General features: G+C 46.7%; 2 protein-coding genes, 1 long non-coding RNA gene and 1 pseudogene across 3 annotated transcripts in view; 1 reads left to right on the top strand and 3 right to left on the bottom strand.

The window, feature by feature from the left end:
- LOC117193977 (cytosol aminopeptidase-like) overlaps positions 1-284 on the bottom strand; it is a 750-nt gene extending 466 nt beyond the window's left edge. Inside the window, exon 1 of the mRNA XM_033398624.1 lies at positions 1-284. This exon is cut by the window's left edge and continues 466 nt beyond it. Within this exon, the coding sequence (XP_033254515.1) occupies positions 1-284 (284 nt within the window).
- A 308-nt stretch (positions 285-592) lies between these two features.
- LOC117193976 lies at positions 593-3,124 on the bottom strand (annotated as a pseudogene).
- Positions 3,125-46,661: 43,537 nt separating this feature from the next.
- LOC117193975 lies at positions 46,662-142,595 on the top strand. The gene is made up of 10 exons (XM_033398623.1): positions 46,662-47,054; positions 51,084-51,261; positions 51,317-51,543; positions 52,167-52,320; positions 75,029-75,156; positions 75,405-75,534; positions 131,091-131,216; positions 131,601-131,824; positions 141,814-142,020; positions 142,087-142,595. Exons 1-10 carry the CDS (start codon positions 46,662-46,664, stop codon positions 142,402-142,404), a joined length of 2,085 nt encoding a protein of 694 aa, XP_033254514.1. The 3' UTR covers positions 142,405-142,595.
- On the bottom strand, positions 105,529-106,452 carry LOC117193194. The gene is made up of 3 exons (XR_004474528.1): positions 106,284-106,452; positions 105,834-106,208; positions 105,529-105,723 (listed from the first exon to the last, which is right to left on the bottom strand). It is a non-coding gene; the product is annotated as an uncharacterized LOC117193194 (long non-coding RNA).
- Positions 142,596-144,179: the final 1,584 nt, after the last annotated feature.

Here is a 144,179-nt window from a genome sequence, read left to right as displayed (position 1 = left end):
TCCATGTTCATGAAGACACGGCCTTTTCCCAGCTGGCCACTCAGGCCCGTCTCGCGTATGAGATCAGTGATCTTACCCTGGACACGATCGTCAAACTTCTTGCCGGATGGTGTCATCTTGTGCTGGCGGTCGCCCTCCTTGGCGTACACGCCCACCACAACGCCTTTGATCACCGAGTCACATTTCTCGGCGTAGTGCCGTCGCTGTTCCACATCTCTGCGTCTGGCCAGGAATGTGTGCTGGACACGCCTGCACAGGGCGTGCATCAAGCGTACAGACTTCATCGCTTAATGATAGTGACAGTCCCTCGCGACAGGTTACGAAAGTTCTCTTATTTTTCAGACAGTTCCAGACAAATTTTGCTTTTTTTCCGAATAAAAAAAATGAAAAACTAAAAAATAGAATAGATGTGCTTTCAAAAGCTGATTCGAAAGGAATGAGATATCCCAAGGCTCAAACTCTGGCAGGGAAACATTGCCAACGCCTGCTGAGATTCGAGGAATTATTGAATTTCCGAACAAAACGAAGAATAGGTCTCCGAAGAATAGGACTCAAATCGAGGGAAGTATCGAGGGAAGTATTCGCGTAATCAAAAGAAACAAAAGATTTATCCCTCATCGGAATCAGATTGATTTGTCGGCTTGAGGCTGCCAAAGACCTTGGCCGGTATGTCCTTTTGTTCGAAGCGCAGTTTCTTCATGATGAGGCCCTCGTCATCGGTTTTGGTTGTGGCCTGGCCTGCCTCGTCCTGGTCTCCACTCGGCTGCTGCGGGTCCTCCTCCTCATCGTCGTCGTCGTCCTCGCTTTCGCCAATATCAATCTCATCCGGATTGACGACTGTATTTTCCTTGCCCTTGGCCCCGCCCTGGGTCTCGCCGCGCACAAACATGATATTGGAGGCAGCCTTCTCGGCGGGCTTCTGCTTGGCCTCGGCCGCCGCCTGGCGGGCCTTCTCCTCGAGCAGCCGCATGGCATCCGGTCCGGAGCCAGCACCAGCATCGGCAGCCACACCATTCGTGTTCGTGTTGACAAACTGGGCAGCCATCATGTTGACCTGAGTGTTGTAGGTGGCCTGAATGGAACGCTTGATCCGCAGCATTTCACGCATCGTATCCTCGTTGCCATGACGCACCTCGAACTCCTTCCAGGTCTGCCAGAAGTCCGCCGTGATGCGGGGATCTCACACCTGTTGGGACAAAGCAGAAGAGAGCTTAGAATATTGACGATCCAACGGTTAAATGTCGACTCACCTGTGAGCGTAGATGGCCCTGGCTCGATCCACCTCGCCCAGCTTCGTCTCCAGCTCGGCGAATTTGACGCACATGTGGCGCATATGCTGCTCGGGCAGAGCCCGACATGCGGACATGGCATGCCGGGCCAGGCCGTGCTCCTCCTCCAGCTTCGCGTAGAGCAGGTAAAAGTACTTGGCATGCTCAGCGGGACACTGATCCAGGCGCTGTTCGAAGAGGTCCCGGGCCCGCTCCAGCTTTGTGCCCCCGTAGCGCGCGAGGAACTTGCTTAGATACGAGTTCCAGATGTCGTTCACATTCGGCCACTTAAACAGGGCAATGCCCTTATCGTAGGCCCGATAGGCCTCCTCGAAGTAGTTGTGCTCTTCGAGGAACATGCCATAGTTGATGATCACCTGCGGCGTGCAGATCTTCAGGTCGATGATGCTCTCGTAGACGGCCTTGCAGGTCTTGAAGGTGCCAAAGGACTCCTCCAGATCTGCGTACATGGACCACACCTTCAGGGATCTGCGACTGCACTGTGTCCGAGTCGTCGTGATACGCCACCTTCCGCTTGGGCATGGCCGTGGCACGTTGCATCAGCTTGAGGGCTGCCTCTAACTCGCACCACACGGCGCACAGATCCTCCACCTTGACGTACTCCACCTCGGTGCCCCGCTCGAAGACCACGCGGGCGTCCTCCACCTGGCCATTGGACTCGTAGAACTTGGCAAACTCCACCCAGAGGGTGTGCAGCTTTCCCACAGCCAGCTTGGGCTGCACTGTCTGCACGGCCTCGGTGTAGGTGTTGATGATCTCCGTGGGCTTGTCCTCGTACAGGTTGACCCGCTTGTGCCACTCGTGAACGTTGTGCGGATTCTGGCGCAGCAGGACATTGTTCAGCAGCAGCAGACGCCTCTCCATGAGGTATTCGAAGCGCGACAGGCGCAGCTCCACATCGATGTCGTCCTCCTCGGTGGCCCCCTCGTCCTTGGCCACCTCCTCCATGCGCTTGTTCAACGACAGCTCCTCGAACTGCGCAAAGCTGGCCTCGCAAAAGGGCTCTGCTGCCCAAACAAAGGCCAAAAGACCGAGGACCAGGGGGGGCAAGGAGACAATAGAAGCCAAAAGATTGACAGAGGCGAGTGAATTCCGTAAATGTATATAAACGATATTGCGGTTCACATTTTGCACTTTCGCTCAATTAACTCAACTAATTGACATTTGAAAATACATGCGGTGAAAGGAAGTACATATGTACACATGTATGTACATGTGGGTCCGTAAAGGACAACAGCAGGAGATAATTATAAGTGCAGGAATTTTAATTCAACCTTCAACCTCAGCCTTTGCATGGCTCTGGAGCTCGAAAGTGATTTACAAAAGAAGCACTTTAGTCGGAAACACAAACATTCATTCCCCACCTCTTCACAGCACTTGACCAGAAACAACAGCAACAACAAAAATCACAATTATAAAGGGAGTCAGGGCGAGGCATACTCTGTCAAAAAAACAATATACGAGAATAAATAATTAAACCCATTTTCATATACGTTTCTCCCGATATTATTCTCTAAATTGAAATAAAACAACAGGCATATATTTTCATTTGCTTTGAACTAAAAAACTTTTAAGATTAGCCGAAGTTGACTTTTTCGGTATTTTTCGTTATTTTTATAGTCCTGTTTGCCTTTAGTATTTTCTCCTATAAGAAAGATGATTCTTGGTAAAAGTTTATTCCCTTATTTGCCTGCATACTTAACATAAAGCTAACAAAATGCTATCGATCTATTTTGTTTTATATCTTTTTAGTTCATCGCCTATAATCGTAGAGCAAAGAAAAACATAAACAACATTTTCTTACCTTCTTCCTGGTTCTTCCACTTTTGCTGCATTCTCTCTTTCTGTTCTTTCCTTGCCGTTTCCATTCTGTCGTTATATTCACACACACACACAAAAGCACTATTAAAAAAAAAAGCAGTCAGCAAAGAAATTCCACTGCTAAATTGGTAAGAGACAGTTGCCGTTGGGAAGCAGCACGTCGTGTATCGCGAGCAGATCAAAAGAAAACGAAAACCAATTTTCGATCAAACTTTTTTTGTAAACGGAAGAACCTTTCGTCTCAGTGCCGCAAAGTCATAGAACTCCAGTGGTTGAACCGAAACCGAAAAGTCAGAGCGAGTTAGCGGAAAGGTAGCGAGATCGGCTCAAATTTTCGGTCGAACGCAGAAGGAGAGAGAGTGCGTGTGGACGGAAGAGGAGAAAAGAATAGGAAGAGGAAGTAGAGCAAATGAGTAAAATAATGAATTTATAATAAGCTAAAGATAAAAAAAAAACATACCTATTATTTCCACTGCAAAGGGGTAAGGGGGATTTCGTTGTGCTCTCCTAGGGCGAGTGTGAGTGCAAGTGCCAGTTTACACATACAGGTACAGTCTCGAATCAACTTTCATAGAGATCGGTTGTGTCGCGCTTGTGCAAAGTTGTTTTCTTTATTCTGCTTTAGCGGAGCATTCTCTTCTGTGCGGTGTCGGCAATTGGACAAAAACAAAAAACACATTTGTGAACGTTTTTACAACTGTATTCACTGCCCTTCGGGCAAGACATTCCCCTCAGTCTGCGCACAGCCGCACAAGAGGGGCAATAAAAACTTCGCTTATCAGCTACGGTATAATGAATGCGAATAGTTCATCTGACTCTCGGCTTAGAAATAAGCGGACTGATCATGAGAGAATGCTTCTAATATCAGGCAAATTACCTTCTGAGATTCGTTCTGAGTACCGTTCAGAGGCTGAACGCTCTACATGCACAGAAACCACAACAACAGTAACATTCACTAGTGCCACCAACAACACCACCTACACCATGGCAACTGCTACAATAAGCAGTATCTGCCCTGCAATAAGCTTTGATAGCCAAGAAAACTCCATATCCACATGCCCCGACGACACTGAGGCAAAAACACTTCGCACTGCTGCCGAACGACTTCTGGATGCTCAAAAACGGAGAACGGGCAAAAGAAAAAACGATCAGACTTTGTCATCTAAATCTAAACGAGGGAGCGGCGGCCGGGACCTGGGCTTGCCCCCCACTACAAGCCAACAGGCAAACACCAACAACAGATTTTCCATTCTTGACACGAACATCCCAAGTGATAGTAATAATGAGGAAGTTCGGATGAATGTAGATGCAGACGCTGGAAATGACCAACTGGATGAACACTTTTATGAAGCAGTTAATACAGGCCAGTGTCTTCAAGGAGAATCAACGAGCTCTGGTAATCAGCTTAAAGGCCCTCCAAAACCACCGCAAATAGTTGTCAATATTAGCAACTTAAATGACTTATTTGATGTCATAAAGGACGTTGCAAATTTGAATAACGTTGTCGTCAAAGCTAACCAGGGGGAAACGGTCAGAATCCTCCCCAAAGACAGTGATACCTATAGAGCAATTGTGGATTGTTTCGATGCCATTGGAATAGAATTCCACACATACCAATTGAAGACTGAAAAGCCTCATAGAATTTTTGTAAGAGACCTACATCATAGCACCCTAAACAATGATATTACCGCCGATTTTAAAATGTTGGGCTTCGAGGTCCTTCACATCCATAATCCAAGCTCAAGGACTAACAAGGACGAAAAACTTAATATTTTTTTCATTAATATTAAGCCTTGTGCAAAAATTAACGAAATTTACCAAGTCAAGACCCTTTGCCGCCAAAAAATAAGGACTGAAAGGATGCGAAAATCCACAGAGATTGCTCAATGTCGTTGATGCCAGGATTTCGGTCACACAGCCAAATACTGCCGCCGACATCACAACTGTGCCAGATGCGGTGAAAATCACCAAACCTCACAATGCACACGCCCCCTAGATCCACAGCCAACCTGCATTCACTGCTCTGGAAGCCATATGGCCAGTTACAAAGGATGCCAATGGTATCAGGAGTTTCTACGCCGATCAATGGGCTCCGCAAAGAAGGCAATTAATACGAACAGGACGGGTCATGTCCCCTTAAATAATCAAGTGGCATATGCTTACTCTACCACACTTCCTGGAGACCAGCAACAGTTTCCTACCTTGCAGTCTAGTCACAAAAAGGGGCTAATAGACCAACAATACAGCAGCACCAGCGAAATATTGTTCAGCACCAACCTTTGGAAGGCACTAGAAGTAATACAGGAGCCTCCTATGCTGCCGTAGCAAATGGTAATTCAAATGCAATACCTTCTACACCTGCCCAGCGTCGTTTTCATAGTCTACAAGCGCATCAGCCACAAGGATTGAATAACCAGCAACAGAATTCATATGAAGTTCATGCACTGCTACAACAACAGCAGACAAAATTTCAACAATGGCAACAACAGCTCCAACAGCAGCAGCAGCAGCAGTTTCTTATGTGGCTACAGCAACAGCAGCAAGAACAGCAGCAGCATAATAGTCAAGCCAATCAACGCCTTGAAAAACTTGAATAAATGGTTTTTGAATTGGCCAACACGATTAAGCAATGGGCTGGATCTAATCTTCAGCTCCAGAACAACGTTTCAGCATCTCAATGAACCCACTAAAGGTTCTCATCTGGAATGCTAACGGCATTTCAGGGAAAGCAAAAGAAGTTGAGCTCTTCGCGCACAAGAATAGCGTTGACATTCTTCTTTTGACGGAGATCAGAATTAAAAGAGGGGCAGCTGTAAAAATACATGGATATGCCTTCTATCCAGCCTTCAAGCCATCGCGGAATAATAATAGCGTTGGTGAGTTGCGGTTTTAGTTAAGACTTCGCTTCGTCATTTTCCACAAAGGGTCATTGAGACACGCAGCATGCAAATGTCAGCAGTAAAAGTAGCCACAGGACTGGGCGATGTGGAGTTCAGCGCCATTTACTGCCCTCCCAGAGTCAGGATTGAGGAAAGACATTACATCGATGCACTCCGTGCTTGCGGGCAAAGGTATTTGGTTGGTGGTGACTGGAATGCCCGACACTGGCTGTGGGGAGACACTTACAATTCCCCTAGGGGGCGAGAGCTAGCGGAAGCCATCTCTGCTACTGGCGCTAAGATCCTTGCAACTGGATCACCAACCAGGTACCCATATGTACTCAATCACACGCCGTCCTGCATAGACTTCGCAGTACATCATGGTATTCCGGATTCTCGAGCAACAATAAGTCAGAGCTGGGATCTGGACTCCGACCATCTGGCCTTAGTAATCAGCATTAAAACAGATGGCATTATAGAAAATCCAAGCCCTCATCTAGTCACCAAGCACACTGATCTGCTCGCATTTAGGCAACATTTGGAGAGGTCGATTCAACTGAACGTCACGCTAAACTCTGAGGAAGATATCGAGATGGCTGTAGATAACATCACAGAGAGTATACACATGGCTGCTGCTGCCTCAACGCCCTTGCATCCTCCGACAAGCGCCGCCTATGGAATAGTTCTTACAAGAGAGGCCAGAGAGCTTTTGTCACAAAAAAGGAGACTTCGCAGACGCGCAATCCGATCTCAAGACCCATGGGACCGAATTCTATGGAACCGGGCTGCCAAGCTACTTCGAAACACCCTGAGAGAACTTCGAAGAAACTTCTTTGAACAAAAGCTTGCTTCCATGGATTACACCGTGGATGCTGGATATTTGCTTTGGAAGACCACTAAGTCTCTTAAGAGACAACCGTTCAGACAGATTCCCATCCGGTGTCCCAACGGTGAACTTGCTAGAAACGAAGAAGAGCAGGCCAATTCGTTTGCACATCATTTAGGGGACAGGTTAACCCATTACCAATTCGCCACGGAGGCGCAGTACAAAGAGACAAAAGATAGTCTGCAAACACCTCTACAAATGGCCTTACCCATTAAACCAGCCAGGGCTGAGGAGATTGTTGAAGTCATCAAGTCCCTACCGAGGAAGAAGGCTCCTGGCATTGACAGAGTGTGCAATTCCACACTGAAAGCATTGCCTACTCGGGCGATACTCTACATAGTGCTCATTTTTAACGCCATGTTAAGGATGCAGTTTTTCCCTAAGCAGTGGAAGATAGCAACAATCCTGATGATCCATAAGCCTGGAAAACCGGAGGACGACCTTAGTCGTATCGGCCAATAAGTCTTTTGTCTTCCTTATCTAAGGTATGGGAGAGGCTTCTTGCCAATCGTCTTGGTAGTATAATCAAGGAATGACGTATCTTGCCGGATCACCAGTTTGTCTTTCGGGAGGGACACGGCACAGTGGAGCAAGTCCACAGATTGGCAGGACACATCCTACAGGCCTATGATGATCTAGAATACTGCAATGCGGTCTTCATTGATATGCAGCAAGCCTTCGATAGAGTTTGGCATATCGGCCTACTGAGCAAAATTAAAAAACTGTTCCCAGCACCATACTACGGTGTCCTACGATCATACTTGGAAGGACGTCAGTTTATGGTCAGGTTCAGGAACACACATTCAACACCTTGCCAAATGAGAGCTGGAGTTCCACAGGGCAGCGTCCTTGGCCCGCTGCTTTACTCTATCTATACTGCAGATCTACCCTCCCCAAGCGAGCAACATATGGAGGCCCCCCGTAAGGCTCTGCTTGCTACCTACGCGGACGATATAGCACTGCTCTACAGCTCCAAGTGCCGCCTTGAGGCAGCAGATGGTCTCCAAGAGTACCTCTACTCTTTGGCAGCTTGATGCAAAAGATGGAATTTAAAAGTCAACCCACTGAAGACCACCAATCCATGCTTCACCCTGAAAGCGCTCATAGACCACACCCCACCCATAAAGTTTGAAGGCGTAACTTTGGACCAACCAGAGCAAGCAAAGTATCTCGGTATCACCCTTGATAAGCGTATTACTTTTGGTCCACACTTGAAAGCTACGGCTCGTAAAAGTGGGGAAAGAATGCAGCAATTGCGGTGGCTGATTAACAGAAGAAGCACCATGTCACTGAGAGCCAAAAGAGCAGTTTATGTACACTGTGTAGCCCCGATCTGGCTCTACGGTGTGCAGATTTGGGGTATAGCTGCCAAATCGAACTATAAACGGATACAGGTCTTGCAGAATCGCGCCATGAGGCAAATAACGAACTGCCCTTGGTACGTGCGCGGCTCCACCCTACATCGGGATTTGAATCTGCATACAGTAGAGGAGCAGATTGGAAGGCACACCAGCAGATACAGTGACAGGCTAATTAGACACCATAGTATGCTCGCCAGACGATTACTACCTGCCAGGCCTTTGAGGCGGTTGAAGAGATTGGGTTTTGCCAAAACTATTGGCCAACTCTAAGTTTCCCTCCCAATATTATAATATTATATTTTTTGTAAGTCCTCTCGCATTTAGCATTAGGTTTGGCTACCCCAATATTATTTACCAGTGATGTTAAGATACGTTATATGCAATGTACAGATTCAACGCTTAATAAAAAAAAAAAAAAAAAATAAAAAAAAAATAAAAAAACTGGCTACGCAGCACCCGACATCACGCTCAGACTGATTTTCTGTCTCTCTCGCACGCACTCCTTGTCGTGTCGTTTAATATTAGCGGCGTCTGCCGGAGGAGAGCCATACTGACTTAGTATCGGGTATAACTGTAGAGTTGCGGTCTCCGCAGCAACTCACAACGTTCCCCCTCGTTTTAATTCCATTTAATTGCTCGTATTTACAACTTATTTTATACTTAAAGCAAACTATATTAAAGGTTAGGCTATGCAAGCCCAACATGTGTGGTACGGCCGTGAAGCAATGCTTCACACGTGTGCAGGCTTCGTTTAGACTAACTGGACTCTTGTCTGGTGCTCAACAGCGCGCAGTTCCCTCATATTGGTCGCCGCGAAGCAGCTCGTCGCCTCCCAGTTTTCTGTGGACAGGAGCATGCACGGCTCCAAGCTCTGCTTGACTACGGCTCCACCCAGCGCTTCTTCTAGCCGCTGGCGCTGCGCTGCGAACCTGCCACACGAAAAAATCGCATGCTCGGCATCCTCCTCCACGTAGTGCCCGCACCAAGAGCATTCTGCGGAGTCCGCGTGCCCGAAGCGATGAAGGTAGCTTCGGAAGCAGCCGTGACCACTGAGGAGCTGAGTCAGGTAAAGTTGACCTGCCCGTGCTTTCTGTTTACACACGAGTCGATGGACGGGATAAGCTGGTGGGTCCAACGCCCCTTAGTGGTCGTGTCCCAGAGCTGTTGCCACCTTCTGAGGCTCTCCTGTTTGCACGCCATGCGTACCTGCCTTTTCGCAGCCACGTCCATTCCTCTGCCATGTGTTTCCTGGTAGTGGGTGGACCGTTCCTCCGCCAGGAATTCCAGGGGTGCTATTCCCGCGATCACGTGTGCTGCCTCGTCCGAGACAGTTCGGAAGGCACTGGTGATCCGAATCGAAGAGAGGCGGTGCGTGGCTGCCAGACCCCGTGCGTAGCTCGCTGTTTGAAGGGCTTTTGCCCAGATTGGCGCCGCATATAGCATCACCGATCTCGTGACACTCGTTAGCAGTTGTCGCCGCCATTGCTTTGGTCCTCGGGTGTTCAGCGTTAGCCTCGAGAGCGCACCGTTGGTGGTCGCCGCCGTCGTGCCCATGTAGGCCAAGTGCTCCCGAAAGCAGAGACGTGTGTCCACCAGGACACCAAGGTATTTGATAGCGCGCTTAGACGAAACCAGGGTACCTGCCACTGAGATGTTGGCCGTCTCGACTTTCTTCCGGCTGGATACCAGCACTGCCTCTGTTTTGTGGGGTGCGAGTTCGAGACCGACCAGGTCCAGCCACTGTTGAATGCGCGCTATCGTTTGGTTGCAGGTCGTTTCCACGACGGACAGGTCTTTTGCCACCACTAGGACAGCCATATCGTCGGCAAAACCCACCATGTGTACTCCGTGGGGGAGGCTGAGTCGCAAGATGCCGTCATACATTGCGTTCCACAGAGTGGGGCCAAGCACTGAACCCTGCGACACGCCTGCCGATACCTCGTATTCCTCCGTGCCAGCCTGCGTGTCGTACAAAAGCAGCCTTCTCTCAAAGTAGCTTTGTACCATCCGCTGCAGGTACCTGGGTGTGTGGAAACTCTCCAGCGCCCTTAGGATGCAGCTCCACCTCGCCGTGTTGAACGCGTTCTTAATGTCTAGAGTGACTATTAGGCAATACTCTTTCCCGCCGCCTTTCCACCGAGTGCCGGCAATTGCACCGGAGGCAATGTCCACCACCTTACGAACGGCGTCTATCGTGGAGCGGGCCTTGCGAAAGCCGTATTGGTGCGGTGAGAGGTCGCCAGCCTCTGCGATGGAGCGTTCCAGTCGCGCGCAAACCACCTTCTCAAGCAGTGTCCGCGGTGTCGATCAGGCAGATAGGCCTATACGACGACGCTGTCCCCGGCGGCTTGCCTGGCTTGGGAATAAGCACTAGCTTCTGTATTTTCCACCTCACAGGGAACACTCCTTCCCGAAGGCACTGATTTAGCAGCTTCGCAAAGATGTCCGGACGCGTGGAGAGGGCGAGCAAGAGGGCTCTGTTCGGGATAGAGTCCGGCCCAGGAGCCTTGTTCGGGCTGATGCTCCTGGCTGCGCGTTCGACTTCCTCGAGTGACACCTCCTCGATGTGTGCCTGACTGTGCGGTTGCAGTGTGAGGCAACGGACATCCCCGATGTGGTCAGCCCTTGCGGAAAGAGTTCCTCCACGATGGATCTTGTCGTGTCGGGGTCCGATGGGGGTGCCTGCCTCTTGGCGCAAAGTTTGTTCGTCACCAACTTGTACGCCCTTCCCCATGGGTCCTGCTACGCAGAGTCGCATAGCTTGAGAAAGCACTGGCGCTTGCTATCCCTAATGGCCGCCTTGAGGGCCCTTCTGCAGTCCCTAAACTATCTCTACGCTAGACGTCTGTTGGCCTGTGTCCCATATAATTGCCCTGTGGTCGCTCCCTGTGTAGATGTTGCTGATGCTCCAGCCCGATGAATTAAAAAGTGAGCTGCTGACAAATGTAAGGTCGATGACCGATCGTATTCCTGCTCTGGAGAAGGTATGCTGGTTTCCCTCGTTGAGGAGCGCGATGTCCAGAGGCGCAATGATCTCCAGCAGAGCTCTACCTCTCGCATTCGTCGCCACGCTTCCCCACTCCTCAGCCCACGCGTTGAAGTCCCCTCCAATGGCTACTGGGTGACGTCCTCTTGCATCAGCCGCTAGGTTGTCTAGAGTTCCTGCGAACTCGGAGAGCGTCAGGCTTGGGGCAAGGTAGACGCTGTATATCCACACACCTCCGACCTTGGCGCGCACAAACCCAGCAGCAGCGCTTGAGAGGGAAAGCTGCAATGGCGTGGCCCCGCATAGCCATATCGCGGCCTTTTTGGTGGCATCCAAGATGAACCCAGGGGACTCCCTAGTTTGATATGGCTTGCTGAGGATGGCGAGGTCATTTGCCAATTCTCTTATAGATTGGCTGAGCAGGTCTTGAGCCGCAGCGCAGTGGTTGAGGTTGAGCTGCATAACCTTCATTATTGGGCCGGCAAGCTGGGCACGCTCCTGGCTGCTGGACATCTCCTGCTACCCGCATAATGGTTCGTCTCATTGCTGTGTTAGCGGTGCAGATGAAACACCGCGGATCGCTTTGACAGGTTGCCGCCTTGTGCCCGTTCACGCCGCATCTGAGGCAGCATCCGGTGCGATCCACCGCGCACGGGGCTCCCTTTTTTTCCTTACCCTAGGGCCCACCTGCTGCCACTTGAGCTGTTTCTTAGCGGCTGGAGTGGCACCATGGTCCGCTGTACCCGAGGGGGTTAGTTCATCCTGGGACTGCGCCGGCGGTTTGAGCTGGGTCGACGCTTGTTGAAGCTTTGTGCCTCTCTGCCTCTTTGTGGGCGTCGGCTTCGCAGCTGTTTGGGTACCAGTAGTGGCGGTCTCAATTGTCCTGGTGTGCAGCTTCTCGAAATTGTTGACCACCAGGGCCTGAAGGGTTACCAATCTCAGGGCTAAATCTTTCATCACGTTGTCTACATGCCGCTGGTCGTTCATCCTCTTGACCAGATCATTGGCCCGAGTACCCAGGTTTTTTAGCAGCTCTAATGGGTCAGAGTGCGGTCGCTCCTTCTCTTTGCCATCCGGGCCGGGCTTGAACATGCTCGAGCCCTGAGCTTTCGCAGGTGCTGACGGTGGTGGGGATCAGGTAAGGGCGTTGCGCCTACCAAAGACTGCGTCCTCAGTCATCTTCTCTATCTGTGTGTTTGGTGTGGGAGGGGTGTTGTCCATGTAAAAAGAATCTCCACTCGAGTTCGTTATTCCTGGCCGCAGTACGTAGTCACCGTGGTGATCCCATGGGTGTCTTTCCGTGGAGTGAAGTCCATGCGAGGGTAGACCCTGGGCCTTATGAGCACTAGGGTTCAGAGCCAGATCGGTGCTAGTTGGGATATGAATCAACCAAGCCTACGCAACCACCATAGTGGGACGGCCAGGAAGCGTTAAACGAGGCCTGCCAAGGTTTTAACGAGACGGGGGCGGTGGAGACATTAACCTATGAGCCATTTCAACAGGGGTTCAGCCTGCCTACTCAGGTCATAGAATGCCGACGCCGTCAGCCCACAGTCTAATGCCATTGGAATAGAATTCCACACATACCAATTGCAGACTGAAAAGCCTCATAGAATTTTTGTAAGAGACCTACATCATAGCACCCTAAACAATGATATTACCGCCGATTTTAAAATGTTGGGCTTCGAGGTCCTTCACATCCATAATCCAAGCTCAAGGACTAACAAGGACGAAAAACTTAATATTTTTTTCATTAATATTAAGCCTTGGGCTTCGAGGTCCTTCACATCCATAATCCAAGCTCAAGGACTAACAAGGACGAAAAACTTAATATTTTTTTCATTAATATTAAGCCTTGTGCAAAAATTAACGAAATTTACCAAGTCAAGACCCTTTGCCGCCAAAAAATAAGGACTGAAAGGATGCGAAAATCCACAGAGATTGCTCAATGTCGTCGATGCCAGGATTTCGGCCACACAGCCAAATACTGCCGCCGACATCACAACTGTGCCAGATGCGGTGAAAATCACCAAACCTCACAATGCACACGCCCCCTAGATGCACAGCCAACCTGCATTCACTGCTCTGGAAGCCATATGGCCAGTTACAAAGGATGCCAATGGTATCAGGAGTTTCTACGCCGATCAATGGGCTCCGCAAAGAAGGCAATTAATACGAACAGGACGGGTCATGTCCCCTTAAATAATCAAGTGGCATATGCTTACTCTACCACACTTCCTGGAGACCAGCAACAGTTTCCTACCTTGCAGTCTAGTCACAAAAAGGGGGCTAATAGACCAACAATACAGCAGCACCAGCGAAATATTGTTCAGCACCAACCTTTGGTAGGCACTAGAAGTAATACAGGAGCCTCCTATGCTGCCGTAGCAAATGGTAATTCAAATGCAATACCTGCTACACCTGCTCAGCGTCGTTTTCATAGTCTACAAGCGCATCAGCCACAAGGATTGAATAACCAGCAACAGAATTCATATGAAGTTCATGCACTGCTACAACAACAGCAGACAAAATTTCAACAATGGCAACAACAGCTCCAACAGCAGCAGCAGCAGCAGTTTCTTATGTGGCTACAGCAACAGCAGCAAGAACAGCAGCAGCATAATAGTCAAGCCAATCAACGCCTTGAAAAACTTGAAAAAATGGTTTTTGAATTGGCCAACACGATTAAGCAATGGGCTGGATCTAATCTTCAGCTCCAGAACAACGTTTCAGCATCTCAATGAACCCACTAAAGGTTCTCATCTGGAATGCTAACGGCATTTCAGGGAAAGCAAAAGAAGTTGAGCTCTTCGCGCACAAGAATAGCGTTGACATTCTTCTTTTGACGGAGATCAGAATTAAAAGAGGGGCAGCTGTAAAAATACATGGATATGCCTTCTATCCAGCCTTCAAGCCATCGCGGAATAATAATAGCGTTGGTGAGTTGCGGTTTTAGTTAAGACTTCGCTTCGTCATTTTCCACAAAGGGTCATTGAGACACGCAGCATGCAAATGTCAGCAGTAAAAGTAGCCACAGGACTGGGCGATGTGGAGTTCAGCGCCATTTACTGCCCTCCCAGAGTCAGGATTGAGGAAAGACATTACATCGATGCACTCCGTGCTTGCGGGCAAAGGTATTTGGTTGGTGGTGACTGGAATGCCCGACACTGGCTGTGGGGAGACACTTACAATTCCCCTAGGGGGCGAGAGCTAGCGGAAGCCATCTCTGCTACTGGCGCTAAGATCCTTGCAACTGGATCACCAACCAGGTACCCATATGGACTCAATCACACGCCGTCCTGCATAGACTTCGCAGTACATCATGGTATTCCGGATTCTCGAGCAACAATAAGTCAGAGCTGGGATCTGGACTCCGACCATCTGGCCTTAGTAATCAGCATTAAAACAGATGGCATTATAGAAAATCCAAGCCCTCATCTAGACACCAAGCACACTGATCTGCTCGCATTTAGGCAACATTTGGAGAGGTCGATTCAACTGAACGTCACGCTAAACTCTGAGGAAGATATCGAGATGGCTGTAGATAACATCACAGAGAGTATACACATGGCTGCTGCTGCCTCAACGCCCTCGCATCCTCCGACAAGCGCCGCCTATGGAATAGTTCTTACAAGAGAGGCCAGAGAGCTTTTGTCACAAAAAAGGAGACTTCGCAGACGCGCAATCCGATCTCAAGACCCATGGGACCGAATTCTATGGAACCGGGCTGCCAAGCAACTTCGAAACACCCTGAGAGAACTTCGAAGCAACTTCTTTGAACAAAAGCTTGCTTCCATGGATTACACCGTGGATGCTGGATATTCGCTTTGGAAGACCACTAAGTCTCTTAAGAGACAACCGTTCAGACAGATTCCCATCCGGTGTCCCAACGGTGAACTTGCTAGAAACGAAGAAGAGCAGGCCAATTCGTTTGCACATCATTTAGGGGACAGGTTCACCCATTACCAATTCGCCACGGAGGCGCAGTACAAAGAGACAAAAGATAGTCTGCAAACACCTCTACAAATGGCCTTACCCATTAAACCAGCCAGGGCTGAAGAGATTGTTGAAGTCATCAAGTCCCTACCGAGGAAGAAGGCTCCTGGCATTGACAGAGTGTGCAATTCCACACTGAAAGCATTGCCTACTCGGGCGATACTCTACATAGTGCTCATTTTTAACGCCATGTTAAGGATGCAGTTTTTCCCCAAGCAGTGGAAGATAGCAACAATCCTGATGATCCATAAGCCTGGAAAACCGGAGGACGACCCTGAGTCGTATCGGCCAATAAGTCTTTTGTCTTCCTTATCTAAGGTATGGGAGAGGCTTCTTGCCAATCGTCTTGGTAGTATAATCAAGGAATGCCGTATCTTGCCGGATCACCAGTTTGGCTTTCGGGAGGGACACGGCACAGTGGATGATCTAGAATACTGCAATGCAGTCTTCATTGATATGCAGCAAGCCTTCGATAGAGTTTGGCATATCGGCCTACTGAGCAAAATTAAAAAACTGTTCCCAGCACCATACTACGGTGTCCTACGATCATACTTGGAAGGACGTCAGTTTATGGTCAGGTTCAGGAACACACATTCAACACCTTGCCAAATGAGAGCTGGAGTTCCACAGGGCAGCGTCCTTGGCACGCTGCTTTACTCTATCTATACTGCAGATCTACCCTCCCCAAGCGAGCAACATATGGAGGCCCCCGTAAGGCTCTGCTTGCTACCTACGCGGACGATATAGCACTGCTCTACAGCTCCAAGTGCCGCCTTGAGGCAGCAGATGGTCTCCAAGAGTACCTCTACTCTTTGGCAGCTTGATGCAAAAGATGGAATTTAAAAGTCAACCCACTGAAGACCACCAATCCATGCTTCACCCTGAAAGCGCTCATAGACCACACCCCACCCATAAAGTTTGAAGGCGTAACTTTGGACCAACCAGAGCAAGCAAAGTATCTCGGTATCACCCTTGATAAGCGTCTTACTTTTGGTCCACACTTGAAAGCTACGGCTCGTAAATGTGGGCAAAGAATGCAGCAATTGCGGTGGCTGATTAACAGAAGAAGCACCATGTCACTGAGAGCCAAAAGAGCAGTTTATGTACACTGTGTAGCCCCGATCTGGCTCTACGGTGTGCAGATTTGGGGTATAGCTGCCAAATCGAACTATAAACGGATACAGGTCTTGCAGAATCGCGCCATGAGGCAAATAACGAACTGCCCTTGGTACGTGCGCGGCTCCACCCCACATCGGGATTTGAATCTGCATACAGTAGAGGAGCAGATTGGAAGGCACACCAGCAGATACAGTGACAGGCTAATTAGACACCATAGTATGCTCGCCAGACGATTACTACCTGCCAGGCCTTTGAGGCGGTTGAAGAGATTGGGTTTTGCCAAAACTATTGGCCAACTCTAAGTTTCCCTCCCAATATTATAATATTATATTTTTTGTAAGTCCTCTCGCATTTAGCATTAGGTTTGGCTACCCCAATACTATTTACCAGTGATGTTAAGATACGTTATATGCAATGTACAGATTCAACGCTTAATAAAAAAAAAAAAAAAAACTGGCTACGCAGCACCCGACATCACGCTCAGACTGATTTTCTGTCTCTCTCGCACGCACTCCTTGTCGTGTCGTTTAATATTAGCGGCGTCTGCCGGAGGAGAGCCATACTGACTTAGTATCGGGTATAACTGTAGAGTTGCGGTCTCCGCAGCAACTCACAACGTTCCCCCTCGTTTTAATTCCATTTAATTGCTCGTATTTACAACTTATTTTATACTTAAAGCAAACTATATTAAAGGTTAGGCTATGCAAGCCCAACATGTGTGGTACGGCCGTGAAGCAATGCTTCACACATGTGCAGGCTTCGTTTAGACTAACTGGACTCTTGTCTGGTGCTCAACAGCGCGCAGTTCCCTCATATTGGTCGCCGCGAAGCAGCTCGTCGCCTCCCAGTTTTCTGTGGACAGGAGCATGCACGGCTCCAAGCTCTGCTTGACTACGGCTCCACCCAGCGCTTCTTCTAGCCGCTGGCGCTGCGCTGCGAACCTGCCACACGAAAAAATCGCATGCTCGGCATCCTCCTCCACGTAGTGCCCGCACCAAGAGCATTCTGCGGAGTCCGCGTGCCCGAAGCGATGAAGGTAGCTTCGGAAGCAGCCGTGACCACTGAGGAGCTGAGTCAGGTAAAGTTGACCTGCCCGTGCTTTCTGTTTACACACGAGTCGATGGACGGGATAAGCTGGTGGGTCCAACGCCCCTTAGTGGTCGTGTCCCAGAGCTGTTGCCACCTTCTGAGGCTCTCCTGTTTGCACGCCATGCGTACCTGCCTTTTCGCAGCCACGTCCATTCCTCTGCCATGTGTTTCCTGGTAGTGGGTGGACCGTTCCTCCGCCAGGAATTCCAGGGGTGCTATTCCCGCGATCACGTGTGCTGCCTCGTCCGAGACAGTTCGGAAGGCACTGGTGATCCGAATCGAAGAGAGGCGGTGCGTGGCTGCCAGACCCCGTGCGTAGCTCGCTGTTTGAAGGGCTTTTGCCCAGATTGGCGCCGCATATAGCATCACCGATCTCGTGACACTCGTTAGCAGTTGTCGCCGCCATTGCTTTGGTCCTCGGGTGTTCAGCGTTAGCCTCGAGAGCGCACCGTTGGTGGTCGCCGCCGTCGTGCCCATGTAGGCCAAGTGCTCCCGAAAGCAGAGACGTGTGTCCACCAGGACACCAAGGTATTTGATAGCGCGCTTAGACGAAACCAGGGTACCTGCCACTGAGATGTTGGCCGTCTCGACTTTCTTCCGGCTGGATACCAGCACTGCCTCTGTTTTGTGGGGTGCGAGTTCGAGACCGACCAGGTCCAGCCACTGTTGAATGCGCGCTATCGTTTGGTTGCAGGTCGTTTCCACGACGGACAGGTCTTTTGCCACCACTAGGACAGCCATATCGTCGGCAAAACCCACCATGTGTACTCCGTGGGGGAGGCTGAGTCGCAAGATGCCGTCATACATTGCGTTCCACAGAGTGGGGCCAAGCACTGAACCCTGCGACACGCCTGCCGATACCTCGTATTCCTCCGTGCCAGCCTGCGTGTCGTACAAAAGCAGCCTTCTCTCAAAGTAGCTTTGTACCATCCGCTGCAGGTACCTGGGTGTGTGGAAACTCTCCAGCGCCCTTAGGATGCAGCTCCACCTCGCCGTGTTGAACGCGTTCTTAATGTCTAGAGTGACTATTAGGCAATACTCTTTCCCGCCGCCTTTCCACCCAGTGCCGGCAATTGCACCGGAGGCAATGTCCACCACCTTACGAACGGCGTCTATCGTGGATCGGGCCTTGCGAAAGCCGTATTGGTGCGGTGAGAGGTCGCCAGCCTCTGCGATGGAGCGTTCCAGTCGCGCGCAAACCACCTTCTCAAGCAGTTTACCCGCGGTGTCGATCAGGCAGATAGGCCTATACGACGACGCTGTCCCCGACGGCTTGCCTGGCTTGGGAATAAGCACTAGCTTCTGTATTTTCCACCTCACAGGGAACACTCCTTCCCGAAGGCACTGATTTAGCAGCTTCGCAAAGATGTCCGGACGCGTGGAGAGGGCGAGCAAGAGGGCTCTGTTCGGGATAGAGTCCGGCCCAGGAGCCTTGTTCGGGCTGATGCTCCTGGCTGCGCGTTCGACTTCCTCGAGTGACACCTCCTCGATATGTGCCTGACTGTGCGGTTGCAGTGTGAGGCAACGGACATCCCCGATGTGGTCAGCCCTTGCGGAAAGAGTTCCTCCACGATGGATCTTGTCGTGTCGGGGTCCGATGGGGGTGCCTGCCTCTTGGCGCAAAGTTTGTTCGTCACCAACTTGTACGCCCTTCCCCATGGGTCATGCTACGCAGAGTCGCATAGCTTGAGAAAGCACTGGCGCTTGCTATCCCTAATGGCCGCCTTGAGGGCCCTTCTGCAGTCCCTAAACTATCTCTACGCTAGACGTCTGTTGGCCTGTGTCCCATATAATTGCCCTGTGGTCGCTCCCTGTGTAGATGTTGCTGATGCTCCAGCCCGATGAATTAAAAAGTGAGCTGCTGACAAATGTAAGGTCGATGACCGATCGTATTCCTGCTCTGGAGAAGGTATGCTGGTTTACCTCGTTGAGGAGCGCGATGTCCAGAGGCGCAATTATCTCCAGCAGAGCTCTACCTCTCGCATTCGTCGCCACGCTTCCCCACTCCTCAGCCCACGCGTTGAAGTCCCCTCCAATGGCTACTGGGTGACGTCCTCTTGCATCAGCCGCTAGGTTGTCTAGAGTTCCTGCGAACTCGGAGAGCGTCAGGCTTGGGGCAAGGTAGACGCTGTATATCCACACACCTCCGACCTTGGCGCGCACAAACCCAGCAGCAGCGCTTGAGAGGGAAAGCTGCAATGGCGTGGCCCCGCATAGCCATATCGCGGCCTTTTTGGTGGCATCCAAGATGAACCCAGGGGACTCCCTAGTTTGATATGGCTTGCTGAGGATGGCGAGGTCATTTGCCAATTCTCTTATAGATTGGCTCAGCAGGTCTTGAGCCGCAGCGCAGTGGTTGAGGTTGAGCTGCATAACCTTCATTATTGGGCCGGCAAGCTGGGCACGCTCCTGGCTGCTGGACATCACCTGCTACCCGCATAATGGCTCGTCTCATTGCTGTGTTAGCGGTGCAGATGAAACACCGCGGATCGCTTTGACAGGTTGCCGCCTTGTGCCCGTTCACGCCGCATCTGAGGCAGCATCCGGTGCGATCCACCGCGCACGGGGCTCCCTTTTTTTCCTTACCCTAGGGCCCACCTGCTGCCACTTGAGCTGTTTCTTAGCGGCTGGAGTGGCACCATGGTCCGCTGTACCCGAGGGGGTTAGTTCATCCTGGGACTGCGCCGGCGGTTTGAGCTGGGTCGACGCTTGTTGAAGCTTTGTGCCTCTCTGCCTCTTTGTGGGCGTCGGCTTCGCAGCTGTTTGGGTACCAGTAGTGGCGGTCTCAATTGTCCTGGTGTGCAGCTTCTCGAAATTGTTGACCACCAGGGCCTGAAGGGTTACCACTCTCAGGGCTAAATCTTTCATCACGTTGTCTACATGCCGCTGGTCGTTCATCCTCTTGACCAGATCATTGGCCCGAGTACCCAGGTTTTTTAGCAGCTCTAATGGGTCAGAGTGCGGTCGCTCCTTCTCTTTGCCATCCGGGCCGGGCTTGAACATGCTCGAGCCCTGAGCTTTCGCTGGTGCTGACGGTGGTGGGGATCAGGTAAGGGCGTTGCGCCTACCAAAGACTGCGTCCTCAGTCATCTTCTCTATCTGTGTGTTTGGTGTGTGAGGGGTGTTGTCCATGTAAAAAGAATCTCCACTCGAGTTCGTTATTCCTGGCCGCAGTACGTAGTCACCGTGGTGATCCCATGGGTGTCTTTCCGTGGAGTGAAGTCCATGCGAGGGTAGACCCTGGGCCTTATGAGCACTAGGGTTCAGAGCCAGATCGGTGCTAGTTGGGATATGAATCAACCAAGCCTACGGAACCACCATAGTGGGACGGCCAGGAAGCGTTAAACGAGGCCTGCCAAGGTTTTAACGAGACGGGGGCGGTGGAGACATTAACCTATGAGCCATTTCAACAGGGGTTCAGCCTGCCTACTCAGGTCATAGAATGCCGACGCCGTCAGCCCACAGTCTAATGTACGTAAGGGGGGTTCCAGTGGGTCGTACGTAACACCTTACTGGTCTCGGTGTTACGGGCGGTATAGTACCTACCAAGGCGCCTATGGCACCGATGGGTCCACTATAAAGGATTATCCTGGGCATCCCGCGATGGCCGGGAATTTCATGTAGACGATAGTCGTTGGGGTTATACCGCCCCTTCTCAGTATCCAGCGCCCCGTTAAAGGGTACGCCGCCGTAGCGCTGGGGTTGGGAGGAGGACAGCTCCGGGACCCGTTGTGTACCCGATGGCCTCAGAAAGCGCCGATGTGCTGTGTGAGCCTCTAAATATCCCCATCAGTTCCACTTTGCCACATCCTATAGACCCGTGGTGAGGGGGCCGAAAAGTCGTGGTATACTTCTAGGATGTAGCAGCGCCCTCTGACGGTGGGACACGCCTGCGATGAGTAGGCTATCGCCGTCTTGTAGCCCTGGTCAGCAGCTGTTGCTCTGATCAGGAAAATAGACATACAGAAAAACGTGGAGCTCATCCTAAAGAAGCTGAGGCAACTGGTGCATTATGTCGGGCCTTAAAACGGCCAACCTACTCATACTCTCGCGGTGCAGGCAACTCAGTTGCCTGACATGGTAACTCCGTCGCCATCCATCTTGAGCCGGTGAGAGGAGGAGAGAAACTCACACCGGGAGCTTCGTGAGTGTTATGAGTGAGTTGGAGTTTGAGTGACAAGCCCCAAATTAATTTAGCCATGGCAGATTGCTTTAAAATCCTGATTGACGACCTTCTTGGGTTTGGACACGGTCTGTTTGGGCCAGGAGTCCAGAGTAAAGCTCAGTAGGCATCGCGCCCATAGGGTAAGTATGGGTGGATGTACGCTCGCTTACCGTTGATCACTCTCTCTTTGAGTTATAGCCAGTCACTTCACTCAGTGGCTGCTACCGCCGACGCGGAAGAAAAGAACCGCCAGCCTGGATCGGAGGCGGGCACAACAAGGAGGAGCTCGACCTGCCCTGATAGCCAGAACGGTACCTCGTCAGCCCAGGGCCTATTCCACCCCCGGCGGCTCCGCAGACACACGGAGCGCGGCGCAAACACAGGAGCAACGGAGGCGCGCGACCGACCCGGGTTTTTTCACACTCAACTATTAATCACATGAGTGTACATGTGTGTGTGTGTGTAAGCCTGCCTCTTTATTACTTATTACATTCACTGGCGTATTATTTTCATTATTTTTTCCGAGCCTGAATCCTTGGCATGAGGCTGGACAATTTAATGAAAATCTGCTGGGGAACAGACGGGGGACCGAGATGCCGCTCGGTCTTAAAGCCCCAGCACTGGCAGATCTCTGCCACAGTCCTTGTTGAACGTCTAATTTCATTGACCCACTCTCTGCCTGCCTCTTGTCCGCATTCACACTGCGGACTGGCATTTCCAATCGAGTTGTTTGGCCCAACATCGAAGCGTCTTCAAATGTGAATGACAGCGTGAACGGTCCGCAGAGCGGATATAAGATGCGCTGCAAGTGCACGATGGCCGTAGCAGTGTCCACAGCATTCCAGTTCCTGTTGTTGTGTCACGTTGATGAGCTTGTTGTCGAGTGTCCCAGCCCCAGCCCCAGCCCTTGGCCGACTGTTAACCTTCTGAAAGCTGTTCAAACCACTTGGCCAGCAGTCGCAGTGGAAGTGGGAGTCGGTTTCTTTTGCCATTCTTGGCGCGTCCACTTCCATGTCAATCCGTCATGTTTGCACTTTTGTGATGTCTGTTTGATGTTTGATGTGCAACAGTTGCACTTGAAGTGGCCATTCGAGTTGCAGTGGCAGGCATCTCTCAAGAGAAGCGGCAAATCTGCAGTTGATTTATAATAGATTACACAATACTCGTATTTCTGTCGTTAGGGGAAAAATCAAGAAGAGGATTCTTGAATCTATTTGCGAGAGATCCTGTAAGTAGGCCACTTGCCACATGTCTCCATGCTGCAACGTGCTGCACACACGGCTTTTCCATTAAGCCGCCGAGCAGACCGAGAGCTCAGCTGCCACTAAGCGGGGCAGAGAGCTCTCTATTTCGGAGCTTATGAGGGCAATCAGCGAATGCTGATTCTCTTGACTGACGCACGGATGGTGGGGCCAGGGCCAGGTGCATGACATTTCGCCAGGAACGCCAGGAACTGCTGCACTTCAAACGGAAATTGCGACATACATATTGCCTTTTACAGTGCCATCCCTGCACCCCCGAGCTTCCGCTTTCGTTTCTGTTTCTGCCACTTTTCTCTGCCTTACAGTGTGTGGCACGCTCTCGCTCTCCCTCTCAAGTTTTTTGTTGGAGAACTAAGTGTTTTCTAAATTACCGTAATTTATTACAGCATGTGCCCTGCTCTGCTCTGCTCATCTTCAAATGCATTGCAATTGCCAAGTGTGTCAAAAGTTGCATCGCTTTTTGCCAGCTCCACCTGCCATTGTGCTACCTTCGAGTACTCATCGTTGTGGCCACTTGGTTCGTTGTTGCACGCTTCATCCTTTTGTGCGTAATTTGAGGAGCCCCAGACGGGGGGCAGAGGAGGCTCCGGGAAAAGCTATTAGCAGGCTGGCTGCCTACAAAGTTGTTGCTCTAAAAAGCCACTAATTGTTTTGCCGCCAATTACGTGCAGCAGAGTGTGCGAGTGTGTTTTTTTTTTTTTTTCCATGGATACGCCACGACGGGTGAGAATCTCTAAGAGACGCGACCGGCCCGTACCAGTCAACGAACAGGACTACCACTTCGGGGCTTCCCAGCTAAACTCACCACCACGCACAGCTGCACACCTCATTCCCGCGGGATCACCGCAAAGTATTACTTCGCGGGATGGGTTGCCTACGTTAGGCACTCTCCTCTACGCGTCGCTCCCTTTCGTATCTTCTCAGATCGCTCTGGATGGCTATTAGGGTGTTGCTAACGCGCTGCCAGTTCTCGTCGGACTCCATCATGAACGCCATTAGCTCCTCTGGTCGTGGGAAATACTCTGCACTTGAGCGGTACCTCGTGCAGTGGTAGATCACATGCTCCGGATCCTCACTCTCATTCGAACACTCAGGACACTCGGGAGTATCCTCGTGTTTGAACCTATGTAGATACTTCCTGTATCCTCCGTGACCCGTCAGGAATCGGGTGAGGTGGTAGTTCATCTCTCCGCTTCTCCGCCCTATCCATGACTCAATGTCCGGGATTAGTCTATGGGTCCACCGTCCATTTGTGGCCGTGTCCCATCTTGCCTGCCATTTTTCTATCGACGCCCGCCTTTCCGACGCACGGATGGTCTCTAGCGATGCATTAGTTCGCATCCCTGCGCGCGCTTCATATACATGCGCCATCTCGAGCGCTAGTATATCCACCGGTATCATGGCCGCGAGGACCAGGGCTGCGTTATCCGACACCGTCCTATATCCAGACACTACTCGAAGAGCGCAGAGCCGATATGGCACTGACATCTTTCTTCTTAGACTCATGTTGCCGGATAGGGCACACCACACCGGCGCAGCGTACAGTAGGATCGAGGCCACTACTCTCGCCAGGAGTATGCGACGTCCTGCCTTGGGTCCACCAATATTGGGGAGCATCCTTGCGAGTGCTGCCTGCATCCGGGAGGCTTTTTGACTCACGTACTCGATGTGGGCCCGGTAGTTCAATCGGTTATCCAGCATCACGCCTAGGTACCGGAAGTGTGCGAGTGTGTGTGTGTGTGTGTGTGTGCTTTCACTCTTTATTACAATTTATTTTCTCCAGGCTTTCGACGCTCCTCGACACTCACCATTAATGTAATTTGTGCACATTTCTCGACAGATTTTTGACCACATTTTGTGGCCTTCTCCTCGAAGCTTGAAACAATATTTGTACAAAATGAAATAAATAAAGTCCTCGATCTCAAACACAAACACGCGCGTACGTGTACATACTGTGAGGCACTGTGGGCATTAAGCAGCAAATGATTTACACATCTTATGGAAAACCGCGCATACGCGGCGTTGTGCAGTGCAGAGCGAGAAAGGAATAGAGAAAACCTTTTTTTTTCCTGTAAATAAATGATTATTTAATATTTATTTGTATGCTGTGTTGGAGGAGTACTCACCCTACTTGCATCATTTTTCATGCCACCTTTAGCCAAGAGCCGTAGGTGGCGCACAGGGCCGCACAGGCTATGGCCATTAATGGCAGTTGATTGGTCAGCAGAGGGTGCCAGACACAATGCACACAGATACACCGCACACACATGTATTTATTATTTGGCCAACGTTTGTGATTATTTACGCCTGATAGGACAGGGCCGTAGGCCGGGCAGAGCCTGCTTTGGAGGGTGTAAAAACGATTGAATGCCCCGAACTGGACTCTCAGTCCGATTGGAATTGGATGTGGATGTGGATGTGTGCTCTCCTTATGGCTTTGTTCTCTCTTCTATAGCCGTATCTGTGAGTGATTGTCTGTGTGTTGGTCTCCAAATGGATATTTTGCCTTAGACAAACGAATAAACCAATGTCTTGTGTGATTTATTTAGTGAAATGCCCAATGGATGGAGAGGGAAAGCCTTTTTGTTTTATTTGCATTTCGAAGCAAGAAAAATCTTCGATTTTCCACCGCTTTTCTTCCTGCACAAATAAAGGATAAGCTTTAATAAATACGTAAAATGCGTACGTAAGTCTGTATTTATGTTATCAATCATCCCACTGAGCCGCCGCCAAGTGCACCCCTCCCCCCACGCACCACATTCCCAAAAAAAAGGGAAAGCAAAAAAAGAACCCATTGAACCGTAGAGACAATCAAAACACACACACATAGAGAAACCTCCCGCAATCACTCACCGGAGAAGAAGAGCCTCTCGACTTTCCCTCTCTCTCTCTCTCTCTCTCTCTCTCTCCTGTTGCTTTCCACATCAATGGAAAAGCGAAAAGGGCTGTCCACTCGAGGCGGTGGCGGTGCTCAGGGATGGAGGGACGGGCGGATGGGGTTGAGTGGTCGGTTGGTCGGCTTGACGGCACGTTTAATGAATTGGAAGGTAATAAGCAAAGCATTACGGCTATTTTTCATCATCTACCGTCCCCCCTCACCCATCGCCATCGACGGCTGATGGCTGATGGCCGATAGCCGATGGCTGGCCTTCACTTTGATTATTGATTTTCATTGGAGACGAGGAGTATTTCTTGTGCTGTCTTATTGGATTTGTGTCTGTGAAGGAGGGGTGGGGGAGGGGAGGCTGGAGCAGCCAAAATTAATAAGATTTGCTTTTTTGTGTATTTTTGCTTAGTTCCCTTTCGTTTATTCTCCCTTTTTTTTGGGGAATTTTGTGTAGAGGGGTGTGGTGGGGGGGGGGAATTAATTAAAGCCCATAAAAAATGGTCGAGTGCCAGGAATGCAATAAAGTCAACGAGAATCGAGGACGGGGAGAGGAATAGATGGTGGGTGTGGGCTTGTAGCCACAAAAACTATCCCATAGCCAAGTGGCATAGTCCCTCCTGCCGCACAGGGCGCTGTGGCGCGGAGCACGCATCATTTAAGCGCTAAATTATAGCATTCTTTTATGCGGCAGGTTATAATTCACAGTACGTGCGAAATGCACTAGTACGGGCGGACAGTGGAAAATTATCATTTTAATTGCGCATTTCCCGACGCCACAACAGCAACAAATAGTGGGGAAAATCGCGGAAAAACCCGGGGCGGCAAAGTCAAAGCAAAAGTAAATAAATTATGCTGCAGCCAGAAACAACATTTTATTGCCCTGCGCTTCGTTTTATTTGCATTCATTAGCTGCCGCCGCCGCCGCTGCTGCTACTGTGGCAGTGAAATTGTATAGGAAGTGCCACGCCCCCTCCTTCTCTGAACAGCCCCCGTTAAATGTGGAAAATTAAAAGCCAGCGCCTCGAAATGAAAACATGATAAAGTCGCACCATCCCTGCCACCCGTCAAGATATAGTGAGGCGAGAGGAACAGGATGTGGAAGTGGAAGCGTGCCCCACAAAGTTGCCATCGAAATTTGGTCACGTGCCTCGTTCCTTCACAGTCACTGGGGTACGCTTCTCTCTCCCTCTCTCCCCCTCTCCCGCAAAGCCGCCAAGCGACATAAATAATACGAAAGAAGTCCCGGAGGCAGGCACCAGCCACCAGTCGGGGCAGAGGCTCTTGCTTTTTTTATACCCGATACTCAAAATGAGTATGGGGTATATTAGATTTGTGGTAAAAGTGGATGTGTGTAACGTCCAGAAGGAATCGTTTCCGACCCCATACAGTATATATATTCCTGATCAGCATCAATAGCCGAGTCGATTGAGCCCTGTCTGTCGTCCGTCCGTCCGTCCGTCCGTCCCCTTCAGCGCCTAGTGCTCAAAGACTATAAGAGCTAGAGCAACGATGTTTTGGATCTAGACTTCTGTGATATGTCACTGCTACAAAAATATTTCAAAACTTCGCCCCGCCCACTTCCGCCCCCACAAAGAACGAAAATCTGTGGCATCCACATTTTTAAAGATACGATAAAACCAAAAACGCAGAAGCGTAGAGGATGACTATATGTTCTAGAATGTAAAATTTCAACCAGATCGTATAATTATTATAGCCAGAATCAAGGAAACAATTTCATTCTTTCTCGCTCTGTCTCTCTCTAACACACAGGTTTCATGGTCGGTTTTGCCAATTGCAAAATATGAGTTCAAGGTTCTCAGAACCTGTAAGAGCCAGAGCAACCAAATTTGGTATCCACACTCCTGTGATATCGGACCTTGACCGTTTCTTGTCCAAATTTCGCCACACCCCCTTCCGCCCCCGCAAAGGACGAAAATCTGGGGCATCCACAAATCTCAGAGACTATTAAGGCTAGAGTAACCAAATTTAGTATCCGCACTTCTGTTAGATCTCACTACAAAACGTTTATCTCAGAATTTCGCCCCACCCCCTTCCGCCCCGCAAACGACAAAAATCTGTTGCATCCACAATATTGCACATTCGAGAAAACTAAAAACCCAGAAACATAGATAATGACCATATCTATCAGATTGCTGAATCTGGAAGAGATCGGATCATTTTTGTAGCCAAAAGCAGGAAATCAATTTGCAGTGGCCACGCAGCGGCGACGTCACGCTCAGCTATTAGCGGCGTCTGCCGGAGGAGAGCCATACTGACTAAGTATCGGGTATAAATGTAGAGTTGCGGTCTCCGCAGCAACTCACAACGTTCCCCTCGTTTATAGATGGTAAATGACCAACGAAACGAGTTTCTTGCATTAAATGTACGAGTACCCCACACCCGTAATGTTTTATCTAATTTTTGTAATGCAGTGCGTGCTGAAGTGAGAAATATGGCCAAGGAACGTGGTCAACATGAAGGACGAGGAATTGTGGCCCCCTCTCAGGGCTGGGAGTCGGACCTAAGGCGGCTATCAATTTCTATTAGGCCCGTTCGCTCTTTTAAAGTGCAGCCGCCGCAAAAAAAACTTCCACATAGAAGGGGAAAGGTCAGAGGAGAGTGGAAAACAAAACGGCAGCGGCAGAGCAAAAATTGCTGTTAATTGGCGGCAACCATTAAATGCAATTTATCAAACAGACGTCAGACAACGACAACAAACACAGAGAGAGAGAGAGAGAGAGAGAGAGAGAGAGAGAGAGAGAGAGGGAGAGGGAGAGAGCAAAAGAGGCACAACAGTTGACAATTAATTTGACACAATTGCAAAGCAGAGAGACACACAGAGACAGCAGTCAAGAGTCGAGAGTGGGTGGAGCGCGGCACCTGACCAAAGGTGTCCCCAATTGCAGCTGGCTCTTGCCTGCGCCTTCCCCCTGCCTCTTCCCCGTCGTGCGTTTGGCAATGCATTTATAGTTGACATTGTGTAAATGTCGCTGACATTCTTCCTCTCTGTGTCTGTGTGTGCGTGTGTGTAATGAAGCATCGTTCGGCATGTGGTAGGGTAAAAGATCGAAGCCAGAAGGAGGTATGCCCTGCAGAAGGCAAAAAAACGAGTCATATGGGGCAAGACAAGCCCTAGGGCTGGCCAGGAAAAACATCTTCCACACTGCATTTAGTCAATGAATTAATTGGTAATCAGCAAAATCTATTCATGCCACTCAACCGAGTGGCTCCATGCGGTGGAATGTAGACTATTCAGAGTCGATTAAAAGGCTTTTAGTTTCTAATGGCAGTAATGAGGATGCCACACAGGCTGCTCCTGCTCTTGCGGCTTGCCACGCAGAATTGCCACAAAAGCCGCGCCCTTCACCGCCACCACCACCGCATGGCAGGCAAAGTGCAGCCCCTGCCTCTGCCTCTGCCACGCCTCGCGGCTCTTGCCACTCGACTCTTGCATTAAGTGGCGGTTGGCAAAGTTGTCGGCGTTCTGGAACTCGAACAATGCACACGACCAAGAGATTGCATGCCCTCGTAACAAGTATGTATGTACGTAATGTTTGCACTGCAATGCCACGAGTACACGGTAAGGCGTAAGTTATGTATCTAAGAGTGCAGTCACGGGACAGAACCACTCCCAACCACTGCAGATTAGACTGCGTTGGAGGACGAACAGGTTTTTTTTTTTTTTTTTTTTTTTCATGTGGAAAATTTGTATTTTATTGTAAACAAGTTTACTGCTACCTTTCGTGGCAACTTAATCTAGTTTTACATTTAGGGGGAAAAACAATTGATCACAGGAGATACATACTTAAACTTAATGTTACATATATGGAGTAGGTACATACATTATTTAGAATATTTACAAAAAGTTAATGAGATGTTATAGGAGGGATCTAGTAGGGAGATCCAGTGGATGACTCCTTTTGAGTCTTCTTTTCCTTGGCGGGTTAATTAGACGTCTGGCTAGCGCATTAGGGTGACCACCAAGTTGTTGCAAGTACCTTGCTGCATGTAATTGTATAACATCGCCCACTTTGGGAACCTTTAGGTCCCTCTCGATGTCGCTGTTTCGTATGTACCATGGAGCATTACATATTCGTCGTAGAATTTTTGACTGAGCAACTCTAATTTTATTTAAGTTGGTTTTTGACGCGATGCCGTAAACTTGAAGTGCGTATTTCCATATGGGGCTGAGGATGGACTTGTATATCGTGACTTTGCTGTACAGCGATAGCTTATTTCTTGGTGCAAGTAGCCACGCCATCTTTCCCGCTTTCGCCATCACAGACTGTCGAACCATGGTAGTATGGGTTTTGAAATTTAGTGACCTGTCGAGTACAACACCCAGGTATTTGTACGAGCTCTTGTGCGTAAGTGTGGAGCCCAGCATATTAATGCCTCCGCAAGAAAGTGTTCTCGTAGCAAAAGTAACATTAGCACATTTGCTGCTGTTGATGCCTATGTTCCATTTCTGAGCCCAGACCTCAAAGCTGCTCACATATTGTTGCAGAGCTTCCGTAGCTAGATTTATGCTTGGACTTCTGGTCAGCACTGCAGTGTCATCCGCGTAGGTTGCTATCAACACATCGTCCTCGTCCAACCCAGTTATTACCCTTGAGGAAGGCATATCGGCTGTATATAGGGTATATAACGTTGGTCCAAGAATGCTACCTTGTGGGACGCCTGCACAGATTGGGCGCTTCGATGATTTTGCTCCATTTACAACAACTCTAAAACTTCTGTCCATTAGAAAGCTACTCACCAGCTGGAATAGCTGCGGCGGCAATATGTTTCTCAGCTTAAAGAGGAGGCCATCATGCCACACCCTGTCAAACGCTTGTTGAATGTCCATAAACACAGCTACCGAATACATTTTTTGCTCCATTGCATCAAGCGCGAAGTTGACCACTCGATGAAGTTGTTCTGGCGTGCCGTGACCTTGTCTAAATCCAAACTGCCACTTTGGAATTCTTTTCTTTACAGGTTCAAGCTGCATGATGCGGTTCAGTATCAATCTTTCCGCCATCTTCCCTAGCGCTGAGAGCAGGCTAATTGGTCTGTAGCCATCGACTTCTGTGTGTTGTTTTTCTGGCTTAGGTACCATGGAGATTAGCGCCATCTTCCAGCAGGTAGGAAAGTGTCCTATCCTAAGAATGCTGTTGAGGAGCAGCACTATAAATAGCAGCGCTTTTTTAGGCAGAAGTTTTAAAGTCCTGTTGTCCAGCAGGTCCTCACCAGGGGATTTTTTGGCCTTCAGCTTCTTAATTTGCTGCACCACCTCTTGAAATGTGACTGGGCTTGCTTCCAATTATAGCTCGACGGCCCTTCGTGTAACAGCAGACGTAAGATTAAATGGCTTAAATCTTTGCTCTAAACTGTCTGCGAAGATATCAGCCTTTTGCTGACTGGAGTAGCACCAACCGCCTGCTGGATTTTTAATTGGCGATTTAGGCATGACTACTCTTTTAAATCGGCTTGTAAGCTTCCAGAGAGTATAGTTGAAAGATGCATCGGGGCCAGCTTTTTCTAAAATGTTATCAATGCTCGTCTGCTTGACTTTTGCAAGTACCTTTTGCAAACGGTTTGATAGTCTCAAGTAGATTTGATGAACTCGAGTATCACCCGTTCTCGCATACTCTCTTCTTACTCTTCTTTTCAGGCGCAGGAGAGCTACGGCACTTGGGGGAAGAGTATCTTGTCGTCGTTGGCTTGGTGAACATTGGTTTACAGGCGCAGCAGAAGATGCAGCCAATATTACGTTTCTCATAAATATCGAGATTGCATCTTCTATATCATCGGGACTTTTTATTTCCGTGTTGAGGTTGATTCTACTATCTAGTTCGGCTTGAAATACTTCAACGCAAGAGCCTCGAGGGAGAATTTGTTGCTTCATAGTTTTGATTTGAGGAGAATGATGCACTGATGCTACAATTGGCAGGTGATCCGAGGAGAGTTCATATTTAGTTTCGACTGACAGCTTGTTTTGCGCAATCCCGTTGACAATGAAAAAGTCGAGAGCAGAAGGTGTAAGGCGAGTGTTGTATGAGAAGAAAGTTGCCTCGCCAGTGGCAAGGATTTCGCATGTGCTACTGACGATGGCCTCTTGCAATCGCTTCCCTCGACAGCATGATCTGACGTTACCCCACCATGGGTGCTTTGCGTTAAAGTCACCGCCTGCGATGAATCTGTTCCCCAGGCTAAGAAAAAGTTTCTCAAAATCAGTTGTACTCCAAGGTTGGTTGGGTGGCAGGTATATTGAGGAGATCTTGATGCATCCAACATTAGTCGGCACACTCACGCTGGCAACTTGTATGTTTATCCTGGACATAGGTTCGTTCTGAGTATGGGCAATGGACGATCGTATGAACAGAGCAGAGCCACTTTTCGATGTTCCGCTGGGATGATCAGCGTAATATTGATCGTATCCTGGTACGAATGCTCTCCGACCAGGGCGCATATGTGTCTCTGTTATCAACATTACATCGATTTTATTAGCATTAAGGAAAAGTCTAAGTTCTTCAATGTTCTTGACTAGCCCTCGTGCATTCCATAATCCGATTTTTAATTGAAGCTTGTTCATTTTGAAATAAGCTTCTGTACCAGGTCGCGGAAGGCTTTGTTTGCCTCCATCGTATCCTGTATTAGTTTGAACATTTGATCCATTCTACTATTAAGGTCGTTTATAGCTTTTTCTAATATTTTGAATTTGCTACTAAAATGTTGATCTTCAGCACCATTAAACAACCGGGAGCTGTCATGTAATGTGTTCACGTTAATATTTTTCTCTGCACGCGGTCTTGTTATGTCTGCATAGGAGAACCCACTCCTCACATTGGCATTTGAGATGACTTGCGATCCGACTGGGTGATTTTTATTTTTGCTACTGGCAGGCATTCCATCTTCTGGTAGTCTGGCTGTCGGCTTAAGCTTCTTGCTGAGTTCAATTCGGACTGAACAACTTTTATAGCTAGATAGGTGATCTTCGCCGCAGTTTGCACAAATGGATTTGTTACTAAGACTTAGTTCGCACGATTTTGATCCAGTATAGTGGTCGCCAGAGCATTTTCCACAGACTGGCTTTTTAAGGCAGTAGTTTCGCGTATGTCCAAAATCTTGGCATCTAAAGCACTGCACCAATTCTTTACTGTGCTTTGCCTTAATTACTGTTACTCTGTGCCTTCCAATTTGAGTAATCTTAAGTGCCTCTGCAATATTTGGTGTTTTCTTTAGGTTCACGTAGAACATACTCTGTCTTGTTTTTAAGTTATTTATTTCATGATCATCCTCTTTATTTATTTCAATATTACGCCAGTTTGGCTTCCTGGGGCAGTAGATGTTCATGACTGTGAAACCTTTGTCGGTGAAAGTGTGCTCAATTAAGTGTTTTGGTACATTTGGATGGATATCTCGAATAATCAATCTGTACGGCGTATCCTCTCTCAACTGATGGTGCCAGAATTCACAGTTTTGCTTCGTCAGCATATCAATAACTGTTCGAAAAGCTTGGGAATTTTTTGCATATATACGCGAAACTCCAAATCTGGATGTGCGAATGTCATACTCATCAGCTGGAATTACAGAATTGAGGGCGTCTTCGAGTTTGTCCATTTTATTCACTTGCGGCACGCAAATAGCTGGAGGCTTAGGCACTATGCTTGGCTGCTGCTCATTGCTATCTTCGTTTGCTACTAGCCCATGTTGCTCTTCTTCGTCCAGTTCCATGACAGATTCAGCTTCTTCAGATAGCGCTGCATAGCGATTATTTAGAAGTGCTACTGAAGGGGTAGTAACAGGTGTAAAATTTTGGCGGCCCTTGAATGGGTGATTTTTTGGAATAGCTGGGTGTGTAGTTTTTTTAATTGTTTTTGAGACTTTATCAGCTCTTTTTTGCTTTTTACTAATAGAGACCATCGGCATCTGAAAGCTACAATCTTTTCCTTGGGATACTTTTTTGGCTAAGCTTGAAGTAGACGCCTCAGCTCTCGAGGTGCTCGGTACTGAACATATGCTGCCAGTTACGGTATTTGCCATTGAGTAATTCGCTGGACATTTCCCTGTTGAAAAAGATAGTGTGCTCGTGGTAATAGTGCTTGTAGTCGTTGCGATCAAGCTACTATTGTAGTTAGGCGTTCCAATTGCCTTATATAGGTCTTTAGCCAAGCTGGCACGGAATTCTGCAGGTGCACCAGCTATTTTCCTCATCTTATCAGTCGCTGAAAGCTTATCACTAAGCTGGGAATGATCAGGTGAGTCTACGTCCATTTTTTGGCACTTCACGAAATTTGCTTGTTACAAATTTGTGATTGCCTAGCATCAAGAATTCTTGCTACTAAGAAAAGTTGAGCTTTTGTTGCCCTTCGTTTGCGGCTGCGCGCAGGGCGAGTGCAAAAGCTTGCCCGCTGTACGACAGCTTACTTCGCTTACTGTTCTTTGTTGTTCTCGTGTTACCGACACCGCTACGCAGTGTCTAAAAATAGATTCTCGTGCGAGATAAGCACACAGAATGCTCTTTGCGATTATTTAGAAACTTCAATGCGCGACACGTCCGTCTTCGACGAATGTATGGAAAGAACTGACGAACAGGTTTAAAACAGAAAAAGGGGAATATGGATGCCAAGGATCTAATATCAGGTTTATCCGAGATTATTCTGGGCATTATCAGAATATCGAATATTCTGGAATATTGAATGTCTATTGACTGCAGGATGTGGCTTTTAATAATTATCAAAAATGGAATGTAATCTATTTACAAATTCCCAATGACCTGAATGGAGGCCACGAATATGATGCTCTCTAGAAACTAATTGACAAACAATGCCTGCCAGTCCTAGAGTTCTTTTTTGTGTGTGTGTGTGTGTGCTCATTAAATTTACACGCACACACAGGCACAGGGCGGGTGGCTGGGAGGCCAAAGCCGACGTCAGTTTTGTGTAATTTCCGTCGCAATCTTCCATTTACAACTTAAGTTACAGCACAAACACAACTACACATGCAAACAGAGCGCATACACATGCACACGAACACGCACGGGCTGTGCGAAAAGTGCAGCATACTTTTAAGCTTTTTTGTTTTAAGAAAACATTTCAGCGCCTATGCATGTGCCTGGGCATGTGTTTGTGTGTGCAGCCCTGGACTAGCCTCTAACTAACTCAAGGCTAGGGTTTCCCCCTTTCCCCCGCAACGGCGCAGGATATGCCGGGCAGAAATTTATTAGGCCCATTTCATACTTTTGTGCGTTCCCTTGAAAAATGACAACTTTAATTTAGAGAGATGAAGAACAGTCGGTCCCCCAGCTGGCCCCCAAGCCCCCGCCCCCAAAACAAGAAAAGGGCTGGAAGACAAAAGCGTCAGGCAGACAATGACATCGTGGAGTCTACTCCGAGCACTACTCCGGCCCCCAACCACACACAGATAGTGGCTCTGGCTACAGTTGACTCCTCCAGACACAGGCACAGCCACTGGATGAGCTGAAGCTGAAGCCGAGGGCTTCACAAGGGGAGGGCTAACAAGTCGCACAAAGTTAGGCATGAAAATAGCTTGAGATGTGTGTGGGTGTGTGTGTGTGCCGATGGGATTACCAGGGGATTTGCATGCATGAAAAAAAATTCCGAAAGAGATTCATTCGGCCACGGGTCTGACCACGCCAAAGGCGAAGCGGGTGCGCTTCACGCTCCACCTGGTGCCCGAGGACCTCAAGCCCAAGCAGAAGGAGCCGGTCGTCATCATAGACGATGTCGAGGAGTTCGACCGCGGCGTTGGGGTGCGGGACGTGTTCGGGCGCAAGAGTCCGCGCGAGGATGCGGACGACAGCGAGGACGAGGAGCCGCTCGAGCCGCGGGTGCTGCCGCTGCGACCAGTGCCGCCGAATCCCTACGAGGACGAGGAGATGTCCGTGGTCTATGCCGAGCAGCACTCGGAGATCCGGCTGATGTGCGAGGTGGATCTGGACTTTGCTTCCAGCATGTGGTACAAGAATGGCCAGGTGAGTGCACCACCACAACTATATATCTCTCTCTCTCTCTCTCTCTCCCTCTCAAGTGGAGCTGTCGGGACGCCAACTTGTCCAGCCTTTTGACTTTAATTTCATTCTTAGCCTTTCACTTGAGCACTTGTCCCCCCCTGCATCTGCATTCCTCTGCTTCCTCTGTTTGTCCTCTTTGTTCTTTTTCCATCCGGGGAATGTCTGACTGCTGATGTCCTTCAGGGCCGTAGGTTCCTTCTGCCCGAGACGTCTCGAGTGGCAGTTTTTCCCGGCTTTCCTCTGGCTTTCCAGCCCTCAGTGTCTGCTGGCCATCCCATCGCTTATTTGTCGCGCTAACTGCCGCGCTATGCAAATGGGATAATCGCTATTATTCCGTAGTTTCTGATGTCAAAAGCTCGCGCGTTTGTGCTCCGGAGTTTGTCTTTCAGTTTCCGAGTCGTTGGTCATGGCCGGTGAGGGTGGGGGTGCTGCCCTGCCTCGTAATGAGGCCCCCCTCTGAGGCTGGAGGCGGCCGAGCCACCATGGAGCACAAGTTATTGAGTTGCAATTGCAAGGGGCAAACAAAGTGTAGTCCACCTTCGGGCTTCGTGCAATTATGACGCCACGGCCGGGCTGCCAACGCGCTCTCAGAGTGCGTTGATTGCTCCCCAAGGACATGGTGGCACGCCAGGATAACAACGCCAGGATAGCAACTAACAACTGATTCAACTGCAGCTGCAGCTGCAAGTAAATCACATCAAGCCCGCAAATTAATCACTCGGCGACTCGGGTTGAAGAAAAGCCACCACTTAGGGGAGGAGCAGAGCTGACGAGAGGAAAAGGCGGCAAGTTGCCTACTACTTTGTACCTTTGACAAGTTTATTGAGTTACTAACATTGTCGAGCAGGGGGCACGAGGCACGGGGCACGAGGCTCATCTCTGCTGGTCGGACTCTGCGATGGCAAATAAAATCAACGCCATTGCAGCAGCAGCGGCAGCCGCCATCGCGCTGAGCATTTCCCAACGGTGCAATTGTATTAGTTGTGTTAAAACAAAGGCCAGCCATGTGTGAGAGCAGCAGCCACGAGAAAGACGAGTACCCCACACCCGTAATGTTTTATCTAATTTTTGTAATGCAGTGCGTGCTGAAGTGAGAAATATGGCCAAGGAACGTGGTCAACATGAAGGACGAGGAATTGTGGCCCCCTCTCAGGGCTGGGAGACGGACCTAAGGCGGCTATCAATTTCTATTAGGCCCGTTCGCTCTTTTAAAGTGCAGCCGCCGCAAAAAAAACTTCCACATAGAAGGGGAAAGGTCAGAGTAGAGTGGAAAACAAAACGGCAGCGGCAGAGCAAAAATTGCTGTTAATTGGCGGCAACCATTAAATGCAATTTATCAAACAGACGTCAGACAACACACACAGACACACACAGAGAGAGAGATGTCGCTGTTTCGTATGTACCATGGAGCATTGCATATTCGTCGTAGAATTTTTGACTGAGCAACTCTAATTTTATTTAAGTTGGTTTTTGACGCGATGCCGTAAACTTGAAGTGCGTATTTCCATATGGGGCTGAGGATGGACTTGTATATCGTGACTTTGCTGTACAGCGATAGCTTATTTCTTGGTGCAAGTAGCCACGCCATCTTTCCCGCTTTCGCCATCACAGACTGTCGAACCATGGTAGTATGGGTTTTGAAATTTAGTGACCTGTCGAGTACAACACCCAGGTATTTGTACGAGCTCAGCATATTAATGCCTCCGCAAGAAAGTGTTCTCGTAGCAAAAGTAACATTAGCACATTTGCTGCTGTTGATGCCTATGTTCCATTTCTGAGCCCAGACCTCAAAGCTGCTCACATATTGTTGCAGAGCTTCCGTAGCTAGATTTATGCTTGGACTTCTGGTCAGCACTGCAGTGTCATCCGCGTAGGTTGCTATCAACACATCGTCCTCGTCCAACCCAGTTATTACCCTTGAGGAAGGCATATCCGCTGTATATAGGGTATATAACGTTGGTCCAAGAATGCTACCTTGTGGGACGCCTGCACAGATTGGGCGCTTCGATGATTTTGCTCCATTTACAACAACTCTAAAACTTCTGTCCATTAGAAAGCTACTCACCAGCTGGAATAGCTGCGGCGGCAATATGTTTCTCAGCTTAAAGAGGAGGCCATCATGCCACACCCTGTCAAACGCTTGTTGAATGTCCATAAACACAGCTACCGAATACATTTTTTGCTCCATTGCATCAAGCGCGAAGTTGACCACTCGATGAAGTTGTTCTGGCGTGCCGTGACCTTGTCTAAATCCAAACTGCCACTTTGGAATTCTTTTCTTTACAGGTTCAAGCTGCATGATGCGGTTCAGTATCAATCTTTCCGCCATCTTCCCTAGCGCTGAGAGCAGGCTAATTGGTCTGTAGCCATCGACTTCTGTGTGTTGTTTTTCTGGCTTAGGTACCATGGAGATTAGCGCCATCTTCCAGCAGGTAGGAAAGTGTCCTATCCTAAGAATGCTGTTGAGGAGCAGCACTATAAATAGCAGCGCTTTTTTAGGCAGAAGTTTTAAAGTCCTGTTGTCCAGCAGGTCCTCACCAGGGGATTTTTTGGCCTTCAGCTTCTTAATTTGCTGCACCACCTCTTGAAATGTGACTGGGCTTGCTGGCAAGGACATTTGAAATGGCATTTCCAATTATAGCTCGACGGCCCTTCGTGTAACAGCAGACGTAAGATTAAATGGCTTAAATCTTTGCTCTAAACTGTCTGCGAAGATATCAGCCTTTTGCTGACTGGAGTAGCACCAACCGCCTGCTGGATTTTTAATTGGCGATTTAGGCATGACTACTCTTTTAAATCGGCTTGTAAGCTTCCAGAGAGTATAGTTGAAAGATGCATCGGGGCCAGCTTTTTCTAAAATGTTATCAATGCTCGTCTGCTTGACTTTTGCAAGTACCTTTTGCAAACGGTTTGATAGTCTCAAGTAGATTTGATGAACTCGAGTATCACCCGTTCTCGCATACTCTCTTCTTACTCTTCTTTTCAGGCGCAGGAGAGCTACGGCACTTGGGGAAGAGTATCTTGTCGTCGTTGGCTTGGTGAACATTGGTTTACAGGCGCAGCAGAAGATGCAGCCAATATTACGTTTCTCATAAATATCGAGATTGCATCTTCTATATCATCGGGACTTTTTATTTCCGTGTTGAGGTTGATTCTACTATCTAGTTCGGCTTGAAATACTTCAACGCAAGAGCCTCGAGGGAGAATTTGTTGCTTCATAGTTTTGATTTGAGGAGAATGATGCACTGATGCTACAATTGGCAGGTGATCCGAGGAGAGTTCATATTTAGTTTCGACTGACAGCTTGTTTTGCGCAATCCCGTTGACAATGAAAAAGTCGAGAGCAGAAGGTGTAAGGCGAGTGTTGTATGAGAAGAAAGTTGCCTCGCCAGTGGCAAGGATTTCGCATGTGCTACTGACGATGGCCTCTTGCAATCGCTTCCCTCGACAGCATGATCTGACGTTACCCCACCATGGGTGCTTTGCGTTAAAGTCACCGCCTGCGATGAATCTGTTCCCCAGGCTAAGAAAAAGTTTCTCAAAATCAGTTGTACTCCAAGGTTGGTTGGGTGGCAGGTATATTGAGGAGATCTTGATGCATCCAACATTAGTCGGCACACTCACGCTGGCAACTTGTATGTTTATCCTGGACATAGGTTCGTTCTGAGTATGGGCAATGGACGATCGTATGAACAGAGCAGAGCCACTTTTCGATGTTCCGCTGGGATGATCAGCGTAATATTGATCGTATCCTGGTACGAATGCTCTCCGACCAGGGCGCATATGTGTCTCTGTTATCAACATTACATCGATTTTATTAGCATTAAGGAAAAGTCTAAGTTCTTCAATGTTCTTGACTAGCCCTCGTGCATTCCATAATCCGATTTTTAATTGAAGCTTGTTCATTTTGAAATAAGCTTCTGTACCAGGTCGCGGAAGGCTTTGTTTGCCTCCATCGTATCCTGTATTAGTTTGAACATTTGATCCATTCTACTATTAAGGTCGTTTATAGCTTTTTCTAATATTTTGAATTTGCTACTAAAATGTTGATCTTCAGCACCATTAAACAACCGGGAGCTGTCATGTAATGTGTTCACGTTAATATTTTTCTCTGCACGCGGTCTTGTTATGTCTGCATAGGAGAACCCACTCCTCACATTGGCATTTGAGATGACTTGCGATCCGACTGGGTGATTTTTATTTTTGCTACTGGCAGGCATTCCATCTTCTGGTAGTCTGGCTGTCGGCTTAAGCTTCTTGCTGAGTTCAATTCGGACTGAACAACTTTTATAGCTAGATAGGTGATCTTCGCCGCAGTTTGCACAAATGGATTTGTTACTAAGACTTAGTTCGCACGATTTTGATCCAGTATAGTGGTCGCCAGAGCATTTTCCACAGACTGGCTTTTTAAGGCAGTAGTTTCGCGTATGTCCAAAATCTTGGCATCTAAAGCACTGCACCAATTCTTTACTGTGCTTTGCCTTAATTACTGTTACTCTGTGCCTTCCAATTTGAGTAATCTTAAGTGCCTCTGCAATATTTGGTGTTTTCTTTAGGTTCACGTAGAACATACTCTGTCTTGTTTTTAAGTTATTTATTTCATGATCATCCTCTTTATTTATTTCAATATTACGCCAGTTTGGCTTCCTGGGGCAGTAGATGTTCATGACTGTGAAACCTTTGTCGGTGAAAGTGTGCTCAATTAAGTGTTTTGGTACATTTGGATGGATATCTCGAATAATCAATCTGTACGGCGTATCCTCTCTCAACTGATGGTGCCAGAATTCACAGTTTTGCTTCGTCAGCATATCAATAACTGTTCGAAAAGCTTGGGAATTTTTTGCATATATACGCGAAACTCCAAATCTGGATGTGCGAATGTCATACTCATCAGCTGGAATTACAGAATTGAGGGCGTCTTCGAGTTTGTCCATTTTATTCACTTGCGGCACGCAAATAGCTGGAGGCTTAGGCACTATGCTTGGCTGCTGCTCATTGCTATCTTCGTTTGCTACTAGCCCATGTTGCTCTTCTTCGTCCAGTTCCATGACAGATTCAGCTTCTTCAGATAGCGCTGCATAGCGATTATTTAGAAGTGCTACTGAAGGGTAGTAACAGGTGTAAAATTTTGGCGGCCCTTGAATGGGTGATTTTTTGGAATAGCTGGGTGTGTAGTTTTTTTAATTGTTTTTGAGACTTTATCAGCTCTTTTTTGCTTTTTACTAATAGAGACCATCGGCATCTGAAAGCTACAATCTTTTCCTTGGGATACTTTTTTGGCTAAGCTTGAAGTAGACGCCTCAGCTCTCGAGGTGCTCGGTACTGAACATATGCTGCCAGTTACGGTATTTGCCATTGAGTAATTCGCTGGACATTTCCCTGTTGAAAAAGATAGTGTGCTCGTGGTAATAGTGCTTGTAGTCGTTGCGATCAAGCTACTATTGTAGTTAGGCGTTCCAATTGCCTTATATAGGTCTTTAGCCAAGCTGGCACGGAATTCTGCAGGTGCACCAGCTATTTTCCTCATCTTATCAGTCGCTGAAAGCTTATCACTAAGCTGGGAATGATCAGGTGAGTCTACGTCCATTTTTTGGCACTTCACGAAATTTGCTTGTTACAAATTTGTGATTGCCTAGCATCAAGAATTCTTGCTACTAAGAAAAGTTGAGCTTTTGTTGCCCTTCGTTTGCGGCTGCGCGCAGGGCGAGGGCAAAAGCTTGCCCGCTGTACGACAGCTTACTTCGCTTACTGTTCTTTGTTGTTCTCGTGTTACCGACACCGCTACGCAGTGTCTAAAAATAGATTCTCGTGCGAGATAAGCACACAGAATGCTCTTTGCGATTATTTAGAAACTTCAATGCGCGACACGTCCGTCTTCGACGAATGTATGGAAAGAACTGACGAACAGGTTTAAAACAGAAAAAGGGGAATATGGATGCCAAGGATCTAATATCAGGTTTATCCGAGATTATTCTGGGCATTATCAGAATATCGAATATTCTGGAATATTGAATGTCTATTGACTGCAGGATGTGGCTTTTAATAATTATCAAAAATGGAATGTAATCTATTTACAAATTCCCAATGACCTGAATGGAGGCCACGAATATGATGCTCTCTAGAAACTAATTGACAAACAATGCCTGCCAGTCCTAGAGTTCTTTTTTGTGTGTGTGTGTGTGTGCTCATTAAATTTACACGCACACACAGGCACAGGGCGGGTGGCTGGGAGGCCAAAGCCGACGTCAGTTTTGTGTAATTTCCGTCGCAATCTTCCATTTACAACTTAAGTTACAGCACAAACACAACTACACATGCAAACAGAGCGCATACACATGCACACGAACACGCACGGGCTGTGCGAAAAGTGCAGCATACTTTTAAGCTTTTTTGTTTTAAGAAAACATTTCAGCGCCTATGCATGTGCCTGGGCATGTGTTTGTGTGTGCAGCCCTGGACTAGCCTCTAACTAACTCAAGGCTAGGGTTTCCCCCTTTCCCCCGCAACGGCGCAGGATATGCCGGGCAGAAATTTATTAGGCCCATTTCATACTTTTGTGCGTTCCCTTGAAAAATGACAACTTTAATTTAGAGAGATGAAGAACAGCCCCCAAAACAAGAAAAGGGCTGGAAGACAAAAGCGTCAGGCAGACAATGACATCGTGGAGTCTACTCCGAGCACTACTCCGGCCCCCAACCACACACAGATAGTGGCTCTGGCTACAGTTGACTCCTCCAGACACAGGCACAGCCACTGGATGAGCTGAAGCTGAAGCCGAGGGCTTCACAAGGGGAGGGCTAACAAGTCGCACAAAGTTAGGCATGAAAATAGCTTGAGATGTGTGTGGGTGTGTGTGTGTGCCGATGGGATTACCAGGGGATTTGCATGCATGAAAAAAAATTCCGAAAGAGATTCATTCGGCCACGGGTCTGACCACGCCAAAGGCGAAGCGGGTGCGCTTCACGCTCCACCTGGTGCCCGAGGACCTCAAGCCCGAGCAGAAGGAGCCGGTCGTCATCATAGACGATGTCGAGGAGTTCGACAGCGGCACTGGGGTGCGGGACGTGTTCGGGCGCAAGAGTCCGCGCGAGGATGCGGACGACAGCGAGGACGAGGAGCCGCTCGAGCCGCGGGTGCTGCCGCTGCGGCCAGTGCCGCCGAATCCCTACGAGGACGAGGAGATGTCCGTGGTCTATGCCGAGCAGCACTCGGAGATCCGGCTGATGTGCGAGGTGGATCTGGACTTTGCTTCCAGCATGTGGTACAAGAATGGCCAGGTGAGTGCACCACCACAACTATATATCTCTCTCTCTCTCTCTCTCTCCCTCTCAAGTGGAGCTGTCGGGACGCCAACTTGTCCAGCCTTTTGACTTTAATTTCATTCTTAGCCTTTCACTTGAGCACTTGTCCCCCCTGCATCTGCATTCCTCTGCTTCCTCTGTTTGTCCTCTTTGTTCTTTTTCCATCCGGGGAATGTCTGACTGCTGATGTCCTTCAGGGCCGTAGGTTCCTTCTGCCCGAGACGTCTCGAGTGGCAGTTTTTCCCGGCTTTCCTCTGGCTTTCCAGCCCTCAGTGTCTGCTGGCCATCCCATCGCTTATTTGTCGCGCTAACTGCCGCGCTATGCAAATGGGATAATCGCTATTATTCCGTAGTTTCTGATGTCAAAAGCTCGCGCGTTTGTGCTCCGGAGTTTGTCTTTCAGTTTCCGAGTCGTTGGTCATGGCCGGTGAGGGTGGGGGTGCTGCCCTGCCTCGTAATGAGGCCCCCCTCTGAGGCTGGAGGCGGCCGAGCCACCATGGAGCACAAGTTATTGAGTTGCAATTGCAAGGGGCAAACAAAGTGTAGTCCACCTTCGGGCTTCGTGCAATTATGACGCCACGGCCGGGCTGCCAACGCGCTCTCAGAGTGCGTTGATTGCTCCCCAAGGACATGGTGGCACGCCAGGATAACAACGCCAGGATAGCAACTAACAACTGATTCAACTGCAGCTGCAGCTGCAAGTAAATCACATCAAGCCCGCAAATTAATCACTCGGCGACTCGGGTTGAAGAAAAGCCACCACTTAGGGGAGGAGCAGAGCTGACGAGAGGAAAAGGCGGCAAGTTGCCTACTACTTTGTACCTTTGACAAGTTTATTGAGTTACTAACATTGTCGAGCAGGGGGCACGAGGCACGGGGCACGAGGCTCATCTCTGCTGGTCGGACTCTGCGATGGCAAATAAAATCAACGCCATTGCAGCAGCAGCGGCAGCCGCCATCGCGCTGAGCATTTCCCAACGGTGCAATTGTATTAGTTGTGTTAAAACAAAGGCCAGCCATGTGTGAGAGCAGCAGCCACGAGACAGACGAGTACCCCACACCCGTAATGTTTTATCTAATTTTTGTAATGCAGTGCGTGCTGAAGTGAGAAATATGGCCAAGGAACGTGGTCAACATGAAGGACGAGGAATTGTGGCCCCCTCTCAGGGCTGGGAGACGGACCTAAGGCGGCTATCAATTTCTATTAGGCCCGTTCGCTCTTTTAAAGTGCAGCCGCCGCAAAAAAAACTTCCACATAGAAGGGGAAAGGTCAGAGTAGAGTGGAAAACAAAACGGCAGCGGCAGAGCAAAAATTGCTGTTAATTGGCGGCAACCATTAAATGCAATTTATCAAACAGACGTCAGACAACACACACAGACACACACAGAGAGAGAGAGAGAGAGAGAGAGAGAGAGAGAGAGAGAGAGAGAGAGAGAGAGGGAGAGGGAGAGAGCAAAAGAGGCACAACAGTTGACAATTAATTTGACACAATTGCAACGCAGAGAGACACACAGAGACAGCAGTCAAGAGTCGAGAGTCGGTGGAGCTCCGCACCTGACCAAAGGTGTCCCCAATTGCAGCTGGCTCTTGCCTGCGCCTTCCCCCTGCCTCTTCCCCGTCGTGCGTTTGGCAATGCATTTATAGTTGACATTGTGTAAATGTCGCTGACATTCTTCCTCTCTGTGTCTGTGTGTGCGTGTGTGTAATGAAGCATCGTGCGGCATGTGGTAGGGTAAAAGATGGAAGCCAGAAGGAGGTATGCCCTGCAGAAGGCAAAAAAACGAGTCATATGGGGCAAGACAAGCCCTAGGGCTGGCCAGGAAAAACATCTTCCACACTGCATTTAGTCAATGAATTAATTTGTAATCAGCAAAATCTATTCATGCCACTCAACCGAGTGGCTCCATGCGGTGGAATGTAGACTATTCAGAGTCGATTAAAAGGCTTTTAGTTTCTAATGGCAGTAATGAGGATGCCACACAGGCTGCTCCTGCTCTTGCGGCTTGCCACGCAGAATTGCCACAAAAGCCGCACACTTCACCGCCACCACCACCGCATGGCAGGCAAAGTGCAGCCCCTGCCTCTGCCTCTGCCACGCCTCGCGGCTCTTGCCACTCGACTCTTGCATTAAGTGGCGGTTGGCAAAGTTGTCGGCGTTCTGGAACTCGAACAATGCACACGACCAAGAGATTGCATGCCCTCGTAACAAGTATGTATGTACGGACCCCCCATCGTTCAGGTGCAAGTTGCAGAAGGAATTGCTCTCTGGGGCTCTCTGGGTGGATGTTGGCGCAGAGCTAAGAGACTTGCCAGCTGTTCGTATGCCCTAAGGACATTAGCCTAATCAACGCTCAGTGCGAGGCACGCGGAGAGGGGGCGTATGTTGACAGTTGACTTCGGAGATGGGTGGAGCCGAGTATTGACTGTCCCTGTGAGTTATGGCGTAATGTTTGCACTGCAATGCCACGAGTACACGGTAAGGCGTAAGTTATGTATCTAAGAGTGCAGTCACGGGACAGAACCACTCCCAACCACTGCAGATTAGACTGCGTTGGAGGACGAACAGGTTTAAAACAGAAAAAGGGGAATATGGATGCCAAGGATCTAATATCAGGTTTATCCGAGATTATTCTGGGCATTATCAGAATATCGAATATTCTGGAATATTGAATGTCTATTGACTGCAGGATGTGGCTTTTAATAATTATCAAAAATGGAATGTAATCTATTTACAAATTCCTAATGAACTGAATGGAGGCCACGAATATGATGCTCTCTAGAAACTAATTGCCAAACAATGCCTGCCAGTCCTAGAGTTCTTTTTTGTGTGTGTGTGTGTGCTCATTAAATTTACACGCACACACAGGCACAAACACACAAGTCGTGTGCAGTGTCGAGGGGTGGGCGGGTGGCTGGGAGGCCAAAGCCGACGTCAGGTTTGTGTAATTTCCGTCGCAATCTTCCATTTACAACTTAAGTTACAGCACAAACACAACTACACATGCAACAGAGCGCATACACATGCACACGAACACGCACGGGCTGTGCGAAAAGTGCAGCATACTTTTAAGCTTTTTTGTTTTAAGAAAACATTTCAGCGCCTTTGCATGTGCCTGGGCATGTGTTTGTGTGTGCAGCCCTGGACTAGCCTCTAACTAACTCAAGGCTAGGGTTTCCCCCTTTCCCCCGCAACGGCGCAGGATATGCCGGGCAGAAATTTATTAGGCCCATTTCATACTTTTGTGCGTTCCCTTGAAAAATGACAACTTTAATTTAGAGAGATGAAGAACAGTCGGTCCCCCAGCTGGCCCCCAAGCCCCCGCCCCCAAAACAAGAAAAGGGCTGGAAGACAAAAGCGTCAGGCAGACAATGACAGCGTGGAGTCTACTCCGAGCACTACTCCGGCCCCCAACCACACACAGATAGTGGCTCTGGCTACAGTTGACTCCTCCAGACACAGGCACAGCCACTGGATGAGCTGAAGCTGAAGCCGAGGGCTTCACAAGGGGAGGGCTAACAAGTCGCACAAAGTTAGGCATGAAAATAGCTTGGGATGTGTGTGGGTGTGTGTGTGTGCCGATGGGATTACCAGGCGATTTGCATGCATGGAGAAAACATTCCGAAAGAGATTCATTCGGCCACGGGTCTGACCACGCCAAAGGCGAAGCGGGTGCGCTTCACGCTCCACCTGGTGCCCGAGGACCTCAAGCCCAAGCAGAAGGAGCCGGTCGTCATCATAGACGATGTCGAGGAGTTCGACAGCGGCACTGGGGTGCGGGACGTGTTCGGGCGCAAGAGTCCGCGCGAGGATGCGGACGACAGCGAGGACGAGGAGCCGCTCGAGCCGCGGGTGCTGCCGCTGCGGCCAGTGCCGCCGAATCCCTACGAGGACGAGGAGATGTCCGTGGTCTATGCCGAGCAGCACTCGGAGATCCGGCTGATGTGCGAGGTGGATCTGGACTTTGCTTCCAGCATGTGGTACAAGAATGGCCAGGTGAGTGTACCACCACAACTATATATCTCTCTCTCTCTCTCTCTCTCCCTCTCAAGTGGAGCTGTCGGGACTGCCAACTTGTCCAACCTTTTGACTTTAATTGCATTCTTAGCCTTTCACTTGAGCACTTGTCCCCCCCTGCATCTGCATTCCTCTGCTTCCTCTGTTTGTCCTCTTTGTTCTTTTTCCATCCGGGGAATGTCTGACTGCTGATGTCCTTCAGGGCCGTAGGTTCCTTCTGCCCGAGACGTCTCGAGTGGCAGTTTTTCCCGGCTTTCCTCTGGCTTTCCAGCCCTCAGTGTCTGCTGGCCATCCCATCGCTTATTTGTCGCGCTAACTGCCGCGCTATGCAAATGGGATAATCGCTATTATTCCGTAGTTTCTGATGTCAAAAGCTCGCGCGTTTGTGCTCCGGAGTTTGTCTTTCAGTTTCCGAGTCGTTGGTCATGGCCGGTGAGGGTGGGGGTGCTGCCCTGCCTCGTAATGAGGCCCCCCTCTGAGGCTGGAGGCGGCCGAGCCACCATGGAGCACAAGTTATTGAGTTGCAATTGCAAGGGGCAAACAAAGTGTAGTCCACCTTCGGGCTTCGTGCAATTATGTCGCCACGGCCGGGCTGCCAACGCGCTCTCAGAGTGCGTTGATTGCTCCCCAAGGACATGGTGGCACGCCAGGATAACAACGCCAGGATAGCAACTAACAACTGATTCAACTGCAGCTGCAGCTGCAAGTAAATCACATCAAGCCCGCAAATTAATCACTCGGCGACTCGGGTTGAAGAAAAGCCACCACTTAGGGGAGGAGCAGAGCTGACGAGAGGAAAAGGCGGCAAGTTGCCTACTACTTTGTACCTTTGACAAGTTTATTGAGTTACTAACATTGTCGAGCAGGGGGCACGAGGCACGGGGCACGAGGCTAATCTCTGCTGGTCGGACTCTGCGATGGCAAATAAAATCAACGCCATTGCAGCAGCAGCGGCAGCCGCCATCGCGCTGAGCATTTCCCAACGGTGAAATTGTATTAGTTGTGTTAAAACAAGGGCCAGCCATGTGTGAGAGCAGCAGCCACGAGAAAGACGAGTACCCCACACCCGTAATGTTTTATCTAATTTTTGTAATGCAGTGCGTGCTGAAGTGAGAAATATGGCCAAGGAACGTGGTCAACATGAAGGACGAGGAATTGTGGCCCCCTCTCAGGGCTGGGAGACGGACCTAAGGCGGCTATCAATTTCTATTAGGCCCGTTCGCTCTTTTAAAGTGCAGCCGCCGCAAAAAAAACTTCCACATAGAAGGGGAAAGGTCAGAGGAGAGTGGAAAACAAAACGGCAGCGGCAGAGCAAAAATTGCTGTTAATTGGCGGCAACCATTAAATGCAATTTATCAAACAGACGTCAGACAACACACACAGACACACACAGAGAGAGAGAGAGAGAGAGAGAGAGAGAGAGAGAGAGAGAGAGAGAGAGGGAGAGGGAGAGAGCAAAAGAGGCACAACAGTTGACAATTAATTTGACACAATTGCAAAGCAGAGAGACACACAGAGACAGCAGTCAAGAGTCGAGAGTCGGTGGAGCGCCGCACCTGACCAAAGGTGTCCCCAATTGCAGCTGGCTCTTGCCTGCGCCTTCCCCCTGCCTCTTCCCCGTCGTGCGTTTGGCAATGCATTTATAGTTGACATTGTGTAAATGTCGCTGACATTCTTCCTCTCTGTGTCTGTGTGTGCGTGTGTGTAATGAAGCATCGTGCGGCATGTGGTAGGGTAAAAGATGGAAGCCAGAAGGAGGTATGCCCTGCAGAAGGCAATAAAACGAGTCATATGGGGCAAGACAAGCCCTAGGGCTGGCCAGGAAAAACATCTTCCACACTGCATTTAGTCAATGAATTAATTGGTAATCAGCAAAATCTATTCATGCCACTCAACCGAGTGGCTCCATGCGGTGGAATGTAGACTATTCAGAGTCGATTAAAAGGCTTTTAGTTTCTAATGGCAGTAATGAGGATGCCACACAGGCTGCTCCTGCTCTTGCGGCTTGCCACGCAGAATTGCCACAAAAGCCGCACACTTCACCGCCACCACCACCGCATGGCAGGCAAAGTGCAGCCCCTGCCTCTGCCTCTGCCACGCCTCGCGGCTCTTGCCACTCGACTCTTGCATTAAGTGGCGGTTGGCAAAGTTGTCGGCGTTCTGGAACTCGAACAATGCACACGACCAAGAGATTGCATGCCCTCGTAACAAGTATGTATGTACGGACCCCCCATCGTTCAGGTGCAAGTTGCAGAAGGAATTGCTCTCTGGGGCTCTCTGGGTGGATGTTGGCGCAGAGCTAAGAGACTTGCCAGCTGTTCGTATGCCCTAAGGACATTAGCCTAATCAACGCTCAGTGCGAGGCACGCGGAGAGGGGGCGTATGTTGACAGTTGACTTCGGAGATGGGTGGAGCCGAGTATTGACTGTCCCTGTGAGTTATGGCGTAATGTTTGCACTGCAATGCCACGAGTACACGGTAAGGCGTAAGTTATGTATCTCAGAGTGCAGTCACGGGACAGAACCACTCCCAACCACTGCAGATTAGACTGCGTTGGAGGACGAACAGGTTTAAAACAGAAAAAGGGGAATATGGATGCCAAGGATCTAATATCAGGTTTATCCGAGATTATTCTGGGCATTATCAGAATATCGAATATTCTGGAATATTGAATGTCTATTGACTGCAGGATGTGGCTTTTAATAATTATCAAAAAATGGAATGTAATCTATTTACAAATTCCGAATGACCTGAATGGAGGCCACGAATATGATGCTCTCTAGAAACTAATTGACAAACAATGCCTGCCAGTCCTAGAGTTCTTTTTTGTGTGTGTGTGTGTGCTCATTAAATGTACACGCACACACAGGCACAAACACACAAGTCGTGTGCAGTGTCGAGGGGTGGGCGGGTGGCTGGGAGGCCAAAGCCGACGTCAGGTTTGTGTAATTTCCGTCGCAATCTTCCATTTACAACTTAAGTTACAGCACAAACACAACTACACATGCAACAGAGCGCATACACATGCACACGAACACGCACGGGCTGTGCGAAAAGTGCAGCATACTTTTAAGCTTTTTTGTTTTAAGAAAACATTTCAGCGCCTATGCATGTGTCTGGGCATGTGTTTGTGTGTGCAGCCCTGGACTAGCCTCTAACTAACTCAAGGCTAGGGTTTCCCCCTTTCCCCGCAACGGCGCAGGATATGCCGGGCAGAAATTTATTAGGCCCATTTCATACTTTTGTGCGTTCCCTTGAAAAATGACAACTTTAATTTAGAGAGATGAAGAACAGCCCCCAAAACAAGAAAAGGGCTGGAAGACAAAAGCGTCAGGCAGACAATGACATCGTGGAGTCTACTCCGAGCACTACTCCGGCCCCCAACCACACACAGATAGTGGCTCTGGCTACAGGGAATCGCATATACGCAAACATTCAGCAAACAAATACCCGCCTTGAATGTATATTTTGTATATTTCTATATCCCTGATCCCCATTCTTTCCTGTTTTTGGAGTGTCTGCGGATAAAGTCTCTCCCTCGGAATGTGTTCCACCTTTTTGTTTTTTTGTAATCCGATGCCAAAAGTTAATCATTTCGACTACAAATGGAATTACAATTATGCCTGGACACCCTCATACTTTGGCCAGACGTTTAATTGGCACTTAAACGCATTAAGCCACATACTCGTATCTGTATCTGCATCTGTATTCGAGTACTGTTTCGCCATAAATGTAATTTTATGAAATTTCCTTTTGTTGTTGGGTTTGAGGAGCATTTGAATGCGGCCATACATTTCAGCTTGAATTAAGGGAGTGGGGGGGGGGGGGGGGGGGGGGTAGCATTATATTTATGAGCATTTAATGCGCTGCATTAAAAGTTTCACAAAAGGCGTTCTGCATAATTTCGCCAGTGACATTAGTTTTTATACAAAGAAGTAACAAGAAAACAAAAACGCAAACGCAAACAGCTCTCAACAATTCTCTCTCATCCGCTTCATCCAACTGCAGGTCGTCCACGCCATGGACCGCACCAGCCGAGTCACCGACTACCGCTTCATCAAAGAGGCTAATGGGGCGCTAACCATTACCAATGTCATGCTGGAGGACGACGGCAAGTGGCAGTGCGAGGCGGAGAATACGCGCCGCTACACGGAGAATGCCCGACCCGTCAAGCTGGTGGTTCTGGGTAAGTACTGGCATTACCATGGCCATTAGACAAACACTAAATGGGCTTCTTCTAGATCGCCCCAAGCCCCCGTATCTGCTCATCGACTCCCGTCGCCTCGACGCCGGCAACATCTTTGTGCCCGTCAAGCAGAACTCCGAACTGAATCTGGCCTGCATCAGCGAGGGCGGCAATCCGCGGCCCACGCTCACCTGGGAGGTGCTGCTCAGCCCCGGCGTGGATCGGCACGCCCAGAAGGTGTCCGCCGAGGTGCTCGAGCTGGAGGAGATCAAGAACGAGAAGGTAAGCGGGGGCATTTGGCCTCCGAATCGATTAGACAAATTGAGTGGCAACTGTCGGCAGGACAAGTGGTGGTTGGCACAGACACACACACACATTAGGTGTGGATAACAGCGGCTCTTGGCTCAAATAATGGATCTTCGCATGGTTGCTCCGGCTGGCTGGCTGGCTCCTGGACTTGGCTTGGTCTTGCCTCTGGCTGCGGTTTGGGCCCAAAATTTGTTTGTCTGGCACTCGGGCATAATGAAAAGCAGATCAAGCAATGCACATGCTCCACCTCCCTCCGTGGACCCATCTGTCAGGGGGGTGGCTGTATGTGTGTTTGTCGTTTAGACCCTAAATGCCACAAATTTGCGTGTTTTGCTGGTCGAACTGCAGACCACACCAAACCACACGGCACCGCAACAGACCACCGCACACCCGAATGATCTGATGATTGATTGAAAACCTTGCCAATCCAACGGGGGAGGACGAGTGGGAGTCACTTTAATTTAAATTTATGATGCCGCTGCCTGATAACAGGCCTGACTAATTGGCCATACCACCCACAATCCCCTGCCAGTCCACCATAGCCGTTTAAGCTTTAAAATTTAATGGAATTTTAATCATTCTCCCCCACTTTCCAGGACAAGAATGGCTACAAAATCAACAGCGGGGCCAAGAGCGAGGCCCGTCTTGCGGCCGTGTATCGAGCACATCACAACGCCCGAATCCTGTGCGTGATGGAGCATCCCACCCTGAAGATACGCCAGAACGCCTCTCTCCTGCTGGACGTGCAATGTAAGTTCCACGAATAAAGATCCATTTGGAGACGGGAGATAGCCAAAGTCAAAGTCATTGAGCCCTGATAGTCGTCGGTTATAGTAGGGTATATTCGTCACACTCTTGTGGGTCCCATTTTCCCAGAGCTAGGAGAGAGAGCTTTCCCCTTTAATCAAGACTCAAAGGAGCCGTATTAAGTATTTCATATACGGCCCGAGGGGGTCTCTAAGCCCCACGTAGCTTATTATCTTCTTTAAAGGGGGGGGGGGGGCAAGTCGCGATCACGGCGGACGCCACTGGCTTTTCAGAACGAAACCCAACAACAACGACGCAGCAGCAGCCAAAAAGAGAGAGGAATACACCAAGGGCCGAAAACCAACGGCATCGACGCAGCAACGGCGAGGAATACACCGAGAAAGCAGAAACCCAACGACGCAGTAGCAGCAAAAGAGGGAGAGGAATACACCAAAAGCCGAAACGGTAGCCAACAGCATCAATTCAGCGACGGCCGAAGACGAGAAGCGCCGAAAAGATAAGTCGCCAGCGTCGACGCAACAACGAAGCGCCGAAACAGTAAGCCCACAGCAGCAACGGCAGAAGAGAAACGCGGAAATCTAAAGCGAACGACGCGCCAGCAGCGAAAAAGAGAGATAAAAGTCACCGGCGCAGCGTAGACGCCGAACGACGGCGCCAGCCCTCTACCGCCGCGAGAATGACGACGCTGGCCGCCCACGCTGGCGCAGGATCGGGAGAGTTCTGAGGCTGGAGAAGAAAAACGTGGATCGAAAAAAGGTCGATTGGGAGCAGTCGTAGGAGTCGGACGAGTTCGCGGAAAAATTCGAGTGGCTTGGAAAAAGTAAAAAAAAAACACGTGGCGGCCCGGATCCACGCCAACGCTATCAGTGACACGGGGAAGATCCGGCATCGACGCTGCGCTTACGGGGAGAAGACCCTGCATCGATACTACACTTACGGAGAGGAGATCCTGCATCTACGCTGCACCCACGGAAAAGAGGAGGCTTTCGACGAGTACAAGCGTGTGAGTTCAGGGTAAGCTAGTCTCTAGACGTGTATACGGGCTGCCGAGCGGTGCGATAGGTAGGGAACCAAGAGAGAATAAAGTGAAATGTAACGAATATAACAGAAACATAGCCCGACCACCAACAATCTATACACTAGGGAACCTGGAGGCCCGGGGCTTCATCTTCTCTGCCCTTCCTCCCGCCTCTTGCCCGAGCCTGCGTGCTTTCATCCAGTAGTTCGTAGCCCGACAGGATCCTGAGGCCGCTGTCCGGCGATTGCCTAGGCGTTCTCGGTGACACCTGTCGGCGTTCCCTCCGCATGATTCCCTCCCGTAGTTTGTGACCCTGCAGGGTCCCGAGGCCGCTATCCGACGATCGTCTAAGCGCCCCCGGTGGCGCCTGTTGGTGTCTCGCCTGATCCCCGTAGTTCCCTGGGTCCCAAAGGGGCTGTCCAGCGATTGCCTAAGCGCTCTCGGCGATACGCGTCGGTATTCTCGTACTTGAAGTAATTCTTAGTTCGGCGGTGTCCCGTAAGTGCTATCCGGCGATTGCCTAGGCACTCTCGGCGATGCTTGCCGGTACCCCCGACCCTCGTAGTAATTCTTAGGCCGACAGGGTCCCGTAAGTACCGCCCGGCGATAGCCTAGGTACTCTCGGCGATACTTGTCGGTATTCCCGCATAGCAAAGTTCCCCTTTCCGCGTCGTAGTAATTCTTAGGCCGACAGGGTCCCGTAAGTGCCGTCCGGCGATAGCCTAGGCACTCTCGGCGATACTTGTCGGTATTCCCGCATAGCAAAGTTCCCCTTTCCGCGTCGTAGTAATTCTTAGGCCGACAGGGTCCCGTAAGTGCCGTCCGGCGATAGCCTAGGCACTCTCGGCGATAATTGCCGGTATTTCCGCATAGCAAAGTTGCCCTTTCCACGTCGTAGTAATTCTTATGCCGACAGGGTCCCGTAAGTACCGTCCGGCGATAGCCTAGGTACTCTCGGCGATACTTGTCGGTATTTCCGCATAGCAAAGTTCCCCTTTCCGCGTCGTAGTAATTCTTAGGCCGACAGGGTCCCGAAAGTACCGTCCGGCGATAGCCTAGGTACTCTCGGCGATACTTGTCGGTATTCCCGCATAGCAAAGTTCCCCTTTCCGCGTCGTAGTAATTCTTAGGCCGACAGGGTCCCGTAAGAACCGCCCGGCGATAGCCTAGGTACTCTCGGCGATACTTGCCGGTATTTCCGCATAGTAAAGACCTCCGTATTGATTCTGAGTTCGGTGGGGCCCTGAAGGCGCTATTCGGCGATAACCGGAGTGCTCTCGGTGCAACCAACTGCCCCGTCCCACGCTAAGATCGCTCCCGTCCGCGGGACTGCTGCCCCGTCCCCCATCGTCGGTCCAAAATACGGAGTCCCGGCAAATTATAAATATTGCTGTAATTTCGACCCTGGAGTAGACTGAGATATGTACCCCAGCCCAGGATCGCTTCCTTACAGATGGCGCCCGAGCAGGGACTCCGGGATTCCGTTATGTTTTGGGGCGCTAAGTGGAACAGTCGATCAGAAGAAAGAGTAGCAATGGGAATCGGGACTGTACCAGGAGCAAGCACGGCCAGTAGGAATCATTAGGACAAGAAAAGCTGTATATCTCTGTAAAAAAAAAAAACCGCACGTGAGGTCGCCCATTATTTACGTACAGCCGAGGCTGGCTTCCCTAACCTCCCTAGCAATAGCGTCAGCCCGTGGCCGCTGCGCCCACATGAGGAGGAGAGCGCCGCGGCGAGGCGGCAGAGAAAGAGAACGGAGCCGAAGCTGTGCAGAAATCGCTAGAGAGAGAGCGACACGTACGCGGCGAGCAGCGAGTCGTGAGCGGTAGAGGCCGAGCGAGCGTCGGAATCCTCCCGAAGACCAACCAGCCCGGCTATATATTTCGTACTCAGACCCAGAAGAGGATAGTCAGCGCGATCATTCAATGCCCGGCCTACAAAGCAATAGCCGATAGTCAACGCCCGGCCCTCAGCGAGAATAGTCGACGCCCGGCCCTCAGCGAGGATATCCAACGCCCGGCCCTCAGCGAGAATAGTCAATGCCCGGCCCTCAGCGCGAGCAGTCAACGCCCGGTCTTCAGAGCAGTCATTCGATGCCCGGTCTTCAGCGCGATCATTCAATGCCGGCCTACAAAACAATAGCCGATAGTCAATGCCCGGCCCTCAGCGCGAGCAGTCAACGCCCGGTCTTCAGAGCAGTCATTCAATGCCCGGTCTTCAGCGCGATCATTCAATGCCCGGCCTACAAAACAATAGTCGATAGTCAATGCCCGGCCCTCAGCGCGAGCAGTCATTCAATGCCCGGTCTTCAGCGTGATCATTCAAAGCCCGGCCTACAAAACGATAGCCGAGAGTAAACGCCCAGCCTTCAAAGTGATCAGTCAGCGTTCAGCCATCAACACGGGACCTGATCCAACGCTTAAATCAACGAACCCAGCACGACCAGGACCACAAGGACAATTCCAAGGATAACGATAGCAAGGACTATCGACCAGTACCCCAAGCAGCAAGGACGCCAAGGACGCCTCCACTGGACAACCGTGTTAACCGTACATACGCCGTGCTTCCGTGACTAGCCCCAAGGACTCCGGTATTCAGTGCGTGACCTAAGAAAAGATTCTACCGGAGGCTCAATACGTGATACTACCGTCGGAAACGCGAAAGACCTCGAAGTGCCAGTTCGACCACCGTGCTTCGATATGGGGGTACAGTGGATTTCGTATCGGCGCAAGGACGAATTGCAGGCCATCGCCGCCGAATTCGGCCTCGGTGAAACCGGGACAGTGGACGAACTGCGCAGCCGGATCTCGGCCTTTATCTCGCGCGGTGAGCATCCGACTGGGATAGAAAAACGGATCAAAGAGCTCGGAATGGTCTTCGACAGCGCGCCCAGCCCGAGAAGCCCGAGGAGCACGTCTCCGTCGCCGGGACCGAGTCAGCGAGAGCGGAAGGAAGGAATCTGTGCGGAGCAGCCTCTATCTATCATAATTCCCGAGTTCCCGCGCGCAGCTCACGGCGACTCTGGCCGGCTTGAAACCACGACTGACCGGCGACATGGTGACAATCACCACCAGCACCGCTTCCCCGAGGAAGCCGGAACTTCGCGACCCGGAAGGGAAGAAATCTCCTTCGCCGCCCTGGCCGATAAACTGCGTAATTGGGGTCTGAAGTTCTTCGGTTGGAAGAAAGGGTCGACTCATATGGCGGAAGCCCAGCACAACTGCCGCGAGGCATCTCCGGGCTACTAACTGGCAAGGCAGAAGGATGGTTTAGGACGTTCCAGAGGCAAGGCAAGCCATGGACCGAGTTCCGGAAGGAGTTCTTGGAGTTCTTCCTACCCCCGCGATACTTTTTGCGCTTGGAAGATACGATCCGCTCCCGTCACCAACGACCCCGAGAAGCCTTTCAGGACTACTTGATCGACCTCCGACTCATGATGCAACGAGCTCAGTATACTCCAGACAGGGAGCTGGACAGGATCTACGAGAACCTTCGGCCGGAATACCAACTGTTCACCCGTAGACATCAGTTCGAGACGTTGCGAGAACTGACCCAATTGAAAGTAGCGTACGAGACAACGAGGGACCGCGAACAAACCCACCCAGCTAACGACCGCCCAAATACGAAAGCCAGAACGCCAAGGACCCGGATTATCCACCCCACAGCATGCTCCTCCAGACGACACCGGGCCCTCCCGGAGCGCCGAGACGGCAAGCCGCGTAGTGACCCAGGATGGAGACCAGCCGGTGAACACACGCCGGGCCTGCCGTAATTGCGGGGAGGAAGGTCATTTCAGCAGTTCATGCAGGAATCGGCGAGTGCTATTCTGTTGGGAGTGTGGCCGCCGCGGCCACCGGACGATCGACTGCTGTAGGCTATCCGAGTCGGGAAACGGGCCAAGTCTCCGCTCGTCAGGGAACCGATCGGAGACATACCTCCAGGGCCCCCAGGAGTAACTCATCCCTTAAGTTTGGAAGGAGGCAGGATCGCCGCGCTAGTAACCATCGAAGGAGTACCGCTCACAGCTACCCTCGACACGGGAGCAACGCGGTCGTTCGTCAGTCAACGCATCGCTCATGAAGTAAGTACCGGAGGGAACGAACGGAATATAAGGACTACCGTCCGCCTGGCGGACGGTACAGCAAAGGAGGTGACGCAAGCGGTTTCGGTCAAGGTACGTCTGGATCAACAGGAAACGCGGTTGATTCTAATAGTCCTACCCATGGTAGTGGACGACATCATACTGGGGCTCGATTTCCTTTACGGCGTCCAGGCCATAATACAATGCGGACGAGCGTACTTGCAGTTGACCCAGCGGGCGATCCGGGAAACCAACCCGATCCCCACATCATCCTCGACTCGGCCCCGCATGGTTACTTTTAGTGACGAAAGTCCTGCGACTGCATCCGCTGCTCCTACCCACTCGACCAATCCAACGGCGACCCACCGGACGAAGAGAACGCACCAGAATCCAAACCACGCCAGACCCAGCAATGTACCAGTGGCAACGCACCCGAATCCCAACCACGCCAGACCCAGCAATGGACCCACGACAACGCATCAGGATCTCGAACACGCCAGACCCAGCAACGCCACCCGAACCCAACCCACGATTCGATACGACCGCGCCAGAACCATCAACGAAGATTCGACGGAGACGACTGCGACACCGCTGGACACACCCAGGGCCAGTCCTTCCGCCTCGAAGAACACCCAAAGCAACGAGGATTCGACGAAAACGACTGCGACACCGCTGGACACACCCAGGGCCAGTCCGTCCGCCTCGAGGAACACCCAAAGCAACGAAGACTCGACGGAAACGACTGCGACACCGCTGGACACACCCAGGGCCAGTCCGTCCGCCTCGAAGAACACCCAGAGCAACGAGGATTCGACGGAGACGACTGCGACACCGCTGGACACACCCAGGGCCAGTCCGTATGCCTCGAAAACCACCCAGAGTATCCCTACCAAGACAACGGAGCTAAGCCTCGACCACGCCAGACCCAGCAGCAATACAAGGACAACGCATCTAAGCCCCGACCGAGACGGACCCGGCGGCGCTAAAAATATAACACGATCGACGCGAGCCAAATCAGAAATGCTCAGCAGTGCGGCTCAATCAGAGCGAACGACCCCACGGGAAACCAGCATCGCTCTACCGACAACTCAACGCGCAATCAATACCCGACGCCTACCCACTGCCCAGGATCAACCACATCATCGAGAGGCTCCGTAATGCACGTTACATCTCGACTTTGGACCTCAAGAACGGGTATTGGCAGATCCCGATGGCCGAGGGGAGCCGAGAATGTACCGCCTTCACCGTTCCGGGCAGAGGACTCTTCCATTGGAAGGTGATGCCGTTCGGACTGCACTCAGCATCGGCCACGTTCCAGCGAGCCTTGGACAGCGTCATCGGACCACAGATGGAACCCAACGCATTCGCTTACCTTGCTGAAATTATTGCCCTCGGAGCGGCGGTGGAGGAACACGTCGACCATCTGCGAGAGGTGTTCCGGAGACTACGGGAAGCAAATCTAAGATTGAACCAAAAGAAATGCAGCTTCTTCCAGAAAAGCATCGTATACCTGGGGCATGTCATTTGTGAGCAGGGTATATACACACCGACCCAGATAAGATCGTCGCCGTCCAGAAGTTGGCCCCACCCAGTTCAATAAAGGAGCTTCGACGCTGCCTGGGAATGGCATCGTGGTACCGGAGGTTTGTCCCAAACTTCGCGACGATTGTACAACCAATGACTAGCCTCCTGAAGAGGGAGAAAAGGTGGAACTGGAGTGACGAACAGCAGGCCGCTTTCGAGGAGTTGAAGGAGAAGTTAACCCAAGCACCCGTCTTAGCCTGCCCGGATTTCGCGGAGAGGTTCGCTCTACAAACTGACGCAAGCGACTACGGTCTAGGGGCGCAGAGAATGCAGAGAATTTATAATCGAGAACGGACAGATCTACCGGCAGCCTGGACACCGACCAATCGAGGAAGAATCTCACCAGTGGAAGTTATGCGTCACCAGTGGCCATAGTAGACGAGTGTTAGAAGAATGCCACGATCACCCGACCGCCGGACACCTAGGAATACGGAAGACTACCACTCGGGTAACCCAACGATATTACTGACCCTCGTAGTAATTCTTAGGCCGACAGGGTCCCGTAAGTACCGTCCGGCGATAGCCTAGGTACTCTCGGCGATACTTGTCGGTATTCCCGCATAGCAAAGTTCCCCTTTCCGCGTCGTAGTAATTCTTAGGCCGACAGGGTCCCGTAAGTGCCGTCCGGCGATAGCCTAGGCACTCTCGGCGATACTTGCCGGTATTTCCGCATAGGAAAGTTCCCCTTTCCGCGTCGTAGTAATTCTTAGGCCGACAGGGTCCCGTAAGTGCCGTCCGGCGATAGCCTAGGCACTCTCGGCGATAATTGCCGGTATTTCCGCATAGCAAAGTTGCCCTTTCCACGTCGTAGTAATTCTTATGCCGACAGGGTCCCGTAAGTACCGTCCGGCGATATCCTAGGTACTCTCGGCGATACTTGTCGGTATTTCCGCATAGCAAAGTTCCCCTTTCCGCGTCGTAGTAATTCTTAGGCCGACAGGGTCCCGTAAGTACCGTCCGGCGATAGCCTAGGTACTCTCGGCGATACTTGTCGGTATTCCCGCATAGCAAAGTTCCCCTTTCCGCGTCGTAGTAATTCTTAGGCCGACAGGGTCCCGTAAGAACCGCCCGGCGATAGCCTAGGTACTCTCGGCGATACTTGCCGGTATTTCCGTATAGTAAAGACCTCCGTATTGATTCTGAGTTCGGTGGGGCCCTGAAGGCGCTATTCGGCGATAACCGGAGTGCTCTCGGTGCAACCAACTGCCCCGTCCCACGCTAAGATCGCTCCCGTCCGCGGGACTGCTGCCCCGTCCCCCATCGTCGGTCCGAAATACGGAGTCCCGGCAAATTATAAATATTGCTGTAATTTCGACCCTGGAAAAGACTGAGATATGTACCCCAGCCCAGGATCGCTTCCTTACAGATGGCGCCCGAGCAGGGACTCCGGGATTCCGTTATGTTTTGGGGCGCTAAGTGGAACAGTCGATCAGAAGAAAGAGTAGCAATGGGAATCGGGACTGTACCAGGAGCAAGCACGGCCAGTAGGAATCATTAGGACAAGAATAGCTGTATATCTCTGTAAAAAAAAAAAACCGCACGTGAGGTCGCCCATTATTTACGTACAGCCGAGGCTGGCTTCCCTAACCTCCCTAGCAATAGCGTCAGCACGTGGCCGCTGCGCCCACATGAGGAGGAGAGCGCCGCGGCGAGCGGCAGAGAAAGAGAACGGAGCCGAAGCTGTGCAGAAATCGCTAGAGAGAGAGCGACACGTACGCGGCGAGCAGCGAGTCGTGAGCGGTAGAGGCCGAGCGAGCGTCGGAATCCTCCCGAAGACCAACCAGCCCGGCTATATATTTCGTACTCAGACCCAGAAGAGGATAGTCAGCGCGATCATTCAATGACCGGCCTACAAAGCAATAGCCGATAGTCAACGCCCGGCCCTCAGCGAGAATAGTCGACGCCCGGCCCTCAGCGAGGATATCCAACGCCCGGCCCTCAGCGAGAATAGTCAATGCCCGGCCCTCAGCGCGAGCAGTCAACGCCCGGTCTTCAGAGCAGTCATTCGATGCCCGGTCTTCAGCGCGATCATTCAATGCCGGCCTACAAAACAATAGCCGATAGTCAATGCCCGGCCCTCAGCGCGATCAGTCAACGCCCGGTCTTCAGAGCAGTCATTCAATGCCCGGTCTTCAGCGCGATCATTCAATGCCCGGCCTACAAAACAATAGCCGATAGTCAATGCCCGGCCCTCAGCGCGAGCAGTCATTCAATGCCCGGTCTTCAGCGTGATCATTCAAAGCCCGGCCTACAAAACGATAGCCGAGAGTAAACGCCCAGCCTTCAAAGTGATCAGTCAGCGTTCAGCCATCAACACGGGACCTGATCCAACGCTTAAATCAACGAACCCAGCACGACCAGGACCACAAGGACAATTCCAAGGATAACGATAGCAAGGACTATCGACCAGTACCCCAAGCAGCAAGGACGCCAAGGACGCCTCCACTGGACAACCGTGTTAACCTTACATACGCCGTGCTTCCGTGACTAGCCCCAAGGACTCCGGTATTCAGTGCGTGACCTAAGAAAAGATTCTACCGGAGGCTCAATACGTGATACTACCGTCGGAAACGCGAAAGACCTCGAAGTGCCAGTTCGACCACCGTGCTTCGATATGGGGGTACAGTGGATTTCGTATCGGCGCAAGGACGAATTGCAGGCCATCGCCGCCGAATTCGGCCTCGGTGAAACCGGGACAGTGGACGAACTGCGCAGCCGGATCTCGGCCTTTATCTCGCGCGGTGAGCATCCGACTGGGATAGAAAAACGGATCAAAGAGCTCGGAATGGTCTTCGACAGCGCGCCCAGCCCGAGAAGCCCGAGGAGCACGTCTCCGTCGCCGGGACCGAGTCAGCGAGAGCGGAAGGAAGGAATCTGTGCGGAGCAGCCTCTATCTATCATAATTCCCGAGTTCCCGCGCGCAGCTCACGGCGACTCTGGCCGGCTTGAAACCACGACTGACCGGCGACATGGTGACAATCACCACCAGCACCGCTTCCCCGAGGAAGCCGGAACTTTGCGACCCGGAAGGGAAGAAATCTCCTTCGCCGCCCTGGCCGATAAGCTGCGTAATTGGGGTCTGAAGTTCTTCGGTTGGAAGAAAGGGTCGACTCATATGGCGGAAGCCCAGCACAACTGCCGCGAGGCATCTCCGGGCTACTAACTGGCAAGGCAGAAGGATGGTTTAGGACGTTCCAGAGGCAAGGCAAGCCATGGACCGAGTTCCGGAAGGAGTTCTTGGAGTTCTTCCTACCCCCGCGATACTTTTTGCGCTTGGAAGATACGATCCGCTCCCGTCACCAACGACCCCGAGAAGCCTTTCAGGACTACTTGATCGACCTCCGACTCATGATGCAACGAGCTCAGTATACTCCAGACAGGGAGCTGGACAGGATCTACGAAAACCTTCGGCCGGAATACCAACTGTTCACCCGTAGACATCAGTTCGAGACGTTGCGAGAACTGACCCAATTGAAAGTAGCGTACGAGACAACGAGGGACCGCGAACAAACCCACCCAGCTAACGACCGCCCAAATACGGAAGCCAGAACGCCAAGGACCCGGATTATCCACCCCACAGCATGCTCCTCCAGACGACACCGGGCCCTCCCGGAGCGCCGAGACGGCAAGCCGCGTAGTGACCCAGAATGGAGACCAGCCGGTGAACACACGCCGGGCCTGCCGTAATTGCGGGGAGGAAGGTCATTTCAGCAGTTCATGCAGGAATCGGCGAGTGCTATTCTGTTGGGAGTGTGGCCGCCGCGGCCACCGGACGATCGACTGCTGTAGGCTATCCGAGTCGGGAAACGGGCCAAGTCTCCGCTCGTCAGGGAACCGATCGGAGACATACCTCCAGGGCCCCCAGGAGTAACTCATCCCTTAAGTTTGGAAGGAGGCAGGATCGCCGCGCTAGTAACCATCGAAGGAGTACCGCTCACAGCTACCCTCGACACGGGAGCAACGCGGTCGTTCGTCAGTCAACGCATCGCTCATGAAGTAAGTACCGGAGGGAACGAACGGAATATAAGGACTAACGTCCGCCTGGCGGACGGTACAGCAAAGGAGGTGACGCAAGCGGTTTCGGTCAAGGTACGTCTGGATCAACAGGAAACGCGGTTGATTCTAATAGTCCTACCCATGGTAGTGGACGACATCATACTGGGGCTCGATTTCCTTTACGGCGTCCAGGCCATAATACAATGCGGACGAGCGTACTTGCAGTTGACCCAGCGGGCGATCCGGGAAACCAACCCGATCCCCACATCATCCTCGACTCGGCCCCGCATGGTTACTTTTAGTGACGAAAGTCCCGCGACTGCATCCGCTGCTCCTACCCACTCGACCAATCCAACGGCGACCCACCGGACAAAGACAACGCACCAGAATCCAAACCACGCCAGACCCAGCAATGTACCAGTGGCAACGCACCCGAATCCCAACCACGCCAGACCCAGCAATGGACCCACGACAACGCATCAGGATCTCGAACACGACAGACCCAGCAACGCCACCCGAACCCAACCCACGATTCGATACGACCGCGCCAGAACCATCAACGAAGATTCGACGGAGACGACTGCGACACCGCTGGACACACCCAGGGCCAGTCCTTCCGCCTCGAAGAACACCCAAAGCAACGAGGATTCGACGGAGACGACTGCGACACCGCTGGACACACCCAGGGCCAGTCCGTCCGCCTCGAGGAACACCCAAAGCAACGAAGACTCGACGGAAACGACTGCGACACCGCTGGACACACCCAGGGCCAGTCCGTCCGCCTCGAAGAACACCCAGAGCAACGAGGATTCGACGGAGACGACTGCGACACCGCTGGACACACCCAGGGCCAGTCCGTATGCCTCGAAAACCACCCAGAGTATCCCTACCAAGACAACGGAGCTAAGCCACGACCACGCCAGAACCAGCAGTAACCTCAGGACAACGTTTCTAAGTTTCGACCACGCCAGACTCAGCAGCAATACAAGGACAACGCATCGAAGCCTCGACCACGCCAGACCCAGCAGCAATACAAGGACAACGCATCTAAGCCCCGACCGAGACGGACCCGGCGGCGCTAAAAATATAACACGATCGACGCGAGCCAAATCAGAAATGCTCAGCAGTGCGGCTCAATCAGAGCGAACGACCCACGGGAAACCAGCATCGCTCTACCGACAACTCAACGCGCAATCAATACCCGACGCCTACCCACTGCCCAGGATCAACCACATCATCGAGAGGCTCCGTAATGCACGTTACATCTCGACTTTGGACCTCAAGAACGGGTATTGGCAGATCCCGATGGCCGAGGGGAGCCGAGAATGTACCGCCTTCACCGTTCCGGGCAGAGGACTCTTCCATTGGAAGGTGATGCCGTTCGGACTGCACTCAGCATCGGCCACGTTCCAGCGAGCCTTGGACAGCGTCATCGGACCACAGATGGAACCCAACGCATTCGCTTACCTTGCTGACATTATTGCCATCGGAGCGGCGGTGGAGGAACACGTCGACCATCTGCGAGAGGTGTTCCGGAGACTACGGGAAGCAAATCTAAGATTGAACCAAAAGAAATGCAGCTTCTTCCAGAAAAGCATCGTATACCTGGGGCATGTCATTTGTGAGCAGGGTATATACACACCGACCCAGATAAGATCGTCGCCGTCCAGAAGTTGGCCCCACCCAGTTCAATAAAGGAGCTTCGACGCTGCCTGGGAATGGCATCGTGGTACCGGAGGTTTGTCCCAAACTTCGCGACGATTGTACAACCAATGACTAGCCTCCTGAAGAGGGAGAAAAGGTGGAACTGGAGTGACGAACAGCAGGCCGCTTTCGAGGAGTTGAAGGAGAAGTTAACCCAAGCACCCGTCTTAGCCTGCCCGGATTTCGCGGAGAGGTTCGCTCTACAAACTGACGCAAGCGACTACGGTCTAGGGGCGCAGAGAATGCAGAGAATTTATAATCGAGAACGGACAGATCTACCGGCAGCCTGGACACCGACCAATCGAGGAAGAATCTCACCAGTGGAAGTTATGCGTCACCAGTGGCCATAGTAGACGAGTGTTAGAAGAATGCCACGATCACCCGACCGCCGGACACCTAGGAATACGGAAGACTACCACTCGGGTAACCCAACGATATTACTGACCCTCGTAGTAATTCTTAGGCCGACAGGGTCCCGTAAGTACCGTCCGGCGATAGCTTAGGTACTCTCGGCGATACTTGTCGGTATTCCCGCATAGCAAAGTTCCCCTTTCCGCGTCGTAGTAATTCTTAGGCCGACAGGGTCCCGTAAGTGCCGTCCGGCGATAGCCTAGGCACTCTCGGCGATACTTGCCGGTATTTCCGCATAGCAAAGTTCCCCTTTCCGCGTCGTAGTAATTCTTAGGCCGACAGGGTCCCGTAAGTGCCGTCCGGCGATAGCCTAGGCACTCTCGGCGATAATTGCCGGTATTTCCGCATAGCAAAGTTGCCCTTTCCACGTCGTAGTAATTCTTATGCCGACAGGGTCCCGTAAGTACCGTCCGGCGATATCCTAGGTACTCTCGGCGATACTTGTCGGTATTTCCGCATAGCAAAGTTCCCCTTTCCGCGTCGTAGTAATTCTTAGGCCGACAGGGTCCCGTAAGTACCGTCCGGCGATAGCCTAGGTACTCTCGGCGATACTTGTCGGTATTCCCGCATAGCAAAGTTCCCCTTTCCGCGTCGTAGTAATTCTTAGGCCGACAGGGTCCCGTAAGAACCGCCCGGCGATAGCCTAGGTACTCTCGGCGATACTTGCCGGTATTTCCGTATAGTAAAGACCTCCGTATTGATTCTGAGTTCGGTGGGGCCCTGAAGGCGCTATTCGGCGATAACCGGAGTGCTCTCGGTGCAACCAACTGCCCCGTCCCACGCTAAGATCGCTCCCGTCCGCGGGACTGCTGCCCCGTCCCCCATCGTCGTTTCGAAATACGGAGTCCCGGCAAATTATAAATATTGCTGTAATTTCGACCCTGGAAAAGACTGAGATATGTACCCCAGCCCAGGATCGCTTCCTTACAGATGGCGCCCGAGCAGGGACTCCGGGATTCCGTTATGTTTTGGGGCGCTAAGTGGAACAGTCGATCAGAAGAAAGAGTAGCAATGGGAATCGGGACTGTACCAGGAGCAAGCACGGCCAGTAGGAATCATTAGGACAAGAATAGCTGTATATCTCTGTAAAAAAAAAAAACCGCACGTGAGGTCGCCCATTATTTACGTACAGCCGAGGCTGGCTTCCCTAACCTCCCTAGCAATAGCGTCAGCACGTGGCCGCTGCGCCCACATGAGGAGGAGAGCGCCGCGGCGAGGCGGCAGAGAAAGAGAACGGAGCCGAAGCTGTGCAGAAATCGCTAGAGAGAGAGCGACACGTACGCGGCGAGCAGCGAGTCGTGAGCGGTAGAGGCCGAGCGAGCGTCGGAATCCTCCCGAAGACCAACCAGCCCGGCTATATATTTCGTACTCAGACCCAGAAGAGGATAGTCAGCGCGATCATTCAATGCCCGGCCTACAAAGCAATAGCCGATAGTCAACGCCCGGCCCTCAGCGAGAATAGTCGACGCCCGGCCCTCAGCGAGGATATCCAACGCCCGGCCCTCAGCGAGAATAGTCAATGCCCGGCCCTCAGCGCGAGCAGTCAACGCCCGGTCTTCAGAGCAGTCATTCGATGCCCGGTCTTCAGCGCGATCATTCAATGCCGGCCTACAAAACAATAGCCGATAGTCAATGCCCGGCCCTCAGCGCGAGCAGTCAACGCCCGGTCTTCAGAGCAGTCATTCAATGCCCGGTCTTCAGCGCGATCATTCAATGCCCGGCCTACAAAACAATAGCCGATAGTCAATGCCCGGCCCTCAGCGCGAGCAGTCATTCAATGCCCGGTCTTCAGCGTGATCATTCAAAGCCCGGCCTACAAAACGATAGCCGAGAGTAAACGCCCAGCCTTCAAAGTGATCAGTCAGCGTTCAGCCATTAACACGGGACCTGATCCAACGCTTAAATCAACGAACCCAGCACGACCAGGACCACAAGGACAATTCCAAGGATAACGATAGCAAGGACTATCGACCAGTACCCCAAGCAGCAAGGACGCCAAGGACGCCTCCACTGGACAACCGTGTTAACCGTACATACGCCGTGCTTCCGTGACTAGCCCCAAGGACTCCGGTATTCAGTGCGTGACCTAAGAAAAGATTCTACCGGAGGCTCAATACGTGATACTACCGTCGGAAACGCGAAAGACCTCGAAGTGCCAGTTCGACCACCGTGCTTCGATATGGGGGTACAGTGGATTTCGTATCGGCGCAAGGACGAATTGCAGGCCATCGCCGCCGAATTCGGCCTCGGTGAAACCGGGACAGTGGACGAACTGCGCAGCCGGATCTCGGCCTTTATCTCGCGCGGTGAGCATCCGACTGGGATAGAAAAACGGATCAAAGAGCTCGGAATGGTCTTCGACAGCGCGCCCAGCCCGAGAAGCCCGAGGAGCACGTCTCCGTCGCCGGGACCGAGTCAGCGAGAGCGGAAGGAAGGAATCTGTGCGGAGCAGCCTCTATCTATCATAATTCCCGAGTTCCCGCGCGCAGCTCACGGCGACTCTGGCCGGCTTGAAACCACGACTGACCGGCGACATGGTGACAATCACCACCAGCACCGCTTCCCCGAGGAAGCCGGAACTTCGCGACCCGGAAGGGAAGAAATCTCCTTCGCCGCCCTGGCCGATAAGCTGCGTAATTGGGGTCTGAAGTTCTTCGGTTGGAAGAAAGGGTCGACTCATATGGCGGAAGCCCAGCACAACTGCCGCGAGCCATCTCCGGGCTACTAACTGGCAAGGCAGAAGGATGGTTTAGGACGTTCCAGAGGCAAGGCAAGCCATGGACCGAGTTCCGGAAGGAGTTCTTGGAGTTCTTCCTACCCCCGCGATACTTTTTGCGCTTGGAAGATACGATCCGCTCCCGTCACCAACGACCCCGAGAAGCCTTTCAGGACTACTTGATCGACCTCCGAGAACTGACCCAATTGAAAGTAGCGTACGAGACAACGAGGGACCGCGAACAAACCCACCCAGCTAACGACCGCCCAAATACGGAAGCCAGAACGCCAAGGACCCGGATTATCCACCCCACAGCATGCTCCTCCAGACGACACCGGGCCCTCCCGGAGCGCCGAGACGGCAAGCCGCGTAGTGACCCAGGATGGAGACCAGCCGGTGAACACACGCCGGGCCTGCCGTAATTGCGGGGAGGAAGGTCATTTCAGCAGTTCATGCAGGAATCGGCGAGTGCTATTCTGTTGGGAGTGTGGCCGCCGCGGCCACCGGACGATCGACTGCTGTAGGCTATCCGAGTCGGGAAACGGGCCAAGTCTCCGCTCGTCAGGGAACCGATCGGAGACATACCTCCAGGGCCCCCAGGAGTAACTCATCCCTTAAGTTTGGAAGGAGGCAGGATCGCCGCGCTAGTAACCATCGAAGGAGTACCGCTCACAGCTACCCTCGACACGGGAGCAACGCGGTCGTTCGTCAGTCAACGCATCGCTCATGAAGTAAGTACCGGAGGGAACGAACGGAATATAAGGACTACCGTCCGCCTGGCGGACGGTACAGCAAAGGAGGTGACGCAAGCGGTTTCGGTCAAGGTACGTCTGGATCAACAGGAAACGCGGTTGATTCTAATAGTCCTACCCATGGTAGTGGACGACATCATACTGGGGCTCGATTTCCTTTACGGCGTCCAGGCCATAATACAATGCGGACGAGCGTACTTGCAGTTGACCCAGCGGGCGATCCGGGAAACCAACCCGATCCCCACATCATCCTCGACTCGGCCCCGCATGGTTACTTTTAGTGACGAAAGTCCCGCGACTGCATCCGCTGCTCCTACCCACTCGACCAATCCAACGGCGACCCACCGGACGAAGACAACGCACCAGAATCCAAACCACGCCAGACCCAGCAATGTACCAGTGGCAACGCACCCGAATCCCAACCACGCCAGACCATGCAATGGACCCACGACAACGCATCAGGATCTCGAACACGCCAGACCCAGCAACGCCACCCGAACCCAACCCACGATTCGATACGACCGCGCCAGAACCATCAACGAAGATTCGACGGAGACGACTGCGACACCGCTGGACACACCCAGGGCCAGTCCTTCCGCCTCGAAGAACACCCAAAGCAACGAGGATTCGACGGAGACGACTGCGACACCGCTGGACACACCCAGGGCCAGTCCGTCCGCCTCGAGGAACACCCAAAGCAACGAAGACTCGACGGAAACGACTGCGACACCGCTGGACACACCCAGGGCCAGTCCGTCCGCCTCGAAGAACACCCAGAGCAACGAGGATTCGACGGAGACGACTGCGACACCGCTGGACACACCCAGGGCCAGTCCGTATGCCTCGAAAACCACCCAGAGTATCCCTACCAAGACAACGGAGCTAAGCCACGACCACGCCAGAACCAGCAGTAACCTCAGGACAACGTTTCTAAGTTTCGAACACGCCAGACTCAGCAGCAATACAAGGACAACGCATCGAAGCCTCGACCACGCCAGACCCAGCAGCAATACAAGGACAACGCATCTAAGCCCCGACCGAGACGGACCCGGCGGCGCTAAAAATATAACACGATCGACGCGAGCCAAATCAGAAATGCTCAGCAGTGCGGCTCAATCAGAGCGAACGACCCCACGGGAAACCAGCATCGCTCTACCGACAACTCAACGCGCAATCAATACCCGACGCCTACCCACTGCCCAGGATCAACCACATCATCGAGAGGCTCCGTAATGCACGTTACATCTCGACTTTGGACCTCAAGAACGGGTATTGGCAGATCCCGATGGCCGAGGGGAGCCGAGAATGTACCGCCTTCACCGTTCCGGGCAGAGGACTCTTCCATTGGAAGGTGATGCCGTTCGGACTGCACTCAGCATCGGCCACGTTCCAGCGAGCCTTGGACAGCGTCATCGGACCACAGATGGAACCCAACGCGGCGGTGGAGGAACACGTCGACCATCTGCGAGAGGTGTTCCGGAGACTACGGGAAGCAAATCTAAGATTGAACCAAAAGAAATGCAGCTTCTTCCAGAAAAGCATCGTATACCTGGGGCATGTCATTTGTGAGCAGGGTATATACACACCGACCCAGATAAGATCGTCGCCGTCCGGAAGTTGGCCCCACCCAGTTCAATAAAGGAGCTTCGACGCTGCCTGGGAATGGCATCGTGGTACCGGAGGTTTGTCCCAAACTTCGCGACGATTGTACAACCAATGACTAGCCTCCTGAAGAGGGAGAAAAGGTGGAACTGGAGTGACGAACAGCAGGCCGCTTTCGAGGAGTTGAAGGAGAAGTTAACCCAAGCACCCGTCTTAGCCTGCCCGGATTTCGCGGAGAGGTTCGCTCTACAAACTGACGCAAGCGACTAAGGTCTAGGGGCGCAGAGAATGCAGAGAATTTATAATCGAGAACGGACAGATCTACCGGCAGCCTGGACACCGACCAATCGAGGAAGAATCTCACCAGTGGAAGTTATGCGTCACCAGTGGCCATAGTAGACGAGTGTTAGAAGAATGCCACGATCACCCGACCGCCGGACACCTAGGAATACGGAAGACTACCACTCGGGTAACCCAACGATATTACTGACCCTCGTAGTAATTCTTAGGCCGACAGGGTCCCGTAAGTACCGTCCGGCGATAACCTAGGTACTCTCGGCGATACTTGTCGGTATTCCCGCATAGCAAAGTTCCCCTTTCCGCGTCGTAGTAATTCTTAGGCCGACAGTTTCCCGTAAGTACCGTCCGGCGATAGCCTAGGTACTCTCGGCGATACTTGTCGGTATTTCCGCATAGCAAAGTTCCCCTTTCCGCGTCGTAGTAATTCTTAGGCCGACAGGGTCCCGTAAGTACCGTCCGGCGATAGCCTAGGTACTCTCGGTGATACTTGTCGGTATTCTCGCATAGCATAGTCCCCCTTTCCGCTTCGTAGTAACTCTCAGGCCAGCGGGTCCCGTAAGTACTGTCCGGCGATAGCCTAGGTACTCTCGGCGACACCTGTCGGTATTATCGCATAGTAAAGACCTCCGTATTGATTCTGAGTTCGGTGGGGCCCTGAAGGCGCTATTCGGCGATAACCGGAGTGCTCTCGGTGAAACCAACTGCCCCGTCCCACGCTACGATCGCTCCCGTCCGCGGGACTGCTGCCCCGTCCCCCATCGTCGGTCCGAAATACGGAGTCCCGGCAAATTATAAATATTGCTGTAATTTCGACCCTGGAGTAGACTGAGATATGTACCCCAGCCCAGGATCGCTTCCTTACAATAAATTACATTTAACTTTGACCAACAAATGTCCAACAAGTCATTCAGTCAGTCACTGAGGCAGTCAGTCATTCATTTATTCTCTGGGTGGGGGGGGCCTGGGGGAAAGTTTTGAATAAAAGTCAAACAAAGGGAATATCTCACCTTGTTTAATTAGCAGAAGCAGAAGCAGAGGCAGTAGAACAGCAATGATAGCGAGAGTGGACTGGACTGGACTGGACTGGTGGCGGCTGTAAATAAATGTAAAAACCAAAAAGCAAATGTTGATTAAAAAGTTAAATTGCTAAAGTTAACACACGCCAGCAGCCGCCTGGTGGGGGGTGGCAAAAATATTATGCAGCTGCAGCGAGAAATACAAAGGAAAGAAAGAAAGCAAAGGTGAAATTATATTAATTGAAAGTGCAGCAGGAAAACGTAGGTATGATGGAGGGCGCGGACTGGCGGTGGATGTGGAGTCAGGGTCAGAAATCATCAAGATAACAGAGCGGAAAATAGAAGGAATACAAAGAACAACAAAGGACAAACCATGGATGCCATTAATGAGTGCGAAAGGTGAGAACTTTGATGGCGATTTTAATGAAATAAACTTTCGAACCGCCTCTAAAAGCAACGAGAGCACCATTCAGCGTCCGAATTGGTAAAAATCTGATTACATATATTTGAATGCTCACTCATTAGACGGTGCCACAGACTGCACTGCACATCGTTGCACGTACGTTGTTTTTCCCGGGACTCCGTGCCGCCCTCTGGCTGGCCCTCTCAATAAGCCATCAATCAATGCTTTGTACCATTCAGCAGCAATGCGCACATCGCATATGAAATCGAATCAAAACAGAAATCCAGATTCCCCTCCAGATTTGGATGACCATGTCGATGACTATGACGATGACAAGGTGAGGCGACAATTAGAAGGACTCACACTAATTGGCAGTAACAAAGCCACAGCCACGTCCCCATAGAGGTCCAGACCAGGCTCGGACCAGGCAAGGCTCGATCGGGTCGAGCCACAGAAAAAATGCCACAGTTATTTGCTTTATTTATGCCCGTCAAGCCGCATAATGCCATGACAAATGCCAAGGTACACGACTAGTTGAGGCTGTCGAGGGGCTGTTGGCCTGAAAAATGATTGGAAAATGTAGAAAAGCCGTATGGGATTTGTGTCTGTGAAAATTGGCAGGCATGAAAATTGTAAAAACCGCAATAACAACAGCAAAACGAGCCCAGGGCTCCGTTTTACCCCACCCCGACCACAATATTAAACAACAAAAGAAGGAACAAGTTCCCCGATTCATTCAGTTTTTGCCTTTTATGCAGAGGGGTGGGGAGGGGGAGTGGCATTGCTGTTGGGGCCGGCCGTCGTATAAATTAAAATGCACACACATGAAAGCATTTTGCCTGCTGCCAGTCGAAGGAGGAGAGGTGGGTGGGCCACTGCCACTGCCACTGTATCTTTATTCATTTGTATCTGTATCTGTATCTGTAATTTGTGTAGCATTTTTATGCAGACAGTTGACAGACGAAACGAGGGGGAACGTTGTGAGTTGCTGCGGACACCGCAACTCTACAGTTATACCCGATACTAAGTCAGTATGGCTCTCCTCCGGCAGACGCCGCTAATATTAAACGACACGACAAAGAGTGCGTGCGAGAGAGACAGAAAATCAGTCTGAGCGTGACGTCGGGCGCTGCGTAGCCACTGAAAATTGATTTGTTCCTTTTGGCTATAAAAATTATCCGATCTGATCCAAATTCATCCACCGGACCATATCTTCATTATCTATGATTCTGCCTTTTTAGTTTTCTCGTATCTGCAATATTGTGGATGCAACAGGTTTTCGTCCTTTGTGGGGCGGAAAGCGGTGGGGCGAAATTCTGAGATATACGTTTTATAGTGAGATCTAACAGGAGTGCGGATACTAAATTTGGTTACTCTAGCCTTAATAGTCTCTGAGATTTATGATTATCCCCAGATTTTCGTCCTTTGCGGGGGCGGAAGGGGGTGTGGCGAAATTTTGAAACAAGCTCGTCTCGGTCCGATATATTAGGAGTGTGGATACCAAATTTGGTTGCTGTAGCTTTTGCAGTCTCTGAGATCTAGGCGCTAATGTTTTACTCTAAGCAAAGCCGCCTATGCTACGTGTGTGTTAGAGACACAGAAGTCTGGATCCAAAACATCGTTGCTCTAGCTCTTATAGTCTTTGAGCACTAGGCGCTGAAGGGGACGGACAGACGGACGGACGGACGGACGGACGGACGGACGGACGGACGGACGGACAGACAGACAGGGCTCTATCGACTCGGCTATTGATGCTGATCAAGAATATATACACTTTATGGGGTCGGAAACGATTCCTTCTGGACGTTACACACATCCACTTTTACCACAAATCTAATATACCCCAATACTCATTTTGAGTATCGGGTATAAAAAATCCCTGGGCCCAGCCCCACCGGCAAAAATGTTGAAAAAATGTTATCCGGCAAAGGCCAGGGAAATATTGGGTTTTCTGGGTTTTCCCCCATATAAATTTAGCTTCCATTTGGTGATGGGCACTCATCCTCATGGCGAGACAGGCATTCATTGATTGATTCATAAGATGGGATTGAAATTTGTTTGAAAACAATCTGCCCGAAAAGGAACATCAAGGGCCTATAAGCTGAGCGATGTTTGGCTCTCTTTTTGGAATATTTTTGGCCAACAAATTGGTAGACACACTTCTTCTGTGCTGCCCGTTTCCCCTTGCCTAACCACACAAAAAGGCCGGCCATTCATACATATGTATGATGTCTGACGACTGACGGCTGTCTGCATGTCACAGACACTGCCTCGGCCGCTGCCACAAAAACAGACCTAGAATCAGGCATGGACACGAACCGAATCTCTATTGAATAGTTTGGCAAACAACCGACAAACAAATTTCATTTGTCCTTTGCCCCTGCCCCCTGCCCCCTACCCCCTGCCAATGTCGATGTATGGACCTGCTGTCCGGGAGGAGACCTCATCATATTGTATTAGTTACAAAAGCCCACAAAGGCGATGATGCTCTCACTCTCTCTCTCAGACTCTAATTAAAAAACATTTGATTTATGCCCAATGCATATGCAATGAATTGAAACATACTCGAATCACACACGGGAGGGTAGGGGGTGTTGTGCTGTCGATGGATGGATTTTAGATTGGCATTTCGGGATTCAAATTTGTAGCTGCAATTCGGCTGGCATTACGGATTGTTAATTTGAAAGGATGAAGCCTGCTGTAATTAACTTCTAGCATGACAGAAAACACACAGGACGCACACAGGACACACAGGACACACTGTGCACACAGTACCTACTATAACTACTCGCTCAGCAACGGCTCAGCCTTTGAATGGTAGGCACTCGCACTCGCATCGTATCCTCTTTGCACTCCATCTTGTGGTGTGTCTCCGGACTCCGGAGACCAGACATTTGCATTTAGTTTAATTATAAAAGTTTCTCCATCTTGGCAGTGAAATTTTTTAATTAAAAAACTATTCTGTTGGTGTTGCCACAGAGTCTCCAAAGAATCAGCCGAAAATCTTGAGCCAAAGTCATAGACAAACTGAAAGAACCACCTGCCATCTCCTATACTTTACTATACACCATATACATATATCTTATATCCTTTATCCTTTGCAGATACGCCATCCTTTGCCATCTCGCGCACACCTGGCTTTGGGTATCCGCTCCGCGAGGGCATCGAAGTTAGCCTCAAGTGCGACGTCGACTCGAATCCCCGAGCACGCCGCGCTGGCAGAAGGACGACGGTGACCCGCCGGTAAGTCTAGTCCGCCGGCCTCGTCCTTTTGTGTGATGATTTTTGGCAGAGGAGCAAGTTTTAAATGGATTTTCGTGGAGTTGACTAAACTTGGCCGTAACTATTTGCCTTGCCTTAATTACCAAAAATTGTTTACGCATAACGAGGCGACGCTCTCATGCCACATCCCATCAGCCACCACCGCCCACCGCCCATCAACATCGTTTATGCCGTTCTCTGTTTCTCGAATATTTGCAGGTGCCGCAGACCGGCGATGGCTTCCTCAACTTCACATCGATACGGCGCGAGCATTCCGGCTGGTACAAGTGCACATCCCGTCATCTGAACTTCCAGTACTCCTCGATTGGCTATTACCTCAGCGTGCGATGTGAGTAGTCCCCCCCTTTTTTTTAGCACAAGTATAAATTAGATTGCGTATGCGTGAAATTGCCTTAAAAATGGCGCGTGATAATATTTTCCCCATTAGTTTCTCCCCTCTCTCCGCCCACTCTCCGCACTCCAGAAATCTACAAACTTTTTACGGCCCTCGCACATGGCGTTTGGGTTTTTCGTCGATTTTTTCGGGCGCTTGCGGCGCTTGGGGCGCCACCCTCAGAGCCATATGCAAAATGTGGCAAATTTGTATTGGCAGTGGCATTGAGTGGGTGCCTGAGAGTGCCGTTGCTTTGGGTCAACCCCCTGTTGAATGCCGGAATGCAATCGGAATGCCGGGTGCGAAATCCCAACTAGACAAACGCCAAAAAATGGAATAAAATATTGCTAGTACCTACTTGACAAAGTGCCGCTGCCAGCTTTTTTTTGTGTCTTTTGAACCCTGCCTCCCCGCCCCCTGGTGCTGTCCCAGGGGAGGGATCTTTTCTTCTCGCCTTTTCGGTATTTTTATACCCGATACTCAAAATGAGTATTGGGGTATATTAGATTTGTGGTGAAAGTGGATGTGTGTAACGTCCAGAAGGAATCGTTTCCGACCCCATAAAGTATATATATTCTTGATCAGCATCAATAGCCGAGTCGATTGAGCCCTGTCTGTCTGTCTGTCTTTCCGTCTGTCCGTCTGTCCGTCCCCTTCAGCGCCTAGTGCTCAAAGACTATAAGAGCTAGAGCAACGATGTTTTGGATCCAGATTTCTGTGATATGTCACTGCTACAAAAATATTTCAAAACTTCGCCCCGCCCACTTCCGCCCCCACAAAGAACGAAAATCTGTGGCATCCACAGTTTTAAAGATACGATTAAATCAAAAACGCAGAATCGTAGAGAATAACCATATCTTTTAGACTGCAGAATCTGAATTGGATCGTATTATTATTATAGCCATCATCAAGAAAACAATTTCATTTTTTCTCGCCCTGTCTCTCTCTAACACACACGTAGCATAGCCGGCTTTGCTTAGAGTAAAACATTAGCGCCTAGATCTCAGAGACTATAAAAGCTAGAGCAACCAAATTTGATATCCACACTCCTAATATATCGGACCGCGACGAGTTTGTTTCAAAATTTCGCCACACCCCATTCCGCCCCGCAAAGGATGCAAATCTGGGGATATTCACAAATCTCAGAGACTATTAAGGCTAGAGTAACCAAATTTAGTATCCGCACTCCTGCCAGATCTCACTATAAAACGTATTTCTCAAAATTTCGCCCCACCCCTTTCCGCCCCCCAAAGGACGAAAATTTGTGGCAACAACTGATTTTCTGTCTCTCTCGCAAGCACTCTTTGTCGTGTCGTTCAATATTAGCGGCGTCTGCCGGAGCAGAGCCATACTGACTTAGTATCGGGTATAAATGTAGAGTTGCGGTGTCCGCAGCAACTCACAACGTTCCCCCTCGTTGTTCTCTTTTTGTGGCACTCCTGACAGCCGCCTGTCGCTGCTCATTATGGGGAAAACAAATGCTTTATTAATAAAAAACAAAAAGAGCCCAAGGAGGCCAAGAAGTGACGGAGAGCGCCGTCGTCCGGCCTCCGCCATATCGACATTATCGATGATTGATGGCCGCGACGGCGGCCGGAAGAAGGAGCAACTTTTCTAGTGGATTTTCCAGCGAAATCTAATTGTTGGATCCCCAGAAACTGAGGGGGCAGCGGGGGGGCTGCTGAGCTGGCAGCATGTTAAGCACATAAATCAATTAGTAAAACGTTTTATCGAAGTCGAGAGCTGAAGGAGCGCAGACTGGTGGACTGGAGAAGGAACTGCCGAAATGGCAAATCCAAGTGGCATCAGTCGGCATATAAACCCCATTTACGACACCGGTCGTCCTTCTAGAGTGTGTGTGAAGGGAATATCTATAAGATATAGTATTAAAGGGTTAGGTGGGAGGGGGGGAGAGGGGCGGTTCGCCTGTCATAAACTATAAAACAGCTGCCCGACCATGATAAATGGCTGCATGAAGAAATATTTTTGAAGAAAATTGCAAAGAATTTAAGGCGCTTTTCTACCTCTTACTCTATGGTTTTTCCATCCTCGGGAGAGCTGAAGTAGAGTCAGAGAAAAAAAAACTGATAAATCTCATTCGAGACAGAGAGAGAGGGGGGCGGGCGGGGGCAGAGCGACACCAAAATCCCAGACAGTCCGGAGTCCGGAGACACACCACAAGATGGAGTGCAAAGAGGATACGATGCGAGTGCGAGTGCCTACCATTCAAAGGCTGAGCCGTTGCTGAGCGAGTAGTTATAGTAGGTACTGTGTGCACAGTGTGTCCTGTGTGTCCTGTGTGCGTCCTGTGTGTGCATATGATGCAAATCAATGTACTCCCTCATAAAGGCGGAATACCGCTCCTTGAGTGCAGGATTACGCTCCAGTTTTCGCTCCAGACTGATGAACCGTCGATAAGCCTGAGCATAAGATTCTCCTAAACGATCAGTATTGTTATTTAGCGGCAGACGAACTGCATACTCCCGGATGGCAACCGTGAAAGGTGTCTTACGAAATGTGTTTCACAATCGTCTTCTTCTTTGGTATTCAACCCAGCCTCCACACAATTCTCGACTTCCCAAAGCATACGAAGAGTATTATCCAACCTTGCTTCCATCTCAGCTATCGAATCTGGACAATTGTGCGTAGCCAAAAGCGCCGAGCTTGATACCTTCTGTCCACCGCCAGATACGATCCACCCAAGCCGGGTCTTCTGCAGAAGAGGCAGTCCATCGGTGAGTTTGATTTGCCCTACGCAGAGGAGATCATAAAAAACGCTCGCACCAATGAGAAGATCATCCCGTTGAGGATTGAAAAATGCAGGATCAGCGAGCTGAATGTTAGATGGAATACGCCAATCGGATACATTTACTGTCATACTTGGTTGAGAATCGGTAATCGTGGGGGCGATGAGAGCAGTAAGTGTAGTTGTGTAAGCAGAGGTGCGAGAATGCATACAAATGCTTATGGCCCTAGCCCAGACACAAGTGCAGACGATTGAGTTCTCCTAAGCTGAAGCTGCTGGGCGAACCTGGATGTGACGACATGGAGCTGCGATCCTGAATCTAAGATGGCACGACAAGGAACTAAAACGCCAGACAGATTCTTTACGAGAACCACGGCTGTAGCCAGAAGCACGACATCAGAGTGAAGACCTTGGGCAGCAAGAGAGGTAGACGAAGGTAGAGACGAGCTGCTAGCAGAATTTTGTGCAACGGAAAGAGTGTCTGGTTGAACGGCCAGATCGGGAGGAGGAATACCTGGGCAGCCTTGTGTTGTGGGCTGTATACTATCGAAGTGCAACAAACTATGATGCCTACCGCCGCATACTCGACAATTTCCACTATTGCCCCGGCTTTAGGCAATTGAAGCATAGGGAAAGCTTCTTCACTTCTTTGTGGCGCAGCAACGGTGAGAGATTTCCGAATATCTTGCACGAGTATATTCCATGGCCCGCTGAGTGGCAAAAGACGCATACAGACGGGTCGGCGGAAGAGTTGGAAGCTACAAACGTTTTCTTAACCTGCGTATAGGAATGGTTTTTTCCCACCTGATCGCTACTAGCGTGTGTCGCTGTAGCATATTCCAACCGCTCCATTTTCTGGCAGCGTTGCTGAAAGAATTCGAAGAATTCCTCTGCGGTAGGTATAGCATCCGACGATGTGTGCTCCTCCCATTTGGTTTGCGTCTTCGAATCCAACTTCTGCAGCAGCATGTTGATGACCATGAATCCTGAAATCTCCTCAGCAGTTCCCAATGTCTGCAACGCTCGCATGTGTAAATTGACTGCATCCGAAAACTCCCGAAGCCTTTTAGCAGAAGGCGAGTCTACCCTCTTTAGCCCAAGAATCTTCTTGATGTGTGCCTGGAAAACAAGTCTTTTGTTATTAAAGCGTTTATTAAGTATATCCAGAGCCGCACGATAGTTGGCACTGGAGAGCTCTAACGATCGAACCGAATCCAAAGCCGCATCAGCGAGGCAAGAGCGAAGGTGCTGGAATTTCTCGATGTCACTGAGATCCGCATCCGCTTCAATCACCGATTTGAACATTGCCATAAAATCCGAGAACTCGACGTATCCACCAGAAAATTTAGTCACCTTCAGCTCAGGAAGTCGCTGCTTGTGAGTATAACGTTACGGCTACGGGCTGGTTAAATCTTGTTGGCAATGCAGCCTCAGCAGGAAAGGGAATCGGGGTTAGTGCACTATACTGCGCTCTGGGCTCAGCTCGCCGGATGGGGTCGGGGTCTTTCCTATCCCTATACTTCCTTGTTCTCGCCATATTATAAAAATTTAAGTGCACTTACACAGAATCTACTTTGATCGAAACAAAAAAAACAAATGTAGTCAATCCCCGGTCGGCATAGATGGCAAGAAGGAATCCGCTAGTCGCGTATTTAATTTAGTGATCCTAGGTGTAGGAGATCACTAGTTCTTCTATACCCTCCCTACCTTCGGCAATGCGTGGAACGATGTTGGCATGGCCCCTAACGTAACTACCGCTGCATTATTACACTCGATGCATCATTGGCATTATGTACTTAGACAGAATGGTTGTTATTTATTCCAAATTCATGTTAATTCAAAATAGTTCTATTAATCAAGATTCAAAAGATTCATATATAACAAAAGGTTCATTAACTTAAGAATATAAAATACAATTCATAGCAAAACTGAGCCTTTTTACTCACGAAGGTCAACATTTCCATTCAATACGAAACTAATGATCATTACCAAATTCAAACACTTTCCTTGACGAGCTCGTTGGGCCCAATGAACTGCTTCGGTAGCTGTGGAACAATATTAATTATATAAAAATAGTAAAGAATTAAAGAATGATATTTTGGCCGACATTGCCAGAGTGAATCAAGGCTTAACATTGAGTTGATTAGGAAAGGAATTAAGACATATGATAAAGAAATTAATTCTATAGGAAAGATATTCCTTAATATAACTGTATATGTTTATATGATTTTACATTTAAAGTCAAATTTAATTGCAGTGCAAACACAAGAATGCAAGCAAAAGAAAGGAACAAGACAAAGCAAAGAGAATGTCGATGATCAAATTACTGCACGTTTATATGTGTGTGCATACGCACGCATATGTCCGAATTCTCTTCGAACGAAAGCTCGCTCTTGGCGTGTGAGCTATCGCGCTCTCCCTTGCATTACGCTGCACCGCTGCTATACCCTGCTATTTCGCGGGTATGTTCGTACTCACGAATCGATGATCACATGTTGTCCACGACACAGGTCACCCTAGATTCCGATTCCTGATCTTGTATTCACATCTTCTGCACAATTTTAGCTGACATAAATTTCCACTTTAATTCCTAGGCGTTGTCGATTCCGCATCAAGGATGTTGAGTTGCATCTCGCAAGATACGATTAGAGGGCATTCAAAAGTCGATACAGATCGTCCGTACAACGGAAACGCTGGTAATTCGAAGCGGCCAAAAATAAGACACTGGTGGTTGCGTGGGGGGGGGGGGGGGGTTAGGCGTGAGAGCGCCAAAGCACGGCAGACCTCCAGTGAGCAAGAGATTCTGTAATAGATTCGGAGTTCAGTGAATGTACCAAACCTGCTTTCCTCTATAATCACCTTCTTTTTCTCTACGTAGCACTTTGCACTTTCACCACACAATATAGCTTGATCTTGCTTTTTAGTCGATTCTCCGCCGACTTGCAGTTATGTAACTTGGTATTTATTATGTAATACACGGACACGTGAACTTCCACTAGAGTTTGGCACTATTGGCACAGGCACAACCGAAGTGTTTTGGGAGAAAAATGGAATTGATCCGCGTGTTCACCGTCGCTGTCGGCTTAAGCGGCATAGACGAGTCCCTTCCATGGAATTCGGTCTCGAGAGACGAAAAAGAACATTCGAGCAATTAAAGCTCCATATTCGAAGTAGCTGTTTTTAAAGCCTTGGTGTTCGAACTAATCAAGTTGGCGCGTGATTTGAATCTGCTTTATATCTGGGAAATTATTAGGGAATTTAATCTGGGTTTGCTTCACTGGCCACTACACTCTCCACCACCAGATTATGTCCCGGAGTGATCGACAGGGATCGTAATCGAAAAGAAAAGAAGGACAGTGAATTAGCTGGTTTGAATATCCTTTACGTGGTATACTCCCATTTTCTTTCCTTTCTCGTTCGATAATTCGTAATAAACAGGACTTAGCTTTTTCGTTACTGTTGCTGTCACAAACACCTGCGCTAATTTATGGCTGAATTGTTTAGACGCGTTGCTTTGGGAGAAATTGCGAACGTAAACCTGATCTCCGACGTTGAATTGTATGTTTCTACTCCTCAAATTGTATACCGTCGCATTGGTTGCATGAGCCTTTGCATTGTTGACCTTTGCTGCATACCTTGCCAACTGCAGAGCATCGGGGTAATTAACTCTAGAATCATCTGATAGCAAGTTAAGTTTCCTGAGCAATTCGTAATCCTTGCCATTCAAAATCATGTTTTGCCCAAACGTAAGGAAGTAAGGAGAATATCCGGTGGTTGTATGTAGACTGGATCGAATAGCACCGTTAATCTCATTCAGTCGTTGATCCCAGGTAGGGTGATCTTTCCCCACGTACGCACGGATCGCCGCCAAAACCGATCGGTTTAAGCGCTCGCTTGCATTCGCTTGAGGCGAATAAAAAGCGGTACAAATATGTTTAATTGAAAATCGAGTTAGAAAAGCCTCAAAGAATCCTGATCGAAATTGAGAACCATTGTCCGTTAAGATGGATTCCGGCACTCCAAACGTAAAAAAAATGGAATTTTCTAAGTACTCGCAAATCTTTCCGGAAGTGAATCGTTTCAATGGACAGAGGAAATGGAATTTTGTACAATGATCCACGATTATTAATAATCCGATATTCCCTGCCTTTGAACGAGGGTATGGACCTAACAGATTCATGTAGAGTCGTTGAAACGGTCTCTCTGATTGCATTTGCTTTCCCAATGGTGGTCGTAATACTATATTGGGACTTTTGGTCTGTTTACAAATGACACAATTATTCACATACTCTCGGATTTGAACCAACATCTTGGGCCAGAACAGGTATCTCTTAAGTTTTTCAACGGTTTTACCCATCCCGCCATGTGATGCGCTAGGAGAATCATGGGCTTGTTTGATAACACTACTGACTAGGCCAGAGGGTACCCATAATTTCCACGACTGGTGGTCAGATTCAGAATCTCCAATCGAAGCTTCGGTGCGTTTGAATACATAGCCATCTGTTATTTTTAAATCTGGAAGTTTCTCTTGGTTCTGCTGAATGCGTTCAATTAAATCAAGATATTCCAACGAAGTGAAATGCTCGGACTCTAAATTGATGATCGGCCCTAGATCTATAAACTCATCTACTGACGATTCATTTTGCCTTGACAGAGTGTCAGCAATAACATTTTGTGAACCCTTCCGGTGTTCAATGCGAAAATCAAAACCCTGTAACTGTATAGCCCATCGCGCGAGCCTTCCAGACAAATCCTTTTGTCGCATCAACCACTGCAATGCTGCATGGTCGGTTATTACTAAGAATTCCTGGCCTTCTATGTAAGCTCGAAATTTCTTAATTCCCTTAATAACTGCTAGACATTCTAGTTCTGTAACGGAATAATTCCGTTGAGCTTTGGATAACTTAACCGACATGTATCCAATTGGCATTTCGAAGCCTTCTTCATTCTCTTGAGCTAGGACGCACCCGAGACCAAAAGAACTAGCATCACACAATAAGATGAATTACTTAGAAAAATCAGGCGTTCTGAGGATTGGAGCTGATGTTAATCTTCGTTTCAATTCTTCAAAAGCATTGGTTGCGGTTTCATTCCATATTAAGGAAGTATTCTGTTTCTTAAGCATCTCGGTCAATGGATAGCTCACGGAGGCATAATTCTCGACGAAACGTCGATACCATCCGGATAAACCGAGAAACCGTCGTAACTGCTTTACCGTTGTTGGAATTGGGAAGGCGTTGATTGCCTGAATCTTAAATGAATCAGTCTTGATCTGACCATCCGAAATTATGAAACCGAGATATTTAATCTCTCTCATGCAGAACTTAGGTTTTCGAACGTTGATAGTGATATTCGCTTTTCTTAAGCATAGTGCGATTTCTTGCAAAAGAATCAAGTGCGAATCAAAGTCATCCGATAGAACAAGCAAGTCATCGAGATATACAAAAACTCGATTCCGTAAATGTGGGGGTATGACATGGTCCATTAAGCGGCATAAGGTCTGAGGTGCATTTGTCAGACCAAATGGCATGACCTTATATTGGTACAGTGGACGATTCGGAACGGTAAACGCAGTATACGGTCGTGATGGCTCGTCCAATGGTATTTGCCAGAAAGCATGTTTCATATCAATACCAGTTATATACCGCGCTGGAGGTAAGCGGCTTAAGATCCCGTCAATATGTGGTAAGGGGTAAGCATCCTTCCTCGTGTATTTATTGATCTCGCGAGAGCCTAAACACAACCGAACCTTATCACCTTTTTGAACAAGAACACAATTACTACTCCAAGGACTGCAAGAAGGTTCTATGATATCCAGAGCTAACATGTTATCTACCTCAGCAACCATAAGTTTTTCGCGCGCAGGGGAGATTGGCCAGTGTCTTTGTTTAATCGCCTTAGCAGCACCTACGTCGATCGAGTGCGAAATAATTCTGGTTCTGCCCAATCCGTCTCGTTCGTACGAAGGAAAAATTTCGACGACACCTTGCAGTCTCTCCTGCTCTTTACTAGAAAGTTTGTGTAACTTGGGTGAGCTTTCCTCATCCTCCGTGGGACCTATATCTAACTCAGAGACACTTTCGCTCATGAGTCGATCAGCAAGTTTAAATTTCCTAAAAAAGTCAGTTCCTAAGTAAACCTCTTGGGTTAAGTTTGGTGTGATGAAAAAATCTATACTTTCCGTGAGACTACGATATGTAATAGTCGCTGTGAAAATGCCCTCAACCGAGCATTTGGTTCCGCTGCTGTTTTAACCCTTCCCGAACACTTACGTGATTTCGGATGGTTAAGGAGAGCACGGGCGGCATTGTTGCCAACGCAACTAACCGACGCTCCAGAATCTAACAAGGCGTTGTAAGCCTTGTCTTCAATCGTGATGGGTGTGTACAGACGGTTATCTCCCGTACTGAATATGGAAGCAATTAAGCATTGTCGAGTGCTAACAACTGTTTTCCAAAATTTGCGTAATCGAAGGGTAGATCTTTTAGATTTTGTCGTAGTTGATATGGTACAAAGATCGCCAAATATCCTATTTCTAGCTTTCTTGTAATTTGACAGTCTTACATGTAAGGGTAAATATCTAGTTGGTCGTTTATCCGATAAAAATCCTGAGTCCATAGCGGTTTTAGCTAAACCCTCATCTATAGTCTGACTGATGCTTTCGCTATGTTTTGGTACGGATGTGCCTACAGGGGGTTCGTTGACACATCCCGCAGCCGGTTTTCCGAAGGATGGCACTTAGAGCAACGTGGCTTGTAAACATTCTTGGTTCCACAACCGTAACAAAATATGCTTCTAGGTTCCACACAATCATCCCATCTATGCCCTATCTTATCACAATTCCAGCAGGACATCTTATTACGCATGTTCGCTGATATTATTGGTTCAGGCTCCTCAAGGTGTTCCCTCTCCGGAGAGATCTCGGAGATGTTGCGCCGGTTTACAAAAGGCGTTTTGTAAGAAGGGTTTCGAAGTTCCGAATAAAATTGTTCGTGCTTTTTAACCTCTAAAAGTAATTTCTTTATCGAAGTGATATTCAAATGTAGTAACTCGTGATGAAGTGTACTTTTCGAATTGTCAATCAACAGCTTAACAAGGTCGCATTCTGGTAGGCTACGCTCGAGTCTATTCACCAACTCTTCTATACTATTCTGATAGGAATCAAAAGGTTCATTTTCCCCTTGCTTTCGTTTCGCGACTCTACGCCATATGTCGACATCAGTGGCAGCATCGTCATATTTATCCCTAAATGCCAGACAAAAAGTCTCCCACGCGAACTCTTCATGTTTACGATGGAACTGCCAGAACCAATCACCTGCTTTTGCGGATAACAATAAGTGCAAATGATCGCAAACAAGCTGGAAATTGTTTCCCAGGGTCTGTGCCGTGGATCGGGGTTTGTCCAATTTACATTTAATTCATTATCAAGTTCAAACGCATAACACCAGCAGTTTAACGTAATGTAACTGAAACTTTATTAACACCCCTCTTTGATGTTACGCGCGTACATATCTACATACATATTGTGCGTATGCACACTAAATTGTCTTTCGTTTGTTACTTTTTGGTTCAATTTTCGCGATAGAGCATAACAATTAAATTTCTGTCTGTATTATGAAAATCAAAACAACTGGCTGATGACTATGCGACGGTGTTTGTAGCGTAATTGTATTGTATGCATTATATATTTATGATTTTCCATATTTTAAACAGCTGCGGTCAACATCTACGACATCATTGGGCCCAACGATCAGCGTAAGACAATAACGCCGGAGTGAGTAATTATGTACAGCGAAAAGTAGTTTGGTCAAAAGAGCCATTGGCTTGAAAGTGTAGATATGCATACAACGTATAATGATTCAAACCCGTCTGCTCAGTGTGTATAATGCACCCCAGTCTGATCTAGCTTTTGTTTACGATTTCGATTCTTATTCTCTCGTTTTTATATATATATATATATATATCTATACCCTAATAATTTTCATGCTCTAAATAATGAATTTATAACTAAACTTATATGATAATTAGGATTAAGGAAATATTACCCACAAATTAGAACCTGAGTCAATTGTTGTGTTTCTACAACTGCAACGTATTGAATATTGAAGTTGAAGTCTCCCATTATATTAAAATATGAATCGTTTTGAATTGAAATGAATCTTTAAAATCATAAAAATGGTCTGTCGAGTATCCGTGCCAGGATCTTATAAAATGTGGTAAATCTTAGTAAAGGATTCATCAAGGGACAATGCAAGAACTCGAACGCATTGTCATGGTAGGGTGGGTACAGAAGAGAGGGGCAATCAAAACCTAGGTTCTCTCTAAATAGAAATGGTTCAGTAGGGCTTTTATTTGGCGTGTCGGCGCTATCAGTATTTCAGTTTAGTTTGTTTTTGTATAATCACTTATAGTTTCCCGTAAGGTGCACTATTTAAATGTAGTGGAGTACGATAGTTTAATTAGGTGAGGAAGAACCCCGACCATCCGGCGAGCTAGACCCGAGCCTAGCAAGAGTGCACACGACCAACCCTATTTGTACGCCGTCCTTAAGTTCAGTCATAGTCATCTGCAGATATCAAGGGCCTATATATCTGTTTACATATATATATATTTAAACTCTGGTACGCTATACATTTATGGCGCCCAACGTTGGGGCCAGGCAACTTGCCTTAGAATCTAAAACCAATTCAGAGCCGATGTTAAAATTTGGATTTATAGTGTCTTACTATATAGGCCGTTTATTTTAATAAGACAAGAAAATCTTGCCTTGGTTCTACAAGCTCAACCGGTAATACATCAAAATTTCAGCGACACATTTTCTTTTGCAAAATATTGCATAAAGGTTAAAGATTTCAAAATTTATACTTAGACTCGGTTTTCGGATTTAGCAACTGCAATTCATTTGATCCGGATTGGTTGACCAAAACAGACCTATGGTATCGAATTGTGAGTATCAGAGACAGTTATTGTTAGGTATTATATTAATATCTATATACGGTCACACCATCCAAGGGATATAGAATAAAAGAGAATCTTGAAGACAACGCGTGCTTAAGTCTGAGTGTCAATACACTACATAATTGGCGACGAGGATAAAATAAAACGTATTAATATACATACACATGTTAAAAGTGCATATAATATATGAATAGCAACATGACGAAAAATGAAGCACCAACATTCTATCAAATGGCAACAATTGCTGAGTTTTCGCCACACCAAGAAACGTTCTGCATTTGGAAGGAAAAATTCGACATACATTTGTGCGAATTGAATGTGAAAGAGGAAAACACAAAAAAGGCAGTTTTGTTGAAGTCGATCGGTACAGCGGCTTACACTGTACTACATAGTTTGTGCAATCCGGTATCACCCGTATCAAAAGCATACAAAGAATTATGTGAAATTTTAAAAACACACTACACACCACCTACACTCATATTCAGAGAAAGAAAAAAATTTCACATGTCCACAAAAAGTGAAGATGAGACTGTAGCGGAGTGGTATGCTCGAGTTAAACAATTGGCATTGGAATGCAAATTTGGCTCAAATCTGGAAGCGTTTGTATTAAACCAATTTGTGATGAGCCTTCCCAACCCTATATATGAAAGAATATGTGAAGAAGACGAAAATCTAACTCTGGCTGATGCACTCAAGAAGGCGATGATCATGGAGACGAAGATCAGCACAAGGAAGACAGAACACAACGTCAACTACATGCATCAAAAGAACGGGACTAGTCAATGGCAGAGGCAAAGAGGCGAGAACAGAGATCAAGCAAAGAGCAACGGCAGAAGTCATTTCAAGGGCAACCGAAACGTGAGTTACAGAGGCGGCAGAAGCGACGGTGACGGCGACGGCGAAAACGACTGCGACGCTGGCAGAGAAAAGAAGCAGCAGCCATGCACAAACTGTGGCTGGCGAAATCATAACTCAAACAATTGCAAGTATAAGGCATGCAAATGTCACAGCTGTGGAAAAATAGGTCACTTGGCGAGCATTTGTAAAAATAAATCAAAAAAATCCGTAAATTATGTATCTCAAACAAAACATGACACCTATTCTGATAATAATTTTGATAATGATAATTATAACTTTTCTATCTATAGCGTTGATACAACCTCAACTAATGGAGTATATTATTTACCTGTAAAAATTGATGGAAACATAACGAAAATTGCTTGCGACACTGGTGCACCGTGCACATTGGTTCCAAAAACATTTTACGAAAGCTTAAATACCAGCAGACCACTTAGAAAATGTCTAGTTCCATATGTAGATTACAATGGAGATTCAATCAAAGTTATTGGTGAGTACGATGCAACGATCGAATATCGAGGTCTAAAAAAACAAATTGTTTTTGTTGTAACCAATGCAGTGAGTCCACCTTTGCTAGGTAGAACATTTTTGAGAGCTTTTAATTTTGAGTTAATGCAGGTGAACAATGTGTACGTAAATGAACCAAATTCTGTAATTACAGAACAGATTAAATCGGAGTTTGCTGAAGTTTTTGAGCCTCGTTTAGGTTCATATACTACGAATACGATATCGTTACTATTAAAAGAAGATGCAAAACCAATATTTTTCAAGCCTAGGTCAGTACCATTAGCATGGAAAGAAAAGATTAAAGTGCAGTTACGAAAATTCATAGATGATGGAATTTTAGAGCAAGTTGTTAGTTCTGAATGGGCAACACCTTTGGTACCGATTTTAAAACCAAACGGTGACATACGAATTTGTGGTGACTATAAGGTTACATTAAACCGGTCTTTAGTCGACGTAAAGTATCCACTACCTCGAATAGACGACATTTTTGCAGCGCTTGAAGGGGGTACACTGTATTCAAAACTTGACCTGTCAAATGCTTACAATCAGCTAAATTTAGATGAGCAATCTCAAAATTTGTGTACTTGGAGCACACATATTGGACTATTGAAAGTTAAACGCTTACCATTTGGTATAAAAACTGCAGCAGCTATTTTTCAAAAAACAATGGAAGGGTTGTTTCAGGGTATGCGAGGAGTTGTGGTTTATCAAGATGACATAACAGTTACAGGACGAGATCTTCAAGAACATATTTCAAACCTAAAAGCTGTACTTAGAAAACTGAAATCAGTTGGACTTAAATTAAATGACAAGAAATGTGAGTTCTTTAAATCCAAAATTTGTTACCTAGGATTTTCAATTGACAGGATAGGACTGAGCAAAAACAATGATAGAGTTGCGAGTGTATTGTTTGCACCGGCTCCGGAAAACGTATCACAGCTTAGAGCTTTCATAGGCATGGTAAATTATTATTCAAAGTTTATCAATAATTTCGCTCAGATAATGAGTCCTTTATATGCATTATTAAAGAAAAATACAAAATTTAATTGGACACGCGAATGTCAGAGTGCATATGAAGAGGTAAAGAAAGAAGTAACTTCTGAACAAGTTTTAGTTCACTACAACCCAGATCAACCGTTAGTATTAACGACTGATGCTAGCAGTCATGCAGTTTCAGGTGTTTTATCACATAAATGCAATGAAGATATCAAACCAATAGCATTTGTATCAAGAGCATTATCCAAAAGCGAGCATAATTACAGTACAATCGAGAAAGAGGCCCTGGCTATAGTGTTCTGTGTGAGTAAATTAAGACAGTATCTTTTAGGAAACAAGTTCATCCTTCGAACAGATCACAAACCATTACTAAGCATATTTGGAGACCTGAAAGGACTTCCATTGATGGCCTCTGCACGAATGCAAAGATGGGCACTGACTTTGTCAGGTTTTCAATATACAGTTGAACACATAAAGGGGACCTTAAATATAGCAGATGGACTCTCAAGAATGCCTCAATGGGAAACGGCTGTACCAAACGAAGACTATAATTACATACATTTTATACAGTCCGAAAAGGTGTTCAAAATTAGCTTCAAAGAAATAGCTCGTGAAACACGACGTGACCCAATATTATCAAAAGTTTGTGAGGCAATTAACACTGGTTCGAAGACAAGATTAAAAGGCAGCGAGTTTTCTGCCTACATCTCTAAAACAAATGAACTTTCAGTGGAATATGATTGTATCTTATGGGGACACAGAGTAGTAATTCCAACCAAACTGAGACAAGCTATTTTAGCAGAATTTCATGCATCGCATTTGGGAATAGTAAAAACCAAAATGTTAGCACGTTCTTATGTGTGGTGGCCTTGCATGGATTCTGAAATTGAGAAATTAATTCGAGATTGTATTCCTTGTCAGGAACTACAATCAAGTCCAGAAAAGAGTCTGTTAATACCGTGGAAATCCACAGGAAAGGCTTGGAGTCGAGTACACATAGACTTTGCAGGACCAATTAGAGGTTTTCATTTATTGGTTATTATAGATTCTTATACAAAATGGGCAGAAGTATTCAAAACGAAGGAAATAACTTCATTGTTTACTATCAACAAGCTTAGAGAAGTATTTTGTCGATATGGTTTACCAGACGTGTTAGTTAGTGACAATGGACGACAGTTTACTTCTGATGAATTTAAAACGTTTATGAAAAACAATGGTGTTAATCACATTTTTACTGCTCCAGGACATCCAGCGACTAATGGTCAAGCAGAAAATTTTGTAAAGACTGTTAAGAAATCACTATATGCAAACATAAAGGCTAATGAAAGACAAGATTTTAATACAATTTTAAATAGATTTTTGATCGATTACCGAAATACGATTCATTGTACTACGGGCGAATCTCCTGCTAAATTATTTTTTGGTCGTACACTAAAAACAAGATTTTCGTTGTTAAAACCACCTACGGTCGAAAGCATAATAAATAAAAAACAGACTGAGTGTGTTGTAAATCACAAAGGTAGACGAAGCACAGAATTTTTAAAGGGTCAAAAAGTTAGGGACTACAAAAATCCTAACAAAGCAAGCTGGACTCAGGCAACTGTAAAACAACAACTGGGCCCGCGTTCGTATTGTTGTATTTTGGCGAACAATAACAGAGAAATAAAACGTCACCTGGATCAAATTAGAAACCAAAGCACTAACAATCATACATCGCCTAATGCGAAAACACCTGATGTCGAAAGCAATTGTTCAGTAGATGACAATTCCAAAACCAACAATGAACAAATAGTTTCTCAACCAACACCCACCAGGAGAGAGTTGAGACCACGTGAGGCAGGGAAGGTAGTAAAGCGTATTTAACAATAAAATAATATAAAGAAAGGAATTATGAAATCAAATTATGTACAAATTAAACACTGAAACAAATACTAAACAGATTAAGAAGAAAGAAAAATACGAAATCACATAAATTTTATATACGCTAATTAGATTAAGTACACAAATCAAATTGTTATAGGAAAATAGATTTGTAAATGACATGTATATTAAACATCTAAGGAGAGGCGTGTTAGGTATTATATTAATATCTATATACGGTCACACCATCCAAGGGATATAGAATAAAAGAGAATCTTGAAGACAACGCGTGCTTAAGTCTGAGTGTCAATACACTACAGTTATGCAATACCATACAGTGATCAGAATAAACAGGAATTGTTTTAGGATTTTGCGGCTCCAGTTCATTTCATTTTGGATTGACCGACCAAAGCAAACCTGCTTTTTCACTTTAGGCATCTTGAGTTATTCGGATTTACAATTTTATATTGCCAAATCGCGATAGTTGTCCAATGATTCAGTGCACGAGGTCATTAACCTATAAATAGTCCATATTAACGAAAATAGAAAAGCCTACTGAAACCAAATAGATATTTTGTAAGTATTCTGGCATGTGGGAAAGACAGACCTTATTATTACAATTAATACCTTCTTATATAATTTTTTTTTATTAGTTTTTCTTTAATTCCTTAAATATTGTCTGATATACAATGGCTGTAAGGCGAAGTACAGATGATATAACAACTGCTTTGCACGAAGCAGAACCATTTTGTGGAATTTGCAACGAAGTATTGGGAACTAGTGAGATGATAGCCAACACCCCGTGTAGACACAAATTCCATAAACTTTGTATTTTGGAACAGATTAGGACAAACCCAAAATGTCCCACCTGTTCATTAGATTGTTCTTCTCTGGCACTAACATTGTCTAACAACACGTTGTTAGCCGAGCTTAACGCCGAAGGAACACGTCCAACTAGTGCTAACGAATCTTTTAGCACAATAGACGGAACGTCTAATCGACCTAAAAAGGGCCAAAAGTTTATTAGAAGGGGTATGAATACGAGATCAACTCAACGATCCCGGTTAGATCGCTCACCAACAGAAACTGAAACCAACAACACAACCCTTCCAATAACCACTCAAGTGGAAATCGCTAACTACGTCCAGTCTGCTGTAAGCATTCAACAGGCTCAGTTAATGGAACAACTAACTTCATTTTTAAGCAAAACAATTGAATCTTCGATTCAAAATCAATTAGCGTCACTCCAGTTGACACAACCAGAACATATCACACCCGATGTTTCCGGTGACGATAACATTAACCAAACAAATAACGTGGGTATCGGTCAAGCACGAGATAGTCACGCAGAAGTTCTTTTAGATTTTTCAAGAGCGAGTGCAAATCGAAGTAATTCGAGCTCACACGTAGCACCAGCAAAAGTTTCCAGTATAATGCAGAATTGGCGCATTAAATTCGATGGTTCAAAAACATGCATGAGGATGAATGAGTTCATTTATCGAGTACGTTCTCTAACGCAACAAAATCTTTATAACAAATATCAATTGCTTTGTGATCACTTGTATCTTTTATTCGCGGGAAAAGCTAGTGATTGGTACTGGAAATTCCATCGAACCTACCCAAACTTTAATTGGGATACGTTTTGTATAGAGTTTAGACGAAGATTTGAAGATGTTGAGACCGACTATAATATCTGGGAAAAGATTAGGAAACGTCGTCAGGGCGAAAACGAATCCTTCGATGACTTTCAATATGCTATCGAAGATCTCGTGGATAGGCTTCAAAATTCGGTTACAGAAGAAGATGTTGTGAATCTACTTATTAGAAATTCCAAGCCCACTCTTCACCACGAGCTTCTTCACTTAAAGATTGCCAACAGATCGCTATTACGACGAGAGGTACGTAAGCACGAGCAGTTTTATAACGATATAAAATCGGTCAAGCAAAGGCCTCTTCGCTCATACGTATTGGAATTGTCAGGTCCAGACGATAGCGAGCAGCTATTCGATGACTTGGTCGAGCATAATGAAGTGTGTCAAATACAACGTCGTACTTCACAGACAGTTCCAACTTGCTGGAACTGTGACAACAAAGGTCATAAATTTGACGATTGTGTAGGTCCTCGTAAGATCTTTTGCTACGGGTGTGGAACAAAAGATACTTACAAGCCGGTATGTCCCAAATGTAACCCTCCGGGAAACCTGCAGAAGGATGTGTTAAACAACAACAAGCAGACACATCCTTAGAAAAAAGTTTGCAAGAATCACCTACTAGTTTAACGAACGACCAAAGTTTAAGGAAGCCTAAGATCAGCTCACAAACAGAAGAGGAAACCCTGCCTACGGCATATCATTATTCATTTACTCCTTTACCTGAAAGGGAAGCAAATTATAGTACAACGCGTAAGAAAATTTTTGATAAGATAGATAGTTTTAAGAAAGCCCAAACGTTCAACTAAACGTTTAAGACAATTTTGGAAGATGGTTCGCAAGAATAAGAACAAGTTTGTTTCAGCTATATTTCTTAGTTCGGATAACAGGCTGTATACCAATGTCACCATTGAAGGCAGTGATTACGTAGCTTTGTTGGATTCGGGGGCCACAATCAGTTGTATTGGAGGCTCAGCCGCGAAAGAAATGTTGGCGCATTGCAAGATTAAAAAGTGTTCAGGAGCAATACGAACGGCTAACGATACTGAAAGTAAGGTTATAGGCAAGCTGGTAACACAAATTAATTACCGTGGATGCACGGCAGACCTAGAAATGTTTCTTATTCCTGAACTCAAGCAAGACGTCTATTTGTGGATAGACTTCTGGCAAAAATTTGGACTTTTAGATAAAATCACACACACTGCAGAGGTATCTGAATTAGATGTTGGAGGTACGGATGACGTCGAAGAACCACCGAACCTACATAAATTGACAGCAGACGAGAGAATTCGCTTAGATAAAGTGATAGGTTGTTTTCCATCTTTCGCTACTGAAGGATTAGGTCGTACCAGTTTAGTCACACACTCTATAGATGTTGGAGCAGCTATTCCCGTAAAGCAACGACATTGGCCGGTATCACCAGCCATTGAGAAATTGATGTTTGCCGAGGTGGACAATATGCTTGCGCTCGATGTTATAGAGGAGTCGACTAGTCCCTGGAGCAGTAATTGCGTTTTGGTAAAGAAAGGCGAAAAATATAGACTGTGTCTCGATTCAAGAGAGGTGAACAAGGTTACAAGACGGGATGCATATCCGTTACCACATATTGATGGTATTCTAAGTCGGTTACCACCCGCTCGTTACATCACTGGATTAGACATGAAACACGCATTTTGGCAAGTCCCGTTGGATGAACAATCGCGACAGTACACTGCATTTACAGTGCCTAACCGACCGTTATATCAATATAAAATGATGCCTTTTGGTCTTTGCAATGCCGCTCAAACTCTCTGTAGACTAATGGATCGAGTTATTCCAGCTCATCTTCGTACACGTGTGTTTGTATATTTAGATGATCTACTTGTTTTATCAGAGGACTTCGAGTCGCATTTACTGTTGTTACAGGAGATAGCGTTGTGTCTACGCAAAGCAAATCTAACCATTAACATAGGGAAATCGAACTTTTGCATAAAAGAAATCACGTATTTGGGTTTTATTATTGGTAATGGTCAGATAAAGACAAATCCAGACAAAATCAAGGCCATCTCGAAGTTCCCTGTGCCAGTTACCGTTAAGCAACTGCGTCGATTTTTGGGGTTATCCGGTTGGTACCGACGTTTCGTTGAAAATTATGCTACCGTTAGTTCTCCCCTAACCGAGTTGCTTAAGAAGAAAAAAGATTTACAGTGGAGTGAGGATGCTCAACAGTCGTTTGAGACCTTAAAGTCCTGTTTAACCGCATCACCCATTTTGATAACTCCTGACTTCTCAAAACCTTTTATTTTGCTCTGTGATGCTAGCACTTACGGAATCGGCTGTGTTTTAGCGCAAGAACGAGACGGCGTTGAATTGCCAATTCGGATAGGCCGTTTCAGAAATTATACATAGATCTCTTGGGACCATACCCACGCACGAAAAAGGGAAACATAGGATTGCTCATAGTTGTCGATCACAATACCAAGTTCCATTTTCTGTGTCCCCTGAAGAAATTTACAGCCCCAAAGATCTGTGAATATCTGGAAGGGTCTCTCTTTTATACATTTGGGGTGCCAGAAGTCATCTTGTCAGACAATGGATCCCAATTTAAATCTAGCTACTTTCAGGCATTTTTAAATAGCTTCGGTATAACACAAAAATGCACAGCTATTTACTCACCGCAAGCGAATGCCAGCGAGCGACTGAACAGATCCGTGATAGCTGCGATACGAGCTTATATCGGTAACGAACATTCCAATTGGGACTGTAACCTGAATGCCATTAGTGGTTCATTGAGATCTACCTTACATAGGAGTACAGGGTATTCTCCATATTTTCTAGCATTTGGTCAAAACATGATGTTGAATGGGAAGGATTACGCGCTCTTGCGTAAACTAGACCTTTTGAACGACGATACTAGAATAGAGAACCCAGATTCCTTGCAGCTAATCCGGCAACAGGCTAAAGCGAATGTCATAAAGGCACACGAAGAAAATTCGCGTAGATACAATTTACGCTGCCGTGATACACAATTAAAGATTGGAGATTTGGTATATGCTAGAAATTTCACACAAAGTAGTGCTGTAAAAAAGTTTAGCTCTAAACTAGCCCCTATGTTCATTCCCGCTCAGGTAATTAAAAACCGAAGTCCGTACTATTACGAATTGGTCGATGAGAACAAGAAATATCTCGGCGTGTATCATCTGAAAGACATTCAGATCAGGAAATAATCTCTCCTAATCAGGTTCTTCAGATAATTATTCGTCGAGCAGGTCTTGTATAAATATCTGTGGTGTAGTAGCCAGCACAAAAATATAGGGAATTGGTTATCTTCTTTCGTCTCGTGAGACCCCCTAGTGATCTTTCAAATGATCAAGCTTTAGCCGCTCTTAAGGTTGGATCAAAGCTTTAGCCGCTCTTAAGTCCGAACGCCCACGCACACATGCAAGCGACGGACAGTGGGAAGCATAGACGGCAATCGTACGATTGCACAGTTAAGCTATGCTGTGCATTAGACGATCGTCTAATGCTGCTCGAATGTTCTAGATCAGTTAGTAAAAAGCTCAAAAGCTCTGCTGCATAGGCTACTCAGTCCATCGTCTATTACTGCTTTGAACAAAAGAAGAAAGTTGATCGATCTGTAAAGACGTGATAATTCCCGAGTGCGAGCAACATACACAGTGCACACATATATATATAGTGCTGTCCGGAAAATATATATATTTCCACATATATATGCTGGAAGCATGTAATTACAAGTGCCGTACAGTCCAGTGGTCAGTGAATAAGAAGAATTTAGTGCAGATATATTTGGGGAAAAAGGTATGTTTTCATATTAATGCCGTGCACGTGCTGACATAACCTATGTTGCAGGGAAGTGTACCTAAGCTGCCCCATCGCGGTATAGTCTCGAGAAGACTACCCTGGGAGCTGGCTTAAGCGTACAGTTGTCGAGGTCGCTCCAACTCCAACCATAATTCATCTTTTCTGGATCTTATATTACCACCGAGTTCGGAATCTCCAAAGATCCAAGTGAACCAGATCAGCCTCAATCGCCAAGAATATTTAGTGCTGCTCAGTCATAAATAACTAAATATAGGCTTGGCGGAAGATTTGTCAGTACGGCCAGGAACCATATACATCGCACCTGTTGACCTCTAACCAACTTCAGGCGGGCAAGAGTCTACAAAGCAGCCGCACAGGATCGAGTTTTGTCCAATTTACATTTAATTCATTATCAAGTTCAAACGCATAACACCAGCAGCTTTACGTTATGTAACTGAAACTTTATTAACACCCCTCTTTGATGTTACGCGCGTACATATCTACATACATATTGTGCATATGCACACTAAATTGTCTTTCGTTTGTTACTTTTTGGTTCAATTTTCGTGATAGAGCATAATAATTAAATTTCTGTCTGTATTATGAAAACCAAAACAACTGGCTGATGACTATGCGACGGTGTTTGTAGCGTTATTGTATTGTATGCATTATATATTTATGATTTTCCATATTTTAAACAGCTGCGGTCAACATCTACGACATCATTGGGCCCAACGATCAGCGTAAGACAATAACGCCGGAGTGAGTAATTATGTACAGCGAAAAGTAGTTTGGTCAAAAGAGCCATTGGCTTGAAAGTGTAGATATGCATACAACGTATAATGATTCAAACCCGTCTGCTCAGTGTGTATAATGCACCCCAGTCTGATCTAGCTTTTGTTTACGATTTCGATTCTTATTCTCTCGTTTTTATATATAAATATATATCTATACCCTAATAATTTTCATGCTCTAAATAATGAATTTATAACTAAACTTATATGATAATTAGGATTAAGGAAATATTACCTACAAATTAGAACCTAAGTCAATTGTTGTGTTTCTACAACTGCAACGTAATGAATATTGAAATTGAAGTCTCCCATTATATTAAAATATGAATCGTTTTGAATTGAAATGAATCTTTAAAATCATAAAAATGGTCTGTCGAGTATCCGTGCCAGGATCTTATAAAATGTGGTAAATCTTAGTAAAGGATTCATCAAGGGACAATGCAAGAACTCGAACGCATTGTCATGGTAGGGTGGGTACAGAAGAGAGGGGCAATCAACACCTAGGTTCTCTCTAAATAGAAATGGTTCAGTAGGGCTTTTATTTGGCGTGTCGGCGCTATCAGTATTTCAGTTTAGTTTGTTTTTGTATAATCACTTATAGTTTCCCGTAAAGTGCACTATTTAAATGTAGTGGAGTACGATAGTACAATTAGGTGAGGAAGAACCCCGACCATCCGGCGAGCTAGACCCGAGCCTAGCAAGAGTGCACACGACCAACCCTATTTGTACGCCGTCCTTAAGTTCAGTCATAGTCATCTGCTGATATCAAGGGCCTATATATCTGTTTACATATATATAATTAAATATGCGACACTTCAGTTTACGTTTTAAAAAAGGTTTTATTCTTCACTTAAACTTTAGCGTACATTGATTAGTTATTTCCCCGACGATGACTGCGGTCTGAAGTCTTGAACGGAATTAACTTTGGTTGAATTCTCCGACGGTGTCGCGATTGACGTTTGTCTTGAACAGAACTGAGTTGGCTTCTTAGATGCAGACTATTTATATTATGATGCTCGGTTTGGGATTCGGATTTGGATTCGGAGGCGTTGGCTTCGACTTCGGCTTCGGAGATGGAGTACGTGACTCGATCGATATGTGGGAAAGGCGGCTTTTGATGAAAGGCTTCCGCTGCGTATGATCGGTGTTGCATTACTTGGGGTGGCTGAGAATAGGGCCTCTGATTGGTCAGCTAGGATGGTGTGATTCTTGAGAATCGATTCGTAATTGATCTCTGAAGAGTGGCGTGATTCTGGTGCGGCTGGATTCTAGTGCGGCTGGATTCTAGGGCGGCATCTATTGTTTTATGTTCAACTTCCAGTTTAGGGTGTTTGTTTACATTGCCTGCAATCGGCTGCGCGTGGTCCATTTCGAGCGTGAGATTGTTTATGAGGGTTCGAAGCTGAGGGTGTCGTATTGTTTATAGTATTGTGGGTGCAGGGTAATAGACATAGACAAGGGTATGCGGAGCATGGACTATAGATATGTCACTACCCCATTGTTAGATTTAAGCCTGTCCTCAGGCGATTATCCTTGGATATAGTTCGGGCGCGTCCAAAACTGTGCCTGCTGGGGATTCCTCGTCTTCGTCTGAAGGTGTTTCTATGTGCGGGTCGGTTTTAGGCTTATTGCTTTTACTTAGATTAAACAATTTGTAGCTTAATCCTATTATGATTATGACAAATAGTAGTATTAAGCTTACATGTAATACATTATTTAATCGCGTATTTTCTATTACGATTTCTTTGGTTTGCAAATAAGACAATGGTTTAATTTTTGTTACGTTATTGTTGATGTAGATGCCTTGTGCAAATTCTGGTATGGAGTTGGATATTAAGAATTCGTTTAACTGTACACTGCAATTATGTCTTTTTATTAATGCGTTACCTTCTACTTTTATTTCTTGGTTTAGGCAATCTTGGTTTAATATGGTTTTTGATAATTTCCAAGTTAACAATTGGGTTGGGTTCTATGAAACTTATTTGAAAGTTTTGGTGTGCTTTGGTGTATGGACATTTTGTTTCTACTTGTTTGACTATTCCTGAAATACATTCGTCATTTATTTTTCGTTTTGATTCTTTTTCATATACCTCGTTTTCTAGAACGTAATAATTGTTTTGCGTTAGGTCAGTGAGGATTTTATTATCTTCATCTGGATATGGGACAGTTTTAAGTATAGGAATATTTCTGATCTCTCGTGGGATGTTGGAAATTATTAGTATTTCGTTAGTGTCTGTTTTCAACCAGGTAGATGTTTTGATATTTAATAATTTCTCTGAATCGATGTGTTTCAGGTAATCCTGCCTCAATAATTTTGGATTAAAGATCCCTAATCTTGTTAGCTGCATGCCTAATTCAATATCCTCTATGTACTCTGTAAAATGTTGGAGGTTAAATATTAATATCTCTAGTTGCTTATTTCTATCATTATCCTTGTTTAATTTATTGACAACTTCTATGCCAGAATTTACTGCTTGAATTACTAAGTTTAATTAGCTTGAACACTGTGGCTAGCCAGATTGTTTATTTTTCCTTCTAATTCGACTTTATCATCTTGATCTAATGTTCCAAATAGATATTTATATACTGTGCCTACTGCATTTATAAGGCCTCTTTTGTTTCTTTTGGCTATTTTGATGCCGTTGAATTCACGTTGCAATTTCTCGACTAAATATTGAACTTGGATTTCGTTATTAAATTGGGTTGCCTGTTCTAGTAAACTCTGATATGTTTCATCTGTTCTTGTTATATTAATTGTTAGATAATGGTATTCATAATTAATGGGTATGTTAATGGTATTTGTTTTGAATATGAGATATCCATTCCTTGAGTTGATGGGATCTATCTCTATATTCTGTCCGGAAGACTGTAGGACGGTGAACATTAGTAAGATTATAATCTTAATCATGTTGTAGCTCCGGATTCCCAGTACTCTCTTCGGGTACTCTGCAATTATCGTATTTACTTTTATTAGATTTTTTCTTTCTTTTGAATTTCGTTTTATAGTGGGTGATTTTCCTCCCTCTATTTTTCTCTTCAAAGTGCTTTTCGTCTACCTGCCTAATTTCCCCTGTTCTTTTGAACGGGTTGGTTGTTTTTGTTTTAACTAGGGGTGCATTCTTGTAGCGTGTGTCTACTTCAAAGTCGATTCTATCGTTATTCAAATGATTGATCTTCCTAACTTTATTCAGTTGAGTGTTATAATCTGGTAGTCCGGCGTACAGGAAGATATCAGCTGGGGATCTTTTTGTAGTATTATGAACCGTTTTATGGTTATAAGTGTATAGAATTAACTCGAATTTTGTGAGCTTGTTTTCTATGTTATCCTCCCTTGAAATGATTCTTTATTTTTCATTGATCGTTTTATGTAGTCGTTCTACATCAGAAACTCCGTTTTTACTGGTGGTGATTTCGATTTTCACATTTTCCGCATTCAACCATGCTTGCAATGCTGCGCACATAAAGGCTGAATCTTTGTCGGCTTTAATTCCCTGTGGCTTGCCCATTTCGTTAAAGACTTTTATGATGGCTCTCTTGGTTTCTAACCAGTCACGACTCTTAACTTCTACAAGGGTAGCGAATTTAGAATATACATCAATGCATGATAGGAATTGTTGATTGCCTACCAAATAGAAATCCATGACATACTTTTCTCTGATATTTTGTATTTCAGGGGTGATTTCGAAGGTTAGATTGGTGTTACGATGCTCAGTTTTAGCAACGTTGCACGTGGGACACTCATTGATAATATTTTGGATTAACTTTTGATAATCGGGGTAGTAGAATTTTCCTTTAAACCAATTAGTGGTCTTTTCGATACCTGGGTGAAGTAGCTCTTTATGATTCTTCAATAATTGTTCTTTGAATTCGGAGTAGTTGGGAATATTTATGAGTTTGGTACTGGATTTAATCAGTTTAGTGAAGTGATTTGGACTGATTATCTCCAGGAATGCCCTTTGGAACAGTGAGAAGTCTACTTCGTTATGGAAATATAGTGCACTCTTTTTGGTACACACATATTCCTTTATTATATCTTTTGCTAATGATTCTGTCATTTCGGTATATTCGATTATTATCAGTATCTTGTGGAAATAGTGGGATGTTTCTACCTTATCCTCATTACCTTTAATCAGTTCTATTTGCCTATTATAGTAATTGATTGGTCTCTCTGTAAGTGGAATATAATTTGTATTATCTTCTTGCGCGCTATGGACCGTTGCACAATCACTATTAATGGTTTCCCCGAGTAGGTTTTCGTTAATATTTACTCTTGATAGCGCATCGGCTACATGGTTCTCCTTTCCGGGTAAATATTTTATTTTGAAGTCAAATTCATTTAATTTGATCTTCCATCGTTGTAGCTTCATATTTGGTTCCTTGAGGTTATTCAACCAAATCAAGGGTTTGTGATCACTTAATATCTCAAACGTTCTACCAAACAGGTATGATCTGAAATACTTAGTTGCCCAAACTATAGCTAGTAATTCCTTTTCTATTGCTGAATAATTGATTTCGTGTTCGTTTAAGGTTCTACTTGCATAGCAGATTGGTTTGTGGTCTTGCGACAACACTGCTTCTAATGCAATGTTACTTGCATCGGTTGTTACCGTGAACATTTTGTTGAAATCTGGGAATGCGAGGATGGGGTCTGAGGTGATAAGTACTTTCAATTTTTCGAAGGCCTCGACGTATTTTTCCTCTGTTGGGTCTATGACTGCTCGTTTCTTTAATTTGAGTGTCATAGGTTTTGCTATAGAACAGATTAAATCGGAGTTTGCTGAAGTTTTTGAGCCTCGTTTAGGTTCATATACTACGAATACGATATCGTTACTATTAAAAGAAGATGCAAAACCAATATTTTTCAAGCCTAGGTCAGTACCATTAGCATGGAAAGAAAAGATTGAAGTGCAGTTACGAAAATTCATAGATGATGGAATTTTAGAGCAAGTTGTTAGTTCTGAATGGGCAACACCTTTGGTACCGATTTTAAAACCAAACGGTGACATACGAATTTGTGGTGACTATAAGGTTACATTAAACCGGTCTTTAGTCGACGTAAAGTATCCACTACCTCGAATAGACGACATTTTTGCAGCGCTTGAAGGGGGTACACTGTATTCAAAACTTGACCTGTCAAATGCTTACAATCAGCTAAATTTAGATGAGCAATCTCAAAATTTGTGTACTTGGAGCACACATATTGGACTATTGAAAGTTAAACGCTTACCATTTGGTATAAAAACTGCAGCAGCTATTTTTCAAAAAACAATGGAAGGGTTGTTTCAGGGTATGCGAGGAGTTGTGGTTTATCAAGATGACATAACAGTTACAGGACGAGATCTTCAAGAACATATTTCAAACCTAAAAGCTGTACTTAGAAAACTGAAATCAGTTGGACTTAAATTAAATGACAAGAAATGTGAGTTCTTTAAATCCAAAATTTGTTACCTAGGATTTTCAATTGACAGGATAGGACTGAGCAAAAACAATGATAGAGTTGCGAGTGTATTGTTTGCACCGGCTCCGGAAAACGTATCACAGCTTAGAGCTTTCATAGGCATGGTAAATTATTATTCAAAGTTTATCAATAATTTCGCTCAGATAATGAGTCCTTTATATGCATTATTAAAGAAAAATACAAAATTTAATTGGACACGCGAATGTCAGAGTGCATATGAAGAGGTAAAGAAAGAAGTAACTTCTGAACAAGTTTTAGTTCACTACAACCCAGATCAACCGTTAGTATTAACGACTGATGCTAGCAGTCATGCAGTTTCAGGTGTTTTATCACATAAATGCAATGAAGATATCAAACCAATAGCATTTGTATCAAGAGCATTATCCAAAAGCGAGCATAATTACAGTACAATCGAGAAAGAGGCCCTGGCTATAGTGTTCTGTGTGAGTAAATTAAGACAGTATCTTTTAGGAAACAAGTTCATCCTTCGAACAGATCACAAACCATTACTAAGCATATTTGGAGACCTGAAAGGACTTCCATTGATGGCCTCTGCACGAATGCAAAGATGGGCACTGACTTTGTCAGGTTTTCAATATACAGTTGAACACATAAAGGGGACCTTAAATATAGCAGATGGACTCTCAAGAATGCCTCAATGGGAAACGGCTGTACCAAACGAAGACTATAATTACATACATTTTATACAGTCCGAAAAGGTGTTCAAAATTAGCTTCAAAGAAATAGCTCGTGAAACACGACGTGACCCAATATTATCAAAAGTTTGTGAGGCAATTAACACTGGTTCGAAGACAAGATTAAAAGGCAGCGAGTTTTCTGCCTACATCTCTAAAACAAATGAACTTTCAGTGGAATATGATTGTATCTTATGGGGACACAGAGTAGTAATTCCAACCAAACTGAGACAAGCTATTTTAGCAGAATTTCATGCATCACATTTGGGAATAGTAAAAACCAAAATGTTAGCACGTTCTTATGTGTGGTGGCCTTGCATGGATTCTGAAATTGAGAAATTAATTCGAGATTGTATTCCTTGTCAGGAACTACAATCAAGTCCAGAAAAGAGTCTGTTAATACCGTGGAAATCCACAGGAAAGGCTTGGAGTCGAGTACACATAGACTTTGCAGGACCAATTAGAGGTTTTCATTTATTGGTTATTATAGATTCTTATACAAAATGGGCAGAAGTATTCAAAACGAAGGAAATAACTTCATTGTTTACTATCAACAAGCTTAGAGAAGTATTTTGTCGATATGGTTTACCAGACGTGTTAGTTAGTGACAATGGACGACAGTTTACTTCTGATGAATTTAAAACGTTTATGAAAAACAATGGTGTTAATCACATTTTTACTGCTCCAGGACATCCAGCGACTAATGGTCAAGCAGAAAATTTTGTAAAGACTGTTAAGAAATCACTATATGCAAACATAAAGGCTAATGAAAGACAAGATTTTAATACAATTTTAAATAGATTTTTGATCGATTACCGAAATACGATTCATTGTACTACGGGCGAATCTCCTGCTAAATTATTTTTTGGTCGTACACTAAAAACAAGATTTTCGTTGTTAAAACCACCTACGGTCGAAAGCATAATAAATAAAAAACAGACTGAGTGTGTTGTAAATCACAAAGGTAGACGAAGCACAGAATTTTTAAAGGGTCAAAAAGTTAGGGACTACAAAAATCCTAACAAAGCAAGCTGGACTCAGGCAACTGTAAAACAACAACTGGGCCCGCGTTCGTATTGTTGTATTTTGGCGAACAATAACAGAGAAATAAAACGTCACCTGGATCAAATTAGAAACCAAAGCACTAACAATCATACATCGCCTAATGCGAAAACACCTGATGTCGAAAGCAATTGTTCAGTAGATGACAATTCCAAAACCAACAATGAACAAATAGTTTCTCAACCAACACCCACCAGGAGAGAGTTGAGACCACGTGAGGCAGGGAAGGTAGTAAAGCGTATTTAACAATAAAATAATATAAAGAAAGGAATTATGAAATCAAATTATGTACAAATTAAACACTGAAACAAATACTAAACAGATTAAGAAGAAAGAAAAATACGAAATCACATAAATTTTATATACGCTAATTAGATTAAGTACACAAATCAAATTGTTATAGGAAAATAGATTTGTAAATGACATGTATATTAAACATCTAAGGAGAGGCGTGTTAGGTATTATATTAATATCTATATACGGTCACACCATCCAAGGGATATAGAATAAAAGAGAATCTTGAAGACAACGCGTGCTTAAGTCTGAGTGTCAATACACTACAGTTATGCAATACCATACAGTGATCAGAATAAACAGGAATTGTTTTAGGATTTTGCGGTTCCAGTTCATTTCATTTTGGATTGACCGACCAAAGCAAACCTGCTTTTTCACTTTAGGCATCTTGAGTTATTCGGATTTACAATTTTATATTGCCAAATCGCGATAGTTGTCCAATGATTCAGTGCACGAGGTCATTAACCTATAAATAGTCCATATTAACGAAAATAGAAAAGCCTACTGAAACCAAATAGATATTTTGTAAGTATTCTGGCATGTGGGAAAGACAGACCTTATTATTACAATTAATACCTTCTTATATAATTTTTTTTTATTAGTTTTTCTTTAATTCCTTAAATATTGTCTGATATACAATGGCTGTAAGGCGAAGTACAGATGATATAACAACTGCTTTGCACGAAGCAGAACCATTTTGTGGAATTTGCAACGAAGTATTGGGAACTAGTGAGATGATAGCCAACACCCCGTGTAGACACAAATTCCATAAACTTTGTATTTTGGAACAGATTAGGACAAACCCAAAATGTCCCACCTGTTCATTAGATTGTTCTTCTCTGGCACTAACATTCTCTAACAACACGTTGTTAGCCGAGCTTAACGCCGAAGGAACACGTCCAACTAGTGCTAACGAATCTTTTAGCACAATAGACGGAACGTCTAATCGACCTAAAAAGGGCCAAAAGTTTATTAGAAGGGGTATGAATACGAGATCAACTCAACGATCCCGGTTAGATCGCTCACCAACAGAAACTGAAACCAACAACACAACCCTTCCAATAACCACTCAAGTGGAAATCGCTAACTACGTCCAGTCTGCTGTAAGCATTCAACAGGCTCAGTTAATGGAACAACTAACTTCATTTTTAAGCAAAACAATTGAATCTTCGATTCAAAATCAATTAGCGTCACTCCAGTTGACACAACCAGAGCATATCACACCCGATGTTTCCGGTGACGATAACATTAACCAAACAAATAACGTGGGTATCGGTCAAGCACGAGATAGTCACGCAGAAGTTCTTTTAGATTTTTCAAGAGCGAGTGCAAATCGAAGTAATTCGAGCTCACACGTAGCACCAGCAAAAGTTTCCAGTATAATGCAGAATTGGCGCATTAAATTCGATGGTTCAAAAACATGCATGAGGATGAATGAGTTCATTTATCGAGTACGTTCTCTAACGCAACAAAATCTTTATAACAAATATCAATTGCTTTGTGATCACTTGTATCTTTTATTCGCGGGAAAAGCTAGTGATTGGTACTGGAAATTCCATCGAACCTACCCAAACTTTAATTGGGATACGTTTTGTATAGAGTTTAGACGAAGATTTGAAGATGTTGAGACCGACTATAATATCTGGGAAAAGATTAGGAAACGTCGTCAGGGCGAAAACGAATCCTTCGATGACTTTCAATATGCTATCGAAGATCTCGTGGATAGGCTTCAAAATTCGGTTACAGAAGAAGATGTTGTGAATCTACTTATTAGAAATTCCAAGCCCACTCTTCACCACGAGCTTCTTCACTTAAAGATTGCCAACAGATCGCTATTACGACGAGAGGTACGTAAGCACGAGCAGTTTTATAACGATATAAAATCGGTCAAGCAAAGGCCTCTTCGCTCATACGTATTGGAATTGTCAGGTCCAGACGATAGCGAGCAGCTATTCGATGACTTGGTCGAGCATAATGAAGTGTGTCAAATACAACGTCGTACTTCACAGACAGTTCCAACTTGCTGGAACTGTGACAACAAAGGTCATAAATTTGACGATTGTGTAGGTCCTCGTAATATCTTTTGCTACGGGTGTGGAACAAAAGATACTTACAAGCCGGTATGTCCCAAATGTAACCCTCCGGGAAACCTGCAGAAGGATGTGTTAAACAACAACAAGCAGACACATCCTTAGAAAAAAGTTTGCAAGAATCACCTACTAGTTTAACGAACGACCAAAGTTTAAGGAAGCCTAAGATCAGCTCACAAACAGAAGAGGAAACCCTGCCTACGGCATATCATTATTCATTTACTCCTTTACCTGAAAGGGAAGCAAATTATAGTACAACGCGTAAGAAAATTTTTGATAAGATAGATAGTTTTAAGAAAGCCCAAACGTTCAACTAAACGTTTAAGACAATTTTGGAAGATGGTTCGCAAGAATAAGAACAAGTTTGTTTCAGCTATATTTCTTAGTTCGGATAACAGGCTGTATACCAATGTCACCATTGAAGGCAGTGATTACGTAGCTTTGTTGGATTCGGGGCCACAATCAGTTGTATTGGAGGCTCAGCCGCGAAAGAAATGTTGGCGCATTGCAAGATTAAAAAGTGTTCAGGAGCAATACGAACGGCTAACGATACTGAAAGTAAGGTTATAGGCAAGCTGGTAACACAAATTAATTACCGTGGATGCACGGCAGACCTAGAAATGTTTCTTATTCCTGAACTCAAGCAAGACGTCTATTTGTGGATAGACTTCTGGCAAAAATTTGGACTTTTAGATAAAATCACACACACTGCAGAGGTATCTGAATTAGATGTTGGAGGTACGGATGACGTCGAAGAACCACCGAACCTACATAAATTGACAGCAGACGAGAGAATTCGCTTAGATAAAGTGATAGGTTGTTTTCCATCTTTCGCTACTGAAGGATTAGGTCGTACCAGTTTAGTCACACACTCTATAGATGTTGGAGCAGCTATTCCCGTAAAGCAACGACATTGGCCGGTATCACCAGCCATTGAGAAATTGATGTTTGCCGAGGTGGACAATATGCTTGCGCTCGATGTTATAGAGGAGTCGACTAGTCCCTGGAGCAGTAATTGCGTTTTGGTAAAGAAAGGCGAAAAATATAGACTGTGTCTCGATTCAAGAGAGGTGAACAAGGTTACAAGACGGGATGCATATCCGTTACCACATATTGATGGTATTCTAAGTCGGTTACCACCCGCTCGTTACATCACTGGATTAGACATGAAACACGCATTTTGGCAAGTCCCGTTGGATGAACAATCGCGACAGTACACTGCATTTACAGTGCCTAACCGACCGTTATATCAATATAAAATGATGCCTTTTGGTCTTTGCAATGCCGCTCAAACTCTCTGTAGACTAATGGATCGAGTTATTCCAGCTCATCTTCGTACACGTGTGTTTGTATATTTAGATGATCTACTTGTTTTATCAGAGGACTTCGAGTCGCATTTACTGTTGTTACAGGAGATAGCGTTGTGTCTACGCAAAGCAAATCTAACCATTAACATAGGGAAATCGAACTTTTGCATAAAAGAAATCACGTATTTGGGTTTTATTATTGGTAATGGTCAGATAAAGACAAATCCAGACAAAATCAAGGCCATCTCGAAGTTCCCTGTGCCAGTTACCGTTAAGCAACTGCGTCGATTTTTGGGGTTATCCGGTTGGTACCGACGTTTCGTTGAAAATTATGCTACCGTTAGTTCTCCCCTAACCGAGTTGCTTAAGAAGAAAAAAGATTTACAGTGGAGTGAGGATGCTCAACAGTCGTTTGAGACCTTAAAGTCCTGTTTAACCGCATCACCCATTTTGATAACTCCTGACTTCTCAAAACCTTTTATTTTGCTCTGTGATGCTAGCACTTACGGAATCGGCTGTGTTTTAGCGCAAGAACGAGACGGCGTTGAATTGCCAATTCGGATAGGCCGTTTCAGAAATTATACATAGATCTCTTGGGACCATACCCACGCACGAAAAAGGGAAACATAGGATTGCTCATAGTTGTCGATCACAATACCAAGTTCCATTTTCTGTGTCCCCTGAAGAAATTTACAGCCCCAAAGATCTGTGAATATCTGGAAGGGTCTCTCTTTTATACATTTGGGGTGCCAGAAGTCATCTTGTCAGACAATGGATCCCAATTTAAATCTAGCTACTTTCAGGCATTTTTAAATAGCTTCGGTATAACACAAAAATGCACAGCTATTTACTCACCGCAAGCGAATGCCAGCGAGCGACTGAACAGATCCGTGATAGCTGCGATACGAGCTTATATCGGTAACGAACATTCCAATTGGGACTGTAACCTGAATGCCATTAGTGGTTCATTGAGATCTACCTTACATAGGAGTACAGGGTATTCTCCATATTTTCTAGCATTTGGTCAAAACATGATGTTGAATGGGAAGGATTACGCGCTCTTGCGTAAACTAGACCTTTTGAACGACGATACTAGAATAGAGAACCCAGATTCCTTGCAGCTAATCCGGCAACAGGCTAAAGCGAATGTCATAAAGGCACACGAAGAAAATTCGCGTAGATACAATTTACGCTGCCGTGATACACAATTAAAGATTGGAGATTTGGTATATGCTAGAAATTTCACACAAAGTAGTGCTGTAAAAAAGTTTAGCTCTAAACTAGCCCCTATGTTCATTCCCGCTCAGGTAATTAAAAACCGAAGTCCGTACTATTACGAATTGGTCGATGAGAACAAGAAATATCTCGGCGTGTATCATCTGAAAGACATTCAGATCAGGAAATAATCTCTCCTAATCAGGTTCTTCAGATAATTATTCGTCGAGCAGGTCTTGTATAAATATCTGTGGTGTAGTAGCCAGCACAAAAATATAGGGAATTGGTTATCTTCTTTCGTCTCGTGAGACCCCCTAGTGATCTTTCAAATGATCAAGCTTTAGCCGCTCTTAAGGTTGGATCAAAGCTTTAGCCGCTCTTAAGTCCGAACGCCCACGCACACATGCAAGCGACGGACAGTGGGAAGCATAGACGGCAATCGTACGATTGCACAGTTAAGCTATGCTGTGCATTAGACGATCGTCTAATGCTGCTCGAATGTTCTAGATCAGTTAGTAAAAAGCTCAAAAGCTCTGCTGCATAGGCTACTCAGTCCATCGTCTATTACTGCTTTGAACAAAAGAAGAAAGTTGATCGATCTGTAAAGACGTGATAATTCCCGAGTGCGAGCAACATACACAGTGCACACATATATATATAGTGCTGTCCGGAAAATATATATATTTCCACATATATATGCTGGAAGCATGTAATTACAAGTGCCGTACAGTCCAGTGGTCAGTGAATAAGAAGAATTTAGTGCAGATATATTTGGGGAGAAAGGTATGTTTTCATATTAATGCCGTGCACGTGCTGACATAACCTATGTTGCAGGGAAGTGTACCTAAGCTGCCCCATCGCGGTATAGTCTCGAGAAGACTACCCTGGGAGCTGGCTTAAGCGTACAGTTGTCGAGGTCGCTCCAACTCCAACCATAATTCATCTTTTCTGGATCTTATATTACCACCGAGTTCGGAATCTCCAAAGATCAGATCAGCCTCAATCGCCAAGAATATTTAGTGCTGCTCAGTCATAAATAACTAAATATAGGCTTGGCGGAAGATTTGTCAGTACGGCCAGGAACCATATACATCGCACCTGTTGACCTCTAACCAACTTCAGGCGGGCAAGAGTCTACAAAGCAGCCGCACGGGATCGAGTTTTGTCCAATTTACATTTAATTCATTATCAAGTTCAAACGCACAACGCCAGCAGCTTTACGTTATGTAACTGAAACTTTATTAACACCCCTCTTTGATGTTACGCGCGTACATATCTACATACATATTGTGCATATGCACACTAAATTGTCTTTCGTTTGTTACTTTTTGGTTCAATTTTCGTGATAGAGCATAATAATTAAATTTCTGTCTGTATTATGAAAACCAAAACAACTGGCTGATGACTATGCGACGGTGTTTGTAGCGTTATTGTATTGTATGCATTATATATTTATGATTTTCCATATTTTAAACAGCTGCGGTCAACATCTACGACATCATTGGGCCCAACGATCAGCGTAAGACAATAACGCTGGAGTGAGTAATTATGTACAGCGAAAAGTAGTTTGGTCAAAAGAGCCATTGGCTTGAAAGTGTAGATATGCATACAACGTATAATGATTCAAACCCGTCTGCTCAGTGTGTATAATGCACCCCAGTCTGATCTAGCTTTTGTTTACGATTTCGATTCTTATTCTCTCGTTTTTATATATAAATATATATCTATACCCTAATAATTTTCATGCTCTAAATAATGAATTTATAACTAAACTTATATGATAATTAGGATTAAGGAAATATTACCTACAAATTAGAACCTAAGTCAATTGTTGTGTTTCTACAACTGCAACGTAATGAATATTGAAATTGAAGTCTCCCATTATATTAAAATATGAATCGTTTTGAATTGAAATGAATCTTTAAAATCATAAAAATGGTCTGTCGAGTATCCGTTCCAGGATCTTATAAAATGTGGTAAATCTTAGTAAAGGATTCATCAAGGGACAATGCAAGAACTCGAACGCATTGTCATGGTAGGGTGGGTACAGAAGAGAGGGGCAATCAACACCTAGGTTCTCTCTAAATAGAAATGGTTCAGTAGGGCTTTTATTTGGCGTGTCGGCGCTATCAGTATTTCAGTTTAGTTTGTTTTTGTATAATCACTTATAGTTTCCCGTAAAGTGCACTATTTAAATGTAGTGGAGTACGATAGTACAATTAGGTGAGGAAGAACCCCGACCATCCGGCGAGCTAGACCCGAGCCTAGCAAGAGTGCACACGACCAACCCTATTTGTACGCCGTCCTTAAGTTCAGTCATAGTCATCTGCTGATATCAAGGGCCTATATATCTGTTTACATATATATAATTAAATATGCGACACTTCAGTTTACGTTTTAAAAAAGGTTTTATTCTTCACTTAAACTTTAGCGTACATTGATTAGTTATTTCCCCGACGATGACTGCGGTCTGAAGTCTTAAACGGAATTAACTTTGGTTGAATTCTCCGACGGTGTCGCGATTGACGTTTGTCTTGAACAGAACTGAGTTGGCTTCTTAGATGCAGACTATTTATATTATGATGCTCGGTTTGGGATTCGGATTTGGATTCGGAGGCGTTGGCTTCGACTTCGGCTTCGGAGATGGAGTACGTGACTCGATCGATATGTGGGAAAGGCGGCTTTTGATGAAAGGCTTCCGCTGCGTATGATCGGTGTTGCATTACTTGGGGGTGGCTGAGAATAGGGCCTCTGATTGGTCAGCTAGGATGGTGTGATTCTTGAGAATCGATTCGTAATTGATCTCTGAAGAGTGGCGTGATTCTGGTGCGGCTGGATTCTAGTGCGGCTGGATTCTAGGGCGGCATCTATTGTTTTATGTTCAACTTCCAGTTTAGGGTGTTTGTTTACATTGCCTGCAATCGGCTGCGCGTGGTCCATTTCGAGCGTGAGATTGTTTATGAGGGTTCGAAGCTGAGGGTGTCGTATTGTTTATAGTATTGTGGGTGCAGGGTAATAGACATAGACAAGGGTATGCGGAGCATGGACTATAGATATGTCACTACCCCATTGTTAGATTTAAGCCTGTCCTCAGGCGATTATCCTTGGATATAGTTCGGGTGCGTCTAAAACTGTGCCTGCTGGGGATTCCTCTTCTTCGTCTGAAGGTGTTTCTATGTGCGGGTCGGTTTTAGGCTTATTGCTTTTACTTAGATTAAACAATTTGTAGCTTAATCCTATTATGATTATGACAAATAGTAGTATTAAGCTTACATGTAATACATTATTTAATCGCGTATTTTCTATTACGATTTCTTTGGTTTGCAAATAAGACAATGGTTTAATTTTTGTTACGTTATTGTTGATGTAGATGCCTTGTGCAAATTCTGGTATGGAGTTGGATATTAAGAATTCGTTTAACTGTACACTGCAATTATGTCTTTTTATCAATGCGTTACCTTCTACTTTTATTTCTTGGTTTAGGCAATCTTGGTTTAATATGGTTTTTGATAATTTCCAAGTTAACAATTGGGTTGGGTTCTATGAAACTTATTTGAAAGTTTTGGTGTGCTTTGGTGTATGGACATTTTGTTTCTACTTGTTTGACTATTCCTGAAATACGTTCGTCATTTGTTTTTCGTTTTGATTCTTTTTCATATACCTCGTTTTCTAGAACGTAATAATTGTTTTGCGTTAGGTCAGTGAGGATGTTATTATCTTCATCTGGATATGGGACAGTTTTAAGTATAGGAATATTTCTGATCTCTCGTGGGATGTTGGAAATTATTAGTATTTCGTTAGTGTCTGTTTTCAACCAGGTAGATGTTTTGATATTTAATAATTTCTCTGAATCGATGTGTTTCAGGTAATCCTGCCTCAATAATTTTGGATTAAAGATCCCTAATCTTGTTAGCTGCATGCCTAATTCAATATCCTCTATGTACTCTGTAAAATGTTGGAGGTTAAATATTAATATCTCTAGTTGCTTATTTCTATCATTATCCTTGTTTAATTTATTGACAACTTCTATGCCAGAATTTACTGCTTGAATATTGCACTAAATATTGAACTTGGATTTCGTTATTAAATTGGGTTGCCTGTTCTAGTAAACTCTGATATGTTTCATCTGTTCTTGTTATATTAATTGTTAGATAATGGTATTCATAATTAATGGGTATGTTAATGGTATTTTTTTGGAATATGAGATATCAATTCCTTGAGTTGATGGGATCTATCTCTATATTCTGTCCGGAAGACTGTAGGACGGTGAACATTAGTAAGATTATAATCTTAATCATGTTGTAGCTCCGGTTTCTCAGTACTCTCTTCGGGTACTCTGCAATTATCGTATTTACTTTTATTAGATTTTTTCTTTCTTTTGAATTTCGTTTTATAGTGGGTGATTTTCCTCCCTCTATTTTTCTCTTCAAAGTGCTTTTCGTCTACCTGCCTAATTTCCCCTGTTCTTTTGAACGGGTTGGTTGTTTTTGTTTTAACTAGGGGTGCATTCTTGTAGCGTGTGTCTACTTCAAAGTCGATTCTATCGTTATTCAAATGATTGATCTTCCTAACTTTATTCAGTTGAGTGTTATAATCTGGTAGTCCGGCGTACAGGAAGATATCAGCTGGGGATCTTTTTGTAGTATTATGAACCGTTTTATGGTTATAAGTGTATAGAATTAACTCGAATTTTGTGAGCTTGTTTTCTATGTTATCCTCCCTTGAAATGATTCTTAATTTTTCATTGATCGTTTTATGTAGTCGTTCTACATCAGAAACTCCGTTTTTACTGGTGGTGATTTCGATTTTCACATTTTCCGCATTCAACCATGCTTGCAATGCTGCGCACATAAAGGCTGAATCTTTGTCGGCTTTAGTTCCCTGTGGCTTGCCCATTTCGTTAAAGACTTTTATGATGGCTCTCTTGGTTTCTAACCAGTCACGACTCTTAACTTCTACAAGGGTAGCGAATTTAGAATATACATCAATGCATGATAGGAATTGTTGATTGCCTACCAAATAGAAATCCATGACATACTTTTCTCTGATATTTTGTATTTCAGGGGTGATTTCGAAGGTTAGATTGGTGTTACGATGCTCAGTTTTAGCAACGTTGCACGTGGGACACTCATTGATAATATTTTGGATTAACTTTTGATAATCGGGGTAGTAGAATTTTCCTTTAAACCAATTAGTGGTCTTTTCGATACCTGGGTGAAGTAGCTCTTTATGATTCTTCAATAATTGTTCTTTGAATTCGGAGTAGTTGGGAATATTTATGAGTTTGGTACTGGATTTAATCAGTTTAGTGAAGTGATTTGGACTGATTATCTCCAGGAATGCCCTTTGGAACAGTGAGAAGTCTACTTCGTTATGGAAATATAGTGCACTCTTTTTGGTACACACATATTCCTTTATTATATCTTTTGCTAATGATTCTGTCATTTCGGTATATTCGATTATTATCAGTATCTTGTGGAAATAGTGGGATGTTTCTACCTTATCCTCATTACCTTTAATCAGTTCTATTTGCCTATTATAGTAATTGATTGGTCTCTCTGTAAGTGGAATATAATTTGTATTATCTTCTTGCGCGCTATGGACCGTTGCACAATCACTATTAATGGTTTCCCCGAGTAGGTTTTCGTTAATATTTACTCTTGATAGCGCATCGGCTACATGGTTCTCCTTTCCGGGTAAATATTTTATTTTGAAGTCAAATTCATTTAATTTGATCTTCCATCGTTGTAGCTTCATATTTGGTTCCTTGAGGTTATTCAACCAAATCAAGGGTTTGTGATCACTTAATATCTCAAACGTTCTACCAAACAGGTATGATCTGAAATACTTAGTTGCCCAAACTATAGCTAGTAATTCCTTTTCTATTGCTGAATAATTGATTTCGTGTTCGTTTAAGGTTCTACTTGCATAGCAGATTGGTTTGTGGTCTTGCGACAACACTGCTTCTAATGCAATGTTACTTGCATCGGTTGTTACCGTGAACATTTTGTTGAAATCTGGGAATGCGAGGATGGGGTCTGAGGTGATAAGTACTTTCAATTTTTCGAAGGCCTCGACGTATTTTTCCTCTGTTGGGTCTATGACTGCTCGTTTCTTTAATTTGAGTGTCATAGGTTTTGCTATATTAGCGAAGTTGGGAATGAATTTCCTATAGAATCCACATAAACCTATGAATGTTTTTATTTTTGTGGTTGTATTGGGTATTGGAAAGTTTATTATGGCAGATATTTTCTTTGGACTAGGAACTATGCCGTTAGTTGTTACTACATGGCCTTGGAATTCCGTTTCTTTCTTCAGGAATTCACACTTATCCATTTGTAGCTTTAAGTTGGCGTCTCTCAACTTTCCAAATACTCTCCTTAGTGACAACAGGTGTTCTTCCAATGAAGTGGAAAATATAATGATGTCGTCTAAGTATACGAGGCAATCTTTGAAGATTAACTCTTCTAGCAGATTGTTCATACATCTTTGGAAGGTAGCGGGGGCAGTGGTTAGCCCAAATGGCATACGAGTGAACTCGTAATGACCATGCTTCGTGGAGAAAGCTGTTTTTGGGATTGAGCTAGGTTCCATAGGAATTTGATGGAATCCCTTAGCTAAATCGATTGTTGTGAAATATTGGCACCTACCTAGTTTATCTAGTATTTCGTCCATTCTGGGTGTAGGAAATTTATCCTTTATTGTCACCTCGTTTAGACTTCTATAATCTACTACCATACGATATTTCTGCTTTCCTGAAGCATCTATTTTCTTTGGTATCATAGCGATGGGTGCACAATAGGGAGAGTTCGACTTACGAATGATTCCCTGTCTAATCATATCTTTGATTTGTTGAGTCACTTCTTGATCGTGTATTTGAGCATATTTATATGGTCGACGATATACAGGATCTTCGTGATGGGTTTTAATTTCGTGCTTTATAGTACTAGTGAAGGTCAAAATGTCACCTTCTTTATACTGCACGTCTTTAAATTCATAGAGAACTTTCTTTAGTTTCTCCTTTTCTTCGTCATTTAAATGTTCCAACCTTAGCTGGTTGCATTCCCTTAATTCATTCTCTAATGCGGAAGCGAAGTATTGCTCTCCTTCAGGAGATGGGTCAAGGCACTTAGGTGTAGTTATATCTTCCTTTGAAGATGGCTTAACACCTTTGTGTGCGGTCTTGCCGACGTCAATTGCTTCTCCACTTTGGATGATTAGGTATGACCTTTCTCCTAACGTTACCGTTTCATTTCGGTAATCGATGACGGCTTTGCTGGCCATCAAATATTCTCTGCCTAAGAGTATGTCATAATTTTCAGAAAAATTATGAATATAAAATTTTTGTTTTGTCGGACAGTTTTTGGTTGCATTACGTGTAATGCTCTGAGTCAGACGGACGGGTCCATTGATGGTATGGACGGTGAGGTTGTCGCTATCGACTTTGGAATCTGTATAGTTTTCTTTTATTATATTTATTGACGATCCCGAGTCCGCGATACCTCTTAATTTTTTATTATTTACGATTATTTCTATATATGGTCTTCCTCGATTTCTTCCGAGGCACTCTGCTGAAAATTTACATCCATTTTCATTTGTCCGCTTTGGCTTTCCCTAGATCGTTTGACTGGCTGAATTGGTGCACTGCTACCTGCCTGTGTCTGATTGATTTGATAGTTTGTGGGATTCTGTACTCTGCCCTGGTTTAAGGAATTTCTAAATTCGTTAAATAATCCTTTATTATTTACGGCATTATTTCCTGAATTATTTCGATTCGATCCATGATTATTTCTGGAAGTACTTGGGTTTTGATTGTTATAGTCGTTACTACTATAGCGAGGGTAATAAGTTCCAACATTCCTACGATTCTTATTTCCGTCTCTTGAATGTCCGTGATTCTTGTTATCAGTTACGAAATTTTCGTAGATTCCTAACTCTTGAGCTGATTTTTCTAGATTAGCCATAGTAGAAATGTCTTTCTTTGCTAAAATGATGAACAGTTTATTGGGTAGAGCATCTTCTATGGTATGTCTGGTGGCATTTGCCAGAGCGTTTTTAAAGATTATCTTATTTTCTGGGCTAGTATCCAGATTTAGTTTACTTACTATAACATTTGACTTAATTTCTAGTTCTTCTACGAACTTACGAATATTCCCATTGAATTTGGTGTCGTGTAATTGTTGTAGCAGCGTCTCGTATGGAGTGTGGTTGTTGAATTTGCTGATTAGGGCTGCTTTTAGATCGGTCCAGGTGTTGGGTTGAAGGCTTTGTGATAAAAGTTGTGCTCGTCCGCACAGTTGACCCTCAATGGCTCCGTACATGATGCTTTGTTGCCGGATGTCTTCTGTTGAGTACAATTCGGAGATGTACTCGATCCTACTTATGAACGAGCTTAGGCGTTCTTGGCATCCGTCGTATGGTGACGTCAAGGCTTGGTTCAGGTGTATTTCTGTTAGCGGCATGTTGATTTCTTTTTATTTATTTATTTTTTTCTAATATTAATTGAGTTTCAATCGTGTGTAGATTCTTTGGCGGATCTCTTTAGTATTAGCGTTACTTTTTCTCTGATCACTGTAGGTTATTACGCACTGTAACTGTCACTACGCCAATTGATCGTCTTAAAAAAAGGGATTCACTTTTAACTGAGATCCTACCGGCTGCGCCAATTAAATATGCGACACTTCAGTTTACGTTTTAAAAAAGGTTTTATTCTTCACTTAAACTTTAGCGTACATTGATTAGTTATTTCCCCGACGATGACTGAGGTCTGAAGTCTTGAACGGAATTAACTTTGGTTGAATTCTCCGACGGTGTCGCGATTGACGTTTGTCTTGAACAGAACTGAGTTGGCTTCTTAGATGCAGACTATTTATATTATGATGCTCGGTTTGGGATTCGGATTTGGATTCGGAGGCGTTGGCTTCGACTTCGGCTTCGGAGATGGAGTACGTGACTCGATCGATATGTGGGAAAGGCGGCTTTTGATGAAAGGCTTCCGCTGCGTATGATCGGTGTTGCATTACTTGGGGGTGGCTGAGAATAGGGCCTCTGATTGGTCAGCTAGGATGGTGTGATTCTTGAGAATCGATTCGTAATTGATCTCTGAAGAGTGGCGTGATTCTGGGGCGGCTGGATTCTAGTGCGGCTGGATTCTAGGGCGGCATCTATTGTTTTATGTTCAACTTCCAGTTTAGGGTGTTTGTTTACATTGCCTGCAATCGGCTGCGCGTGGTCCATTTCGAGCGTGAGATTATTTATGAGGGTTCGAAGCTGAGGATGTCGTATTGTTTATAGTATTGTGGGTGCAGGGTAATAGACATAGACAAGGGTATGCGGAGCATGGACTATAGATATGTCACTATATATATTTAAACTCTGGTACACTACAACTTTCACCACACAATATAGCTTGATCTTGCTTTTTAGTCGATTCTCCGCCGACTTGCAGTTATGTAACTTGGTATGTATTATGTAATACAGGGACACGTGAACTTCCACTAGAGTTTGGCACTATTGGCACAGGCACAACCGAAGTGTTTTGGGAGAAAAATGGAATTGATCCGCGTGTTCACCGTCGCTGTCGGCTTAAGCGGCATAGACGAGTCCCTTCCATGGAATTCGGTCTCGAGAGACGAAAAAGAACATTCGAGCAATTAAAGCTCCATATTCGAAGTAGCTGTTTTTAAAGCCTTGGTGTTCGAACTAATCAAGTTGGCGCGTGATTTGAATCTGCTTTATATCTGGGAAATTATAAGGGAATTTAATCTGGGTTTGCTTCACTGGCCACTACATGAGCCATGATGATGGTACTATGTCCGGAATGGCTTGGCCGAGTCGTAGAATGGGCAGCGGCGTGTGACTGGCTTACTTCAACAGCAGCCAGCAACTCAGCTTTCAACGATATGAAAAGAGTATCGAAGATTTCGCGCAGCTCACTCCCAATCTCGTTTTGATCGAGAGCCTCCAACTCATTATGGGCCTTATTAAATTCCTCTCGAATTTCTGCCAACATATCAAGGCGCCCCTCGACTTCCGCGGCGGTCAGCTTATCGATTTTATTCCCCGCGAAGGATTCGCAAAGCCTGTGCAATCGATCATATAATGACTGACTTTTACGCTTATACAGACTCAGTCTGGAATCAGCCACCACAATATTTCCGCCCGCGCCTGTATTCGGATCGTTGTCCATGTTAACCGTTGTGCAATTCGACACAACAACGGAAAATGAAATACCGCTTAAGCGACGATGTATAGACGCGAGAGCGAGAATGCAAGACACGAAAAGTCAAGAACCGCGGCTGCAGCTGCGCAGAGAATGAGAGATTCGACGCTTAAAGTACCGGAATTTGTCTATAAAAATTCCAGCCGCACTCTCACTGAATTTGCACTTTAAACTGTTTTTCAACGTGCACCCAAATGTATTTGTTGGTAGTTAAACTACCCAACAACAAAATATTGTATAAATAATAAGTGTTTTAACGGAAAGCGATTAAGCAATGGTTTTATATCACGTCGGGGTCACCAATGTTTGAGATGCCAAGCTTTTTTGGCACCTATGTGTTTCAAAAATGAAAAGAGATTTCGGGCTAAACTTTATAATTCGTATTTAATCTTGGTGGCTTAGCGGAAGCCGATTGCTTGCTATTGCCAGATAAACTTTATGCGAGATCGATATGCAACCAATGCGCAGAGGGGTTAGCATAGAACTAAACTATAGACGACGGCGTTAGATCAAAGTGATTGCCGAAGTGGCGGCAGCAGATCAAAGTAGTTGCCGAAGTGGCGGCGGGAGAGAGCCCCTTTAGCGGGAGAGCGCAGCAGCTCTGCAGAACGTCAACGTTTTACAACATAGGCGGCTTTGTCTGCTCATACAATAATAATGTTATTCTTCAGCGGCTGGCCCGAACAGTGTCCTTGCCGGGGAATATCGATTTGCTAGGATCCCTGTATGTGGTTCAAACGGTTGAAACTTTATTAATAGCCTTCAAGTGGCTGATACCTGACTCTGCCACAAGACGTTCCGCCGCGCAGTGCCTTTTGGGATGACTGAAGCCTCCTCTGGAGAGTCCTTTGCGGCTAATCCCCCATCCAAAATGCATGTGGAAATCGCACTTTCCTCGCACTAAACTAATTTTCTACGACAACTGCTATGAAAGTGCATTTCCCCCGAGAAAAGCAAACAAAACGACCTAAAGAGCGGACCCCGGCGTAAGAAGTCCCCAAATGTGGAAGGACATTTGTCCGACTCGACAGGAGGAGGAGCAGGACCATGAGAATTACAATAAAATTTAATTTTACACGCTATCGTAAGCATTTGCCAGGCCCGCCCCAGACACAGAGCGGCAGAGCGACAGAGCGGCTAAGCATTCCTTTGGCTAATCGGAAATGTCCTGGCTCGTATTGTACATTATCCTTTGTCGTGCCGGTTATCGCGGCTTAACTTTATTGTTTATTCCGCTGTTGCTGCCACAAAGACAATGACAACGACAACGACAGCGATATGGGGCACGCATCCTCCCTTTTCCTGGTCCTATAAGTGGTTCTGCTTCTGGCCTCGTCCGAGCTTCGAATTCCAGTGTTTATCGGGGCGCACGATTATTAGTTTTTCCGTTTGCTCTGCCTTTGTTTTTATAGCCGGCGATTATGTTTTGGGTGATGTGCTGTGAGGCCTTGTCCGGAAGGACTTTCGATAAAATTGTATTTGTTGTTGGCTCAAATGAAACGCGAGAGAATCTCATTTGGGCTCTCGTATTATTACCCTTACCCGTTCCCGTACCCGGGCCACTCCTCTCCCCTCTAATTTGAATTTCCTTGAGCCCCCCCATCTTCTGGGCTTCCAATCAGTCTCATGCAGCGCCAGTCGCCAGCCGGATCCGCTCTTGTTTTCGCCTCCACTGCAATCATCTTCAATTTCAACTCATGGAAAATTAATCGCCTCATGCCATTGCTTCAAGGAAAATCCCCCCAAGATGACGGCGCCACTGCACAGAAAACTGCATCGCGGCGGGAGGGGGGAAAAAATTAAAATTTATAACCAAGACACAAACGCAATCAAAGCTGCTGCTTCCTTCCACTCTGCTCTCTGTTTATAGAGCTTGTAACTTAAGAGGATTGTTGCTAGAGATAATGATGCATGCAGCAGGGCTTCATATTCATGAGTGGACAGGAGCCTGGAGCCAGGAGAAAAGTGGGGAAATTAAGCTGACTTCGCAAAATGAATGGGTTCAATCTGATTGATACAATCCGGCAATCCGCACTTTGAGGTGTAGTTTTTCGTGTAGCGTGCTGACTCCGTGCCACCAAGCTCTTTTCGGCACTTTGAATAGCACTCACCCTCCCACTCGCTGTCATATTCACACACGCACAGATTGGTGGATGGTGGACCGGGGGGAGGGTATGGCCCTGACAACGCACTGAGTGGGGTTCGGTGTCGGAGGAAGGTTCTTCCGAGTTCCCAGGAACTTGGGACTGTCCTGTTTATGGCAGGCGAATACTCACCCACAATCCCCCTGCCCCTAGCCAGCCCCCCTCCCACACACTGCTTGGCTGATGATGATGCTTTATGAATCATAAATCATAAATTATGATTAATGATTGGTGGCGAGAATCGAGCAGCCTCTTCAGCCTCTTGTCTGTGTGCGCCTACGCTCTGTGGCATATTTATTCTTCTTGTTTGCCCTTCAGACTCGTATTTGTTGTTCTCATGGGTCGAGATTTATACGCCTTCCCCCCAGAATCACTTTCTCCGCTCCATATGGGCGGTACTTGAGGCACATTTGTTTGCTTTTTCGTTATTTGTTTTTCCCTCCGGCAAGAACTTTTATGAATGGCCATTGAGTAAAATATGCGTGAAACAAGTGTTGGAAATTATGAATGTGTGCGTGAGTGCGTGTGCGTGAGGGGGAAAGTATTGAAGTAGTTTGCTTTGGGGACAGATACTCCTTTTCTGGGGCATCGTTAGGCCAGAGACGCCCACTCACAGTTTGATTCCTGTCCTCGGGTGCATTTATCAAATGATGAACTTCCTCCTTTATGGAGAAGGATACGATACTCCCTCTCTGGATATCCTTATCGCCCGGCCTCGAATTGACAAATCTCTGGCTAGAGCTGGGGCTGAGCTCTGGGCTCATTAGACATTTTCGCCCACCGACAGTTGGACAGGGACTTCGTTCTTGTGTCTGTCAAAGCGGCAGGACACCCACCTTCTGTCCTTTGTCTGCCTTTGTTCGTGGGGGCAATAAAAAATTTTATAACTACTTGATTTTGACTAAGTAACAGCCCTCCGGTCGGGGGGGGTGAAATTTTGCGCTATTGTCAGCAATAAAATCCTCGACAGGGGTGGACTGCTGGCCTAAGGGTTGGCTGAATGGCCTCGTCCTGCGTTGTCCTGGGCTTCCAGAGGCAGCTGATTGACATGCGACGAGGGGTCTTCGGGCGAAATGAGCTTACAATTAATTGTTTCCCCTACCCACCCCAGCCCCCTTCCCTTCGATCAAAGGTCCTGGGCCTTTGGTAATTAGTAGTTTTTGTTAATTGTGCGGCTCACTTTTGGGTCTGCTAATTTGATGGTCGCCCTGAGAGCCGATTGGAGACGAGACGAGACGTTAGATTCTGAGGTGGAAACACTTTGTGGGGCTCACGGTGGCGACTCTGCCCTTTGTCATAGCCATCGCCATTCTATCTGCCACACAGGAGCAGGAGCAGGGGCTGGAGCGGGAGCTGGAGCTCCTGTGGCACTTGGCAACTTATTGTTATGATATCCGGCCTCAGACAAAGCAGCGGCTGGCGGGGCCGTCCCATACTTTTGGGCACACGTCGGGGCAAATTGTTATTTATATCGTAATATGAACAGCGCCATAAAGTATGCGACACAAAGGGCGGACGGGAATTTAAAACCAGGTCCTGCCACAGCCACAGCAGCACACGGAAGCACAGAGGAGTGTGTGTGGCATAAATTCTGTCCTTTCGCTGAAATTAGAATGAAGCATCGTTACGGGCTTGCCTCGTAAGAAGTATATATTTATGAATTTGCGGCCAATGAGATTGCAGCCAACTCAGACTGGGCCAATTTTCATGCTGGCAGAGCAGTGATTTTCACTTTCCCGACGACACTCCCAGCGGAAGTGACAACTCATCGCGCGGCAGCTCAGGTGCTCCCTGCGCCTCGGCAATTTGTTAGCCCCCTTTCCCACTGTTCGGAGCAGAACCCAGCCGATTTGCTGCTTGCCAAATAGCACCTAATTCTTGGCCCTCAGCCGCTTATTTTGTTTGTTACTTATGTCTATGTCACTCATTTGTTTGTTAAAGCTTTGCGCGTGCTTGTCCTGCTAAACGCTCTCTGCCAGCTCGCTCTTCGCTATCTCCGCTTTGCGTCTGCCTACCGACGTCGGCCGAGCGAAGCTGCGCTCAGCGATCGGAGCGGCAATGTAAAGGGCCGCCAAGCCACACTTGCAATTTGGATGTCACGCATTAAAGAACATATCGTAAATTTATTTCTGCGCCGAGTTTTATTTAATTCGAAATAATTAGTCGGCCGATTGGGGATAAAAAACATTAACTCCACATAAAATTTGGTAACCCCGACGTGATATCTGAGTTGCAGTGTCAATTAATAATCATTCGCGATCGACATTCGTTAGCCTTAGCAAATTTTCGGCGTCTAAGCACAATTCGGTGCTAAAACATACTTACATACACGCATTGCTGGCTATTAATTTCTCTGTCGCGACACTTCGATCAGTGCAGTGCGGTAGGCAGTCGCACAGCTAAAGGCATTAGCTGTAATCCTTTTGCTTTCGGTTTCCACGTTTATACGTCTTTTACGGTCGTGCTGAGTGACGCTTTTAAAACCTCAACATGGCAGCACCTGAGCCTAGCAATGTCGCGAACGCAGCAATGCCGAGTGAGGTAGATTTCTACAAGCACAAGGCCGAGTCCATCGCGCGCCAACTAAAGGCCATGGATCGCTTTCTCACCAAGGAAGAGCTTGCCGAGTTAGATGAGGCAGAACTACAAGCTCGCTTAGAGCAAATCGAGCGAATTAATGCGGATTTCGATGCCGCTCAAACGAGCGATGCCCGACTGGACTTTTCGAATGTTTATGTCAAGGTTAGGTCCAGGCTGTCGCGGGAGTTGATGGCTGAGTTGGCATACTCTCGAGGTGAATTCGTCGTTGTTCGCCTATAATAGTATAGGCCGTTCTCGAATGCCCGAGTTGCAGCTTCCGCGATTCAGTGGGAACTACATGGATTGGCCAGAATTCCACTCGATGTTCTCGACAATGGTGCACAAAGACCATCGTATACCAATCATCGAAAAATTCCAATATCTTCGTGGATGTCTAGATGGTGCTGCGCTGGATACGATTCGTTCCTTGGAGCTTTCTGAGGAGAATTACGACAAGGCGTTGAATTTACTAATGTTGCGATTCGATAATAAACTGTTACATTTTCAGGCACACGTCAAGGCTATTTTCGGGCTGCAAGGGGTGGAGAAGGGCTCGGCTATCGGCTTGCGCGCGCTCAGCGACCAAATCAATTCGCACTTGCGTGCACTTCAGACCTTGGCAGCCCCGCAGGAGATTTCGGATGGGTTACTGATCTACATCATAGGTACGAAATTGGACCACAAGACCAAGGAGAAATGGGAGGAGAACCAGCCGACCTCAAGATTGCCTCAGTGGTCAAACATGGCCTCATTTTTGGAAGCGAGATGTCGGATGCTGGAGAATTTGGGATCAGCCATGGAAATAAATCCTAGTCAACAGGTGGGAGAAGACAAACCTGTCACCCTTATCACCTCCAGTAGCAACCATCCTAACCCCACATGTAACCATTGCAATTCCTCCGAGCATTACATATCTAGATGTCAGTCATTCCTGAATCTCTCTGCGTTTGAACGATACAAAGAAGCAAAGAAGAGCCGCTTGTGTTTGAACTGCCTCAACAAAGGCCATGAATTGCAGAGGTGCAGGTCAGGACTTGCAGGCATTGCCAGGCCAAACATCACACGCTACTCCACATTCCATCGGGAACTGGTGCTTCATCTTCCTCTTCACCGGCCAAGGAATCGATTCAGCAAAAGGCCGCGACTGTGCTTCTAGCAAGCGGATGTTCTAGCCCTCCCCCCTCGATCCAGAAGTCTCAGCCTAGCCAGAACGTGTTACTACCTACTGCCCTCGTCCATGTAACAGATCGTTATGGAGTACTTATCCCATGTCGTGCCATTTTGGATTCTGCATCACAGGCAAACTTTGTAACATCTAGACTTGCTAATCAGTTGCAGTTGGATCACCGCTCGTCTTATGTTAACATCTCCGGTATCGGAGATTCCATTCTACCTTCGAGCAAGTCTGTACATATAGTTGTACAATCCCAGGACGCAAGCTCTCGAGCTTCCTTCGCTGCAATTGTCACCAACTCAATTACGGAAATGCAGACTAACTTCGGCCTAGACGCAAAGGATTGGATCATGCCGAATAATCTAAAACTAGCTGATCCTAATTTCTCCAAGCCCCAACGTATCGATCTGTTGATAGGTTGTGGTTTGTTCTTCGATTTAATGTGCGTCGGACAGATTCGACTATCAGACCAATTGCCAACATTGCAGGAGACAAAACTTGGTTGGATAGTGTCAGAAAGCATTGATAGCTCGGAGAATAAGCGTGCAGTTTTAGCCGCTTTCGAAAGTTCCTCTTGCATCTCTAATGACGATTTTCGGCCCACAACGCTGGAGAACCAAAACTTAGAGCAGCAATGCAGGAAGCAGCTGCTCGAGTGCCAGGTGCAAGTGGAAAAACTGCGATCGGAGATTCAGGAACTGCAGCGCGAACTTTTCGATACATTAAAAACCTACATATCCACGCTAAATGAAATTCAACTTTCAACAATTTCTACATTGCAAAATTTCCTGCCACTCTATGCAATTACAGAGGTTCCCGATGATCAAGATGTAATCACGACAATTCGCTTCTAGCTCTTGCTTAAGCCGGTTGTGTTTTTCTTGCTCCCGCATTCTCCGCCCTTTGCCTAAATATCATACAACATTGTTGTGACTTTGTTTTGATATATTATCGCATCTCTTTAATTTGATTCTACTTTGTGTTAACCACCAGTGTTTTGTTTGTAAACAAGTGTTTAATATAAATTCAATATTGCAACGTAACGCATCGGACTCGTGCAGGCAATTTGTTATTGTTTTTTGCCCAGTCTGCTTTTCGTTATCGCTTCTTCGGTGTGCACTGTTCTCGCGCATCAGCGTTTGCATCGCCCACACTCTCTCGTGAGCATAAGCGGGCTGCTCGCATTGTTGCTCTCACTCTCTCTGGATTGCCTATACTCTGCCTCTCTGTGGACTTTTCTTTTGTGTCTCTGTTTTGGTGAGTTTTCTGCTCGTTTTCTGCACTTCGTTGGATCATCTGCTTTGAATTATTGCCGCTGCAGCTGATTGTCTGGCTCGCTCTGCTGTCTGCTCTCCTACTTTACCTGCGATCTCACTCCGTTCTTTTTATACCCGATACTCAAAATGAGTATTGGGGTTTATTAGATTTTTGGTAAAAGTGGATGTGTGTAACGTCCAGAAGGAATCGTTTCCGACCCCATAAAGTATATATATTCTTGATCAGCATCAATAGCCGAGTCGATTGAGCCATGTCTGTCTGTCCGTCTGTCCGTCTGTCCGTCTGTCCGTCTGTCCGTCCGTCCGTCTGTCCGTCCCTATTAGCGCCTAGTGCTCAAAGACTATAAAAGCTAGAGCAACGATGTTTTGGATCCAGACTTCTGTGATATGTCACTGCTACAAAAATATTTCAAAACTTCGCCCCGCCCACTTCCGCCCCCACATAGGACGAAAATCTGGGGCATCCACAAATCTCAGAGACTATTAAGGCTAGAGTAACCAAATTTGGTATCCGCACTTCTGTTAGATCTCACTATAAAACGTATATCTCAGAATTTCGCTCCACCCCCTTCCGCCCCCACAAAGGATGAAAATCTGTTGCATCCACAATATTGCACATTCGAGAAAACCATAGATAATGACCATATCTATCAGATTGCTGAATCTGGATCAGATCGGATCATTTTTGTAGCCAAAAGCAAGAAATCAATTTGCAGTGGCCACGCAGCGCCCGACGTCACGCTCAGACTGATTTTCTGTCTCTCTCGCACGCACTCTTTGTCGTGTGGTTCAATTTTAGCGGCGTCTGCCGCAGGAGAGCCATACTGACTTAGTATCGGGTATAACTGTAGAGTTGCGGTGTACGCAGCAACTCACAACATTCCCCCTCGTTTTGAGTATCGGGTATAATAAACAGAAGCGGGCCCAGATGACTTCCCTGTGGCACACCTGAGGTAACATTAACAGTATTTGACAACACGTTAGAAAACAAAACACGTTGAGTACGGTTAGAGAGATAGGACAAAATCCAATCTAGAAGATTCATAGGGAACCCTAATAAAGACAGCTTGTGAATAAGCAGAGCATGGTTCACAGAATCGAATGCCTTGCTGAAGTCCGTAAAAACTACATCCGTCTGCAAACCAATTTGAAAACCACGGTGGATTAGGTTAGAAAACTCAAGAAGGTTAGTCGATGTTGAACGATGTCTGAAAAAACCGTGTTGCGACGGAGATATCAAGCTGCAACAAAGATGTTGCAGTTGCCGGGTGACCAGGAACTCAAGAAGCTTCGGGATGGCGGAAAGCTTTGCGATACCACGATAGTTTTCAATGTTTGATCTTGAACCTTTTTTGTGAAGCGGAATGATGTAGGACTCATTCCAAATTACTGGGAGGACATTCTTGGATTCGAGTTCGAATCTTTGAGAAGGAACTCATGCACAATTGTATGCTCAGGCCATATTGACGGTTCTAGAGAACTGGATAGTAAAGAATCAGGGAGAAGAATTTTAAACGATGATATGTTGCGCTTATTTTTATACCCGATACTCAAAATGAGTATTGGGGTATATTAGATTTGTGGTAAAAGTGGATGTGTGTAACGTCCAGAAGGAATCGTTTCCGACCCCATAAAGTATATATATGCTTGATCAGCATCAATAGCCGAGTCGATAAAGCCCTGTCTGTCTGTCCGTCCGTCCGTCCGTCCGTCTGTCCGTCTGTCCGTCCCCTTCAGCGCCAAGTGCTCAAAGACTATAAGAGCTAGAGCAACGTTGTTTTGGATCCAGACTTCTGTGATATGTCACTGCTACAAAAATATTTCAAAACTTCGCCCCGCCCACTTCCGCCCCCACAAAGGACGAAAATCTGTGGCATCCACAATATTGCACATTCGAGAAAACTAAAAACGCAGAATCATAGATAATGACCATATCTATCAGATTGCTGAATCTGGATCAGATCAGATCATTTTTCTAGCCAATAGGAACAAATCAATTTGCAGTGGCTACGCAGCCCCCGACGTCACGCTCAGACTGATTTTCTGTCTCTCTCGCACGCACTCTTTGTCGTGTCGTTTAATATTAGCGGCGTCTGCCGGAGGAGAGCCATACTGACTTAGTATCGGGTATAACCGTAGAGCTGCGGTGTCCGCAGCAACTCACAACGTTCCCCCTCATTTTATTTGTGAATGACCTTCCTCAAGTTATAACATACACTACTACACTAATGTATGCTGATGATGTCAAAATCTGTCTTTCTTACTCTGATTGGTATTTGCACACACGCCTTCAACTTGATCTAAGTGAACTACTATTGTGGTGTTCAACTAATCTTCTTTTTCTGAACCTTTCCAAATGCAAACTTATGACATTTTACCGTCGCGCTCCTCATTTTGTCCCATATGTTCTAGGAAATCATGTCCTTGAGCGAATTTCGAGTTCAAATGACCTCGGAGTCTTTTTTGATCATAAGATGTGTTTTAACACCCATATAGCTGCAACTTTTAATAAAGCTAAGGGTGTTTTAGCGTTCATCAAGCGTTGGTCCAAGGAGTTTGACGACCCGCACGTTACGAAACAACTGTACATCTCGTTAGTACGTCCTATATTGGAGTATTGTTCTTGTGTGTGGAGCCCGCAGTATAAAGAGCAGCAGGCTGTTATTGAATCCGTGCAAAAGCAATTTTTGCCCTTCGGAACTTTAACTGGGACTCGGGTAGAATCTTGCCACCCTACCGGTCTAGGCTAAATCTTATTGACCTGCCGTCGTTGCACCATCGCAGAATATGTAATGGCGTAATGTTCGTGCACAAGCTCCTTCTTGGGACTGTTGACTCCCAAACTCTCTTGGGTCAGATTGACTTGGCCGTTCCATCTAGACCTACCCGTACTTTTAGGCCTATCCGTCTACCCATATGTAGGTCTAATTATGCTGATCATGAACCTTTTAGGGTTTTATGCCATAATTATAACTCCCTCTGTCAAACCCTATCCCCTGAACTGTCTCTTAAACTAATTGCATGCAATATTTATAATCATTTAAATTTAGCTAACTTTTAACTTATCTTTTTCCGCCTTTAGTTACTAAGTACCATTATTAACAGATAATTTGTTAATTTAATAAATAAATAAATAAGGACAAGGCGCCTTCGTAAAGAAGCGCCGATTGCTGCATTCGACGATCATCCCAGCGTAGCCGCCAGCTGCGCCCAAGCAAGCATCTTCAAGAGGGCCGTTAGAAAAATAGCGGTTCTGCCACTTCAGGATGGATCTGTTGAAAGCCTTTGCCTTCCAACGGGGGGTGAATGTTCGGAGCAGAACCCAGCCGATTTGCTGCTTGCCAAATAGCACCTAATTCTTGGCCCTCAGCCGCTTATTTTGTTTGTTACTTATGTCTATGTCACTCATTTGTTTGTTAAAGCTTTGCGCGTGCTTGCCCTGCTAAACGCTCTCTGCCAGCTCGCTCTTCGCTATCTCCGCTTTGCGTCTGCCTACCGACGTCGGCCGAGCGAAGCTGCGCTCAGCGATCGGAGCGGCAATGTAAAGGGCAGGCAAGCCACACTTGCAATTTGGAAGTCACGCATTAAAGAACATATCGTAATTTTATTTCTGCGCCGAGTTTTATTTAATTCGAAATAATTAGTCGGCCGATTGGGGATAAAAAACATTATCTCCACACCCTCGTTTCCCTTGTTTTCCTGCTTTTCTGTCATAGAAATATCGTCACATTTGACAATTTCCCGACAGCCTGATCCTGATCCCACCCGGCTGATGTCGTTGCCACTTTTAAGTCATGATTTCGCTTTTTCTCTTCCTCTTGCAGACGATTCGGTGGATGTGACCTCGGAGCCCGACGATCAGGATGTGTCCGTGGCAGCCGCCTCGCATAATCCCAAGGGCCAGCTGGAAGTGCAGCTCGGCGGCGCCGTCACCCTGCAGTGTCCGCAAGGTATGACCTCCGCCTCTATGGGCCCCAGAAGCATCAAAGGGAAAGGGGCAGAGACAAATGCTTCCGACTTGTAATTACATTTTACATTTTCCTCTGGCCCAATCGATACCCGCTTCCCGCTCCCCGGCCACGGCCTCGCCATTAATTGGCGCAATAGAAAATTAATTATGCGTGCAATTTGTTTTGCCCGCTTTCGGTCAAGAGCGAAAATAGACAAATGATGGGCATGGGGCGTGGAGCAGGTCAACCAGAGAACGCATCAATTAAAGAAATTAAAGCCTGCGTGCCAACGCCCGGCCCTGGGCTCCTGCCGCCTCTGGTGGAGTCAATTAATTAAATTACGAAATGACTTTCATCTTCCCCCCCGCTGTCTCTCCGTTTTAGGTTCTTTGGGCTGCTGGTCGCACTTGAATCCCATTTCGGCACGTCTGCGCGGCCTCGGCTACGGGAGCAGCCAGCCGACGGGCCAGTTCTCGCTCAAGGACGTCATGTACCAGGATGCGGGCGTCTACAAGTGCGTGGGCCAGCCGCTGGCCAACAAGAAGAAGCTGGAGGTGCTGCAGAGTGTCACCGTCTCAGTGAAGGGTAAGTCTCAAGGATCGCCACCAGTATATCTCGGATCTAGGCACCTCGAACGGAAATGAAGCTGCCATGCCGCCGGCTGCAGTGGCCGGACGGGCCGACACCTGCTCTGTCACCTGTGCGAAGAGTTTAAAACATTTAAAACTTTGACAGCAGTTTCGGGAACAGAGACAGGGACATGGCAGTGCCAGTGCCAGTGCCAGAGAGAGGGAAAAACAAATGAAAAGTTTTATTTTCTTGCTGTCAGAAGTTCGACATTTTACTTTGCATGTGATTTCCCCACCCCACAGCCCCCTGTCCACTGTCTTCTCTTTTGTATTCTCGCTGCTCGCTGGCTTATCTCTCATTCTCTTGTCGCATTGACACTTGTCAAAAAATCTTTGCCTGGGCGTGTGGACGCATGATTGATGACATCGCAAAAGGCAATTCCAATCAGCTTGCTTCACTTGCTTTCCTTTCCATTTCATTCCATTCCATGCCTTTTGGCACTCCCCAACCATTCATCCATTCATCCTTTTCGTTATACGGCACGATATTACGTATACGACAAGTGTACGAAAATGTTACGGCGAAAAATTGGAAATCATGCTCCCGGAAATTAAGGAAAATGCGTTAGCTTTGACTTAACATCACCTTCTGCTGCTGCTGCTTCGGCTCCTTTTCTGCTTCTTGAAGTCCTCTCCTCATCCTCGGGCGCTTTAAGCTGTCTTGGAGCCAAAGCCAAGTGGACATTGAGACAATAAAACTTGCCAAGTGCTCTTTCCCAGTGGCAGTGGCCCGGAGAGGAGTGTCAGCTGACAAAGACAGCCAGCGCAGGGCGTACATATCTGGACAAGCTTACCCTTGAGTGCAATCCAAACATGGAGTATTTCCCGGCCCCACAGCCAGGACAGGCCAGGCCAAGCCAAGAAAAGCCAAGCCAAGCAATCAAACAAAGTTGCTCAAGTCCAGGGTCCTGGGATGTGTGTGTGCACACAGAGAAATATGTGTGTACGGAGGGACTCCCGTCCCGCATGCAATTTCAAGGTAAGACAGTTTGTCATTAAAACTGCGAAATTGAGTGCTGGATAAACAAAATACCAAATGGAGCTAGGAATGGGATCCACCAGCCATCATCCACCATCCGAGGCATTGCTTCTCTAACACTTAACGCAAATATGCAACATGGGATACACAGGGAGAGGGAGAGAGTGAGAGGTGGGAGAGGTGGGAGCTGGGTGGCGGCAGGAAGCGTGAAATAGTCATATTTATCAAGTGGCAGCCGGCAAAAGGATACCCAGGCATGCATTCGCAGTCAAAGCAGCGCCAAGAGGCACCACTCGGGTCTGATGGAGCTTCCTTAGACGCACAGTAGATTAGGTAGAGAGATAGAGAGCGAGAGAGAGAGAGGTCTGAGAGCTCCGCTGGAGTTAGGAGCTGTGTGTGTACTATTTGTGTTTGCTTCTGAAATTAAACAAAATTCAGGAGCGAGAGAACAACTCCTCCTAAAAGCAAAGGAGACTCCTCTCGGGCTGTCTGAAAAGTTTCCGCTTCTTTTGTGTGCATTGTGCGAAAAGAAACCCAAAGAATGAGCGGAAAGAAATCACATTTTAAAATAAATACACTCGCACTGGCACACAGGCGGAGGGTCCGTAACAAGTAATCTATGGTCTTATACATGGCTGGAGAGCTCTGCAAACGGATTACTACCACCTGAAGGACCTCTCGGGGGAAAGAGAGAGCAGAGCTCTCTGATTACCTGGCCACCACTTAATTATCAAGTCAAATGGGGCTGGCTTGGGCCAGAAAGCGATGATGACAAAGCGAAAATTAGGGACAGAGCGGCCCCCAATCATTTGCTTCGTTGACATTTTTGATTAGTTCGCCAAGAGAGTGAGACAGAGAGGGAGGGAGAGGGAGAATATTTTCATTATGCATATCAAAGTTTTTTTTTGTTTGTTCTTGTTTTGCTTTGTTTTCCAGTGTGCACTCCTAATGAACCCGTGCTGGCCCCCCTGTGTGTTGCCTTTACGCTTCGTTTAAGCGGGTGCGAGGGATGGGCGGGGGTGGGAAGTAAAATTATGCAACAAATAAGCAGAGAAGAGGTGGACTTTTTTGGACTGATACCAATTTGTTTTGCAAATAATTGTAAATTGTAATTGTGTCATTGGACTGATACCAGTTTGTTTTGCAGGTAATTGTAAATTATAATAATAAAATGGAATACGCTGTGGTCTGTGCCAAAAAAACCTGCAAGAAGCAGATCACCCACGATCAGCCGAATGTCCACTGCTGGTTCTGCGACAGCGTAGTGCACGCAAAATGCGCTGGCTTTTCTGGCCTCGTGAGTGATGCTATAGCCAAACGTAATGGCTTGCATTACAGTTGCGAGGCATGCCGTGCGGTGGAGAAGGACATGGTATCTTTCATGAGGCAGACGCGGAGTGGCTTTAAGGAGCTGACCGTTGGTTTCAAAAACCAATACGATCGGCTCCTAGCCATGGAGGCTCAGTTTAGCGGTTTAAAACTGCTGAATGAGTCTCCGAGGCGCAAAAAGTCACTCCGCGGGACCTGCAAGTGCCAACCGTCACTCAGCCGTGCGCCGCCGAAAAACTGACTCCGACCACTCCAAGTGTGCAGCAGTTGATCTCGTTTGCCACTCCAAAGGCAACGACAGCTGCTGGCGATGCAGATTCGGTAGCCGAATTCATCGCCTCGGAGAATGTGCAGCCAAGTACGTCTGCAGCGTCCGTGTCCGTGGTGTCCGCAAGTTCACTAGTTGTCCCGTCTATCCCGATCCCACCAGTAAATAGACGTTCCGGACCTCCGGATATTGCCACCACAGGTACTAGACCTGTGGTGACTAAACCACTGGTGGGAGTCCCACCAAAACGACAAGTTTTTGTTTCACGGCTGGCCCCTGACCTCACATCTAATGATGTAATTGCTTTTATTCAAAGCAAAATAAAAACCGTGGGTTTAAAGGTGGAGAAATTTAACTTCTCTTATGCCAGGGAGATAGCCTCGTTTAAGATAAGCATCTCCCCAACTCAATTTGACACCATTTGCTCCACCAAATTTTGGCCGGAGCATTTGGTGGTAAAGGAGTTTAAGGCTAAGAAGAAGAATAGGCCCCCCATATCCCTTCCAAATCTTTCCAGTGTGCCACCCTCAACCTCAACTTCCTCTTCCTCAGCTTCCCGTCTTGCTTCCACCTTTCCAAAAAACTAACTTCTCTTTTAGTAACCTATCAGAATGTAAGAGGCTTGCGTAGTAAGCTCAGCATTCTTTTCCGGTATAGTGTTGCATTTGCTTCCCACGTTATTGTGTTTACTGAAACCTAGTCAAAGCCGGACATTCTTAGTTCCGAGGTTTTGGCAGGTCGGTACACAACTTTTAGAAAGGACCGTTCGTCTCGACGTGCAGAAGGGGTTATAATTGCAGTGGACTCTTACTTCACGTCAGAACACTTCACAGTCCAAGTTCAACAGGAACTGGAATTCCTGTGTGTAAAACTGATTCTTCCCGCTTTCGCTATATTCATTACTTGCTCGTATATCCCACCTTCTTCGGATATTTCAATTTATGAGCAGCAATTCCTCGCTATCTGATAAAGATCGTATGATAGTTCTTGGTGACTTCAACTTGCCAGGAACTGTTTGGTCTTCGGTAAACGAGTCTAGTATCCTAGTGCCCATGTCACGACATGACTTTGTTGACGGCTTGCTTGACCTGTCCCTGTCTCAAGTCAATCATGTGAAAAATTCCTTGGGTCGATTGCTTGATCTAAGCTTTGTATCGGATCCGACCATAGTGTTGTTAACCCGAGCCCTTCCGCTCACTATACCTGAAGACGCCTACCACCCTACTTTCGAGGTGTCGCTAGATATAGGACCAACTGTATTGGATCGGTCGAGTAGACTACCTGAACGTGTCCGCTGCTTTCGTAAAGCCGAGTTTGCGAAGCTTAATAACCTAATTAGGGATTTTGATTGGTCCGCTTTGTACTTGTGCACTGATGTAACAAAAGGCACAAACATTTTTTACAATGCTCTTGGCACATTTTTTGATTCTTGTGTCCCGCTTTCTTGTCCGATAAGATCTGGAAAACCCCCTTGGTTTACCAAAGAGTTATCCAGTCTAAAAAACTTAAAATCAAGACTTTATAAAAAATTTCAAGAAGTGGGCTCTCCTACTTCTCACTCTCGTTATGTAATAGCTCGGTCAAACTTTTCAGTTTTTAATGCTCAATGCTATAAGAACTACCTATCTCGTTGCAGGATACGTTTTTCTCAGGACCCTAAACAGTTTTACTGCTTCGTAAACAGTAAGCGTAGAACTTCCGCACACCCATCCTCGCTATCATTTTGTAATACGTCGGCAAATAATGATCAGGCAATTGCCGATCTTTTTGCCCAGTTTTTTCCAAACCACCTATTCTGAGGAACGCTACTCTGGTCAACCGTACCCATACTTCATGATCTTCGACTAGTTAAGCCGGTGTTTTCACCGGGTCCAGACGGGGTTCCAGGTTGTGTACTCAGGTACTGCGCCGAGACTCTGTGTGGACCATTGCTTAAACTATTCACCCTGTCCATTGATTCCTCTTGCTTCCCCCCAATCTCGAAGGAATCGTTTATAGTTCCTCTCCATAAAAAAGGTAGCAAGTCTGATGCAAAAAATTAATGAGGTATAGCAAAGTTATCCGCTATTCCCAAATTGTTTGAGAAGGTTTTAACTCCGCACTTGCAACATCTCTGCAAGTCACTTATATCTCCAACTCAGCATGGATTTATAAGGCGGCGATCAACCACCACGAACTTGTTAGAGTTTACCTCTTTCATTATTAAAGGCTTTCAATGTAACTTACAGACGGATGTTATTTACACCGACTTTAGTAAAGCATTCGACTCTGTAAACCATTCCCTTTTAGCGCATAAACTTGACCTTTTAGGGTTTCCGCCCAACCTCCTGAGATGGATTTCTAGCTATCTTTGTTCTAGGTCTCAAAGAGTCCTCTTCAAAAACTCCCTCTCTTTACCAGTAAAGGTTTCTTCGGGAGTACCACAGGGCAGCCATCTAGGCCCCTTACTCTTCACACTCTTTTTTAATGACTTGCCTTCAGTATTAACATACTCTCGAGTACTTATGTATGCTGATGATGTTAAACTCTGTGTCCAGTACAAGGACACTTCATTTCATTCTCGCTTGCAATCCGATCTCAATAGCTTTCAGTCATGGTGTTGTGCAAACTTGTTACACCTTAATGCCTCGAAATGCAAAGTTATGACATTTCATCGTTCTAGCCCTTTGTTGGCTCCCTACACCCTATTTGGGGGTTCTCTTGAGAGAATTACCCTGGTGGATGATCTGGGTGTTATGTTAGACCCCAAGTTAAAGTTTTTCGAACACATTTCTACCATGGTATATAAGGCCATGGGAGTGCTTGGGTTTATAAAGAGGTGGTCAAAGGAATTTGACGACCCCTATATAACAAAGACTCTCTATACCTCGCTTGTTCGTCCGATCTTAGAACACGGCTCCTGTGTATGGTGCCCTCAGTACAAAGTACACCAGGACCGTATAGAATCAGTACCGAAAAACTGTTTACTCTTTGCTCTGCGGGGCCTTAACTGGGATGCGGGTGTAAGACTCCCATCTTACTCTAGTAGACTATTATTAGTAAACCTCCCATCCTTAGTTAACCGTAGAAAAATGCTTGGTGTGATATTTATGCACAACTTGATCAGGGGTGACATAGACAGCCCTGATCTGTTGAGCCGCATAAACTTCACGATTCCTATAAGACTGACTAGAAATTTTATACCGTTGTTCCTTCCACTTTGTAGATCGAATTATTCCTTGCATGAACCGTTTAGGGTCTTATGCTCGGATTATAATTCCCTCTACCATATTATATCCAACACTAATTCTCTTCCTCTTATTAAATTATTAATCCTTACACACCTTTCTATTAATTAGTAACTGTAGTGGTATTTGTATTTTGATTGCATGCTTAGTTTCTTAGTAAGTTTAGTGCTAATTTTCCTCGAATGTTAGTCTAATATCTATCTCTCTTGCATGTTCGCGTTTGGTTCGGCTACGCACCGCGCGTCATGCGGCAGCGCCCCTCGGTCGGTTGGGCGGGAGGAGGGCTGCGTTTTGCCTGGGATCCGCGCGTAACAGCCTTCTGCTGGTGTCACACGGGCCACTTGACGGTGCAGTAACTGCATCGCCTCTTGAAAGATGCAGTCATTGCATGTCAACGTCCAACGTTCGGGTGGGGCAGGGATTGGGTGGAAGTCGACCTGTCATCGCGGCCATCAATAATTCAGCGCAGCCCGCGCTGACAATAAATTCAATTAAAACCGCCCAAAGGAGAAGCAGATCCAGTGCCAGTGCCAGTTCCAGTCCCAGATCCCTCTTTGACTGCCCAGCCAGAGCACGTAATTTCAATTGGAGCGCTTGCGCAGGGGCACCCCCAGCTCTCCCGTTCCCCTGACCCCCCCCCCCCCCCCCCCCCCCCCCCTTTCTTGGCAATCCCATGCTGTGTCTGGGGCTCCTGCACTCCTCTCGGGGGTTCCACTCCTCCGTGCTCAATGCCCGGCCACGTGTTGGCATTTGCATGGGCTTTGCTTCCATCAAAACGTAGACCGATGGATGCGCCCACTTGTGAGAGTCGGAGAGAGTCCCAGCGATCACTCCTTGGCACGAATCCGTTGCAACTTTAATGACGGAGTGTGAATGGACTATTTGCCACGTTAATGGAGATCTTGTACCGACAGAAGGTCAGCCCCAAATTGAATTACACGGCGATGCAGTGTAGGTAAACACTCGAAGGAGAGCCATTGTGCCGCCTTGTGCTCCTTCCTCCTCCATTCCGACATTCTGCCATTCCGTGTTCTGTGTTTTGTGTTCTGTGCAGTTCTGAAGTTGGTGTCTTAATGTAATTACATGTTGCTTTGCTGGGCTGCCGCCTGAGGGGGCGGAGGGGCGAACTCCTTGCCCTCCTTTCGCTTTCGCAATGAAATTTGCATGTTTTTGGCCACTTTTGAGCAGTCGAGAGCAAGTTTAGCTGGCAACATTTACAGCTGCAACAGCTAAAAATAAATATTTAAACAATAGCAACAACTTTGCATGTTCTACAATGGTTGCAACAACCGTGGGCGGGGTGGGCTCCAAAATAATAAAGTTTTACGGCTAAAAATTACTCAATTCCCGTTGCCCAAAAAAGTTAACTTAATTTTTCGTACTCGTAGCTGCCTTTTGTGCGCAAGCTTTGGCCAAGAGGTGAGGCGGCGTCGGTGGTAACAGCAGAAAACGTTTTGGCGGCGCCCTGCCTCCTGCCAAAGGAGTAAGGCGAAAGGAGAAAGGAGACAATGAGCCTGGCCAGAGACCGAGTATTCAGAGCGGAACAACAGGGCGGACAAGGACGCAGTATTTTTTCGGGAAAAACAGCAATAATAATGGCCGAAAGTAATTGAATTTTCGCCTTCATTTGGGTCCTCCAATTAGTTGAGAAATACAGCTGCCCAGCTTCTTCCCGCGGAAATTGTGATTTTTCTCTGCGGCCTTTCATGTAGATACTCGTAGTACGTACGTATGATCTCGAGGCCCCAGTCTGTAGTCTGTAGCCTGTAACCTTCGTTTTCATCTTTGGTCTGCTGTGATTTGCTTAGTCCTTAGTCCCAGATGACCAGAGCACTGACCTTGGGGGCACACAGCCACAGCCAGAGTCAGAGCTCAGGTGGCTTTGGCTAAAATGCTGGCACACGGCTCACTGAGTGCAAATGAAAATATAATTTAAATTTCTTTGAGAGCGGTGGGCGGTGTGCGGCGGACTGGGTCGGGCCATGGCCTGGCCCATGCAAAAATCATTTTTAGCTGTCAAATAAATTACACTTTTTCCCCTGGTTGGGCGGTGGAGAGGCGGGAGGGGCTGGCACGGCCGAACAAAATGGCGTTGAACGCATAATTTGGCAGACAGTACGAGTGGGGGCCGGGACAGAAGGGGAGAACTCACTTGCTTTAATTGATTTTACAGTTAGTCGCCCCAACGGTCCCCATTCCCCACTCCCCATCGCTCGTTCCCTTGTCGACCACCGGAAAGGGGTTTTTCGGGCTATAAATTTGCGAGTGTCGAACGAGTTCTTCGTTTTGGTTTTTATACCCGATACTCAAAATGAGTATTGGTTTATATTATATTTGTGGTAAAAGTGGATGTGTGTAACGTCCAGAAGGAATCGTTTCCGACCCCATAAAGTATATATATTCTGGATCAGCATCAATAGCCGAGTCGATTGAGCCCTGTCTGTCTGTCCGTCTGTCCGTCTGTCCGTCCGTCCGTCCGTCCGTCTGTCCGTCCCCTTCAGCGCCTAGTGCTCAAAGACTATAAGAGCTAGAGCAACGATGTTTTGGATCCAGACTTCTGTGATATGTCACTGCTACAAAAATATTTCAAAACTTCGCCCCGCCCACTTCCGCCCCCACAAAGGACGAAAATCTGTGGCATCTACATTTTTAAAGATACGATATATGTTCTAGATCGTAAAATCCCAATCAGATCGTATAATTATTATAGCCAGAATCAAGAAAACAATTTCATTCTTTCTCGCTCTGTCTCTCTCTAACACACAGGTTTCATGGTCGGTTTTGCCAATTGCTAAATATGAGTTCAAGGATCTCAGAACCTATAAGAGCCAGAGCAACCAAATTTGGTATCCACACTCCTGTGATATCGGATCTTGACCGTTTCGTTTCCAAATTTCGCCACACCCCCTTCCGCCCCCCAAAGGACGAAAATCTAGGGCATCCACAAATCTCAGAGACTATTAAGGCTAAAGTAAACAAATTTTGTATCCGCACTTCTGTTAGATCTCACTATAAAACGTATATCTCACAATTTCCCTCACAATTGCTGAATCTGGATCAGATCGGATCATTTTTGTAGCCAAAAGCAAGAAATCAATTTGCAGTGGCTACACAGCGCCCGACGTCACGCTCAGACTGATTTTCTGTCTCTCTCGCACGCACTCTTTGTCGTGTCGTTTAAGATTAGCGGCGTCTGCCGGAGGAGAGCCATACTGACTTAGTATCGGGTATAACTGTAGAGTTGCGGTGTCCGCAGCAACTCACAACGTTCCACCTCGTTTTGTTTGTGTCTGTGCCGGGGTCTGTCCCCCTGCCACCGCTGCCACCCCTGCCACCACCCAACACCCATTTGCACTTAACACTTTTCACCATTTTGTTTGGCTGGGTCGCCATTGCGGCCCAAGTTTATCTCCCCCTCTCTCTCGCTATGCGTATTTCCATCTTTGTCTCAAGGCAATGATGAGGAAAATTGCAAATTTTCGAGCCTCTCGATAATTAAATATTCTCACCCACAGAGAATAGATAAAGACGGAGATAAAGTATAGAGTATAGAAAGAGACAGACAGAGAGAGAGTGCCGGCACATGGGACTAATTGGATTGCCAGTGCTAGGCTAGTGTTGGCTAACGTCGTCAGGCGGCTGCACTGCATCTCAGATACGATAATCCCCAGCGCTCTCTCAGCAGACACGGCCCATCCCATCCGCAAAAGATCCCGAGAATTCGCTTTGTCGTAAACTTTTTAATGAAGTTTCGGCGTTCTTAAAAAGTTTTCCCCTGGCCACCACGACATGTTTTGTTCTCTATTTATTTTCATTTTTCCAGCACTGCCAGCCGTTTGGTAAGGTGGTGGTGGCAGGGAAGGGAAGCCACGGCAGTAAGTGGCACATTTGTCGGGCGATACGCTTTTAGTTAGTGGCGAAGGCAATGGCTAAAGAGCTTTAGAGCTGTGGAGCTGTAGAGCTGTAGAGCTGTGGAGCTATGGAGCTATGGAGATGGCGGTGGCAGGAAACTTTTCGCCAAAGCTTTAATTGCAGCTGATGCGAGCCGAAACAAACTTGAGATAAAAGTACAGTTGTGCAGGAGGGGAGGGCAGCACGGTTCGGGTGTCTCGGTTTGGGTACAGTTGTGCTCGAATTGGCTTAGCATGTGTGAAGTGCGACGGAGCCGGGGCTTAGGGAAGTTTACTTAACGAATCTCCGTGAATCTCCGGCCCTGACCGCCGCGCCCGTCGCCTATCCGGGCTCCCCCTTGCACCTCAACGTGGAGTTCTGTGCCAATCCGCCGGCCCATGCCGCCCGCTGGCTGCACGGCGATCGCGTCTTCACGCCCGGCAACCAGTACGGCAGCACCGTTCTGGCCTACTCCGTGAAGGTGAGTCCGAGTCTCTCCGCGAGAGAGTGCCCCGACGGAACTAACCCGCTCTCTCCTCTGCCGCAGGATCTGCCCACGCCCTACTGCAAGGAGGCGCGCCTCACCTACGTCAGCATGCACGAGCGGGTGCCCCGCACCTTCTACTTCATTGTCTCGTCGCCGGGGGGCGTGGCCGAGGCCGTCTTCAATGTGAACTTCACCAAGCGCCACCGCACGATGTCCAATGCCATCGACGACGACGAGGAGGAGGAGCTCAACCGACCCGAGCAGATCCACTTTCCCGTGTTCAACAGCAACACCGCCACCCCCGCCACAGGCCGAGGCGTAGGACAAGCCCTAGCTGTGGCTCTGGCTCTGGCTATGTCTCTGATCTGTTGCCATTAACTTTAAGTGGCGGAGTGATTGAGTGATTGCATGTGGGTGTGTGTGTGAGTGAGTGAGTGAGTGAATGCGGAGTGAATGCATAGTAAGTGCTTTGTTTTTGGTGGGCCCTGACTCGTTCGTTCAACCAAATGCTCTATGTAATCTAACCCACTACCACTAAGCGTAGGCCTGTACTTGTATGTTACTCGATATTGCCACGTGGACTAGGCCACGCAACTACTACTCTCTACTCTATACTATAGCTATACAATATGTACGTGTATCAGTATCTTTATCTGTAACTGTATCTGTAACTGTATCTGTAGCCGATCTAGCCAAGCATCAAAATTTCCCTAGGGTCCTCTAACTGTAGCAGCTGTAACTGTATCGGTGTATGTGTCAATGTGTATGCGTGTGCGTAAAAGTAAATGCTAAAAAATGAACGATAAATCAAGCCATTGTTACGAATACTTTTAGTTCCTTTTTGGAGGGAGAGATCATCGAAGTGCTCTTGCAAAGCGACTGATTTTGTTAAATATTTTGAAAATGTTTAGAGCCCATACATTGCATGCGTATGTGTATGTGTATGTGTATGTGCATGTGTGAGTACGGATAAACCTATAGTTTAAAATTGTAAATGACGAAAGTTGGAGAATATACCATGCACGAACAAATTCCTTTCATTTGAACTGTTTGCCCCAGCGCAACGAAACTGTAAAATACTTTGAGAAAGAAATTTAAGCGAACGATCAAAAACGAGTTATTATATTTAAAAAAAAAAAATTAAGGAGCAACACACACGTTACGATTCCCCAACACTAATTTGTCTGTCTCAATACTCCATTCATTTGATGCCGAAAATAGTTTGAAAGGACCAAAAACCTCTTCGTTTCTTAAGCCAGGGATATTTTTGTAACAAAAACCCAAAAACCAAAAACCATTTGTGTAATAAGAGACCCTCCACATAAGCGATAGTTGTACATAAATGTTAAAGTAGCGATTGCTCAACCGAATAGGGGAATAGCCTAAGAAATATATCGCATTGAATGGAATGTTGTTTGAGCGGCTTTAAGGCCAGAACGGATTGTGCAAGTAGCCATAGAGCCCCCATAGATATCCGCAGAAACAAAACATGGATGTATTATAAGAGAAATTAGGAAGACACATTTCAATTATCCGCTATTGTAAAATATTTCAGTTGAGCCTCATTCCAGCCCGGATTGGGGCCAAGGCTTTTGTAATTTATTTCATAGACGATCTAAGCCCCCAGAGCATTCATTATTCTATGCGCAAACTATATATGTAGGAAACGAAGGAAAGAGAGAGACACGAAGCGGTCGTGTTTTCGTCGTGTCGTCGGGATAGAGCAGTAATCGGCTCTGAGAGAGCCGATAGCAAGAGAGAGAGATAGTCAGTTGTCAGTTCAGCCACGCATCAGACGTACACGCATATAATTATTCACAAACATACTTGTAAAACTTGGAGCTGTTATAATTTTAAGTCCAACATACTTATCAAATAAATGTTACTCGTTGCCATCAAGCAACTTAAACTACTACAAATTGGGGGCTCGCCAAAAACTATTTCCAAGACAACAACATTTGCAAGTGAGATTTGTGCGTGTATTTGGAAATTTTGGCGAACACGAGGCTAGAGCTACAAGGAGACAAGCGACACAGAGACGACAATCTGAGCGCGTTCGTTCCAAAGAGAGCAGAAGCGACAAAACTACGGCAGACGGCAGCAAACACAGCAAGAATCAAAACCTTCGTTGTTGTTGTTGTGCATTGCGTCTG

The sequence above is a fragment of the Drosophila miranda genome, assembly GCF_003369915.1.
Source record: "Drosophila miranda strain MSH22 chromosome Y unlocalized genomic scaffold, D.miranda_PacBio2.1 Contig_Y2_pilon, whole genome shotgun sequence".
In the NCBI taxonomy this organism is placed as follows: domain Eukaryota; kingdom Metazoa; phylum Arthropoda; class Insecta; order Diptera; family Drosophilidae; genus Drosophila; species Drosophila miranda.
This window is presented reverse-complemented; position numbering and strand designations above follow the sequence as displayed.

Bases quoted from the DNA above. Each gene is read 5' to 3' on its own strand.
- LOC117193975 (XM_033398623.1), top strand. From the start codon at position 46,662: ATGCATGGAGAAAACATTCCGAAAGAGATTCATTCGGCCACGGGTCTG. The intron at 51,262-51,316 runs GTAAGTACTGGC...GGCTTCTTCTAG, and splicing joins CGTCAAGCTGGTGGTTCTGG to ATCGCCCCAAGCCCCCGTAT. The intron at 75,535-131,090 runs GTGAGTAGTCCC...TTCCTCTTGCAG, and splicing joins CTATTACCTCAGCGTGCGAT to ACGATTCGGTGGATGTGACC.